Raw genomic sequence first — 144,179 nt, forward strand, 5'->3', positions numbered from 1 at the left:
GATAAACAAGCAACAAGATCTTAAATTCAATACGCGAAATAATTATGTGAAAACTTAATAAAAAAAAAGAGAGATGTTGAAACAAGCAAGTACTTGTACATCACTTGATAAATAAACCTGCAAATGAACAGGAAACTTAGGAAACTATGTTGGATTCTGCTTTGATATGTATGTCTTTTTAATGACATTTAATACAGATATTTTAAAAATTAAAAGAGAAAGAGAAAAAGCAAGTTGAAACTTGAAGATAATTGCTTGTTGCATCACTTATATCAATCTGTAAAACACAGGGGGCTACAACGTTTCATAATTTCTTTAAGATTGTGTTTACCTAACAAAGCAAAACGCTCCTTGTTAAAACCCATTGAGGACAAGTGAAAGGGCTCTGATTGCATCCAACTAGAGTACATGGGCTTGGTATGGACTCCTCCACCTTCCGGGGCGATCCTTGTTACTACCGCGTCAATCCGCGTTTGCTCCGTGTTCAAAACGTGTTGAGAACGTAGTCAAAGTACTTTCCGCCATCATTGGGATACGGTTCACGGCGGTTTGAGAACCGCCATGAACCGCCATCTAAACCGGCGATATGTGATCGCACCTTTTGACGTCAGGTGATGCCGGTTTGTCCCCAAACATGCTCCAAACGTTCGTGAGAATAGGGAGTTTTCGCTACACGACGCAGCCGGTAGTTGAGGGTGCCGTGTGGAAAATTTGCTTCAGCGCATGATCAAATCCGAGAAACGTCCCGTCCTGGGTACTCGGTACTCGGCCAAAATAGCGTTCGGTCCCGATGCTGGGCAGGAGTGAGCCAGCCAGCCAGCCAGCCAATCAGCGTTATCTATTTGTCCCCACGCCTCCATCCTAACAGGAAAGCGAAACTGCTTGGATATGGGGACGGGCGTCGGAGTACGGGGACTGTCACAGCTGACTGCTTCCGCGTATTCTCGGTCTTCCCATCGTGTTACGAAAACTCCCTACTGTCTCATGATGTACGCAAACAGTCTGCGGATATGTCGTTAAATGATCGGACGATTTTCGGTGCTTTCGCTGAACATACGCGAGATATTCTCCAAACTGTCGGGATCTGTTAAGGGGTCTCACGAAGATTTTGCAAATATCGAACATGTCTTGACTAGGTCGTACTCATATGACGATGCGTTCAAAACACTATCGATATACTAAATGACGAGGAAATCATGACCAAGGATGCTGAAGATATATCAAAAGATATCTTCTGTTTTTTATTTCCGCTGACGACCCCCCCCCCCAAAAAAAAAAAAAAAAAAAATATAATATATATATATATATATATATATATATATATGACAGTTGACGATGCTTCAGAACCCCCGTGCCGGATGGGCAATCTTTGCACAATAAGATACGAATGTTGCGACAAAAATTGTCGCCACGTCACAAATTGCCTGTGCAATTCCCAATTTTTGACCTCGATGGCGACAATTTGTGCTGGCGAAATGAAACGTAGCTGCACAAATTGTCGTCGGCCATGCACTGTGAATTGTGTGGTTGGAGTGGTTGCTCCGGTGCTATGCTTTGGTGTTGTGGGTATGACTGGTAATTTATGCGTATGTGTGTGTGTGTTTGGAGTTTGATAATACAATATGTGCAAACTGTGCATGTGTGGTGGTTGTGTAGTGGTAGTGGTTTGTTTGTCTGTGTGTATACTTGTGCCTGTATGCGTACGTGTGTCTGTTTGTGTTTGTATTTTGATGTTTGTGCGAACGAACTTTTTGAGCAGCAGGCACTACTGAGGCAATGAAAATGCCTTCAACGTGTATGAGCACGTTTCACAGCGGCGTTGATTTCAAAATAGTACGGGTGTGTCAATTTCAGCGGTGAGGCGGGCGAGGAGAGAGAGACCGAGAGAAAAGGCATACGAGGGAGGCACCCTCCCTAAATGTTCTTTGTTCATTTTTTCACAGCAGTCATCTTCCATCAGTCTTAACTTCAACTTCCATATTACTATTCTTTATCCCAGAATAAGTTTGGCATGCTTTATGCATGAGCGAATAATTTCGACACGCCGTAAATAATTTCTCAATCGTTAGTTGATTTTAGCACAAACGAACTGCCATATGTGCACCGCAAATACATACGTATTTATAAACAAACACAAACACTCAAACAAATCCTCATAATGCATATAAACCACTTTAACACACATTCTTCCATAATATACAATAACACACACACACACACACACACACACACACACACACGCACGAACGGACACTCAATTATCATGTGCGCGCGCACATACACACTTCCTTGAAACCTCACCGTGACTTTTTACATGGCATGTTTGCATGGATGTATAGCCATGTAAGTTATGTGTTGGTACTTCAATGACTATGTCAAGAATGGTACCCCCCCCCAAAAAAAAAAAAAAAAAAAATGTCCTTCGAGGGTGGGCGACAATTTGTGCCGTCAGCCCTCATCACAAATTGTCGCCAGACAATTTGCTACATGGGCCTTTTTAAAATCATACTCATGATCACATTAAAACTAATGCTGTGAACAGAACAATATAATGTAAGAGACATGTAAATACAAATTACTACGATATTTTGGAGTTGATTATTAATTCTATTTTGTAGTCACATCCGTTATACAGTTATGCAAGTTGAATTAACGTTTCGAATTTTACCCCGAGGCCTCGATCCATGTTAAGCTGTTGTTTATGATCGCGGTCTCCTGCTTTTCTGTTATGTCTAGAAATGCTTAATTCTAAAATATGCATTTAAATCCTCTTTTTTTTCTAAATTTCGTTTCTCGTAAAGACATATTCTGAATGAACAATTAATCATCATTAAGATAATTTATAACTGTTATTTTCACGATTTCCTTCTGAACCTTTTTTGTGATAATAATGCTATATACGTCTTATACATCGAATACTGTCATGTTCTTAATGTATGTATGCATTTTGAATTAATTTGTAAGACAGTATGCCAGGCTTATGCGTCGTGTAATGTTATTTTCTAATGTATGTATTCTTTTGTTATGTGTGATTTGAAAAAGGCAGAAATAAAACCAAACCAAATCAAATCAAAAAGTTCATGTCCTTATCACCAATCGCTGGTTTGTACTTACCATCAATCACCTGCTTCATCCCTTACCGACTGCTGATCCCCTTAGTTCTTTAGTCGATCAATACGTTCATACAAAATGTTTCCAATCACTGTACATCCCCTCTCAAAATGTAAATCAGATGTGATTACCCTTAAAGTATATGTCTTATATCTATGCAACAAATTTCTTTTCACGTGGTTTGTGATCGCGGTCTCCTGCTTTTCTGTTATGTCTAGAAATGCTTAATTCTAAAATATGCATTTAAATCCTCTTTTTTTTTCTAAATTTCGTTTCTCGTAAAGACATATTCTGAATGAACAATTAATCATCATTTAGATAATTTATAACTGTTATTTTCACGATTTCCTTCTGAACCTTTTTTGTGATAATAATGCTATATACGTCTTATACATCAAATACTGTCATGTTCTTAATGTATGTATGCATTTTGAATTAATTTGTAAGACAGTATGCCAGGCTTATGCGTCGTGTAATGTTATTTTCTAATGTATGTATTCTTTTGTTATGTGTGATTTGAAAAAGGCAGAAATAAAACCAAACCAAATCAAATCAAAAAGTTCATGTCCTTATCACCAATCGCTGGTTTGTACTTACCATCAATCACCTGCTTCATCCCTTACCGACTGCTGATCCCCTTAGTTCTTTAGTCGATCAATACGTTCATACAAAATGTTTCCGATCACTGTACATCCCCTCTCAAAATGTAAATCAGATGTGATTATCCTTACAGTATATGTCTTATATCTATGCAACAAATTTCTTTTCTTGCTATTGTCTGTATTTTCTTCTTTCTTTTTTTTTCTTTTTCTGGAAAATTTTGCTGACATTCTCCCAGCGGTCGGCTCGTGCTGAGGGTGCTGCAGCACCCCTAACCTTCTGGAGTGGGGAGGGGGGGGGGGGGGGAGGCAGAGCATTCCTGTGAAAAATAATAGTTAAAAGGATGTGAAAGAACCCCCACTTTCAAGGCATAATTTACCATTTGCAGATGAAACAGAAAGTCAGCTTTAGTGCTTCAAAATAGTTCTAAAATTTGAGTTAGGGATTAAAACAACCGATGTAAAAATTTGAATCAGAATAATTAATGTTTAGTATTGTTAAATATAGAAAATGTGAACAATAGTTATAATAAAAAATATTTCTAGACAGTTATGGTTTAGTCTACAGTTATGGTTTAGTGAGAAAAATAGTGATATCTCATTATATCTTAGGCTTTATTGCAAAATTTTTATATGGTAGGATGTTTTGTGATACAACTGACCTACACATATGCATTAAATGTTATGCTGGGGTAATCCCTCCCTCGGCAGTGTGTTTGGGATAAGGCACAAAATACACTCCTCTTTAAATGCAGAAATGAACAGTTGGCTAAAATCTTGTTTTTCTTAAGGGCCGGAATGTTACTCTTGTATTATGATATTAATAATGATAATAATGATAATAATAATAATAATAATAATAACAATGATAGTAATAATAATAATAATAATAATAATGATAATCATCATCATCATGATAAGAAAAATAATGACAAATAATAACTATATGATTCTTACTGGCCCTTGAATGGCACATCGTAGGCCTACCCCCCCATCCCCTCTTCCGCCGAAACACTGAAAGTCTCCTTACCGTCCGGAACCATGAAAGCAGGACAGGCTCACTGGGGTTCAGCGCCCCTGTGGAAAAAAAAAGTTCCCAGGGGACTGCCTGCCGATGTCAATATAGTGTAAGAAATTATGACAGATTTGCTACCAATCAAAGTTCAAGTATTTCTAATCTTACGAAGAAAAAAAAAAACCCAAACAAATGCCTCTTTCTACACGACAACCAAGAATGATCCATCAGTTTAGGATAGTAATGAATAACACCTCAAAACAATTGAAACAATTTATGTTCCCAAAATGATTGTCCAGGGGTTTAAAGAGCAAGGAACTTAAGAGAGAATCTGTTCCGTGAGGGAACAAAACCGGGCAAAAAATTGTCTCTACAAACTGGTCATTACAAATTAGCAATTATAAAATACAAGCTCGTCACTGCAAGCTACTAGTACCTATGACAATGCCTCATCTCTTATACGTAAGTGCACACCTTTAATCCTAGATACTTTGCTTCAAGCGTAAAAGCAAGCAAAAGGTCGGCGATTCTCATACTCATACTCCCACTCATCTTTGAGCAGTAAATTTTGCTTGTCGCTGCCTCATAAATGGAGGATGAATTCATCATTAAAAGTGAAGCAAAGCGAAAGGGCAGCATGACCTCTGCAGAACTGACCTAGAAAACCAGGAGAAGGTCCTACGGTTATTAGGTCTAACAGGGGTCAGGGTCTTAACTTAGAAATACAACGCACTCACCACCATTATTTGAATACTCTTATTAGTCATTCTCGGTATTTACACCTTTGGGGTATTACCATCTAAAGCTACGGTCACAAAGGTTCGTACGAACGATGCGTTTGTACGAATGTCACTATTCGTACGAATTCTGGAGTTCATAGAGATTCGTGAATTTGGGCACAGATTCTTACGGCCTTCTTACGAATTTCGTACGAACGCTGTTTAATTCGCAAGAACAACTTAAGACCTTTTAGAGCAACGAAATGATTTTCAGTTATACAATGGCCCTAGAATTCGTACGTTTTTCGTAAGGATGCCTTGAGTTATTCTTTCGTCAGACTTCCGGCCATCTTACGATTTCTTTTTGTCGTAAGGTGGTCGTACGTGCAACTCATGGCACTCTCAAGCCATTCGCAAGAAGATTCCACGATTTGTTGTTGTTGTTGTTGTTGTATATTTGTCGGGTTGTTAAAAAGACGCTGCCGTGTCCTGTCAAAAATTCTGTAACATTTGAAAGTTTTATACTTCAAGATGGCAGTAGTACCAAGGAGACTACAACTGCTGCTGCATCTGCAAGTAGAGAAGGAGGAGGTTGTTGCTCTAACTCTTCCCTCTCGCTCCTTCCTCCTCATATCCCTCCTTTCTTTTCTTCTCCTTCCCCCTTTTCCCTTTGATTGCCTTCCCTTTTGGCCCCATATTTAACAGAGATGCTTTTTTTGTCGAACACCTAGAACAGAGTGAGGAGTTGAACTTTTTCGGGCGTTTGGCTTTATACCCCCTAAGACTCAACAGTTGCACAAAATAATTGTGTACCTACGCCTTACGAGTCCCTTACGAACGTCTTACAAACTCGAAGAGTTGTTCGTAAGAACGTCGTACGAATCTCCGTTCGTAAGGCATTCTTACGAAAGACGTAAGAGCCCTCTATGAACGACTTAAGGCGTTCTTACAATCATAGTAAGAATTTAAGGCTTCTAGAATTGTCTCTCGACCCTACAAAATCTTGCGTAGTTCTTACGATGTTCGTACGACGTTCGTACGGCCGCCTTACGAAGAGAGGGTTTCGTACGAAGTTAAAAAAAAAATCTTGGACAAGACCATCGACCAGTCTACGAACGGTCTACGAAGGCTGGTTTTGTACGGCCTTCTTAGGAAGATCTTACGAAATTGTCTAAAAATCGTTCGTAGGGCGTTCGTAGCAGTTCGCAGAGGCATTTGTGACCGAGCCTTAAGAGATGAAAAAAATATATCTGTTTGGTTTTAATCATCTTAAACCAATCCCATATGCCAAATCTCCACGATATTTGGTAATCCTTCTGAAATGAAAAATTCCAAATCAAAAGGTATACAAAAGACAGGGAATGACGTGAACAATGACTCTCTAATATCTAATGGGAGATAGAGAAATATGAGAGACCTTCGTCAATGTGATACCAAGCATAACCAGTCATCAATATGCAGTCAGAAGTCGAGCGTTTCTTCGCCCTCCTCCACTCCAGATTCTGGAGAGTTCACCGGAACATGGAATCTCCCGTTAATCAAAATTCGTATCAATGGCAATTTGTTACGAGCAAAAAGGGGGTCATAGAGTAACGAGGTCACGGAGTTATCAATAAATTGCGCATTCAGCGGCAATTAATTGCGTCGTGCATCAGTCTGGTATAGCCTGTACGATGACCTTGGTCTAATTAATGGGGCAGTTCTAGGAACACAAATCGATGGGAGCGTGTCCCAGCGTGTCCCAGAAAATAAAAACCGAAACCGAGTTTCACTGCAATTATTTGCAATCATAATCATACATTTGCTTTATGAGATGTACATGAATGGAAAGGTATACTTCTCTTCTTTCATTTGATGCACAACTCATATGTATATAGTTCATGCATGACTGAGTTAGAACAATAGACAGTAATACTACTAAATTTTCATTTTTAACGAGCAAATGGCGGCTTTGAATGAATTTTTCAGGCTTTTTCGGCAATCTTTTGCAAAAAGTAAAATCATAGTCTTAATATCTATTCTTTTCCCTTTCATATGACATCTCATGCGTAAAAAAAAAAAAAAATGATCTACGCCTGCTCGAGAAAACTTAATTTGAAAATATACTTCCATTTTACCCAGAAAGATGGATAGTAAAATAGGAGCCAGTTAGCTTTCCCGACGCCTGCCCGACTTGGCAGATAACAATGGCCTTCACGCTCCAATGAATTTACAAAAACATGAAGGGAGGGGGTATTAAAAAGGATTGTTATAGAAGGTTCGGAATAGGGTCGTATAAATTAGCACATGATCATGAGCTTGCCTGACCATGCAATAAACCACATAGCAAAGGGTGTTCATCAGCGGGATGTTGGGGGGGGGGGGGGGTGGGAGTAACCGAACGAAAAAGCCTTCCGAGCCCCCTTCCCCCCCCCCCCCCTCCCCCGACAAAAAAGAAGACGACTTTCTACCCTATACTTTTACCTTTGAAATGTTAGAAACGCAAGTTCAGGGATACCCTCGCTTTCTGCTTCACCACCCCCTTCACAGACTTCAAAACCCTGTCAGTGATGAAGGATGAACCACGCGTGAGGGAAATGTAGAGAGGAATGAAAACAGTGAGATAAGTTTGAGGTGCAAAATCATCAAAATGCCTCTCAGTGTTGTAACGGTGATTTCCCATAGCCATTGGACTGCATGCAGCCTGAGAATACACACGATATTGTTAGTTTTCAATTATTGGTTAAGTCTCATAGCTTATTCTAAATAAATGACAACAATGGGCTTATCGTCTCATACAGAATTCTCTCTCTGTAAATACCCCCCTCCCCCAACAACATGCACTGTAGCACTGCCATTGTTTTGTGTGAATTCCAAGGGCAGGTGAGCCCATTGTCTAATGCTAAGTCGGGAGAGCTGAATGCTTGCTTTTCGACTATCCGTTTATATAATTATAATCGGTAGAAATGAAGCATGATGTAATGCAAAATTTTCTCAAGCATACGTTATTCATATTTGACGCATAAGGTCTCATACGAAAGAAGAAAATATGGATACTTAGGTCATAAATGAACTCAGTTTTTCGGAAACGTAATGTAAAAAGCCTAAAAAATTCACTTAAAGTCACCATTTGCGCGTGCACATGAGAATTTGATAGCACCACTGTTCGTTGTTCTAACTCAGTCATGCATGAACAATGAACATTAAGTTGTACATCAAATAAAAGAAGAAAAGTTTATCTTTCCATTGATGGTTTCTATAGCAAAAAGTTGCAAGGAAACTCGGTTTCGTTTTTTTTTTTCTGGGACACGTTGTATTGTCGATGTCTAAGGCTGCGTTTATCAACTTTCCCCTGTTTAAACGGCTTTCCAAAGCCCTTTCCAAAGCCCTTTCCAAAGCCCTGTACAATTAATGTGCCGCTTGTTTTCTAAGAAGGGACGGCGAAAAGCAATTACCATCATAAAGACATTATTATCTTCCTTTGAGAGTGACGAGTCATGATACAATGCCACATAAATCAATTGTCTTCCTATCTGTGAGGCAGCTCTAGTTTAGCACATACTTCAAATATTTCTGAGTGGCGGCATGAGACTTTGGCTGCGTTTATCAACTTTCCCCTGTTTAAACGGCTTTCAAAAGCCGTTTCCAAAGTCCTTTCGAAAGCCGTTTCCAAAGCCCTTTAGAAACGGCTTCCAAAATAGTTGCGTTTATCAACTCTTCGCGAACACGATAACTGGCCTGTCACTGCACAGCTGCATTGCGCAATTCGACCCGAGGAGAAGAGGTCATAATAAGGCGTGCATTGTTCGTAACTGCAGTACAATACTACAAAGCCATTTCAAAACAGTTTTGCGTTTATCAACTTCAAAAGGCTTGTGCAAACAGGTTTCTGAAAACCTGTTTAGGAAACCTGTTTGGAAAGCCACAAACTTGCGGCTTTCAAAACAGCTTTGCGTTTATCAACTCGTAAAAATTCCTTGAAAGCTGTTTGGAAAACCTGTTTCTACCGAGAAGAGGAGTGTTGATAAACGCACCCTTTCGAAAAGGCTTTCCGAAAGGGCTTTTAAAAAAAGTTTTGCGTTTATCAACTCGTGAAAATTCCTTGAAAGCTGTTTGGAAAACCTGTTTCTGCCGAGAAAATGGTACACATCAGGCATGTCAGGTGTCTTATGGTTTATGAACACAGAAAAATTCACACACACATTCACACACACGCACATGCACACACACACACACACACACACACACACACACACACACACACACACACACACAAACACACATAATGATACGTAATCTTATTATGCATTGCCCACTATAAAATTCACTATGATGATTATCATCATCTTTCACTGGAGTTAAAATCTCATCCTTTATGCTTGCTAATTTACCCTGCCCATCCGTTATTCTATTTCCATGATCCTCAACGAAGTATCATGGTCAATAGAGTGACAAAATGTGCTATAAGAATCATGAAGACTTTCAGCTGTAAGTACAGTTAGCGTTAAGTGCGGATAACTTTTCTACGTCTCCCTCCAAAGGAATGGACTTGCATTCGAACCGGATGTAGTCGGGTAGCCTTCACTAATATATTTACAAAACGCGCTGTACACCATTTTTAGTTTTCATGGAGATAAATGAACGGCAAAGATCACTTTATCTTTGAAAGACTCCTAAGGACATCCCCCTGGATCAGTCATCACTCAAAATATAATCATCACGTGATTATTAGTGCTATCTATCTCTTAATCATATTTCTGAAAGTGACAGCTCGGGACAGGTTAAGAAGACAGCACATGATATATAAATTCCGTCCTATAATATAGGACGGAAATTGTTTAAGCCTTTGTCAGACATAATCTACACGTAACTATCCGTGACCAGCAGCGATTCTATTACTAATTTCCCAGGGAGCGGCCAAATCAACTGTTTTTCACATTACACACACAACAACCAATAAAAAAGTAATAGAGGCAAATTTGGAAAGCAGAGTGATCATAATACCTTTGAATTTGGCATTATTCCATCAACACACGCAGGTTGAACACGTGACATTATTTTCAACAGCAATTCACGATTGAGGTATAGCATAGAACGTGATTGACTTGGTATTCTTCCGGAAATTAAAAAAGACATGAAGCAAAGACTAACAGTTAACATATACTTTGAATAAAAAAAGGGACTTTAGTTTTGTTCCGCTGAGAGAGTTTAGGCGCAACGTGTTTTTTTTTTTTTTGATATTACTCTCCGTGAAATAGTTCGCATACTCGATCTGCATCATTATGAACACCAAGTTGAAAAAAAGGAACTAGCTTGGGAGTTGAACCCGCTTCACCTATGCTTAAAGAGTAGCAGCACTATAACATTGAGCTGTGTATGAAGTCATTTGGCTCACGGCGGTAACACGATGATGTTTGAACACCCAATGCGTACCTCTTTTTCATTTTCTCTTGGTCATGTTCATAATTCATGAGCTTCCAGTGAGGAGAGTTATAAGGATTTTATTGTTGTTTTTGCGGAGACTACTTATAGAGAAATTTGTTTTTTTGTCTGCTTGTTTTGTTTTGTTTTGTTTTGTTTTTGTTTTTGTTGATGTTTTTGTTTAATACTCTCCGTAAGTATAGCCGATCACCAAATGAAAACGAAAGAACTAGACCGAAACGATGAGTTACAGAAAAAAAGAAAAGAAGAAGAAGAAAAGATTAATAAATAATTTCACTGCATTTTGCATGGAGGAACATTGAAATATTAGCGACGCATTCATGATTTTACTTAAACGAGAAAATGTAAATTGCATATCATGAGCATATTGATTACTGACGTATGGGAATTTTGGCTATTTTTCATTCTTTTTTCACAGAAAAACATAGAAACAAGTTTATAATGACTAAAAAAAACCCTCATAAACACAGATAGGTTTAAAAATTAGGTATTTATATTGTTTATTATGGTTTTGCTCATTTACGTATTCACAAAAGCATTGAATTTCTAATGCATTACGTTTAATCTTATGTTATGACTTGTATTTAGTTTCTTTTGTATTCTATTTTTTTATATTGTGTATTATACTTTTACAATGATATTGAAAATAACAACCATCAAGACAATGTATATATTCTATTATATGGGCGAAATAGATTGTTTTTCACAAATTTCATAACATGTCCATTTCATAATACACATAATGCATGGCAGTCACTATTTTCAGATGACCTTTAACCCTTGTCATGTGACTTTCTAATGCTCTGTGCGATCTTCAAAAAATTAAAACCAAAAGTTGCGAAAGATGTCAAATAAAAAATCGAGAAGGATAACTTCATATCTATATTGTTTTCATATTGTTTTCAATTAACTGCCTTTTCAAGTTGGATGTAAGTCAAATTTACACAAGTACCGCTTTGTATCATAATGTATCTTTTTTATGGAAATAAATAAACTATATTGGGGAGGGGGTGTCAAACTGACTCCCCCCCCCCTCACTGTAGGGTAATTCTTTACATTATACAGTATAATAACTTATCATTGTGGTGCATGCTAATTGTTTTTGGTTGATTTTACATGTGTATATGCGCAAATACAAACATAATTGATTTGTTGCGTTTTGTAGTATTTCGTTCTGTGAATTGACAAGTGTGACGAAAATATCAATTGATTGATTTAAAAAAAAAAACTTGTTCGAGTGTGGTGACGGTCTTATATTCATTTATAGTCTTGTGCATACAAAGGATGTGTGGATCGATTAGAATTTCATCAGACAACATCACATTATGATAACTATGATTGTCATCTTCATTGTTACTCAATAGACCAGTTCGTAATTCCACATTGCGCATGAGCAGAAAAAAAAGATCATTTGAGTTATACCAACAGGCATTTTGGTTTGTTAATTCACTGAGATAGGCATGTGTGATGTGATGAATATTCATGTGATCCTTATCTTAATAGTGCTTGCCAACACATCCACCTGACAACAAGCCTGGTATTTTGGCAATATCAAAAGAAAAAGGTGGTAATGGCGTTCAAAACAAAACAATGAAATATACTAGTATGCCTACTAAAGTGTCAACTGATGGACTATTCTGGTCACCTGCATGGTCTACACGCAAGTTCATACTTCGTTTGAACACGAATTCCATAAATTGCTATGTCGGGCAACCTTATGCATCATACCGCTTTGGAAACGAGTGAAGTGTCTAACCAACTGAGAAAAAAGAAAGGTCATTTGTACCAATGAGTACTGAGCTAATTACGAACTCCGTTATAGCACTGTCATTGTCCTCCGCAAAAGTTTTCGAAAATGCAGATCGGGCTATAAGGATTGGGTAAAGAAAATGTATATAAACAGGGGACAAAACAGTATGGATGATGACACGGAACTAGTGATTCGTCTTTTAAAACTGAACTGCTCCTTCGCAAGGCAGTCTGTATCTCGTCTAAGTACGCAGGGTTATTCCTCCTATACCACAATGTGCACGCGTGACCTATGCATCATCGGACCAATATCTAGTCATCACGTACTCCAGAACCGTCCCCTCTCAGATCTCTTCTTCTTTCTTTCTCCTCCTCTTGCCCCCCCCCCCCCCCGTCCCTGTCTACCCCATCTTAATGTCACGTACTGAATGTTGTCGCGAGATATACTCATTCGATGCGAACTCACCTTAGTGACATCATCATGAAGCGACGTAGCTCAATGATGCCACTAAGTCATGTTTCTATTTTTATCCGCACTGAATAGCGGACCATGGTTGCGTTTAATCATGCAGATTACGTTCTTCCAAGTTTTCATTCCCGCATCTAGCGAATTTTTTAAAAGATCGTCAACAAAACTTTTGCCCCAATCAAACATTTATTGTAGGAACTTACGCATCACATTCAAAGAACTAACATTCCTGTCTGACTATTTTTCTAGCTATGGATTTTGTCATGAATGAATGTCGATCGTTAGCAAGCAACATGTTCCTATAATTACGTCTAGATCTCTTCCGATCGTCTTCTCACTGTTGTAAGGGAATTTCCATGGATCACCAAAACTAGACCCGTCTTCGCGCATTTATTCGACCGCTCTTAAAAATTACATAACAACGCCACGGGAAGCAAATTATGACAAAACACTAAACAGGAAATGGACGTCTTAGACTGTCAGTGCAAAACTATTCATACCAAATGGTTCATGACTTAATGGACAAAGAAATTAGGACCCGCTGTGTCGAGTAGTCTCTAGCTGTGCTTATAGGTAGAATGTTCACTTCAATCCTCTGAAAGTTTCATGTCCTTAAAGAGTGAACGTACGTGAGAATATACGTAGGTATAGCTAAGGAGGTATAGCTTAACGAACGAGGACATACGTCAAAGAAAGTTTATGAGCACATTACCCTCCTGTGACGTTGCGGTGTCTATCACAGAGTCTGCTGTTTATTAATGCAAAAATGTCATTAAGTGCGGCTGTCGATGCTGATTATAATGTGTGTGGGAGAACATAATTGTCTTTGTCGGGTATCCTTGATTGTTTCATCTGTAATCGACTAAAGCGTTCTTATGATGCTAATGATTTACACAATTCATATACACTGTAATAGAATCCAGGAAACCACACTAATGGTTCGAGTATTTCAGTGGATATGGAACGATTATACCAGTAGACAACACAACCTACGGAGGTTGTAAAAAAAAGATGAAAGTGACCGTTTCAGTTCGCTTCAGGAGCAGAGAGGAACGACTGATACAGGCCTGAGCTCCATGCAGCATGCAAGACACAATTCAAGTCCGTTGTATAACGGTACAATAAAGGGCCAGCTATCAACCCCCCGTCATTTCAGTCATGCCGAATTCGATGCCATGCACCTGTGGCTTACCCAAGAGAACAAACTTGTCCAATATTTGGCATGATTACACGACATCCAATGCAACGATCTATATCCAAATTACGTTATTCCCTTGGCCAACCGCATGAAGCAATTTCGGAGGGCACACCTCTCTGTTTGTTCAATATGTGAGTGAGTTTAGACATGGCATGTACAGCCGAATTCGTCGCAGTGTCTTGTCAACGCTACAGTCTGCCGCAAGGGTCTCTCTACGCACAGCGTTGCCACACGTTGGTGCTCTTTTTCTGGGGCTTGGTCGAACGCAAGGAAGCTGTGACGACTGCGGGTTTGCGCTGATAATATTTCCAAAGGAACACGGAAATTTTCCCGATGTTTAGAGAGCAGATTGTGATAATTTCGGGCGAGCGCTCAACCCCCTTGTGAGTCCCTGCTGATGAGTCATGAAGCGGAGAGTCACCCGTCAAAGTCAGGTAGCATCGAACAGGGGGAATGTGGGTAGGAAGACGGAAGCACCGAAGAAGTTTAATAGTGGGAGAGCGATACAGGATGGCTGTGCCAAGCCTGAAACGTACACTAGACTGTACAGTCATGTGATATGCGCGCATCCTCGAAATTGAACGCAGTGACTACCTTGCCTCGTTCAAACCGTTTACATCCTATCGATACTTCCTTCACAAAGGTCTTCAGGCTTGCGGCTGGCCTGAACTAGAAATACATTGCAACTCATTTTAAGTGAAATATTTCACGTCATTACGTCATTAGTTAGCACACGGGAAAAAAAAATCTAAATCAAAACACTCAACCCAAGAATATTGTTAAGGGGAAAAGCTCATCATTTACAGCCGTTTTTTCCGAAATCTTAAAAAGAATTGTGAAAGTGATGATTGAAAAACCGTAATTTACTGTACATGGTGCAAACTACGGCTGTTGCGTGTTTGTCTGTTTGTGTGTGTTTGTGTGTTTTTTGTGTGCGTGTGAGTGTGTGCCTGCGTGCGTGAGGGGAAAACGTGTCAAGAAGCATCTCATGATTCTCAACATTCCCTTCTCACTCAATTCCTCCCACTAACCCGACTAAGGACATTCATCACCTCGTGTGTCTTTCCCCAAGTCACAAGCTCTTTCATGACTTTCATGACGTGTACGAGCTCCTTATCAACTTGTGAGTTATGTCGGTCATCCACATTCTTCTAAAACACGAGGATAAAGTATTCGATGAAAAATTAATGTGTTACACCCGTGATCTGATCACTGTTTTCCCCTTTTACTCTTATTTTCCAATTTAAGCTTTATATCAGGTCAGTACGTCACTCGCTCTTCCATGTATACGAGTTTGTTTTCGCTTGTAAAATGCCGGTCATCAACATGCTACTTAAACACTTGGATAATGTGCGACGAAAAATTCATACAACTGTACCTTATTTCGCAAGCGGGCTTATCACTGTTTTTTTTTTCTCACCTCCTAATTTGTTTTTATATGCCCTCTATTTTCCCCTTTCTGCTTCTGATTTGATTCCTTTTCTTAAGAACCGTACGATTTTACACCTCTGCTCGTATCCTCTGAATTGTTTATAGACATACATGGTCTTGTGACAAGCCGACAAAAGGAGAACAAAGAAAGATCAACAAATAAAACCGCTTTCCAGTTTTGTTGTTCGGATATACCATACCAGGACGATCTGCTATTAAATTTATTGTGTCAATCTAATTCTGCCTGGTCCCCTGTTTCATTACTTTGTCTTTACTTGTCAAAGGGGTGAAAGGTTGCTACGAGTGCCCATAGCAACAACTTGTCGCCAAAGGGGGATGATAGATTCAAAGCTGCATCAAGCCGTTAACCGTGAATCATCGGTGCAAAGCTTACGTATAATCTTCGTTCAACCGCGATACGCCGCGGCGTACGTCTCTAGACTCGGGCTAAGAAGTGACTATCAGGGCGCTTCACCTCGCTCGACAGGAAGGGGCGATAATTTACCGCGCCAACCCTCCAGTTTAAAGCACCATGAACCTCTCTGAACGTTTATTAATGTTGAAGGAAAACAAACTTTTGCTCTCAAACAGCGTGCTTGGATATCCTTACTAGAGTCGGCTTCTATTTTCATTACTAGCACGAGGGACTATAAGTGGATGGGACCGGAATTTGGACAGCGTCCTAGCTAGAGCTCCAGAATAGCGTGGCTATCCGAATCGAACGGTTACGAGATTAAATGGAAAGTATGGGGGAGAAAAGGACTGAGAAACAGACTGATCCACTTACACTTGCCACTGCCAGATTACAGCGAAGTCGTCTCTAGCACAGGTCAGATCTTTTAAGAGCGGCAAAGTCACACAAACAGAGAGAAAGAGGAGAGAAGGGGGAAAACACCGAAACACAAATCAGTGAGCGTTTAAAAAGGTATACAGACATTGAAATACTTTCTCTCACAAAACAGCTATTTTGGTCTCAGTCTCTGAGGGAATAAGATGTGATAATGACGTCAGTGTTCCAAAACTTAATTAAGTTTAGCCACAGAATTTTTATCTCATTTGCCAGCTATTATTCTTTAAAAAAAAAAATGCCAACCTTGTCGTATCGAATTCTGGAATTACTTGGTGGAATGGATATTATTTTCCATCGAAAAGAAAGCGGAGAAAATTTGTTTGTTTGTTCGTTTTTCTCAGAACACGGAACTGTGTGTATGACACAGGCGTGCCTTAAATGAAGAGGAAAATCCGCCAGTCTCAGCAAATGCGAAGTGTTCTTCATGAGTCATTGTAAGTGTTCTCGACTATGTGATCATAATCGTCTTTTCATTCCCGTCACAGCGTTTTTTAGCATGCACATCACCCAGGGATATATAACTCTGAAAAAAAAAGAGAGAGAAAAAGAAGAATTGATAAACCTAATATTTTCTATGTTGCCACACTCAAACACAGATGCTGTAACACTAAAAATGTTCATATTTACCGTTTCATTTTTTTGGCTAAAAATAATGAAACGGTCAATCCAACATTTTGAGTGTTGAATTTAAGATTTACAAAAGGTTGGAGGAGTAACAACATTTGAAATTTTTAGGATTTCATTTTTTTAAGAGTGTAAAGTAAGAAAGGGTACAGTGTATTTGTTCAGTATTATTATAACATATTTGTCTTGTTATATTGTTTACAATTGATAAACAAAAGTTATCATCGATACAAGCACAACCTGTGAACCTTGTTGAATTAAAAAACTGACCAATGAACATGGGCGTTTGTTTTCTTGTCGTGCAGTTGCGCGGGAAAATATCGGTTGCTGTCAAAAAGAAGAACCGGAGTGTACATTCTTAAAGGAACATCATACAAAGTAATGCAATCTCTATGGAGTTGGTCTAGATACTTCAGCTCAGCATGATTTTTTTTTTTCGTATCTGGATTGCGGACAGACTATAGACGGTAAAAGAATAAACACACAATGACACGATAGGCAAAGTGATATAACATTCATACAATTGTCATGAATATATATTTTCCATCCACGTGAGCAGGTGAAAGCATACAGAAAAAAACCCGAATTACGTCGTATAGAATCATTCTCACCTTGTTTAACTTGATATTACCCATTATTTGATCAATCAATTACCCATTATTAAATGTAGTGCTAATTAATTCTATGGACTTTGTTGACAGTTTATCTCATCATATACCGATTCACGTGCTGATTGAAATATATGACATAGTTTATATTCAAACAGGCGTTGTGTTTATGATTGTGCAGGATTCTTATTGGAAATGAAATATAAATCAAATGAAATTGCTAGAAAGCCTTTAATACGACCTTTCTCGTTGTCGCATCCCGTAAGGTCAACATCACATGAAGAAAAAACAAACAAGAAAACACACACAAGACGGCTTACGACCTTGCTGCCACTTAAAGCACTATGGGCTCAGCAGGCAGAGTGACGTAGTTCGTCGACTGTATGACAGAAAGTTAAAAAAAAAACAAAAAGAAAAGAAAACAATAAAACACGGACATTAAAGACGATGTGGAAAGAGCACAACTGATAAGACTTTTTTATACGCCCTGGTGACCATGAGGCAAAAAGCTCACAGCATGTGCAGAACACAAGAGCACTGTCTTGCGTCCCCCGTCGGTAGATGGTTATCCGCCGCAGATATTTGAACACTCTTTCTGATTGTTGTTTTTGAAAGCCGACGACTCCTACAGGCAGTCCGTCTGTTTGCCCGACTTTCGTGAAGTCGAGCACAAAGACCCCGTGTTTAGTTTACTTAACACCCAAAACAATGCAGCATGTTCAAAGTCATACGTGTCCTCGCCGAGTCATACAGGTCTACCTGTGTCATGCCCCGACCAAGATAACAGATGCCTTTGACTATGCACGTGAATATCATGGCCGGTGCAGCCGTGGGGGCCGTGGGGGCTTGGGCCCCCACACTTTTTGTGCACCATACAAAGGAATACATAAGATGTCATCACTTTGGGCCCCCACACTTTTTTTCAACCCGGAAGTACGTAAGTGGCACTAAAATAATTTAGATGAGCTGAGGACCTTTTTTTTGTTTTTTGTTTTGCTTGTCAGCTGTAGAAACCCGGAAGTGGACGGGGAGAAGAGATGAGCCTTTTTTCTTTTTCTTTTTTTTTTTGGCTTGTTAGCTCATGAAACCCGGAAGTTGGCCCCCACTCTTTTGAAAACACTGCGCCGGCCCTGAATATAACATAAACACATACAAACATACACATACGTACATATACAGGCACACATGCATACACACACTACACACACACACACACACACACACACACACACACCCACATCCACACACACATACACATACACATACACATGTGCCACATAACACATAACACATAAAACAAGGAAAAGTAGAAATTACGCGGTGCGTAATACATGTCCCCGCCGGAAGTAGCATTTTGTAACAAAATGTGCAATATAGGTAAAAAATCAAGGTCAAAGGTCAAAGAAGTCAAAGGTCAAAATTCTGTGTAGAAGTTTTGAAGCCCTCACCTAGTGCCATCACATAAAGCAAATGGAATCGAAATTGGGTTAGAAATGGCGAAGGAGTAGCATTTTGTAGCCAATGTACAATATAGGTCAAAAATCAAGGTCAAAGGTTAAAGAAGACAAAGGTCAAAATTCTGTGTAGAAGTTTTGAAGCCCTCACCTAGTGCTATCACATAAAGCAAACGGAATCGAAATCGGGTTAGAAATGGCAAAGGAGTAGCATTTTGTAGCAAAATGCACAATATAGGTAAAAAATCAAGGTCAAAGGTCAAAGAAGTCAAAGGTCAAAATTCTGTGTAGAAGTTTTGAAGCCCTCAACTAGTGCCATCATATAAAGCAAACGGAATCAAAATCGGGTTAGAAATGGCGAAGGAGTAGCATTTTGTAGCAAAATGTACAATATAGGTCAAAAATCAAGGTCAAAGGTCAAAGAAGTCAAAGGTCAAAATTCTGTGTAGAAATTTTGAAGCCCTCACCTAGTGCCATCACATAAAGCAAACGGAATCGAAATCGGGTTAGAAATGGCGAAGGAGTAGCATTTTGTAGCAAAATGTACAATATAGGTCAAAGGTCAAGGTCAAAGGTCACAACTGAAATTCTGTGTACAAGTTTTAAAGCTCCCATGTAGTGCTATCATATAAAGCAAACAGAATCAAAATTGGCTCATAAATGACAGAGAAGTAGCAAATTGAACATTTTGATCACACACGGACGCACACACGGACGGACGCACGGACGGACGCACGGACGGACGCACGGACGGACGGACGGACGGACGCACGCACAGACACACACACGTACGGAGCCCGTTTCATAGTCCCCTGCTCGAACTCGTTCGGCGGGGACAACAAATTCAAGCATTGTCTCCCTCTGCACGATCACCTCAGTGTAAACTTTGGAAAAAACACAAACACTAAACACCATGCTTTATCTTTTGTGGACAGAATGTGTTTTATGTTACATTTTATACAAAATAAGAATATGCATAAGATATAGAAATGGCTTATGTTCCCACATCAAAACGAAGAAACATAATATTGGCATGCTCAACTCAAGCTAATGCTCAATCTAAGCAAGGAGACAAGGGGCAATTTCACAATTATCAGTCATTTTCTGTTAAATGCTACAAGGTAAAATCCCATCAGACATGATGATATGATGCAAAAACAATCTTCTGTGGTCTCTCTTGTCATAAAACAAACTGCTAAAAACCAGTACAAAGAGAGACTTACATTCATATTTTCAAGAAAAAGAGATGTTGATTTCTCATATTAGTTATAAACTAATGCTTTAAGTACTTTCTGCGAGCTTGATGACACTTAATACTGGTATAATCCACCGGGAACTGAAGACATAACAGAACAAAGTACCCCTTTGATGTATCACTTTCTTAATTCAAAACTTTCAGTAATACATCCATAGTGCAATGGAGAAAATACTCAAATTGTTAAAGCTCATTGAAAGTAATTTCATTTAAACAAAACTTCATCAAAAAAAATCTTTAAAAAAGAGAAACCCACACACTTCATGGCATTACACGTAAAGCAATTATCACAGGATTGAGGATGGATAAAAGTACCATACAATACAACACTGATCTTGCACATCACGTGGAGCGGTACATTTAAAAAAAATTGTTTTATAAACACTCATTTTGTCACAACTAATTTCAACACTGTGAACTCGTCCCACTAGCGGACAGAATGGCTGGCAGCATGGAACTCTTGTAGAAATTCAGCCAGTTTTTGACATCACACAGGACATTTTTAGATCACACTATCACCACTATGGATGACGCAACACTGAGTAACAACCCTTTGCAAGCTTATGACTGCTGATTGGCACAGAAAACCCATGGCAGTGTACACACCGTCCAAAGTTCCTGGCAATTTAAGGATTAATGGGCAGAGTGAAAATAATGAGATTCTGCTACGTATTGACCTATGGGTATCATTTGTGTTTTCTTTCCAAACAAAATATTGTACCTCATTATATCCGAGACTGTGCAGGTGTTGAGAAAGTTGAAAATCACAGGATCAGTGGTATCAAGCAGACCCTAAGTAGGGAGTTACTATCGGCAAAGTGAGCTCTTCTATGATTACTCTGGATTTTAAAACAAAGTCCATCGGAAACGAGGGGATAGTGGATGGGCATTCCTTGCCGATTGGGGAATCACATCTGGATTAGGAGACTTCAAAAGTGACCTTTTCACCACCTGCATTGTCTCACTGTTACAAAGTTGCTGACGATGTTCATGAAAGGTCATTGAAAGGATATCAAAGGTCATGAAAGGCTATCAAAGGTCATGAAAGGACATTAAAAGCCAGTAAATTCTATCTTTAATCACGGAAGGCAATGACAACTTTTCATTTTAAGCATGTTTGCCCCAGATACATTGTATGGGTACCTTTAAAAACTGATCAAATAATGCCTCTGTTGCCCTTCAAAGCACTCGCATGATAGAAATAGTGATGGGGAAAACTAAGAGTGATAAAACAACATCAGCATTTTAAAAAAAAAATCTGACATTTTACCTGAAATCATAACCTTTAATAATAACTTCACCACAAGGCTTTATGAAAGTACTTGACTAACTAAAAAACATGAGAATGTGAAAGCCTTCTTTTTTTCCTGCCAATCAGATAGATTACATAATTATTTTAAGTGAAATTGGACTGAGGGGAATTCCATGACGTTCCAAGGAGAGGCTGAAGGCCTAAAAAAACTCACAATCAAGTCATGTCCATGAATTTCATACCATCCAATATCACGCGGGCACCACAGATGTCATATTTCATGGAGAATTGATGGTATTAGTATGACACGCAAGTGTAACATTACAGAGATGTATTACATTAACATTGCAAACTACCCCCTGCTACAGTATACAAAAACCACTCACACTCCGAGGGCATGTTTTCACATACATGTACCACCACAATCACACCTGGAACGTAGTGGCAATAGGATGCATGAACGACAGCTGCAGCGTGAAATTAAAAACAGAGGTTCTTAAAGTCGTGTGAAAGCATACAATGTACAACAACGCTACACTGACAGGTAATGTGTGAGCCCAGACTGTACAGCTGTATGTCTAAAGGTGTCAACTTTGTGATTAATGTATATGAATTCTTTCTTACCAGCTTATTTCACACTTAAAAGCCAACAGTTTGGACCAGTTAAACAGCTGATGTTTGCTATTTCAACTGGCTAAGGGAGCATGGTGGTTGTTGGCAACTCTCTGAAAATGAAACATGCCTTAATCAAAAATCAATAATTGTACAGAACATTTGACATGTTTAAAAACAACGCACGTATAGTATACACAGCCTACTAGCGTGTTACACATCGTTTCTCTACATGAAAGGAGTAATTCAAGCAACAACAACAAAAAAAGAATTGTCTGTACTTCAGCATTAGACAAGAGGCACAATATATATCCAGATGGTAATGAGAGAATGTTGATTACCACCAGTCACTTAAAAATTCAGAAACCAACGTTAGACCTTCGTATACTGGAAACACAACTGATCTTCAACTAAGGTAATTCCAGCTCAGGCGATATATATGTCATACCAAACAGGGCAGCAAAATATAGGAAATTCCGTTCTGCTTTTGTACATTTGAAATGACATACATACTATAAATACACAAGTCTGTTTTTTTCTGAAGCGCTCCTAGAGACTTGCTGATTATCTGACCTCAATACTGCATGCTCAGTTGCAGTGTAAGAGCAATCAAGGTGGGGGGACTTTTTAGTGGATAATGTAGTTGTTCACCAATGTAACAGACCTAAATGCTGGCAACTCTCTCCTTGGGAATAATCTTGTGGAAAAGCATCAACTATGAACAGCAAGTAACCAAGGAAAGCCGTAAAATGGAAAAATATTCGAAGCAGAGCTAATTGAGTGGAAGCTCATATATTAACATCTACTGTGTTAGTTAAGGCTACACTGCAGATGACAACCAGATACAGTAGTGAAATTTAAAGTTCACATCATACTGGTGTACTGTAAAGCAGTAACATGACGCATCAAATGAAGACAGAAAATGAATGCTAGACATAAAACCGAGAGTAATCAAGGACAGCATTGGAAATTAATTGTGTTTACCTTCTAGCCAATATCCAGTATTTTTAATCAAACACAATTTGTGTTTATTGACCAATTCTGATGATATATTAGCCAGTAATTATGCAATATTTACTGAGTGATTTAAGAAAATACATGTACATTGCAGTTTTTATGTGTTAGCGCATGCCAAGATTGCAAGATTGATTTCTGGTAATGCATTTTACTAAGATCTTCCAATTGTAAATCCACGCAAATATCCCCAACATTCGCACACCCACACTCACAAACAAATACACTCAACACATACACATACACATACACAGCCACATAGTTACAAAATATGGTGCAGGGATGCATTCTCTATTACCTGTAAACAATGTGGTACCCTCAGGTTGCCTTTCGAGGATAAATGACTGTGACAATGAGCTCTGCCGTCTTCAGATGAGCAGCCGTAGATTCAGATTCAGCACCAATGCACACTGACTGCGATCTCAACAATGATTAATGTAAAAACTTTACATTCATGCAATTCTTGTCAGTTGAGAAAGAGGGATACTTTGTAATCATGATCTCGTCAAGGTTCGTCCAAAACAGACGTTTCAGCTAATATCACTCAGCAGGTTTTATCCGTCAACAAGAAAATAAATAACAGAATAAAAGGCAATCTCCAAAAGCTTACAATGAATCATGTACAACTCTATTCATGATGTTGTCTTTAAAACCTATTAGTAAGATGAATCATGGGCTAACACCTTTCACTTCATTTTTTTCTTTACTCTTCTCACACTTAAAAAAAAAAGAGAAGAAGTTCTGCCTTAACTCTCCATATGGAAAGACTCTAGCAACTTGAGAATACAGGATGGACCCTACGCTGCAACACCTTTTCACAGTTATTCTTCACGTTACTGTTTAAATTCTTAAGTCAAAACTGTTGGGGCATGTTTTTCTTTCTCATAATGGGTAGGACACTTTGCGATACTTGGCAGTCGGAGAGCTGGGCTATCTGTAGAGCCGAGTGAAATCCCGTAGGGCGTAGCAGACATTCTTTTCATCTTCAGCACTGGGGAGATAAAGAGAGTGAAACAGAAGAGAAATCTGCAATTAAAATGGAGACAATGTGACAAAAAAGCCACAAACAAATAAACCATGCGTGCCAAATGTCAACATTATTAGCTGTCTTTCCTTTCTTTCGGGGTGATGATTCCAAGCTTTACATGCACGCAACGCTTTCACCAAGGCCAAACAATGCCACACAAACGACGGCTGCTAGCATTTGAAGCCATCTTGTGCAACTTTGGAAGTAAGGTTGAAATTGTAATCACGAACATCAACTTGTCTGGAGAGAAAAAAACCTCATTGTTCACGTCTTTTCTCTCTTTCTTTCCTCTACCCCCCCCCCCCCTCTCAATTTTCTTGCAATTTAATCATGAGTTTCAGATTATGCTTTGGAGGTAAAGACTAGACACCTTCCAGTCAGCTCTCTCATTTTCAAAAAGATTTCATCTACAGATCGCCACAGGCATGAGACTCTTAACATCAAATCGAAACAGCCTGCAGCCTTTTGGCGCTAACAAGCGACGGAAATGAAAACATGGAAAGGGACACTGTGCCACATCACAATGGCATGCAAACTCATCACACCTCACAGCCTTTATGACGTAATACAAACACGGGCAATCAGTGCGTCCTTGTGAAAGGAGAAAAGGCTCAGGAGGAAGAAAGGACAAAACTATTTTGTTTAGACAGAGGACGAGATGTCCTAATGAAAGAAGTAAAATGGATAGAAGTCTTAGATTCCCTGCCAATCTCTTGAATGTAGATTCACCTTCCTGTGAACCTCAAAACACTGCAAGGGTCACTGTGATCTGTCCCATCAGTACTTTGACAAGGACACATATATAAAAAGTCGAGAAAACTGCAAAAACATGGTGATCTGACCAGAAGATAAAATATTCAAGAAATCTTGTACCCCCACCTCTACACCCCCCCCCCCAAAAAAAAAAAAAAAAATGTAATGATATCTGCACAATCTCCTTGCTAAATATCAAAGTTTTGATCATCTTGAAATTTGAGAATTTGTTTGGTTTTTATGATGCACGGCATCTCGGTGTTTTTCAGTTGACGAGTCTCCAACAAAAGTGACTGCACCTAAACATCACAGTCACCATATGTCCTCACCCCCCACCCCCCCCCCAAATAGATATATGTCTATCTAGTGGATTACTTCCTTACCATTTATGACAATTTCAAAAGGTAGTACAGGTAAATCCACTTTTTGATGATAAGGAGAAACAACTTGATTGTTATTTCACACGCTTCTTGGTGTTTTCAAGCAATGACTACATGTCCAATAATAGTACCCCCTTAATGGAAAAAAAAGAAAAAACAACTAAACTACAGTCTTGAAGCTAAAACTTTCAGCTCTTTTAAAGAAAATGAGAATTGGCAGGAAATATGTTCAAATACTTTTAAATATAACTGTGTGACCATATGAATTTTAATAAATATAAAAACATTTGCCAATTCAGAGAACTAGAAAATTGCATTAAAAAATACCGACATTAAAACAAGCACTATTACCCAAAAGGACCCATTGACATGACAGAAAGTATGTCCCCCCACCCCCCAAGAAAACTAGAATTATCACTGAAGGTAATTAATACCCCAACCCCCAGTGTTGCTTTATAGTATGTGATGTCATGAGGGCAATGACGTTAATACCAAGTTTGTGCATTTGTCGAAATTGAAAACAGAATAATTTTAGTTTACTGTACAATTACAGAGTTGACACTGAGTACAAAACTTACAGCAAATGGAAAACATGCTTTCCCCCTTGCATCACAAACACTTAAAACACCATCATACACACCAAATTTGACCTTCATAGCTTGAATGGTTATTTTGATTACAAAAAATGAGTGGTTACCATGGCAACACACATTTTCCTTAAACTAACACATTGGTGTCTTGCAAAACTACACTTCTAGATCATGATACATACTAAATTTGACTTTAATTGCTTGAATGATGAGAAAAGTTATTCGATCCGCAAGGTTTTGGTAAAATTGTGGTTACCATGGCAATGGTTTGTGTGACAAACACAAAAAATTATGTGTTCCACATCTACACCTCAGGGCCATAATGCCTACCAAATTTGGTTTCAATTGCTTGAAAACTGTGGAAGAAGTTCACTCCACAGGATTAAAAAAACATGCGGTTACCATGGCAACGCATTGTCCGATACAAATACAAAGGACATTTTGCAAAACTACACTTAAAGAGCATCACACACACCAAATTTCACCTTCATAGATTACATGGTTCAATTTGATACAAAACTGAGTGGTTACTCTGGCAATACATTTTTCTTATATTAAACACATTGGAGTCTTGCATAACTACACCTCCCGATCATCATACATACTAAATTTGACCTTAATTGCTTGAATGATGTGGAAGTTATTCAATCCACAAGGTTTTTGGTAAAAATTATGGTTTACCATCATGGCATCGCTTTGTCCGACAAACACAAAAATTATGTATTCCACATCTATGCCTCAAGACCACAATGCCTACCAAATTTGATTTCAATTGCTTCAAAACTGTGGAAGTTGTTCACTCCACAAGATTTCGGGGGTTACCATGGCAATGCTTTGTCAAGCACAAACACAAAGGCCCAAATTCACGAAGGAGGTACAAAATGAAACCATGGTTTAAACCATGGAGCGCCAAGTGTCGCATGGAATATTTCGTTACGAAAATCAGTCATTTTGTCAATGAAATGATTATTTTGTAACGAAATGACATTTTTGTAACTAAATGAACATTTCGTCTACGACATGATAATTTTGTTAACGAAACGGTCATTTTGTCGACAAAATGGACCAATTTCGTAACGAAATATTCTGTGCGGACACTTGGCGTTCCATGGTTTTTTGTCCTTGGTTTAAACCATGGTTTTATTTGTACCACCTTCGTGAATTCGGGCCAAAGAGTGTCTTGCATAACTACACCTATAGATCATCATAGATACCAATTTTGAAATTGCTTGCTTAAATACTATGGAAGTTATTCAATCCACAAGGTTTTGGTAAAATTATGGTTACCATGGCAACGCATTGTCCGGCAAATACAAAAAACATGTCGTGCACAATCTTTACCTCAATATCATCATTTACCCTAAGTTTTCATTTAAATTGCTTCAAAACTGTAGGAGGAATTCGCAACGCAAGATTTTGCAACAGACCGACCGACCGCCCGCCCGACCGCCCGCCCAACATGACGGTGATTCCTATATACCCTCTTCACACTATGTGTGCGGGGGTAGAAAAAAAAATACAATCAGAGGTCCCCATTCATGGGGAAGGGATTCCTGACATGCTCGATCCTCATTTCTTTTTGACCGCTGAAGCAAATCAGATGGAGTTTTCTTTATGTAGGTAATAAGTTATTGTTTCATACCTTGAAATTCCATTGGATTGTTTCTCTATTTTTCAAGTTATCGTTGTGGAATGTCCAATTGTATGGTATTTGGAATAAGGATTTCCCTCTGGCCAATGACAAAACAATTGGTTGAAGTTTGGGGGAGGAGGGAATGATCAAGAGGATGAAAGGATGGTAATCTTACCTTGTAAGTGATTCGTGGAACTCACTAAGTTGTTTGGGGGTGGCTGTTATCCGTCCGGCTGTTTCAGCGGGGTAAGGACTGTAGGGCTCCTTCTAGCCACTTAGACATACTCTGAAAAGGATCCACAGGATGAGAAATTTGGAACGCATTGCTCAAGGGGATTACACAAAAGCTGCTCAATCTGACTGCATGAAAGAGATTAAATATATCCCTATCATTATGGTAACAAAGTTTTCACTAGAATTCCGGATAAGTATACATCATATCACAACTGATATGAAGAACACGGATTTGTCCTAAGTGACTACTGAATACAGGATTAGAAAATTGGAACACAATGCTCAAGGACACTACAAAGCCGCACAATTTGACTAATGTGAAAGAGATTAAATACATGTATATCCCTTTCATTTAAATATTGTAAGCAAAACTTTTACTAGTCTTCTGAAAAAAAAAAAAAAAATAATGATATCAAGAACTGATTTGTCTAAGTGACTTCTAGATATATGTAAAGTTTCATCACACAAATCCAAAACAAAATGTATAAAATAAACAGAACAACAAAAACAAATTAGATACATGCAATAAGAGAAAGAATCTCACACTATCATCTGACATTTGATATGATTGTAAAATATTTTGCATGTACAGTAGGAGCAGTTGACAGACTAAAACATGTGAGACATTGACAGATATATACTGCTGTGCCACCTCCAGACATGGATTCCTACAGAATTCACTCCTCAAGATATCTATAGATAACATATGAGACATGACTTCAATGCCCATAATTCAAAATCAAACAAACTGTCTTGGAGATGAATATTAAAGCCTGCAAGGAGTATTGTAGTGCTGACTGAAACTGCACAATTTTGAAAAAAGATGACATCATATTTACAAGTCTGCTTCCTCCTAATCATCGCACACCCTCAAGACATGTGGTGAGTTCTTGGAAATGGAATTTCCCTTGAAACAGCATAGAATAAAGAAGAAGAAAAGGATGCCATCCGCGGTGCCTGACATCGCATGACTGAAAATATCTCTACTGCCCCCGATTCCTCACCTCTCGGTCAAACTGGATGAGATGGAAGATGACCTCCCCGTGGTCGGGCATCCTGTACGCCGGCAGGTAGAAGGCACACGCCTCCATGATGGCCTTCAGGAGCGCCTCGCCATACTCCTGGAGAATGCCAACCACCAATGCTTTCCTCCTCTCAAAGTCCTCTGCCTCCTGCGAAACAAATCATGTACAGATCAGTTACATAGAGGAGGCAATGTCAGAAACCAAGGAACACGAGCTGCGTCCCTGCTGACTCTTGCAGGAAGGGGTGGGGTGGGGGTTGGAGGGGCACCCTGAGAAATAAGATGTCTCTTCATGTCCTGATATAAATGTATTTAAATACCTCCCGGATTCAGAATTTTTTTTTTTTTTTTTTTTTTGGGGGGGGGGGGGGGGCTATCACGATGCATGTTAACTACGAAGTTACCTCCCTTGCTGCTCTCTAAAGTCTTCCTGATTTTGATGTATAAATGTTGGCAACCCAGACATGAATACTACAGGGAACTGTTTCACATTAAGAGATAAAATGAGGTGGATCAGTACTATAAGCACAAAAAACTTTCAGGGCCAGAAACAAACTACTTGAAGCCATATATTAAGTTGCACTATCAAAGAGAGAGAAATCGGATGATGAGAAAATTAAGAGGGAAACTGCCGTTTCACATCCTGAATTACAACTGCATATTACATCACACTGTTAATACTCAAGATATTTTCACACGAATGCCCAAGCATCTGATCTGTCCACAGCAACAGAAAACAAGTTCTATAGAAGACACTCTATCAGACTAAGGGACTGCAAGCGTACAAATGGAGCAGAGTTGTTGTTGCTTTGCTTTTCAGAGCTGGGATAGGCGAGGTATAACTAATTGATATGTCAAATTTGAGTGTGCATAAAACATTAATTACTCTGTATACCTCACTACCAACAAAAATGAAAGAAAAAATATACTACATTGCATACATGACACTGTATGTGTGGTATCCTGTCAAAGATATTATTGCCAGTTACACTCTACTTCACTCCACCAACCTCTAGAAGTCGGTGTTAAGTAATGCTAGCTTGAAATTTGTGAAATCACTTGACGTCTTTCACGCCACTGGTAGACGATGCAAAGATTAAAGGAAACCCAAACCCAAAGAGAAATGTGGATTGTGTGAAAGCAGCAACTTTAGTAGAACACATCAGTGAAAGTTTGAAGAAAATCGGACAATTGATGCAAAAGTTATGTATTTTTAAATTTTTGGTGTTGGAACCGCTGGATGAGGAGACTACTAGAGGTTGTGACATATGCGTGGACAACAATATAAAGAAAATATAAAGGGAATTCCACAAATATTCATTTTTCATGAAAATTATGCCTTCCATCAACTTGATACTGACATATGTTAAGGGTAGCAATTATTCCCCCTGCTTTCAGAAAGCAGTGAATAGTCAAGTGCTTTTTTATTATGCTAGAAAAGCGATTTTTTTTATTTATTTTTTTATACTGACATATGTTAAGGGTAGCAATTATTCCCCATGCTTTCTGAAAGCAGTTAGTCAAGTGCTCTTTCATTATGCTAGAAAAGCTAATTTTTGTGGAATTTTCCTTATATTTTCTTTATATTGTTGTCCACACATACGTCATAATAACCTCTAGAAGTTTCCTCATCCAGCGGTTTCAACACCAAAACTTTAAAAATTCATAACTTTTGCATCGATTGTCCCATTTCCCTCAAACTTTCACTGATGTGTTCTATTAATGTTGCTGCTTTCACTCAATCCACACTGCTCTTTAGGTTTGGGTTCCCTTTAAGTAAAAGGCTTTAACTTTATTCCCCACCACCCATCAACTTTTTACTGGACACACAGACACTGATGACCGTTATCTGGTTGCTAAAGGTTTCCTGTACGCACCCACTTTTCCACCCCACTCCTGACGAGCTCCGAGAAGAATTTCATGACAGAGGAGTTGGCTTCCCTGTGATCCAGCGTGACGGCGGCTATGGCACACTGCAGGATGGACTGGACCGCAGCGGACTGCAGGATGGCTAGGGGGCAGCGCTGAAGGAGTCTGAAGGCAAGACCCGAAACCAGCCATGTACAATTCATATTAAACAGAATAGAAACAACCGGTCCTGTATGATCTCACAATCATCTGCGTATTATACCTGCTGGGCAGGTGAAACTACATACACACAGTGATGCAATCTGAAAATACTGGATGCATATGCCTTTTTTGTGTGTGTGTGTGTGTTTTTGTTTTTTTTTAATGATAAAAGAGTAGTGATAAAATAGGTTTTGGTCTCCCCCGTTTTTAATTGCACAAACTGGATGCACATTTCTTTTCATTCACTGAAACACTATTTTAGGACTCATTTAGCCTCACATTATTTAAATCAAAGGAAGTGTACAATTTCACTAGTGAACATTTCATGCAGACTCAATCATCAGACGAAAATAGCATCACTTGTAAACTCTTGCTGAAAATCTGTAATCATTGCTTCCTGGTATTGATCCTATTTTTAGAGCAATAACTGTTTCTATGGGAAAACTTCAAGGGTGGCAGTTCACTTTCCTCCCCTTTTTTACGTTCCAGAACCCTGGTTTAGATATGTCACAGACAGCATACGGTCCTATTTTTTGGCTCAAAGTTTACACTTAAAGGTTCTGTTTACCATTGGGAGCAGTGACCTAAAAAATGTTAGAGTTTTCACATTTGATGCAGATGTGTAGGTCAGTTGTATTACAAAACATCCTACAAGTGTACCATATAAAATTTCCACCATAAAGTCTAAAATATAAAGAGGTATCACTATTTTTCTCAATAAACCATAACTGTAGACGGTTAACTCTAAAAACATTTTTATTAGAACTACTGCTCACATTTTAACAACACTGTATAAACTGTCATTTTCATGAATGAGGAGGTCATGGACATTTTCGCGAGATGTTGTTTTTGCGAATTGATACCGAGGCTATTGTAAACAAACATGGCGACATTTTCGCATGTCGTTAAATTTGTGGTCCAACAGTAATTTGCGAAATTCTCGAAAATTAAACCCTCGCAAAAATAACAGCTTATACAGTACTTTGCATTGATTATACTGATTAACATTTTTTACATTAGTTGCTTCTATCCTTAACTCACATTTTAGAACTACCTTGAAGCTCTAAAGCTGGGTTTTGGTTTCATCGTCAAATGTCAAATAATGCTTTAAGAAATGCAATGACTTCAACATAGAACCAAATCAGCTTTTTGATACATCCTCATGTATAAACAAAAATAAAGATAAGAATGAAAATAAAAATAAGCTATACAAACAAGAACAAAATACATTGTACATTGCAAATTTTTGTTATCTTTGGCATAACCCTCAGGAGGTGCTAAAGCAAATTAACAGATTCTCAAGAGTAGCAATTGCTAATACCGGCAATATTTATGGCATCCTCGAGACACAATCTCTACATGGAAATCAGAAGATTCCACACTTGATGTCAGTACACTTCACAGTTACCTTGTGCATAATCTGAAGAAATCATCAACTGTATCGGGGTGATTTCTGAGGCCGTTTGGCTCTTGAAGAATCGTGTAGGTGGGTCCAATGAAAGCCTGACACAAAGTGAGGGGAAAAATCAGCAACAACAACAAAATCATTATGCAAACTCTCTGTATAAACGTTGTGCCTTGGTTAGTATTCAGCACAAAATTGTTGACAGAGTAATGAACATTTTTCATTGCACAACGTCCACTGTTTATTTTTGTCATGGTTAGCACTTGGTGTTTAACATCCTATTTGTCTACGTGTATGGAAAGACAGTTACATGCATGGATCACCTTACTGACAATGCAAGCATTCTTTTATCAAGAATGAAAAGAAGCATTGAAAATATTTTGCATTCTAATGCACAAATAATTATCACAACCATTCAACAATTCATACCTTTTTTTTCTGAAGACCCCATGTAAAATGTACATAACTTTACAAGGAATTAAACTCATGAATATTTGTCAAGAAAACATTGTGCAAAATTTTGCTTTGAAATTGTTAACACAGGACACAGTATCCAATTAACAGTAGATATCAATGCCCATTCTCACAAAGCTGCTAAAGATGCATTTACAAAATCAAAGTCTGTGAGAAAATACTAGGAAATACTGTAATGTCAGGATTTAAGGGAATCATTTTCATAATTCTGTTTAAAGTTACATATGAGAGCTATATCACTACAGAGACACGCACACTGCACCAAGTATAGCAAAGTTATGACTTGCAATTGCATTTCTTGCAAGAATGGTAAAATACACAAAAATGTGACTGAAGACCATCAAATTAATTCTCAGAAAAAACCCAAACCTTCAAACATTATTCTTTAACATATGTATAGCGATTAGGTATCACTTCCTCAATTGGTTTAAGACAACATCAAATTATTTCAAACACACAAAACTGGGAACATATAGATATAGAGAGGGCAGCATACACATATTGAAAATTTTCTGCACTAGACAGTGTCACACAGTTACAGTAAAAATAGAAATGTTTGCAAGCATTTTAATTTCAAGAGTTTAGTGAGAGCCAAGATTACCGAAATTAAAGTGCAAGTGAAATTCTTGCCTCCACTGTACATTGTATGCACTGAATGTCAGTGGCAATTCGCGAAAAGTTTATGCCGCGAAAGAGGCGGTTGGCTCAAATTCGTGAAAATTTCTTGACATGAAAATGTCTTGCTTTACAATACGATTATTGGAAAATAGAGTGAGAAAGAGAGGAGACAGCCAGAAAAGAGATAGAAAGACAGAGGGGGAGAGAGAGGGAAAGAGGGAGAGAAATATGGGAGAGAGAGAGAGAGAGTGAGAGAGGAATTCACTCCGAAGAAAGCAATGCACCATGTTATGACAGCAATTGTAAACCTGCTCTCCAGTCTTCATGCAGAGTACATGGTGTGTGCCCATATTGAGGCACTGGATCCTCACCTGAAGCATATCTATTAAGCCAGAGATGCAGCCTGGTTCTGCGCCGTACTCATCTACCAATATGCTACCGAGATACAGGTAGCAAGAATGGGTGTGACTCTGGTAGAAGCCGACAATCTGGAAGAGACAAGAAGACAAATCATGAGTGGGGCATGGTGGTGAGGATGCCAAGATTAAAGTATTATACTATCAGTCACAATGAGGACTATGAAAATGATGCTAATGATGATGATGATGAGGAGGAGGAGGAGGAGCAGGAGGAGGAGGAGGAGGAGGAGGAGAAAGAGGAGGTGGAGGAAGAGGAAAAGGAGAAGGACGACGATGATGATGATGAGAAGGAGTAGAAGGAGGAGGAGAAGGAAGAGGAGGAGGAGGAGGAGGAGGAGGAGGAGGAGGAGGAGGAGGAGGAGGAGGAAGAGGAGTAAGAGGATGTTGACAAGGATTATGAGGATGATTATATGGTCAAATTTACCCAGGGTTTCCTTCAGTGAAATTATCACTATTCTCTAAGACGGTCTAGCCATTATCATTCTTTACTAAGCACTATCATGGTAGAGATCTACAATGTAAACATCACAGGTATAGAGAGGTTGTCCAGTAATGTACACTCACATATCCAACATACAACACAGCTCCAATGAGGTATGCTTTGAATGATAATCTTTAGTTCAATTGATTAATAGTACCTGTTCATGCCCTTTGCCCTGGACCAAGTCATACCTTTGGCATAGACAAAGCAAGAGGGGGGAGAGAAAACTCCATACCTTTTACTAGCGTATCACTAGCATTACATCAAAGGAATTGAAACATGCTTTAAAATCTATAAAGTCTCATATTTTATCCTACAATGTTTGGTCGGTTGGCAAAAACTACAGAAAAAGAAAAAGAGATATTCAAGCATACTAGTTCCTGCAGAATAAAAACACCAACATGTAACCACTTTCTTTCTATCATCCATGTTCATGAATTTCACATAACACTTTCAATAAGGGATATAGGTTTGAAAACATATCTAGGATAACCTAACACAAAATAGGGCATTGTACTCTGTGGTGGAAACAAAGCATTAGGGAGCTCTGTTCTCTTTAGTTCCAACAGCAGACGTGAGGTACCTGTGTCACGAGTGGTGTCAGCAGGGCAGCTGCACCCTTGCCGATGCAGCGGATGGCAAACCGAAGGCAGCGGCAGTACCTCTCGATGACCCTGATGTCCCCCTGGTACTTACTGCAGGTCTCTGACAGCACCGGCCAGATCTCCTGCAGCACCACCAGACAGGGGTGGACTTGCCCATTGGTCACCTGGGGATTGGTGTGCCTGAGAGGGAGCAACAATGAACATCTCATGCTCATGCTTGAAGTTTTAAGATAGGTAGATAGATAGATAGATAGATAGATAGATATTGGTTTATTTCACAAAAAGGAAAGTACACAGCAGCCCAAAGGCTGAATTGCGTGTCCTTGATGTAAATGTACAAACGAAACAAAACAATACAATACAATAATTAATCACATTACATAGATGCAAAAGTGAGCCTTATTACATATACAAATAAGCTTTATGTGTAGCTTCCAAGGGTCAGATTACTACTGAATATCACTCGATAACATTGTTGTTTTAGTTTTTCTGTTTTCTGTTCGAAGGTGGGATATAAACCAATCTGATTTCTTCATTTTCTTATATCTCAGGACAGGACACTAATGAAGACTGTTATAAGCTGGATAACTACATGTATGCCAAAATTATATACGTCAATAGTCTTCATTTTAGTTGTAAATTTCTGTTCAATGTATTATGCTGCAATGGTGTATGTGATATTGAATGTCAAAACATAAACATCTATGTAATGGCCTGCACCTCCGTATCTTGCCGCCAATTGACGGGAGTGGCTTACCTAAATATGGCTGCCAGTCTGTCCAGCCACACAGTGGGGTCTGTGGAAGCGCCTTGCTTTAAGCCAGCTCCACCCTTCACAATCTAGAGCAGTGATGAAAAACAGACACACAGAAATGATCATTTCTAATTTCAAACAAATTATTGCAGTTTCATCTGAAATCACACTTTCCTATAAAATTCAAATGTATATACCATAAATAAGTCTTCTACTCTCTTTTCTGCCATAAATTTTCTTTTTGTTTCATCGTTCCTCTCTTAAAGGGATTGTACAGTATTGGTGGAGATTAGAATTGGGCTTCTAACTTTTGGTGAGATACCAAGAAACCACTTATGAAATAGTACGGATCATATCACCTTAAGAGGAATTCAAAGTTTATTTGATGAAAATCGGTTTTGGAATCACTGAGACATCCAAAAACAAAGTAAAACAAAGCGATCCTATTAAAAGGTGGGACCCGCTTTTTTATTGGGAATGCTCTTTTTTGGATATCTTAGCCATCTTAATACTGATTTTCATCAAATAAACGTTGAATCCCTCTTGGAAGTTTCTCATTATCTCACCAAAAAAAAATATTAGAAACCCGAAGTTAGGTCTCAATCAAAACAATTCGCTCCCTTTAAAATACGTCTGCAGCAAATTGTATAATGCAAAGGTTGCCATGGCAATGACAGTAGACACCCACCCTTCATAATGGGATGACTGGCCAGTGTCTCAGTAGTGCTTGCATGTAGACTTTCATGCCTCACAGGGCTGCTGTGTTCATTACCCTGTCCCTGAGAAAGACATTTACCAATTTTCCTTTCTGGTGTATCCACTCCCAACAAAACTTGCACCTCATAGTTACAGGCATAATTTACCATACACAGATGAAACAGAAACCCAGCATCAGTGCATTAACAACCACTGTTAAAATTTGAATCCATATAATTAATGTTAAAAGTATTGTTAAATACAAAAAATGTGAACAATAGTTATAAAAATAAAATGTTTCTAGACTAAACCGTCTACAGTTATTATTTAATGAGAAAAATAGTGATATCTCCTTTATTTTAGGCTTTACTGCAAAAAAAAAATATATGGTAGGATGTTTTGTGATACAATAGACTTACACATATACATCAAATGTGATATCCTGAACATTTTTTAAATCACTGTTCCCAAAGGTAAACAGGACCTTCAATACAACAACAAAGGTACATTGCAAAGTAGTGCATGCCACTTTATTAAAGTATAAGGGTCTCAACATGCTTTTAAAATGCTTTGGCCAATACTCCTGTCCAATTACATCATGATTTGTAACTATAAGATCATTTCTCTTGACAGGTATGATCTCTTCTGCCATGAAAACCAAACACTATTTTTCATGCCACCATCTGACTAGTGAATCATGGTCTTCAAAATCAAGATGCATATACGGTAAAATCAGGGATTTCTGTGTGCATGAAACTTCTGCGAATTTTGGGAGGAGCTGTGATTCGTGAGAACAAAAGTCATCCAGAAGTTTTTGTCCAAATAATCTAATACAAGTGGTATACCCACAATTCTTTCATGGTTGAAAATTTGTGAAGTTTCATGTTGTGAAAAAGGCTCCAATTCACGATAGTTTCATACCACGAATATGCATGGTTTTACAGTATACTGTATTGTTATGTTGTTTGTTGTTGTTGTTGTTGTTGTTGTTGTTGTTGTTGTTGTTTTATTTCTCATTCTATCTATATTCCCCTCCCCTCCAAATTACTGTCTTTGCAATCTGCCAATCATGAAACAACACATACCGATCTCCTGTCATGACATTTAATGCCCCTCTTCAATGCCGTAGAGTACCTGGTACAATAGATGTGCTTACCTCAGACAACGGAGTGACTTGCACTAAGACCAATCTTTTGAGACCTTCCTGTACTTTGTCCAATGGCATCTTAGCCAAGACTAGTGCAGTACCTGCCACAGAAAGACAACACAGAAAGAAAGAAATACTGTTACCTTCAATGTATATACATAAATTCTCTGCACCCATCAGACTCCACTGCTGGCATCATCACCAGTCACGATTTACACACTGAATTCTCAATTTTCTTATCCAGCTGGTTTTAAACAGTGTTGTGATTGAAATGTTTTTATTTTTTATATTTCAAATTGGAGACCTGCATTTGAACAATCAACATGACAGCACATTGTGTTTGTTACCATGCTGCTCTTTAACACTAGTAAAAGAAAGCATTCAATTACTGCCACCATAACGTTTTTCCAAACATGTGAATTAGTTTTTCTCATCTTAATACTGGGTGTATGTACATTTGTATACCTGTACTGAGGAAAGAAGAAGTTTTTCATTGTACGTGAAGAAGTGAAACTGCTGTAGACTGTCTAACTCACTGTAGGTTTTGAAATATTGACCAAACCTATATGAAGTATGGCCATACAGTTCATTTCTAGAATATTTCAAAACCGATCTACATGTATATCAATATGCAGCTGTTCAGCATTACCAGTACACACTGGACACTGCACAAGTTCTGGTCATACATGTATGTGGTCTGGCCTGATCCAAACATCTGGATGGTGCTTTGTCAGACAAAATCCAACCCCCACAACATCAAGACTCAATACTGCTAATTCATGATATTAAGCTCCCATGGCAGCACTCACAATACAGGATGGCAGATGCATACATGTACATATGTACAAGTGCACATAAGAACTATTGAATGAAACAAACTTTAATATAGTTTGAAAAGTCTTCTCAACAAAATGTAAAACAGCATGCTGTATCATGGCAGAAATGGACCAAATGGCATTTACTGGGCTGCCAGTCTCTACAGATAAGAGTGTATACGACATGTACAATGTATGACACAATAAGACGAGCATATTCTGGGTGCAAACAAAACACACTTTTGCTATAAATCTGGAAATTGCACACACTAAGCATGCTGAAATTCAAATTTATGGAAACAAAATATCAACTGTTAATGTAGAAACCACACTTCCATTAGATGAAGCAAACATGTGAACTGTGAAAGAAGACACACTTCTACTCTGAATATACTATATGTGAAGGATATCAAAGAGCAAATTCTCCCTAAAAAGCCTCCTCTAATTAAACCAAATGGTCGATACACATATTCCCAGATTTCTGCTGTGACAGTACAACTCTTAACCCGTTAAGGATGGGCTGATTTTGCTACATCAGGCAATTCCCATACACACCTGCCTGAGCACACTCGGGACTCATCCTCAACGGGTTACAGGGATGGTACAGTATTGGTGGAGATGAGAATTGGGCTTTTAACTTTTTGCGAGATAATAATAATAATAATTGTTTTGGATATAAACTCCAATTTTATTGTCCGAAAATGGAAATTCTTTTTGCCCAATTGATCGTGGGCCCGGCAGCCACTGAGCAGCACCAGATCGACGTTGCTCTTACATTGTACCTTTACAACTGTTGAACGGCAAACAAGGTAGCAGCAACTCCCATCTTTTAACGTCTTTTGGTATGACGCGGCCGGGGTTCAAACCCACGACCTCCCGATTGTGAGGCAGCCGCTCTACTTACTGAGCCAACACATCGGTATACCAAGATACCAAGAAAACACGTATTGATATAGTACAGAGCATACCATTTTAAGAGGAATTCAAAGTTTATTTGATGAAAATCCGGTTTGGAATTACTGAAACATCCAAAAACAAAGTAAAACAAAGTGATCGTACTAAAGTGTGGGTCCCACACTTTTAATTAGAATCGTTCTTTTTTTGGATTTCTCAGCCATTTCAAAACCAATTTCCATTAAATAAACGTTGAATTCCTCATAGAATTACGTGTATGCTCTTTCATATTTCATAAGAGGTTTCTCATTATCTCACCAAAAAATGTTAGAAACATGAAATTAGGTCTCAACCAAAACTGTACGATCCCTTTAACCTTGCAGAAACCTTGACTGGTAGGTGATCTTTCAAATAATGATAATTTGGGCTACTTTTTTTCCTGATCTAAAAAATAAAATTGAGATACTGCTAGCATATGTGTATGACATCACATCATCATAGTCTAGACCTGAGATCCTGTGCAAATGTACTGTGCATGCTGAGTACATCCTTTCCCAAAGTCATCTTTATGTGCTCCTCTGACATTTACAAGAGTTCATGGTTTGGTCACCAACCAACGCATCCTGCAGTTACAGTGTAGGCTGTTCTGGCCAAAACTAAAGCATAGCCTCGGAAATTTACCTTGACTATGGACTACATTCAAATAGAGGAAGACAACTATTAGCATCTTCATTAGCAAACAATTCCCCCTCTTCACATTGACCCCAACTCCACAACTGCTCATTCTCTCAGGGTGAAAGAGGCAGCTCTGCCTACAATCCAGCTTACAAAAATAGACCTGTACAATTAAGCATTTATATGTTGAGAGTGCAAATGGTACCACAACCAAACTGTGATACCAGTTATCTCCCTCACAGTTTAAAACTTGAGGAACAACACGAGACGACACACAAAGGCTACAGGGAACTATCTTCGCCATTTTCACAAGGAACAGTTCCATCTTATCATGAACTGAGAAATATAAACCAAATGATGACACCTGTATGTTGCTGTAGTATTTTCACAGGTCATTTATCATCTCTGCCGCAGATCGTGAAGACACAATACCAGGGGGGTGTTTCATAAAGCTGTTCGTAAAGTTACGAACGACTTATGAGCGACTGGTGATCAGTTCTTGTGCTGAATTATGGATATTCTGATAAGTATAGCACATCAGAACTGATCACCAGTCGCTCGTAAGTTGTTCGTAACTTTACGAACAGCTTTATGAAACACCCCCCAGTATTTAAACCCTGACAAATGGCCAGTCATGCCACATGACAACTTACACAGTATAATAAGTACACTGGACTACCAGATTTACTGAAATTATGTCAAGTGTTGGCACATCTTTCTAGTTTTCTTGCTCAAAAAATCTGAACGCTAAAAGATATTCCAGAGAGCTAACTTTATTACATGGACTTGAGGTTACAATACGATCACCACTCCAGTGTTTTCTTGACATCTGTTTCATCCTACATGCCGGTAATTCGCCACCATCAAAGTCCATTACTGTAAAAGCTGTAAGGATTACCACCCATCAAAAAAAGGACAGAAATACTTCCTTTTGTAAAATTGCTGCAGGAATTATGTACCACTGTTTTCATGACTTTACAGAGCAATTAGGTTGTAAGTAGTGTGGGCAGCAGCATATAAATTTTTTATGTAGACTACAAAACTTGTAGTATTGTAGCCTGCTGAAGTGATCAAAGGGACTACAGCACTTTTGGAAATCATCCCCTGTAATATTTTGAGTGTAGTGAATGATCCAGAGAAAATGGAGAGATTTTCCCACTCCCACATATACATCAATTTAAATCTAGAGTATGATGTCCTTTTCAAGAAATTGCAGGTTCAAGATGAGGTGAAAGTTTGGCTTATATGTGTATTAGTTCGTGGAATTGGTACTCTTTTACAATTCTAACAAGTGCTCACCTTAACCGAGAAAAGTATTGCGAGTTCACCTTAAACATATTCCTGCATAACTAAGAAGAACATAGCAACCTGAGGAGCTTTGGGGGCATGGTGCCCATTTGTACATACAACTGTACATCTTGTATATCACATTGGCATTTTTACATGTACAACCGTTTGTACATTGTACCTGCCACATTACAAAAATTTGTCCACGCATTTTCAAAAAGAAGATAAAAATGAGAAACATGGGTCCTACATCCGTACCTTCACAAGGCCCTAACAGGAGCACCCCTAAATCCACCTGTAAGGCCCCCATCTCACTAGGAAGGCGAGCATGGCAACCTGTGACGATTTAACAAATTGTGGTGCGATCGCCGTCCGTCTCCATTTTTGGCCTCCGAGGCGATTACACTACGGTTTCCCCACGCTCAACCTGCGCTGTAGGCAATAGCGCCACGATGATAATATGATTCTGCCACGCAGAGACTCCAACTCTCCTGGTCTGCGGAAAACCCATTTTTGCAAAATCTCCCGTTCTCCCGCTTGAGATTTAATTTCTCCCGCCCTGGCTCTTTGTCTCCCGTTGGAAAGGATTTCTTATATACATATTTCTATCATATGTTGAAAAAATGAGCCTTGTATATAGCACCAGAAAGCATGTAGAACCATAGGAACTTCGCGCTTCGCACACATCAAGTTGGAGTGTCCCGTTTGCTAGGGGTTTCAGGCGGGAGAATCTCCACTTTGGGTTGGAGTCTCTGGCCACGTTGTTGCCGCATTTCCAGGCTGACGAGATGCACTGCTTCTGCGATCGAACCGACTGTGTTGCGATATTCGTATGCTTATCAAGACCTCGCTACAACAGTGATACGTTTACGCCGGGCTCATGCTACGATCTCAAGCGATCGGGGTATACACTAGAATGGGTTTCATGATTGAATTTAATCAGGCAGATGTCAGTGTCAAATCAACATGGATATGCAGAATATGGTTTTACCCTTACATCTTAGCATTCTAGAACATACCAGTTAGAACCTGATGTGAAATTGCACTATTACGTATAAGTCATCCAATAAATTTAAAGGGTAATGCGTACATAATATTAAAGAACTGGCTTACGAGCAAACTACAAATTGTATCCTACAATGAGACAATGTTCTGAAGATACATTTGAAAAGATTAAAACTTGATTTACTTTCAATGACTTGCAATGGTTAATGACAAACAAACAATTTAATAAACAGAGTAGATTCGTACTGAGTGTACGTGGAAAATAAATTTCATACGTTTTTCTCCATGTCCACCTTCCTGATCTGTGGATCGCTTTCTATCATTCATGGTTTGTTCCTGTTACGTAATACTGTAAAAGTGGTAATTTCCATGGGCGATGGGGGCCGCTTTCAATGCACTTAAGTTATGCTTTACGCGTTGCTACCCCTTCAGAGTTACGAATGTGATGCTTTTAATGCGCTTGTGAGGCGATTGTGATACGCTCTAAAACCACGGCGACCTCGCTACGGAAGTTTTGGACATGTTCAAAACTTCCGTAGCGAGGTTGCCGACCATGGCGATGGTGGCGACCCTCTGCGCTTCTGAACCGCTCAAGATACGATGGATAAGATTTAAAGCGATCAAGCCACGATCCGCCGCGCTTTGTCCATTTTTGATGATCGTAGCAGAATCGCCATCTAGTGAGATGGGGGGTATAACAAACTTGAAACTACAGTCACCAATGTATGTTGTACATGTTCTTACCCATAGCACCATCTCTAATAGCTCGAGATATTACTTCTGGTTCTAACAAAAATGATTTTTAAGACTCCTTTAAATTTGGAGGCCCCAAGGGAGCCCATACATTGTAAGTGAAGCATGGTGCTAATTTGTAAATTTGTGCAGGACACATGACACCCGATGCACACCATATGATGAATGGTCATAATAGCTCACTCCAGCCTTTGGCTCAGGTGAGCTAAAAATAGAAGATGCCATGCATTGCTTGATATTCAACACATGGGGTGATTTCAAGTTCGGTGCCAGTACTGATGTCAGTGCAATCTCCCAAACAACTGTCTTAAATCGAGCTCTAACACAATTGGTCAGGTTAAAGCAATTGATACCGATCACAACTATCAATCTCAAACACTAGTGTTATCTTCACACCATTGCAAAATCTGCAGGATCACACTGGAATTGTGTGAGGAAAAAGGTAATGCTGCTTGCTTCAAGTTAAATATTTATAAAACTAAGTAGTTACAACAGCTAAGTTTTAGATACATAATGGGGAAGATGGATTTTAATTCCACAATTCCATCTGTTCTCCAAAATACTATGATCTTCACTTTGCTTCCAGGCTCAGATTAATGAAGCTATGTCGTGAGTGTTTATGTATTTCCACGGGTAACCATGGCATTTACATACAATTGTAGACTATGCACTTACATTTATTGTACAATAAGTGCATCCTTGGCTGTGAATGTGGGTCTCGCAGATAGCAACACTAATACCAACACCTAACTTGAAATAACAAACACGATAATTCCAAGAGGCTAGTGTTAGCCAATAGGAAAAAAAAAACACACATGTAAACCACCAACACAAAAACCCAGTAGTGATATTCAACACTGGGCCCAACACCACCGGAAATACATTACAGTTTTGAGGTCAATCTGCTAACAGCGACTGGTTTCAAGTTCAGTTTTATTGCCAGAGCTAGTGTTGAGAGAGCACTAACAGTACTGGTACTGAACTTGAAATCACGCATTGCCAGCTAGGAACCACACATAAAGCATTAATAATGTACAACATGTAGTGCACCAGGCATCCCCTTTTGGCTCTCAACTGGAGGGCTATATTAGTTTGGCAATGCACTGAATCACCTCAATGGGGATGCTAACCATATTTCCAAATAATGTGCCAACACCACTAGCTTGTCAACTGGCAGACAGAAGGTGACAACATATTGCCACTACCGTCAAACCTGTCTATAGCGGCCACATTGCACACAAATATCTCAGTTACCAGATATTTTGATGTTTCTAATTCTTATCTTTTGCACATGTTTTTCACAGACCTGTGTGAATACATTTTACTTTGAGCTTGTTTCAAATTTTTGAGAATGTTGCACAACATGTTGCTGGCATTTGAGGATGTTGCACAAGAATTTGAGCATGATGTAGCGACATGCTGCTAGTTTATAAACCAGCTAATACTATCATGATTTTGACTACCACCTACTCTCATGCCTACTCTATTTGTCAAAGGTATCCTGACTAAAAGATTTTTTTTTTTTATATAGAACCATCCAGAATGTTTAATTGTTTCATATAAAACTAACTGCAAAATTTGTGGCAGAATTGACTTTGGAAATAAATGTAGTACCAGGTAGTACTTATCACAAATATTGTAATCACCAATGCAAACATGCATATTAAAAGCTAGAGTACTTGGGTTAAAAACATATTCTCACAAGCTACCCTTGACCAATGACAAATCAACTTTTAATCTCTATACCTACAAACGTAATCACTGCATGTGTGAGTACATATCATGTTACTGTACATACACCAACTAGAAATGTCGCTATGGCGACTGATTCCTCCACCATAATGCATGATTCTCCCAATAGGTGTCTGGTACAATGTCTTCACAATGTGTGATGACAGTTTCACATACAAGCCTTGTAACTGGTAAAATATTAGAATGACAGGTTTGTCAGAAATATCTTCAATGTTCATTTTCCTTGAACTGGGTTTGCTACACATATAATTGTCTAAGAGGGCAGATACACATATTTGGGGAATTGAGGATTTTTACTTGACTTTTGACCGACCCTTTTATAAGTTTGGAAATGCATTGAGTAAATCTCAAGGTATGAAGAAAGAGTGTAATTACAGTACAAAATTGATTCTTTTTTTTTGTGCATTTAAACCTCGCCTTTGACCCTTAACCTTTGACCTTCTGGCTGGAAATTTCTTAGAGACCCCATTCTCCATGACCCCTAAGTTCCCTAGATAATCCCTGCCAGTCAGTACATGCGTATGTACCAAGTTCCATGAAAATACATTGAACCATTTGTGAGAAAAGTGAAATTGTAACATTTTCACCTAACCTTTGACCTTTTGACCTTTGACCTTATGACATGAAACTCTCTCTGGAGAATCTTTATGCAGTAGTACATGTCTGCACTAAGTTTCAAGAAAATACCTTCTGGAATTGCATAGATATGGGGGTAATAGCAACATTTTTAGCATTTGACTTTGACCTCTTGGCGATGTCACTGAAATCTCCTCAACTAATTGCCCCATCATACATCATCCTTGGACCAAGTTTGGTGAAAGCTGCTTCATCCAGTTTTGAGTTATCACATAAACAGATAAATTTTAGGATTTGACCTTGATCTTTGACCTTTGACCTCTGTCTGATTTCCCCAAAAAACTAATCAAGTAATTGTCTTTCATACATCATCCTCGGTCAAAGTTGGTGAAATTTACTCGATCCAGTCTTGAGTTATTGCGTAAACAAATACAATTTTATGATTTGACTTTGAACTTTAACCTTTGACCTTCAGCGGATTTCACCCAAAATCTAATCAAGTAATTGCCCCATCATACTTTATACTTGGACCAAGTTTGGTAAAATTCCAGTCGATATTACTCAAGTTATCGCGTAAACGAATGCGGACGGACGGACGGACGGACGGACGGACAACCCGAAAAAATAATGCCTCTGGCACCACTTCGTGACGGAGGCATAAAAAGAAAAAAGAAAAAGAAAAAGAAAACAAAAGAAAACAAAAAAACCCTCAAACTTTCTTGGTTATGTCATTCTCAAGTTTCAGTTACAATGTGCATCACTCTGGAAAATATCATCTAGACCAATGCGTGGGCAGACTTAGTGCTCTCAAACACGACAGCACAACAATATTTTTCATGAGCAAATGGCATTAGAAGAAGTGGTAGAATCAGTAATATAAATGGGCCAAACATGCTTCTGAGGGCATTCAGAATATCATACACCTCAAACAAGACATCAAAAGCTTATAGTGAACAAGCATGGGACAGATCCCCTTCAATCACTGAGGCTAAGAATATGTAATGAGGATGCACATTTCCATAAGCCCTTGACAGGTCTCTAGAGTTCCTGAGTTACCCACACTGAAATGGCATCCGCACTGGCTTACAGACAAATGCTGGCGCATCAAGCGTAATACCCCAATACCCTGCCATTTCGCAAACTTCACTCTTACCAGAACACAATGCTGATCACACAGTACACTGTACAAAGGTAACATGTCAGTGCTGAACTGACACAACAGATTACGTTCAAATCTGGATGTGGGAAATGCACGTCACTCCAACCTATTCTATTCACCTAGATCACGGTGACACATTCTCTGGAAAACTTCTGGGGTTCATGTTAGAAATATTAATACAAAGTTTGCAACAAAATAAAAGTCTAACACCATCTTGTGGTTAAATTAAAAAAAAAAAAAGTTTGCAAAACTTCAAGTAGCTTTTCATCTGCAGTAATTACTTGAAGTATCCGTTAAGATTACAATGGTACAGTGAGAAGTCAGAGATAATGAATTTGAAGAAGGAAGTGAATTACCTGTAATTTCATTCCTCCTTCAGAGCTTACTGCAAGACTCATCATTCTTACCTTGTTTTCATCAACAATATACTAGAAAGTGTGTGGGAACATACACAGACCCTGGAAGGATGAGCCTCAAACGAGCTGCAAGATACATATTGACTGCAGACTTAAAGGCAAACTGCAAATTTTGCACAGAGCCAGTATTCACAAAAGTAAAATGCATGTGACAGTTTCTGTCTAATATACACTATGCATTGATTGCCAGTAACCTATTAGCAAAAGCTTCATGGCACACATGTCTCTGGTTTTGGGGTACATGCCCATGTGGTTCTCATAATGTATGCCTGCAGAGCTGTCAATCTTTGCTCTCAAACGTACGATAACACAATTTAAGTGGGGTAACCAAAGAAATGTGAAATACAGTATCAACTAAACACGATCGCCGAAAGTACTACAGTCTCCGAGCACACCCGATCATAGTTGATATGTAATTGTATTGTTATAATTGATTCTCGATAATCTACATATTGGGCCACAGAAGCATCCAACAATCTTTCATGCTAAAAGGGGAATGCATGCAGCTTGTTGGAAAAAAACAAGGGCACAATCAATCAATCATCACATGATATTCTACCAACCCACAACTGAAGAGGAAGGGTGCTGCAGGAATAAAAGTTGTATGCATACAATCAAATAATTTTACACTCTGGACCTAAAAATAATCTAAAATAGCTTCATTATCGTGGAAAATCATGTCAGCCAGACAAATTTCTTGATAGACCTTTTTGATCGATGTACCATGGTAATGCAAGCAAATCTCAAATGGTGGAAGATGAATATTGAGCTCTTCTGAGAACTACATTTTGACTTTAACCAGGATATAACTGTACGTGGTATGTAATATCCAAACTGTAACCACCTCCTCAGGGGCCACACAAGCAATTTTCAAAGTACTATAATTCTTCACTTACAGTATATTGTATATTGTACAGCATACAGTATACATGTATAAGGATATCAGCTCAAAACTGTAGCAATTTCAGTGCCGGGCATTTGACTGTGATACACTGTATCTCAGCTTCTCACGCTATCACTTGTGCCATACAAACACATGGTCCTTTATTACCTCTGCCAAGGGAGGAGGTTATGTTTTCTTCAGAATTTGTTTGTTTGTCCATGTGCAAAATAACTCAAAAAGTTATGAATGGATTTGGATGAAACTTATTTTACTTACAGAAAATGTTGGGAATGACACAAGACACAGATGATTAAATTTTGGTAGTGATCCTGCAATTTTTTAGAATTTTGTGAAGGATCTCCGATATTTTGGCTGGAAGGGCCAAGAACTTGAGAGTTCAAGCAGTGCATTTTCTTAGGTGTTCATACACCCATGAAGTGCATGCTCTAGTTTGTGCTAAGGTGAGGTGCGCCACGCAGCTGGAAGTTGATGACATAACAAAAGGGAAATTGGGCAACTTTCAGCACGCATACACTGTATATGAGTGGAAATCACTGATCTGTGTGGAAGAACAAAATCAGTGGTGGAAATGTACTGCTTTGCAGAGGTCTGCGCTCTCAGGGTGCTTCTCTGTAGTTTACACTGTGATAAAGCTTACTAATCTTGGCCACTGACCAAAGATTGTCCCTTGAGTCTTTTTGCAATGGAAACATTTTTTTTTTTTCCCAGGATACATTCATCTCTTACAGTGACAATAAAATTATTGTTGGACACATGTACATAATGAAACTAAAGGTCAGAAATGGCATTTTGACCTTCAAGGTGAATTCTAGATGTCCTTTGACTTTAACCTGTGACCCCTCATTCCCATCATTTTAGGCAACTTAGTATTTCATTTGTTTCTTATCTTCTTTGAATATAAATAATGTCACCACTGGACATTACTCACCACAAGTAGGCTGGAAAAGGACAATACATGTATGTGCATACCTACGTACTACCATCATCATGATCAAGCCAATAATTGCCTTTTTTTCTACCATGTTTACTGACTATAAACACTGGACTATTACCACTGAGCATTCCTGGCTGAAGTTATGGATGGAAATCACTTTTTGTTGTTTCTTTTTAGCAGCAAAGAAATTTGTTATATAGTTCAACACTAGCACGTTCAAAGTAGAAACTGTCAACTATTTTTATCACCCTGTGTATCTTATGTTAGTGTTGTTGTTACCCTGCCAGTAAAACTAGAAATGTCGCTATGGCGACTGGTATGCCTCCGCCATAATGCATGATTCTCCTGATACAAATGTAGGTCTATAGTACATGTGGACAATGTGTGAGATCATTTTCACTAGATTGGCAAAATATCAAAATGACAAGTTTGTCACAAATGTCTTGAATGTTCACCTTCCTTGAACTAGGTTTAATTGGATGAATAGGAGAGCATGTATTTGGGGATTTAAGGACTTTAACTTGACTTTAACCCATTCATAAGTTTATGCATTGAGCAATTTTCAAGGTATGGAGAAAAAGTGCAATTTCTGTATTGAAAAGTACATTGTTACCATTTCCATCTGGCCTTTGACCCTAAAATTCATAGGATAATCACTGTCAGGCGGAACATGCATAAATATGTACTGTAAAAGTGGTTTCTTTTGCGTACAGATACTTTCGCGATCATTGGTGCCGACTTTTTCGCGTGTGTTTAAATTCGCAATCGGCAAAATCTGTGAATTCACAGTCGGCAAAAACTGTTTTATTTTGCACATGAAAACCCAAACTATAATCCAATTATTCTTTTATTAATTAAACAGATATTAGAATTAAAGGCAGGCTTACCCGAAATCCCGTCTCTCGAGTACTTTATAACATGCTTGTACCTACATTGCGCGGTATCGCTGTGTGTGTTGACCATCAATACACTCAATGCGCGGAATCGTGTGTGCATACGTACGCAATAGCGTTGCAACAAGCGGCGAGTTCAAAACATTTTCACGTGATGTTGAATTCGCGGTTCAACCTCAAAGCGCGAAAAGCGCAAAAATAAAACCACCGCGAAAGAAACCACTTTTACAGTAGTAAGTTTCAAGATAACTTGAGCCACTTGAGAGATATGGAGGAAAAAATTAATTCAGCACATTCCCTTGACCTTTGACCTTTGAGGCAAAAAAAAAGAAAAAAAAAAAAAGAAGAAAGTTTCCAGAGAATCTCTATTAGGTTACACATGCATATACCAAGTGTAAAAAAAACAATTCTGCTGGCATTGCATAAATATGAGGGAAATAGTAAAAGTGTTGCCCTTGACCTTTGACCCCTGACCTTTGACCCCATGAACCCTAAATTCTCTATATAATCACTGCCAGTCAGTACATGTACAGTTAAACCTGCCTTAGCGGCCACCTGTCTATAGCGACCACCTGCCGACAGCGGCCACTGAAAAATCCCCCCCCCCCCCCAAGAGACCCTGTTAAAGACCCTGTGTATAGTGGCCACCTCTCTAACGCGGCCAGCAGCCACAAATTTTGTTTCCCGTGGTAGACTTGAACCTGTCTATAGTGGCCAAAAACCCAATGGAGCCGTAGCCGAGCTGATAATTCAGCGTGTTGTTCTGCTTTGTAGCCATGCGGGCAACGTTCAGTGATCACCATCGCTGCATTCATCCTTCATTCAGTCATAATAATTCACTAGTGTTAAGTTTTCTTCACGACAATACACATACTATAGGTCTACTGTGCAACAATTTCACATACACCGGCATGGTTAAATGCATGAAACACATGGTGGGTGTGCATATGTACACACATACCTGGGGGGTGTTTCATAAAGCTTTTCGTAAAGTTACGAACAACTTACGAGCGACTGGTGATCAGTTCTGATGTGCTATACTTATCAGAATGTCCATAATTCAGCACAAGAACTGATCACCAGTCGCTCGTAAGTCGCTCATAACTTTACGAACAGCTTCATGAAACACTCCCCTGTTTATGTAAAGATACGATGATACATGTACCTGTAAGCAATGCACACAAAGTTGGATTACCTGTCTATAGCGGCCACCTGTCTGTAACGGCCACTTTTTCCGTCTCCCTTGGGTGGCCGCTATGGACAGGTTTGACTGTATACAGTATACTATGTTCCATGAAGATACCTTGAACAATTTCCAAGGTACAGAGAAAAAAGTGAAATTTTAATATTTTTACTTGACCTTTTGACCTCATGACCCCAAACTTTCACCAGAGAATCTTAATTGGGTAATACATGTATACACTAAGTTTCAAGAAAATATTTTCAGGCATTGCATACAGTAGATATGGTGGAAATAGTGAAATTTTATGTATTTGACCTCGACCTTTTGACCTTTGACCTTGAGCATGTGCACCCAAAAGTGGATAGGCACAACTTCACCCCCTAACACACATACATGCCAAGTTTCATAAGGATATCTCAAAAGGTTTTTTAGTTACGCTGTCCACAAAATTCATTACGGACAGACGGAAGGACGGACGGACAACCTGAAAACATAATGCCTCCGGCACCACTTCGTGGCAGAGGCATAATAAAAAACAAACAGAACAAAACAAAAACATGAGTGAGAAGATAAGTAACAATTTTAGCCTCTGAGCACCATTTGAACATGACAATCTCCTTCCAGTGCCAAATTGGGACACCACTATCATGAACATCTTGTATTCTTATCTCTCGGAGTGCCTACCTACGTACTTGTACATCTGATATTATCTGGTTGCACTGGGTACTTCTGGTTTTAGAAAAGATCTTGGACTAAGATACACTTTATGCCTTTTTGCCCTGCTCCCTAGGCCCAATGAATCATTCAAAGATAACTTTGTATCTCCTCTTCCAAAGAATGAATACTCCAAGATTTGGTGAGACTGTAATTTTGCATATTAAGGGAGAAAATGGAAAATATTAGGTTTAATCCCTGGATTCTACCCTACCCTGTTACTCTTCAAGGTGCCTACTCTGGTCACCACTGCCACTGGTATGAACAACTTTGTGTGTTCCTTGTCTCCTAAAAGCATCTACTACCAGTTCTTCTTCTGGATCTGGAATAGATAATCTTTGAAATTTAAACACTTTTCTAGGGCCTTTTCTTTTGCCCGTCCCTCAAGCCCCATTTGAGGCCACCTAATCCATTTTCCCCCCTGGAAAAAAAAAAAAAATCAGCTCCCTCTAGAATTATTCCTGCAAAGTTTGGTGAAAGTTTAGTTATGCATACAAAGGAGACAATACAAATTTAATTTCATTCCTCATGTCCCGCTCCCAACCTGTTACCCCTATAGGTGCATACTTGACACAATTAGCCTCACTTTCATGACCGGTTTTTGTTTTATCACTTTTTTCTTTGCAATGTACAGGGGGGAGAGGGAACTTTTGTCTTTCAAATCAATGCAGCAAAAACACAATGTGATGATGAGAATCTCTTGACAGTTTATGAAACATCTCACACCACAGCAACATGTATTTTTGTTGTATAATCATTAAATAATTTTCAAATCTCCAAAACACACTGAAGGCCTCACCACTTTCATGCACTCACCACTCTGCACATACAATCCACTTCGCATCCCTCCCCCCCCCCCCCCCCCCCATTCCCATGTTCCCATCCCACTACTCACCCTGGATAAACATTATCTACATTTGTCAACTGGGCTGTTTCCGTTCTCAAGCGTATGCTTACAAGATACAGCTTTTTCTGCAATTGTTCCCCTTAGATTGTACCTTTAAATTATTTTTCTTTATTATTAATGTACCTTGTAATTTGTATCAAACAATCATCAGTATTTTGTAGTCATCAAGTTTATCAATTATTCTTCAAAAATCCTATGATTTGTACAAAAGAAAAATGTATTTGTAGATCACATTTGTCATGAAATTGCAGAAATAAATAAATATCAAATATCAAATCAAAATGTAACAGTATGCAGACATTGCCTTTTCAAAAGCGCAATACTTGTCAAACCCACGGGAGTTTTATTTCCTCAAGAGATTATATTTTCTTGAAACACACAGCACCAAGGGACTATCAAGTGTTATATCTCAACGATAGACAAGGCAATATTTGTTATATTCGATTGTCTTCATAAATACACATCATTTCATTCTAGCTCAATTATCGGCAGCCACTCCAATTCTAGACATGAATTACCTGACATGACCATAGGCAATATGACAATGTTGACCCTCACTGTATTAGTCAAGTCATCACATCATTACTAATCACTGATCAGTATAGATTTCAGATCATTTAATATCAACATTCAGACTTACCCTTGATGATCCCTATTGCAGCTTCCCCGGACAAGTTAAAGGCATCCACAGCCTGGGCAATGTTTAGCAAGCACTCCAGATGCCCCTGCAGGTGCTCCCGACACTCTGAGCATATGTTTTGTATTGCCTGGGCAGAGACAGAGGCCAGGTCTGCATCCCGAAGTCCAGCCATGAGAAAAGTCAGGATGGGGTCTGCACAGACAGAAAAAACGAAACAAGATTTGCATTTGAAAACAAAACAAAATGGATCATAATACAAACTCTGGCAATGTGTGCAACAGTCTTTCTTTATAACTTTGTATGTATTACATTTTTATATATGTGACCCGCCACGACAAAAGGTTCTGAGAGTCGCCGGCGGCTGAGCTCAGAAAATCGAGTTTGAAGTCAGATCATCAAACTGGGTTTAAAGCTAGCGACTTTCTGCTTGGGCATAATTTTGTGGTCTAATGTTTCATCTACCATGTGTTGAAATTTCTCAGGGAAATGATCAAAGGAAAGGCAAGAAATTAGTGTTTTTCTGGGCTATGATTTTCTAACTTTTAATGGAACAGAAATGCGTCTGAAAATTTGGATTTAGACTGCAGGGAGACTCCGCCCTTAGCAATGAGGGAGCGATCTTCTTTGCCAGTGCGTGGCATCCTGGTTACTGAGTGGTCGTGCATAGACTGCTGGCGCTGTGCTTGAATGAACATCACAGAGGCTGCAATGAGCAAATCTGCTATTGTCCCCTTGATCATGATTGCGCTATTCACCTGGCATTTGCAGATATGTAACTTTTGTTTGCAAATGTCCCAAACAGAGAGAATGAACTCTTTGCATTATGATGTATGTGCATGTTACATGCATTCTTCACCTGGCAATTTCTAGTATGCTTTTGGTATTCTTTTGGAGCACATCGGAAAGTGACCCACTACTTTTGGCTTGGTTCTCTTCCGTACGGTACACTTTAGGGGCCTTTCAGCACTCCTCTTGTACGGTACGGTTTGCTTCGCTTTGGGAGAGCGCTGAAACGCACCCGCTATTCTTTTTGTACTCATCTGGTGATGTGTTGAATTTCTCCGTAAATCTGTTTCCTTCAGAGGTTGATGGCAATATGAAGCAGACCATAATTCTATGAAAGGGGCTAGATATTATGCTGTTCCCTTAGAATCTGCCTCTCGCTTCATTCCAGCCTCTGCTGATTCATTCTACTGTAAAAGTTGATATTTTGGCGCGAGTAATTTATTGTGCTTTGCCGGGTAAGATGAATTTCACTTTTTTAATTTCGCTGAATCAAGACATTTACTACAGGATCTTCATTTACTGTATATCACTCAGGTGTGAAACATTTTATTCTACGGGAAAAGGAAATGCACCTCCCATGCAGGCATGATATCTGTCATCAACACATCCATCAGGGAACCAAACTGAGGGCTTCACATGTTGGAAACAGACATAGTGCCCACTTGTTTGGTTTGCTGTTGTTGTTTTTTGTGTGTGTCCACTGAATTCTTGAGGGAAAGGGGGGGGGGGGGGGGGGGGGGGGGGGTAGGAGAGGGGAGTCTGTGATGGATGATTCATATGTGACTGCCCGGCTCAAAACCAACCAAAAGTCACAGATTAGGATTCTCTGTAATGGAACAAAATGGTCATTTGGGTTGACTGACTCAAATTTTTAAAGTTCGGCTCACCTGGGAGAGTCATTTTTTCTCTCCCTCATGTCAAAATGGGGCAGCTTCAAACAAAATAAAAAATGGATACTAGCAGTATTTTCTTGAACATATTTTTTTTTTTCAGAAAAGGTGCTGCTCTCACTGTGATTTCATGGATACTTCTGCACAGCATGCATGAGTAACCCTTATCTTTAACCTGTTGAGGACAGGCTGATTTTACCACAACACTCATTTCCCATAGACACAAGCCCGAGTATACAAGGAACTCGTCCTCAACGGGTTAATACTCTTTCCTCCCTTTCTATAAAACTGCACCTCCTAACTCTCTCTCTCTCTGTTATTTCAATTACTTTTCGAATGGGCTAGGATGGCCAAATTGTAACAAGTTACATATAAATTCAAAGCATAGAGCTTACTCTTTTAAAGTACAATGTACGTATGTAGAAAAGTGAAAATTCATTTTGGCCTTATCTTTTCTGGATTTTGAGCCACGCAGTCACATATTTGACTGCATGGAGGCAACTCACCCAAGTACTCGGCATGTTTCTCAATCCACTCGGCGAGTTCTCCCAACATCCTGGTGCTGGTGTATCTCACGGCTTTGTGCGTGTCCTCTGGCAGGTTGATGATGGCTTGCATCACCTGGGGAACCACCCTGCTTTCATCCCTGGAATCAGAGGATAGTTTAGGAAGGTTTATTGCCACTTGGTCTAATATCAGCTGGTCTACTTCCCAGTTTGTCTAACACCACTACGGCCAAACTTGTTTGATCTACAATCAATTCTGTCTAATGCCCATTTGGTCTAATCCTCAGCAGTTTGGCTAATTATCATTTCGTCTAATGACCAGATGGTCTAATTGCAATTTGAATCCTTGGATTCTTTTTTTCCATTTTGTCTAATAAACTGTGGGTATTAGACAAATTGGGCATAGCCCATCTGGAAGTAGACCAACTGGCAAGAGGCTAAGTGACAATTGGACTATAAAATGGTCATTAGATGAACCAGTCGGAGACAAAACAGGATTAGAACATGTGGGTTGAGACAAAATGGCTATTACACGAAGTTGGAGTAAACCAAATGATAGATCACCATTTAGGAACACAACATTAAACATTATAAGAAGATGTCACATCTATCCTTTTCAACACTTGATTCATGTACCCATCATTCTTCTCAATATGAAATTTTATAAACACAACTCAGGCGCGCATATGTACTAGTATTGAATAAACTGGCCCATTAAGACACACCTAGCCCTCTTTATTATTAAAAGAATAATCAAGAGTCACACAGTACATTAAGTTCTGTAAAGTTTACAAATCTGAACCAGTCTTGTGACTGTACATCAGAAACGTTACTTATTATATTAACTGCATAAAATCTAAATGAGAAATGCATCAACTCTCAGTGCAGTGTACTGAAATACAATGTACGTATAAGGCACATGGACATAACAAAATGATTGGAAGAGTTTGTCCTTGCACTTTGTGGACTATTCCATGCACAGGTATGTTCACATAAGAAGAACACTGCATAAATGACTGTACACATGTATTACAATCATTTAAATGGCTCTCACTTATTATAACCAACACAATCTAATTTTTGTTGGCTCTACAGAGCATCACAATGTACAATGTAATTGGTTTTCCCCTCTACCCTTTGACTGTTATCTTAATGCAAGCTAGATTTTTATTCAAGGGATACTTTGTCTCCATGGGGTGACATGGTTCTTTCAGCTGATAATTCTAACCTTGATTTGTACCAGGGATGAGCTGAGCTTATTGTTCACCGCTACACAGGTGCTACGCAATCACATATTTACTTTATATTCATGCCACAATGTCCATCAAGATTAAGCATGTACTCGGCACTTGAGGACATAGTATGATTAATCATTAGTGTTAAAAAGTTATTCTGAATATTTGATTGTATGAAAGCATAAATAATGTATTGAACCCACATGTATTGATTTTGAATTTGATTTGTAAGAGTTAGAAAGCACTGCTCTAAACATTTTTTTTTTCCAAATTCATCCATTTGTGTGCAGCTGCCTTTATTTATTGTAAGAATCTCACTTTATCAGGATCCAAACTATTGCTAGCCAGGTGACTAAGTGCCAAGAGCTGACATTGAAATTCATACACTAGCATCTCACAACTCTTTTTGTGATCTTTTCACGCTAAAAATTCTCTTCTACTTAACAGATATGACTTTTTATCCAACATCTTTTTTTATTTTTTGAGATCAAACCACAAATTCAATTTTGGGCATCCTCCATTAAGCCAAGGTTCTATCCCAGTGAGACACACAAACACATACAATTTACTTCACTTTACCACTGCATACAGTGACATCTGACACTTACGGAAGTACATTCTTAGCAACAGAGCTCATGATGAAGAGAGCTGCTTCCGTGACTTCCCATGATGCACCTTGCTGACTGGCGAGATTATGGAACATCTGTGTGCAAGGAAGATGGCATGAAAATTTGATGCCACAGACACAAGATATTTTGCAATGTCAATGAATATTCACAGTGCAGATGCTACTGCACTACAACCAAACAAACAAAAAAAAAACTACAAAATAAACACAAATAACTTGGGCGATCAGACATTATGTTTATGAATGCTGCGACTCACGGAATCATAGAAAACTACAAATGTCGCTACGGCGACTGGTATGCCTCCGCCATAATGCATGGTTCTCCTAATAGGTCTATAGTACAATGTCTTGACAATGTGTGATGACAGTTTCACACAATTGGCAAAACATCAAAATGACAGGTTTGCCACAAATGTGCTGAATGTTCACTTTCCTAGAACTAGGTTCAATTGGATGAATGATTAAAACGTCAGAGTGCAGGTATTTGGGGAACTGATGATATTTACTTGACTTTTGACCCTTTTATAAGTTTACGCATTGAGTAATTTTCAAGGTATTGAGAAAAAGTATAATTTCAGTATCAAATGGTAAAATGGTATTATCTAAACCTGGCCTTTGACCTTTGACCTCACAGTTCCAAAGAGAATCACTGTTAGGTAGAATATGCATAAATATGTAAGTTTCATGATGATACCTTGAGTTACTTTCGAGATATGGAGGAAAAAGTGCAATTTAGCACATTCACTTGACCTTTGACCTTTTGACCTTTGACCTTTTGGCAAGAAACTTCCCACAGAATATATATTGGGTAATACATGCATACATCAAGTTGAAAAAAAAAAATCCTTCAGGCATTGCATAAATATAAGGAAAGTAGTGATATTTTGAGGAGTTGACCTTGACCTTCGACCCCTGACCTTTGACCCATGACCCCCAACTTCCCTAGATAATCACTGCCCATCGGTACATGCATATATACTAAGTTCCATGAAGATACCTTGAACCATTTGCGAGATATGGAGAAAAACATGAAATTTCAACCTTTTTTTTCACAAAATAACCTGTGACTTTTGACCTTTGACCCCGTGACCCTTAATCCAAATAAAGTATTATCCCCCCAGGATATACCCTCATACCAAGTTTGATGTAAAACCACCACACGGTTCTTGAGATATCGACAAAAACAAAACGGGACGGACGGACGGATGGACGTACGGACAGATGGACGGACGACCCAAAAACATAATGCCTCCGGCCGCTTCGTTGGCAGAGGCGTAATAAAACTAGATATATCGCTACGGCGGCTGATATGCCTCTGCCATAATGCATGGTTCTCCTAATAGGTCTATAGTACAATGTCTTGACAATGTGTGATGACAGTTTCACACAATTGGCAAAATATTAAAATGACAGGTTTGACACAAATGTGCTGAATGTTTACTTTCCTAGAACTAGGTTCAATTGGATGAATGATTAAAATGTCAGAGTGCAGGTATTTGGGGAACTGATGATTTTACTTGACTTTTGACCCTTTTATAAGTTTACGCATTGAGTAATTTTCAAGGTATTGAGAAAAAGTATAATTTCAGTATCAAATGGGAAAATAGCATTATCTAAACCTGGCCTTTGACCTTTGACCTCACAGTTCCAAAGAGAATCACTGTTAGGTTGAACATGCGTAAATATGTAAGTTTCATGATGATACCTTGAGTTACTTTTGAGATATGGAGGAAAAAGTGCAATTCAGCACTTTCACTTGACCTTTTGACCTTTGACCTTTTGGCAAGAAACTTCCCACAGAATATATATCGGGTAATACATGTATACATCAAGTTTAAAAAAAAAAACCTTCAGGCATTGCATAAATATAAGGAAAGTAGTGATATTTTGAGAAGTTGACCTTGACCTTTGACCCCATGACCTTTGACCCATGACCCCCCAACTTCCCTAGATAATCACTGCCCATTGGAACAAGCATATATACTAAGTTCCATGAAGATACCTTGAACCATTTGCGAGATATGGAGAAAAACATGAATTTTCAACTTTTTTTTCACAAAATAACCTGTGACCTTTGACCCCGTGACCCTAAAATCCAAACAATGTATCATCCCCCCAGGATATACCCTCATACCAAAGTTTGATGTAAAACCACCACACGGTTCTTCAGATATCGCAAAAACAAAACGGGACGGACGGACGGATGGACGGACGACCGAAAACATAATGCCTCCGCCCACTTCGCTGGCGGAGGCTTAAAAATCCACTGGTCCAGGGTGGAAACTTAATTGCAGGACAGTTTCAGGTATTACTATACTGGGTGTCATTACACAACCTAGGCATCATCTATTTTGAACATGTGAAAGATAGACTACATAATTATACTGAAAAAACTCCAGCCACAAAATCCATCCTTTTTTCTGTTTCTTTTAACTGTGATTTTCCACCACATAAGGGTCTGTATTAAAATGTTTTACAACCAATTCCCCATCAATGAAACCAAACCACACCTTCAGTGCACACACTCCACTTGCTAAAGCATCATTCCAAGACAGGATGCCACTTTGTTGAGCATGCCATATAGAACCAAGCACAATTACACTCGGCCTCCTACTGGATACTGTATAAGCTGTTATTTTCGTGAGGGTTTAACTTTCGTGAATTTCGCAAATCTCAGTTGGATTGCGAATTTAACAACATGCGAAAATGTATCCATGCGCTAGGGTGATAGCGCAATTATGGTAGCGTCGGTGTCGGTTCGCCAAAACAACATCTCGCGAAAACGTCTATGACCTCCTCATTCGCGAAAACATCTGTATGTGAAAATAACAGCGTATACAGTACTCTTGTATATGACTTGGTAGACACACCTGGGTGGACAGGGGCTTTAATGATATAGCATGCCTTGGTTCAGAACACCAAGAGCCTTGATGGGGCTTGAACCTCATGTTTTCTCACTGAAAGTACACAATCCACCATCAAACCATGACATCACCTTCCATCATTAACAGAACATTGAAAATGCCTCATACAACAGTACTGACATCATAAATGTTTTTGAATTGTTGTTTCATTTTTTTCCTTCCTACAAAAGTATGTTATTCTTGTGTGCAGGAAATGAATAGCAAGACCTGCAAAGCAAAATTTTAACCTCTTTCAGTCTCCTCTCATATTCATTATTTCTTTTTTTATTTCTCCTTCTTCACTACTTCTTTTCTCACCTGTGCAAAACATGTTGACGAACCTACGATGAAGATGACATCTTTGATCAGCTCTGACACTCTTATTCTGAAGTCACCGAAGTCATCGCTCTCATCTGGTACACCTTCCTGAAATTCACAATGTAGGGTAAATTCAAATGAATGTACCACATTCCAGGGACTGCGACACACTGGCACTACTATTATCCAGTTCCATCAAAGTTTGCACAATCAAATTTAAGAGGTTCTAAAGGCAGATTCTCAAACACCAACACCAAGGAACAACTTTTGAAAGTGTTCCTTCTTTAATTCCTTTTTATTCACGCAATCACACGTCAAAATTCAACTACTCTAGTTACAGTGCATCAACACATTATGAGCAAAACATTCCTGGGCTAAGCATGAGCACCATGTTCATATTAGGTCCATTTTATTCAACATATCATGCAGAAGTTTAAGTTTTTGATGTAAGTGGAGATGCAGCTCACTCTTGGGTATTCACAATGTCATGCAACATGCACTCAGCTGCACTTTGTGCACGTGCATGTTACACCACTTCAAAAACCATTGCTGCATCACCACTAAAATACACCCTCTTACCTGTGCATCATTTGCATATCATTTTCTGACAAAAATGTTTTGTATTTGAAACATTGAAATCAAATCTAATCAATTTAACTGTGTTGACTTCATTTCACATCCAGTGAAAAGAAGATCAACTCAGTGTAGGATCTCCCACTAAATTCCTGACGTCCCTAGCTGTGATTGTTCTAGCAGCATAAAACCCTCCCTATAGAAAAAGAAGAAAATTGTTGATGGCAAGTTTGACCTAGCTCCACCTACTTGTGTTTGTCACACGAGGAATAAAGATCAAAGAAATCATGCTCACATGCTCAGTGTCAATTTGACAGTGCACACTCAGGGAGTGGATGAGTCTCTCGATGTAAGGTCGATATACTTCTGTCAGGTCCCGGTTGTTCCTCTTGTAGATGATCTCAGAGAGGCGATACCAGAAGTTGAACGTGATCTCAGCCACCTCGCTCTGTGGATGCCCCACGCAGGTCAGCACCGCGTCCAGCGTCCGCAGGTCTCCAAAACCCTAAAACGGTCAAAGATGGAACACAAACATTCTACTGTCAGAGCATTTATTCCTATATTACATAATGACAGAATGAGAGAATACATGAGCTCTGTTTTCTTTTGGGGTGGGGAAGGGCATAGCTTTCTTGAGATACTATATAGAACTAGAAATGTCGCCATGGCGACTGGTATGCCTCCGCCATAATGCACGGTTTTCCGAATAGGTATATAGCACAATGTCTTGACAATGTGTGATGACAGCTTCACATAACTGGCAAAATATTAAAATGACAGGTTTGTCACAAATGCATTGAGTGTTCACTATCCTTGAACTAGGTTTATTGGATGAATGGCTATACTGTCTCAGAGTGCAGGTATTTGGGGATTTGAAGATTTGTATCCAACTTTTGACCCTTTTATAAGTTTAAAGAAGAAGTGAAATTTAGCACTTTCACTTGACCTTTGACATTTAGGCAAGAAACTTCAAAGAGAATATGTATTGGGTAATATATGCATACACTAAGTTTCAAGAAAAAATCCTGCATGCATTGCATAGATAAGTGAGAAATAATGACATTTTGATGAGTTGACCTTTGACCCATGACCCCTAAATTCCCTACATGCTCACTGCCAGTCAGTACATGCATATACTAAGTTCCATGAAGATACCTTGAAATATTTGTGAGATATGGAGAAAAAAGTGAAATTTTAACATTTTCACTTGACCTTTGATCTTTGACCTCATGACCCAAAGCTCTCTCTGGGTAATCTTTATTTGGTAGTGCATGTATACACCAAGTTTCAAGAAAATACCTCAAGGCATTGCATAGATATAGGGGAAATAAGGAAATTTTGAGCATTTGACCTTGACCTTTTGACCTTTGACCTTGAGCATGTGCGCCCAAAAGTTGATAGGCACAACTTCGTCCACTCATACAAATACATGCCAAGTTTCATTTGGATACCTTCAGCAGTTTTTTAGATACAATGTCCACAAAATTGATTACGGACGGACGGACGGACGGAAGGACGGACGGACAGAAGGACGGACGGATGGACAGACGGACAACCCGAAAATATAATGCCTCTGGCAACACTTCGTGGCAGAGGCATAAAAATCAGTGGAACTTGATTTATTTCATCCACTATGGAACAATCTCATGGGATTTAAGGTGATAAGAAGGTGAATACATGCCACTTGTGATAAAAGTCTGTATTCCATCCATTAGCAACCCAATATCAATATCAACAGCATGAGATATGCTATTTTGCCTTTGACTTTGTTTTCTCTGTATAAAAGAAACAATGATTTGAAAAAGGAGAAAAAAATAAATGGCTTAGGCCATGCACAGTCAGAATGTTCAAACATAAACACACCAGAAGAGTGTGTGCACAATGGATGGGATACCCCCCCCCCCACAAAAAAAAAGGAGAATAAAATGAAATAATGATTTCACCAAAAAAAAAAAAAAATGAAACGAATAAATGAATTCAGATGTACATGGACACTGAACATTGTAAAAGTCATACAATGTTGTTCAGCTAACATCAAGATGTGAGATCAAAATTGCTGCCCTAGTGACAAACTGTTTTTGGCAAGTACAGGCAACTGACCCCTTTACAGTTCACAGAAAAAACAGCTACTGTAATACATGATATATTCGCAGCATGAAAATTTCGCGAATTGCAGCCGACAGCCTTTCTCGCAACATGACATTTTCGTGAATTGCCACTGGCATCCCACTCATATTGTGTAGGCAAGAACTTTTGTGTGCATTTTAATTTTGCGAATGTTGCCTCTCGCGAAATTAAAATGCATGCGAACATTCCTCAATTTACAGTACAATGGGAGGGGGAAGCATTAATTGTCTTGAGTGACAACACAGTGATCAACTTTCATGTTCTTTGACATTTCACTCTTGTAAGCTTCCCTGCGATACACTCTTATTACAATGTACTATCTTGACAGGGCTGGCGCAGTGTTTTCAAAAGTGTGGGGGCCCACTTCCGGGTTTCATGAGCTAACAAGCAAAAAAAAAAAAAAAAAAAAGGTCCTCAGCTCAGCTCATCTCTCCCCGTCCACTTCCGGGTTTCTTCAGCTGACAAGCAAAAAAAAAAAAAAAAAAAAAAAGGTCCTCAGCTCATTCTCTCCCCTCCCATTTCCGGGTGTTATAAAAAAAAGGTCTTCAGAGAAAACACATAACCTTACCGCCGCCATACTTCAGGATCTCTATCTATTTCTATTTTAGTGTCACTTACGTACTTCCGGGTTGAAAAAAGTGTGGGGGCCCAAAGTGATGACACCTTATGTATTCCTTTGTATGGTGCACAAAAAGTGTAGGGGCCCGAGCCACCACGGCCCCCACGGCTGCACCGGCCCTACTTGAGGCATGTGCATGAGCAAGACTCACTAGACCCTATATTTTGGATGTCTTGCATTTGCCTCTTATTTGTCTGGTCTTTTCTTTCTTTCTTTTTTTTTACCTTTTTTTATGTGTGCATGTTAAAGGGGGTTGGACTTCTCAAGGAAAGTTTACCTGATTTGGTGTTTCTACCATCATTTCCATGAAGGCTTCAGCAAGCTCTGTGAAGACCCGACAGTAGTTGATGCACCTTCAGGGAGAAGAATGGAAATAAAAGAGACACACTCTCTGTCAGAAACTGCAAAAAACATCTCTAATTCTCACATCAAATCTTTCACAGCACCTGCAACAGCCTACATGGTTTCCTATGATGCAAGTCCCCCCTTTTTTGACTGTGACAAGTATATGTCTAGAGGCAATGAGGGATCATACAAACTAGATCATTGCATTCATTTGCAATGCAAATGTTCCCACATGCACAAACTGAATTGTTCAGTGCATAAAACTTTATCAGAAAGAAAAGATTACACATTTGGGGTTTTGTCTGTCTAGGGTCTTTAAAAAAAAATCAGAACATTGAAGGTGCTGTCACACAGCAAAAACAAAAAAGACTTTCAAATGATCTCTACAGCAATCAAGAACAAATCAGGCAAGAATTGTGGTCTAGAGGAATTGAGAGGAGCGGCAGCAGTATATAAGCATAATTCCCCTGAATCCACATGTCCTCCACAGAGTTTCATTCCCAGAGGGACACAGTAAGACATCAGATGTTTCACAATCAATAAGACAGAAGCACCTAATTGTAACAATTTCTTATGCACATGACAGTGTCTGTTGAACAGGCCACATGATAATCTCTGTCCACACACATTAGAGACATCTGGTCATACAACAAGCTCGTCATAATGTATGTATTTGTGTCTCTCTGAAAGACATGTGTCCCCTCCCCTGGGTGAGACACGTTCGAAGTGTCTGGTTTGTCCAGAAGAAATCAGACTGAGCTGTCTGGGCAAGACTCTAACATGGGCACTTGTCGAGGAAACGTTTTGGGCACTTGCCAACTTTGCCACAAAAGGAAAACCAACTGTCTGTAATGCTCTGCCCCAACAACATAATAAAGAGCCTGGACAACTGCATGGCTATGAAAAAAAAAAAAAAAAAAACCTTAGAGAAAACTGTGACTCAAACATATCTTCTCTTTTCTAAAAGCCATTCCAGATTTATCACAACAGGTTCCTGCCAATCTTGATTTTACTACACAACATAAAACAATGAGCAGGCTTTACATCTTCAACAATGAAAAGAATGAAAACTGTTCACAAGACATATCCATTACCAAACCAGTATGTTCGAGAATTTTGTGCAGATATTCCCTTGACAAGATTTAATGTAAATAGGTTAGGTTGAGTAATCATGGATGATCTCAAAAAACTAACATGCAACTTTGGTTCTAAATTTGATGAATATACATTGTATAAATCTATTGTCTTCTTATCTTTTTATTTCACATGATTGGTAAACTGAAATGGATAATTATCAATTCAGCAATATCTTTTGATAAATATCTCTTAAACTGTACACAATTCTAGATATTACTCCGGGTGTTACCATGTTTAAAGGCCTCACATATTTCATCCATTTAATCATTATTTGGGAGGGGGCAGACAAAACTATTCTTTGCTGTGCTTCCAAATTATCCAAGACATGTTCCAAAACTTGGGGGAGAATATTAAACTTGCAGGGTCCTCACTTGTCAACGTCCTCCTCTGCAACAGCCATGGCATACGCCTCCGGGAGCAGGATGATGCCCTGGTAGAGGACCTTGGCTAGCGCGAGATGCTCCTCTACGTCCTCCATACTATAGAGGGCAGCACACAGGCAGTCTCCTGCAGCCTCATGCAACATGGACGGCGTGTCAGGCTTTTTCTGCCACGGAGAGCGGAGCCCACGAAGAAAACACAGTCAGGAAAATACAGAAACTGTATCATGTGATAGCCGCTATCTCACTGCATATGTTCACATATTTCAACCTTACAAATGTGAATCCTGTCTCTGCACTGACAACTCGCAAAAGAATCTATGTCAGTCCTGTCTGTTTATCAGGTACAACTTTCTTAGACTCCAACTTGTTCAATTCTGAAGTGCAGGTGTACATTTGTTCAACTACAAATCCCTACTTTCTCTAAATCTGAAAATAAAAATTTTGCTAAAATTTATCATTTTGTGAACTCTGCAAAAGCGAAGGTTTGCTCACTACAATGTAAAAGTGCACGCTAAAAGTTCTTGTCTACACTATATACATTGAGCACCAATGACAATTCGTGAAAAATTCATGCCACAAAAATATTTTGCTTTACAGTATTATTTTGCAATATCTCTGTCCATTTTCAAGTGTTTCTGTGTGAATGTTTAACATATCTTTCAGAGTAGAGATACAATGAGAAAGGGACTATCTGCCTCTCAAATCATTAAATGTTACATATGCTTTCATATGACTCTCATTCTATCATCACGGCCAACATTTGATGGGAAAAACAAACACTTTGTACATTATTCATGTACATATACCAAATATGATTGCTTGGCCTCAAGTGAATATGAAGACCAGCACATTGTTTTTGGTGTATTTGATAATGAAGAAAACGAAGAGCAATCTGGTCTTGTTCTTTAAAGAATAAAAAATCAAATGACTCAACATTTTTAGTTTTCCAAAAGAATACGGACGAGGGAAAGAGTGGAATACGTTGTGCCCTCCCTCAAAAGAAAAGAGAGGGAAAAAAAACAACATAGAAGATAATATCAATTGATTCTATTTACCAGGAGTTCAAACATAAGAGCGATGATCTTGCTCTGTGAAACTTCTTCACTCGGACACACCCGACTGTAGAACCAGCTGGCTAGGCACTTGAAGATCTTGCCTAATAACCTCTGGTCATTCAAGTAGTTCTCTGAACACGCAGTCTGTTTAAATAGTGAATATAAATGGGAAAAAATGATATGTAATGGGTTAAGAAATACACTGCAGGAGCAAAGAGATTGCTGGCAAAACATAAGAGAAAATATATATGAGAGGCACATTTCTGTATGGAGAAACTCTTACAACATTCAAAGTTGCCATCATTAGTATCTAGGATACTAACAACAGAAATATCCAGGTAGATAGAAAACAAACAATTGCACATATATGTCACTAAAGATACTGGCAAAGCATAATTTTTTTTCCAGGCTAAAGAGACAATTTCATCAAAGAACCGGCCTCACAACATCTAGGTAACACTGCCACATTAAAAACAGATTATTACATTGTGCTGGGAGAGATAACACGAGTGCCATATCGTGTTTTATGACATCAACTCAATGTGCTTTTGCTCCTTCCAACATTTTGATATGCCTACCGCTACTACTACTCCAGCCACTTTTTCTGCAGTTACATTACGATGCAGGGAAATATAGCCAACTATGAAAACTTCCATTCTATTCATGTTGCTCCAACTTGACAGTTGCCGTTGATGCTGTTGTTTCAACATCATCCGTCTGTGGCACTCACCAGCAGTTCGATGACTGTGGCTGCCGTTTCCCCCAGCTCTGTCCTGAATTCCTCTCTCCTGTTCAGGCCTAGCCTCAAGGAGTGGCTATCAACTTCCTCTGGAAGGATCGTCAGCAGCTCAATGAGGAGAGGGATGTGGGTGGCATTGCTGCTATAAAACCTGTGGAATGATGCAGATCATTTTATTCAGTTGAAAAGTATCTGAGGTTATCTCTTTTCATCCCTGGACACAAAGCTCAACCCCATCCTCAAATCACTCCAAACTTCATCCAATCACTGTGTGGTAAAATGCACATCCTCCATACAAATGTATTAGCATATTGAATATATGAAACCACTGCCAGAGTCACAGGAACTAATATGTAAAATGTATGTGCAATGCACCCTAATTACCTTACAACAAGTGGAAAATCTTCACTGTCGAAAAACAAAAAAATCTTTGCAATTATGTTATAAGTGAACTAGAAATGTCGCAAATGGCAACTGGTCTGACTCCATCATAATGCATAATAATTACACCTAGATACCCTGAACCATTTCCGAGATATGGAGAAAAAAGAATTAAACTTCAACATTTTCACTAACCTTTGAAGCTCGAACTTTGACCTTATGACTCAAAACTCTGTCTCAAGAATCTTCATTTGGTATTTCATGTATACACTCAAAGTTTCAAGAAGATACCTTTAGGCATCCCATAGATATCGGGAAAATAGTGAAATTTCTAGCATTTGACCTTGAATTTGACCTTCGGCATGTGCACTCAAAAGTTGATAGCTATGCTTAATACCGCTCTAATCGTTCATTGGTAGCATTTGGTAGCATTTGAGCCCTAGTTATCACATAGTACATAAAATTTTTGTAACACAACAACAAAATCTGACATTTCCCTTTTCTTAACACACACATCATGTTTTCAGAATACGAGAGCCCCTTGGCCCATCAAGACTTCATATTCCCAGAAAAAAAAAAAGACTTACATAAGTCTGACTAAATTACAAGGAAAAGGGTTACATGCTGCTTGAAAGAATCTATTTAAATAGGGAGAAGCCTCAAAGTGTCCTTATCTATGTGACAGGCAGGGCAGAATGCAAGGAAACACTTGGCGCAACTCCAGAAGAATAACATGCCATTGCTGTTGCACATGTGGTAGTGTTTGTTTAACCACATCATTCCGAGACAGGTCACAAGAATGAGGCGACAAGAAGTGGCAGTGTGGAATGTCTCTCATGATGCTTTAAGACTTACAGGGGGAAGGCAGATATTTTTTTTTCTTTTTAAAGCATAACACAGTTTGGTCAACTGCCAACATGGACAAATCAGGGTTCCTGCACCAGCTACACATATACGTGCGTGCAATAATAAGTTCCATGACTTGTCCATGATTCTGCAATCAGGCAGTGGAATTCAAAATATTTCGACAATTTTTCAGCAACACAATATAAACTTGGGAGTACAGCAGTCAAACATAACATATGCCAATTTCATGAAATTTGAAACTCCTAAAGAATGATCTGTAAAATAAAAAATGGGTACAAAATTTCAGCAAAACCATTTTCAAAACTTGTTATTCTGTCCTTCATCCATGACTTTCTCAGGGACAAAATTCATGACTTTTTAAAGATTTTCCATGACTGCAGGGACCCTCATAATGGATACAAATGCTGCTCTGTGACTTCCAGAGTGAACTGTATGAATAAGATTTAAATTGTATAAGAGCAGTGACAAAAAAAAAAATATTAAGATAAACTGGAAATACTGCTATTGCAACTGGTATGTCTCCACTACATCACTTTCTTTTCCCAGTAGGTATGGCGTAGTACATCTTGACAATGCAAGATGTAAGATGAAAGTTTCATATCATTGGACAGACCTTTGACCCCATGTCCAACAACTTTTTCCAAATAATCACTACCTGGTACAATAAATTAGCAGTATGACCTTGGAGCATACATGTATCATGCGAAATGAGTCTTTTCAATAACAGAACACATTCTGTCTACACACTGTAGACATTTTTTTTTGCTCATGCATTATGCTGCCTACACGACTCAGTGTGCATAAGTATCATTAATAAAATGCAATGGACAATCAGACTGTCACACAGAGACAGATGACCATAAAAGACCAGCAGTTGACCACTAATGGCTTAATACTTCTATTTTGGGGGTGGAGATGGGGAAAGGTGAAGCCCACATGAATGCTGTGTACCTGTGTATGAGAAAAGCCGCAGAGTTCTTCCACTGTGTCATCTGCAGGGCCAAGTCGGCCAGGGCGAGGCAGAGCTGTGTGGTGATGACGTGGAACTTGGGGTCGCTCATGGTCTGCAGGTGGTTGATGAGGGAGTCACGCAACATGTTGTGAGACTCCACTGGCAGCTCGTGGAAAGCATACTGAATCTTAAATGGGAAAGGGAGGGAGATGAAACACATCTAATCTCTTCAGTATACAGTGTATACACATCTTGCAAACAGAATTTAACTTCGACAAGCGAGTGATAAGCACATAATAAACACAGTGTAGCCTAATGACAATGTACAATTGTACACTGCTCAGCACTGAAACTTGACAGCCTTCAGAAACAGAGACAGCATTATAAGGAATTATTGCTCTTGGGATGGAAATCACTTATGATTCACAAATATCTTCAAAAATAATACGCAGAACTCCATCTCAGGACGTCAAAACACCACAGATTTTAACTTGAATCGATCAGCGCCTGCCAATGTTAAAGATGTTGAACAATTTCTGATAGATTTTATAGGTATTGTTTTTACCATCCGACTACCTTTTGAATTATCACCCTACATATTGTCTTGGTCAATGAGTCTGTAAACAGTAGTGTAATTGCATATTTACCATCCATGAAATGTAATAGATACAATCAAATTGCTAAAAACGGGAATTTCACCAATCTCCCACAGTGTACATCTCTATTGGCAAGTGTTCACACAAAATTGGAACATAAGGTTGAACAAAACTTCTTCTCCTTGAAAAAAAGGAATATTCCCCTCCAATGAAGGAATAGTTCGCAGGCACTGTAAAAGTGGAAATTTTTGCACATTTTGCGTGACATGAAACTGGTGTGAAAATGAAGGCATGCCAAGATTATTGCTTGCTAATGTAATACTCATTCACATTCTGATTCCATGCACTCAAAAACCAAAGAAATTCACTTTACCCCACCGAGCATGAAAAATTAATGCAAATTTGTATAAATTTCCACTTTTACAGTTATGTTGTTATTATATCTACACCTGTACCTTGGTTCTCATTGTCTGGGCAGCAAAGTAGCACGTCTCTACATCCTGCTTCATTTGGAGTAACTGGTCTGAGATCTCCCATGAGTAGAGCTTTTGAGAAAAGACGACACACCAATGAATATAAAACATATTGACCTTTGAGTGCAAGTATTATTATATAGGTAAAGGGAAATAAAGTTTCAGTCAGTTCACTGGTGAAGAGAGTCTAAAAGTAATTGGTAGCCTGGTATGTTCTTCAGGGTGCAACAGAAACATTTACATCTACACTGTATTGCAATACTATTGACATTGTACTGTAAGACTAATTGTATCACTGTAAATTTACATTGATTTTTAGCTCCCAGTTACTTAAACTTGTCTTGACCCAAAAGTTAAAAGATGTGTCACATATTATTAGCTAGAACTGGTGGATCGAGATGGCTAACTTCGGTTTCAGATTGTGCAGGCAGCATTACATATAAAATAAACTTAACATAGGAATTGCTCATGCAGAGTGAGTTGTTTTGTTATTGTGCAACATAAAGGTCAATGTCAATATCATTATCAATGCTTACCTGCAACCGACTTGGTTCAAATTGAACATTTACATGAGTCAAGTGATTGGAAATAAGCAATGAAGCATTTCCTGTGAGTTTGGTGCAATTTGGTTTCGCATATATATATTACAAAATCGAGATACATCAACATGTAAAGCAAATTGTCCAAGGTTCGACCTCCCGGGCCAAAATTTGACCACACGCAAAAGGCGTAGGTTTATGTAGCGGGCGGTCGAATTTTTGACAGCGTTATGGTCGAATTATGGGCGGCTTGCTTGTCAACATGGATATGAACATGATGAAACTAATTCTTATATTTATCAGGGAGCTGGCTTGGTGTCAGTGGTGTCACTGAGCATTAGAATTTAGAATACAAATTTATGTAAAATCGTCCATGCAAAGACACTGCACTGATTGACCAGTGCTGACTGCCTATTCTGCCTGTGACTCACGTGTGAGCCAAAATTTTGTAAATTAGTTCTTCTAGGTAATAGCTCTAATTCACATTCTATTGTAATATTTATCAATCAGCTCAGTGTTCTCAGTGCAGTGATTATCTGATTTCTATGTAACAGTTTGCATGGTTTAGGCCCTAACGCCCAACGGTATAGATGGAGATTCGACTTTCTGTAGAAGTAAATTACAGTGTAGACGAGTCTAACATTGTTACAGACCCTTATGAGCAAATACTACAAAGTTTTAACTTATCAGGCTTATAATTTCAGTGCCTCGTTACCGATCTTTGAAATTCTTGCAGCCAAAGAGATGCTCTTTCTTTTTCTGCTGCATCTGGATTGTGGTAGAGGGCATGAATGGCGTGTGAAACTGTCTCAACAGGCGGGGCCGATGCCGATTCCATGACTTCTTTTCCCGAAATCATCAGAGTAGCCGAAATCTGCGTTCCTAAGACTCTCAAAATATGTAGACCAATAACAACAACCACGACCTTTCCAACGTTGTAGATGGTTCCGACTGCCTCTAGCTCTGCTCTGACTCTCTCCAAGAGAACTTAGTTTGCGTAGAATACACTGCTGCTACAGTACACCTACAGATTGTGTGCACTTCATATACAGCATCATATCCGTCAGCATGGGTGTACTGCAATAGTGTATTAATGACCAGGCACCACACGTTCAAATTTGTGTGGTCTGCGCTCGATATCGAGTCTGGCACCTGTGCATGACCAGCTCTCAATGCACGAAGCTTGCATGCACACCGTTTCATCGCACGCATCGTACGTTTGACATTTGACCGATTAACTGCGCACGTGCGTATAAAACTTCAATAAGATCCTACAGGATCTTAGGATGCTACAATCTCGATTATCATGGTTTCTTTGTTGAATCAGTGATGTGTTTTCATTGCTTCTCCTGAACAAATTTAACAATGTCTAGAAGCTGATTTAAAGGGAGGAAAGAGTTGACCACTGACAACTGTATTTTGATGTTGAATTGTCAAATAAATACATGTAGATAAATACACAGAAAATAATAATAATCATCATGATAATGATAATAATAACAACCAAAGATCTGTTTTTTCTTGGACTGCTTATATGCAGTTATTGTAAACATGCAGGTATGATCTGGGGGGCGTTTCATCAACGAGTTCGTCGGAGTTTTCACCGACAAATTTGCTATCAGCCAATCAGACCAAGGATTTCATTAGCTTTTGACAGTTGTCAGTGTAAATCCTTGCGTCTGATTGGCTGATAGCAAATTCGTCGGTGAAAACTCCGACGAACTCGTTGATGAAACGCCCACCAGATGTCAGCAGTGGCGTATCTAGGGGGGGGGGGGGGTGGCAAGGGGGGCACGTGCCCCGGGCGCCACTCTTTGGGGCGCCGAAAACGAAAAAAAGAAAAAAAACGAAAAAAAAACGAAGAAGAAAAAGAAAAAAAGAAGGGGAAAAAAAAAAGAAGAAGAAGAAGACGAAGAAGAAGAAGAAGAAAAAAAAAAAAACTCGCCCGAACCGGGAAGGAGGGAGAATGGGGGTGGGGGTGGGGGGGGGGGGGAGAAAACCAAATCAAACAAGATGAAAACAAAAAATGACAATGTTTATTGTGTTCACACAGTTTGTTGGTATAGATCGTTATCTATAAGGCCGTCACCATTAATTTTCTTGATTAGAATTGTAAGATTTAATAAGCAAAAAATGACAAGAATTCCATGTTTTGTAAGCTGAAATTTCGGCTCGCTCGTTGCGCTCGCTCGCCAAAATTCATATAAAGAGAAAAAAGAAGATAAGAACAAAACGTGATGATGACGCGGACAAAATGACAATGTATATTGTGTTCACACATGCCATCGTTAGAAGGCAAAATGTTACACAGAGCAGCGGCTGCAATTATATTTCTTTCGTTATGAAGCGATCGCCCATTGGATCAAACGAGGGCGCCAAAGGTGTCGAACATACGGGGGGGGGGGGGCGCAAAAAACCAAATCAAACAAGATAAGAACAAAACGTATAATGATGACGCGGAAATATACAAATTTCGGCTCACTCGCGCGTACTAATTTAGAGTATTTTTTTTTCAAGTCCTCAGTTTGTTGGTATAGATCGTTATCTATATAGGCCGTCACAATTAATTTTCTTGATTAGAATTGTAAGATTTAATAAGCAAAATATGACAAGAATTCCATGTTTTGTAAGCTGAAAAACAAAAATTTTCGGCCTGCTCGCTGCGCTCGCTCGCCAAAATTTATCACACACAAAAAAGATAAGAACAAAACATGATGATGACGCGGAAATATAAACAAAAATTTTCGGATCGCTCGCTGCGCTCGCTCGCCAAAATATATCTAAATTTAATACATTTAAATCATCCCCATCTATAAGGCCGTCACTATGTCTTTATTAGAATTGTAAAATTTAATAAGCAAAAAATGACAACAATTCCATGTTTTGTAAGCTAAAATACAGAAATTTTCGGCTCGCTCGCTGCGCTCGCTCGCTAAAATTATCAAAAAAAAAAAAAAAAGAGATGAGAACAAAACGTTATGATGGCGCGGAAATATACAAATTTCGGCTCACTCGTGCGTACTAATTTGGAGTATTTTTTCAAGTCCTCAGTTTGTTGGTATAAATCATTATCTATAAGGCCGTCACCATTAATTTTCTTGATTAGAATTGTAAAATTTAATAAGCAAAAAATGACAAGAATTCCATGTTTTGTAAGCTTAAATACAAAAATTTTCGACTCGCTCGCTGCGCTCGCTCGCCATAATTTATCTAACTTTATTACATTTAAATCACCCTCAAAAGACCCCTTTTAAGTCCTTGAAAAGGCATATCATGTAGACTTTTCTTTAAGTCCCTACCGGGATGGGGTTGGGGTTGAACACTTTTTTCAGAAATATAGGGGCGCAATTTTCGCGCTTGCCCCGGGCGCCGTTTTCCCTCTACGCCACTGGATGTCAGATCAAAGAGGTTCAAGAGATGGAGTCACAACCTTTGATTCCATGTTTGATGCCGCCGCCCAAAAATATTTCAACTAGCCTGTGTGCGCGCCAAACTGAAGCTGCCCAACACAACTAGAAGACAATATAGATTCATGTGTCATCAAACCGATCATAATGTCCCTTTGTAGGATTGTTGATGTCATTGCATAATGACCAGCCCCTTTCCGAGGGAGGTAACTTTTCGCTGTCGTTTTTAAAAGAAGAGCGGTTAAAGGGGAAGGCTAGTAACTGATCAGTGGGAATCAGTGGAAATGCTGGGAGATGATTGTTCCAATCCTTATGGGATTCATTCAAGAGTTCATTGTATATCTATTGTTGTGTGAAAATGATTTGCTTCAGAATGGTCTCATATTCAAGTAATGTGCAGTTTAATGCTTCCAGGTTAGCGTCCCTGGTCAGTGACGGAGCATTAATCTGCACATTACTTTCGTAAGAATATGAGACCGTTCTGAAGCAAATCATTTTCACACAACAATAGATATATACAATGAACTCTTCAATGAATCCCATAAGGATTGGAACAATCATCTCCCAGCATTTCCACTGATTCCCACTGATCAGTTACTAGCCTTCCCCTTTAAGGTTAGGCCTAATTACAGGCCTACATGATACAGACACGAGGATGAGCAACTTGAAAAAAAAATGCCCCCCCCCCAAAAAAAAAAAAAAAAAAAAAAAAAGAAAAAAAAATTGAACCAAAATCAAAATTATTCAACTTTCAGAGCTACCAAGTCTCACGCATTCACGGTGAGACTCACGAATTTAGGGTCCGTCTCACGATCAGTCACGCATGGTACCCATTTTTCTCACGCATCGGGACATAGCTCAAAGGATTGAAGTGATAGTTGCAATGAAGGTATATTTCCCTTTCGTCTTTCAAAATAATTTTAAAAAAAGAAAAAAAGAAAAAACTCAAGTATGCACCAGATCGCACCATTAAGAGCTGAAAAATTGAAAAAGGTCCCTATAACCGCTGGAGGGGGGAATCCACCCTTCCCCCTGCTCGGTCGCTTCGCTCCCTCGCGCGCGCATGCGTGCGAGCGCCGAGACGCCCAGTCATGAAAGTCTCACTCATAATTTTTTTTTTGAACTTGGCATCTCTGGGGGTATGCATATACGGGGCCCCGAGGATTTAGCACCCAAGATTTACATGTGACCCAAGATGGCACACTAGGTACACCCTGGGTCCCATCAGGGTAGGGCCTAATACAGGCCTAGGCCTATATGTGGCTAATATTTTGGCAAACGGTGAGTTATTCCATATCGGGGCTTTAGCCTTTATGGAATAGGCCTACCTTATTTTATGAATAGGCCTAACCACAGCTTGCCCACCATGACAGGAGACACTTGCACGTTGAGTTGATGGAAACCTGACATCAAACCTCTGTTATGAGCAGTCGGCCACTTAGCGTGTAGATTTTGTGTTTATTTCTTCGATTAACAGCCCTAGTTAGGTGGCACATCTTCGTACGTATTCTACCTATTAAATACCATGTATAAACATAATACCTCCTCCCACCACCACCACCACTGACCTACACGTAGAGAAGTATACATCCCCCTCTATTCACTTTAGAATGAATATACTCGATAGAGCAAAAATCTTATTCTCAAGGTGGATATATTATTTTGTGCATTGTTCTAAATGAAATCTGTTGATCTTTGTCCCTCGGCTGGATATAGGCATTTACATAATTACTCGGCAGACAAGCGTAAGTTAGAAATGGTGAGACCTATTACAGCTTCTGTAAGGGGTGCTCTCCCAACTAAACATGTTAGTTGAGTGAATGCAGTATATGAAAAGAACAGTTCAGTAAGGTTTGAAGAAAATTGCGCAATTCTGTCAAAATTATGCATTTTTGAAATTTGGGTGTTGCCATCTAATTTTCCCTAACCTGTGCAGCAATTTAAGCCACCTCTTTTTTGTCCATCCAGATATTTCATTCCATTTCTTATATTTCGTAGACATATGTGCTGCGTGAAGTCTTGCTGTGTTTTTCCAATCTTTTTTCTTCACCAGATCTGCAATATTTATAGATGGAGAAATACATGTAATATATTCACGGAATTACAATCTTCATATAAAAATGTGTTACACAAGTTATTCATCAGAATAGATTGAATTATTGAGAGATACAGGCATGTGACATTATTTGAACACACGACTGTAGAAAGGAATGCATAGTTACACATTGGGTAAAAACAAAGTATATTTTTTTTAAGCCAACATGCTATCTCTTATAGGTTTTGGTCTGCTTTTTTTCGTAACTAGAGGGTCATACAGAGTTTAAAACTATCAAAATGAATATGGTTCAAAGGGGAATAAGAGAGAGAGTGTGTATTTTATCAGTTTTTTTATATCTATTTATTTATTTATTTATTTATCGATTTATGTATTTATCTATCTATCTATTTAGCATCAGGAGTAAATAAATTGAATTGACTTGAATTGCTAGATTTCTAAAAGCGCCGTTTTGTTTTATCCAGGCTGGCTAGCATGACGAGATCAAAGCAGGAATTTAAAGCATGTTAAAAGTTTTTGTGACGCATTCGACAGAAACAGGTGTTTTTAATAACGAGCGATTAGTCCATGTGCAGTAGGTCCAAATCAAACTACGTTGTATAGAAGCGCAAGCGCACTTAGTAAAATACTCATGGGCAACGGTAAAATTTAGCTTGTCGAATACTATAGTACTCTACAGTCCGCGCGCCATTATAGTGCGCCCTCTCAGCCTTGTATCTTTCTTTTGAGTTGTTGCAGCCGTGCAGGAAAGATGAGGTACAGAGTGACACCTTAAAAATCTGTCCTCATCGAGTCAGATAGGGAACATTTTTTATTCAAAAACTAATTATGACATTGCTTGATGATATGCTTAATATATAATTTGGTGTATGTCCAAAAATGAATACGAAAGGGGTGATTAACGTAGTTTAACCGTGGGTTTCGTATGTTACGCCCCGTGACCATTTCCCATACATTCTAAATAGAGCCTACGTGGTCACAAGACACACACGCGACCGGTACGCGTATGTATAAAATAACGTAATATTACAATAATTGTAGTTAGAACTGCGGTCGTATGAGAGCGAGAGTGTATTGCTATTGTATTACCGAACGCCTATTTTTTTTTTTGGCAATTGTGCACTTTATGGCCCTATATTATCGGTGCAAGATTTTACCCTAATCGAGCAGTGCGTGCGAATTTGAGTTCCTATCAGGTACCGCGGTTCGACAGCGCAATCAGCGGGTCTTCCGGCACTGTACTGTGTACATTGTACATGTGTGTGAGATTTCGTGTTGGGATGCATGCAGTGGGTGATTTCAAGTTCGGTGCTAACTAAGTGCTGAGATAGCACTAGCACCGGCGATAAAACCGAACTTGAAATCACGTCGGTGTTGGGAGTTGACCTCAAAATTATGACGTATTTCCGGTTGCTGGTGTTTGGCTCGGTGTTGAATGTCGTCTGCTGAACCGAGCTCCGCCGTTTGTGTTAGCGATTTACGTGCTTTTTCGCCATTGACTACCACTAGCCCCTAGGGATCAACATTTTCGTCATTTCAAGTTCGGTGCTGGTGTTAGCGTTGCCGTGCGAGACTCTTATTCACGTCCATAATAGATGCACGTTTTACATGCAAAGTCTATGCTAATACTAGGGTGTCTGATCGCGCACTGCCAACCTTCGGACAAAACGCGCCCCTATCTTACAACACGCAAGCCCCATAGAACACAATGGGTGATTTCAAGTTCGGTGCTAGTGCTAGTGCTAGTGCTAGCCCCCGAATAACAGCGTTAAATCGAGCTCCAACACCGACGGTCAGATTAACGAGGCGATACCGATCAAAATTATCGATCACCAGCACTAGGTGTTGGAATCACAGCACCGCGAGCTCCGCGGTAATTGCGCGACGAAAAAAGTGATTGCGCGTGATTACAGTAAAATATTAAAAGATGTAACAGTTAGACAAAATTGCTCAGTTTTAGAGACATAGTGAGGAAGACAGATTAAAATTCCACAAATTTTATCCACTCCCCTAAATACAACTAGCTTAAATTTGCTCCCAGGCTCGGATTTAGAAAGCCATGTCGAGAGTGTTCGTGTACGTTACGTGGGCGACCACTGCATTAGCATAGACTTTGCACGTAAAACGTGCAACTACTTATGGACGTACATAAGAGTCTCGTACGGCAACGCTAACACCAGCACCGAACTTGAAATGACGAAAATGATAATCCCTAGGGGCTAGTGTTAGTCAACGGCGAAAAAGCACGTAAATCGCTAACACAAACGGCGGAGCTCGGTTCAGCAGACGACATTCAACACCGAGCCCAGCACCAACTACCGGAAATACGTCATAATTTTGAGGTCAACTCCCAACACCGACGTGATTTCAAGTTCGGTTTTATCGCCGGTGTTAGTGCTGAGATAGCACTAGCACTAACGCTAGCACCGAACTTGAAATCACCCACTGGGGTCGCGCCCCTACGCTGTTTTGACCCCGCGTTTTGTGCTAAAAAATCGCATTTATTGCAAAATCCCCGGTCCATGCCGCTATCGAATCCTAACAAATTTGGTATCATATGAAAGAGGAAGTTTTGCTCCATAATCTATCAAAGCGCTGGTACATGACTCCGACGATAAATTGGTGTAAATGTCGTTAGAATCACACCTATCTCGATATCTTGGCGTCTGCTTCGCTACTTGTACCAGCGTGTGGCATGCGAGTAGTTTAGGATGTGCTGAATCCGATGGTGAGGTCGGTTTTTCGCTAGCTCCACGTCTTGGACCGGGGATATTGCCTAGAAGATACCCCTTGCAATAACTTTTTGATCTCAGCGAACGTGTTAGGCGTGGCTTCGTACGCAACAACCATAGTAACGTCCGAGCAAATACGCTCATACATATGTAAATCTACATGCATTCGCCGCCACATGGCGCGCATGCAGCTAGCTCGCGCGCTGTGTGTGTGTGTGTGTGTGTGTGTGTGTGTATCTCACGGACCTACACGTGTAGGTCAGCAGTGTGTCTACCGTCGCAAGGTAGCTACGTATGAGTAGCTACATACACTGTACATGTAGTTCGCTAGATCGCTGTGTGTGTGTCTACTTACGAGTACGTGCGCGCGCGCACACCCGTGCCACTGAAAACAGACTGAGCAAGCTAGCTAGCTAGCTGTCACGTCGCTTCGCTTGCGATAGTTCTACAGCACTGAGTTCTATGGGGTTACGATTGCCCAGCATCCACAATGTGCATGTATGTAACACGCTCGTAAACCACCTGGCGCATCAGTTTCAACGTAGTCAAAGTACATGTACTATTACTGGATTGATAATGATCATAACAGGCCTACAATGTATGAGTTAGCAATCCAAACGAATGACCATGTAGAGTCATATTTATTTTTTTAATACTTCAATAGAAAAGTGCACTAACGATGCACGAGTTACAGTCTCTCTCGCGATCTTATGCAGCACAACAGATAGGCCTAGGCTACACAACGCACCATATCAGGCAAGTCAATTGTGAAGCGGTACCGCGGTGGAAGGTAGGTACAAATACCGATTTTTACGACTGAACTTCCAATCGACAAAAAAGGGCAATCAACGATTTTGGAAGCTATACTCTTCAGCCACGAATGGTGGTAAAGTGGCACTCATGGCTTAATAGCCATATAACATTTTCACATGAACTGCCATAGATCTCGACAGCATCGACGTGTTATGTAGTCGTCGCATTCAGTAGCCAGCTGTGTACGTGTGTACACACGTACGTAGTGTAGCGCATATAGCGTGTGTGTACAGTGTGTAGGTAGTACAATAATACACTCAAAAATGCACGCTCGCTAGCTCGTCCGCCGATGTTGGCTGGGCCGGAATGCATGCGCTACGTATTCATTCAGAGCGCTGTATACGTACGCACAACATGTATTATGACGACACGAGGGGGAGTGGCTTCTGCGCTGGTTACGCGTTTTAGCAATCCGCTGTACGCTCATTAACCGGTCGCTGGCGATCTGCACGCGAATGCTACTTACCGGCCTTGTTTGCAAACATGATTTGGACACATTTTCGTGCGTGCTCGTCAAAAAAATGTTGTAATATTGCAGTGATTTGAAAGTTGAATTTCTCGAGATAGAATAATTATTTTGCCATGAAATTTGAAATATATGCTAATGACATATTTTTCTTTCATATGAAATAGTTTATAATCCACCTTTTATAGAATTTCAAAAGTTGCAAAAATGCTACAGACACCCTACTAATACAGTGGTCGCCCACGAAACGTACACGAACACTCTCGACATGGCTTCATAAATCTGAGCCTGGGAGCAAAATTAAGATAGTTGTATTTTGGGGAGTGGATGAGATTTGTGGCATTTTAATATGACTTCCTCACTATGTCTCTAAAACTACGCAATTTTGGCTACATCTTTTAATATTTTACTGTAATCACGCGCAATAACTTTTTTCGTCGCGCAAGTACCGCGGAGCTCGCGGTGCTGTGATTCCAACACCTAGTGCTGGTGATCGATAATTTTGATCGGTATCGCCTCGTTAATCTGACCGTCGGTGTTGGAGCTCGATTTAACGCTATTATTCGTGGGCTAGCACTAGCACTAACACTAGCACCGAACTTGAAATCACCCAGTGTGTGTGAATCAGTGGTGTGAATGTGTCAACGTGCATGTGCGTGATGAAAGCTCTTACGGTACGCCACATGGTTGCTCTAACGCCCTTCCCTGCCTGTGCGGCGCGGCGTGATCGAGCGCGAGTTGTGCATTGATTGGCACACAACTGGAACGCAACGAGTGGTAAACTTCCGTGCTTCAATCATGATTTTAAATGAATGAATTTTGCGTGATATATTAAGCAGGGCATCACTAATTAAACCTATTGCCGAGGGCGTATGTCCGCTGCGGCCTTGGCGGAATTATTCTGTAAAATAATAATAAAAAAACACAAAATCTTATCTCGATTCGTCAGTCTGTTAGTGTTTATTTTGTCTACACAGTCTACCAGACGCCGTGCGAAGTGTGTATAGCTACCGATTTACGGGCAGCCACTACATGGACACACACACACACACACACACAAGCGCAAGCCTCGCCCGCGTGGTTGGTTTGGGTGATCAGCTAGCTCCGCAGAAGCGCCGTGAGTGAGGCGGGCTTTTACTGACCTTATCACTTGTCAAATGGCGTTCCATACAGCAAGAGAAGCTCGCCAGCTGCTCAGTGCGGAATGGTTTATGGGATATCACCTTGGCACACGGCGAATGAGGTACCGATAATATAGGGCCGTAAAGTGCACAATTGCCTTTTTTTTTTCCTCTGAATTCTGTACTAGGAGCAAAAGTAGCTGCCAAAGTCCTGAAAATTAAATTAACAAATTTTGCAACTTGAAAGCCGTGTGTGTTGTGCACATGCTTGTGTCTCTGCCATCCAGCCAGCGGCAGCATCTAGCGCAGCCACACACCACCCGAGTAACGAGTGTGCACATTTGTTGTATAAAATTGTACAGCCAGGTGCCCGCACCTCGTCAGGGGCCCGAATACCGTCATCCCGCTTAAAATCGTTTTGAGCGCACTGAACAAAAATGTATGCCCGGGACTGTGTTCTGTACGCTTGAAACTTGGCAGGACTACCACTACCAAGCAAGTTGTGGTGAAAACCGAACAGTTTTTCGCGAAAATCTGAAATTTAATAGGGCTATAGGAATACGTGTTATATGTCACCTGCACGCATCTTTTACGTGTATGTCTATGGGAACATCACGGTCACCCGCACACATCTTTTACATGCTAAGTCTATGGCCAATGTGATGGGAGAGCGGGTGACGAGTTGCGGGCCCCTTCCTTAGCGCGCAACTTTTTCGCATTGTTCGCCTTTGACGACGATAGCTGCAAATTTTCAATATCGATCAGTGAACTTGTGATTCCATTGGAATTTTCAGCATTTTTCCTGTATGTGAGTTGGATTTCAAAGAATTTCAGTGGCGAAATGTGATTCAATTATGGGCAAACATTAACTATGACGAGGTGCGGATCACCCAAGTATACATTGTATTTGTATGGCCCGTGTTGGGGATACAGCTACAGACGCTTGTTGTGTATGCTTAGGTGATCCGCACCTCGTCATAGTTAATTTTTGTTCATATTTGAATCACATTTCGTCACTGAAATTCTGTGAAATCCCCTTCACATACAGGAAAAATGCTGAAAATTCCAATGGAATCACATGTTCACTGATCGATATCGAAAATTTGCAGCTATCGTCGCCAAATGCGAACGATGCCGAATAGTTGTGCGCTAAGGAAGGGGCCCCTCAACTCGTCACCAGTGTTCCCATAGACTTAGCACGTAAAAGACGTGTGCGGGTGACCGTGATGTTCCCATATAGACATACACGTAAAAGATGCGTGCGGGGACAGTGGTGATAGCATTCTAAAACATTCCGATTAAAATTTCAGATTTTCGCGAAAAACTGTTCGGATTTCACCACAATTTGCTTGGTTGTGGTGGCCCTGCCAAGTTTCAAGCGTACTGAACACATTCCCGGTCATAAATTTTTGTTTAGTGTGCTTAGAACAATTTTAAGCGGGGGTGACGGTATTCAGGCCCCTGACGAGGTGCGGGCACTTCACTATACATGTGTATCCATACACATGGAGATTGTATCGCGTATTAGGAACCTGCTGTGTGTGGCTACATCAGCACGCAACGGAACGACCGCTTAGCGATCATGATGAAGTAGACCTCTAAGGCTCTATGGCAATTACCTCCTCATGTCAATCACATCTAGTTCTACTTCTAGACAACTTTATTTTCTTAATTTTTTCCCACTCCATTCTCATTATACCCCCGCCAAACGAAGTTTGAAGGGGGTATATAGGAATCAGCGGACGGTCGGTCGGGCGGGCGGTCGGGCGGTCGGGCGGTCGGTCGGGCGGTCGGTCCGTTGCAAATCTTGCGTCGCGAACTACTTCCTCAGTTTTCAACCGATTCCCATAAAACTTGGCACAGATGTGTGCCTTGGGTTGTAGATGTGCAAGACGTATTTTTTGACAGTACCCAAAAGTACGTTGCCATGGTAACGGCATATTATGGGCAAAAATGGGTACAAATCTTGCGTCGCGAACTACTTCCTCAGTTTTCAACCGATTCCCATTAAACTTGGCACAGATGTGTGCCTTGGGTTGTAGATGTGCAAGACATATTTTTTGACAGTACCCAAAAGTACGTTGCCATGGTAACGGCATATTATGGGCAAAAATGGGTACAAATCTTGCGTCGCGAACTCCTCCCACAGTTTTTTATCAATTTTTATGAAATTAGGTACAGATGTTCATCTGAATATGTTAATGTGCAAGACACATATTTCCGTAGTGGCAAAAAGTGCGTTGCCATGGTAACGGCATGTTATTGGTAAAATATAGGGCAAAATGCTTCATGGCAAAACTGCTTCATCAGTGTTCTTCCAATTCTCATGGAATTCATATTGAATGTTTGTCTTAGGATATAGGTCAGCATGACACATTTCTTGACAGTAACAAAAAGTATGTTGCCATGGTAACAGCTCACATATTATGAGCCAAAATGATGGAAAATTTTGTGTTGCAAACTACTTCCTCAGTTTTTGCCCAATTTCCATGAAACTTGGTACAGACGTGTGCCTTTGGTTGTAGATGTGCAAGACGCATTTTTCGACAGTACCCGAAAGTACGTTGCCATGATAACGGCATATTAATGGCAGAAGATCAAGGAAAGATCTTGCGGATTTAACTTCTTCCTCAGTTTTTTGACCAAAGCTTATCAAATGTTGTTTTGACCAAAGCTTATGAAATGTTGTTTGACGGGGATATAACCAGTCGCTGTAGCGACATTTCTAGTTGTCTTTGTTGCTATGTGGATTTGAAATAAATAGGGTAAAACCCCCAGTATTCGGTCATTTAAACTTTTCTGCAATATTTTTTATAATTAGAATAATACAGTTACAGTATAGTGCCTATGCCTACATTGACATAAATCATATCTACAGCAATGTATGTTAAATATATCAAATTTCTTTAGTCGCTATTTTTATTTCATTGAAAACAGAAAATTTCACAAAATCTCCATATATATATTGGCTTGAAAACTTTCCAGAGTAGACTCTACGGTCACTGCGATCAGAATTCGGTCTGGTGAAATGCGCATTCAAACAAAGTCAATGCGCATTCAAACAAAGTCAATGTGCACTCAAGGCCACTGAAAAATGTACTGCACTATACCTTTTTGGTGCAAAATTGCATCAGGGACGTAGAGGTACCCATTGGTGACCAAATTCTTGCAAGTCGGCACTTGCATTCAACCCTTTTATGCACGTAGAAAAGTCCCCATAGAAAGCCGTGAACAGATAGCCGGGCCACTGATTGGCTGATCGCCCTGCCGTCCGCTTCACCGCACAGCGTGGTTTGCGAGATTCACTACTCCGTGGATCGGTGTGGGGTACACAATGCATTGCACTCAACATGCGTGCTTGCTGTCGTGTTATGTAGCGGTCATGGCGGCGAGCTTGGCTGAAGAGCTCCCGAGTACAGGTAACGCTACACAAACCACACAATATGGCAACCAATTTGCATTGTGGTGTTGAGCTTCTTATGTGTGACGCTCCACACCCGTACATGTCGCTACCATACAAATCGCATGTATTGATACACACACAGGAAAGAACACATCGGACTACTTCACAAATTCATACGTTAAAATCATGTAAAAATATGACTTATCAAATCTCTAACACAACGATAGCTTCGCTGAATACATGGTTACACCGAAGGAGGAAAATCTGTTGCCAAAAGTCGAAAACTTGATGTAAAAATGCTGAGTTTAGTATCAAACTGTTCGTTCGATCGCGCTGGAAATCGTCGCACACATGTTATAACGTTGTGGGAAAATATGTAAATGACGGGGTAAAGAGCCAATGATGGTGCAGCTTCGGTGTAGCTCCAGTTTACAAATGAAAAATGATGTCATGCTAACACGAGTGAGCGTAGTAGCAAATCGCGCATGCGCGGCAGTCGAACGAATTCTTCTACGTGTTATGTTGAGTCACTGCATCAACATGTGCGGAAATTTTGTTTTTCGTTGGCGTTTTTGCGGATAAAATCACACTCTTAGCTTGCAATAAGCAAAAAGTCTTGCATGAGAACGGCATATTTTTTTATTTTTAGTGCTTTTTCAGCGACCTTTACTATAAAAACAGGGCTTAATTTGCATGCGCTTTGGAAAAGTTGCGCTGATTGTGCATTTTTAGCTCACCTGAGCCAAAGGCTCAAGTGAGCTATTGCGATCGCTCTTCGTGCGTCGTCCGTCGTGCGTAAACTTTTTACATTTTCATCTTCTTCTTGAGAACCCCATGACCGATTTTCACCAAACTTGGCAGGTAGCATCCCTAGGGGGATAGGATCTCAATTTGTTCAAATGGGCACCATGGCCCACCTGGGGGGCCCCAGGGGGGGGGGGGCCCAAACACACTAAAATTAAGGAATCTTTAAAAAACTTCTTCTCTAGAACCAGAAGTGATAGGGCTTAATTGATACTATGAGTAAGTACATTGATGACTGTAGTTTCAAGTTTGTTCATGGGGGAATCAGGGGTGCCCCCCCGTGGGACCCAGGGGAGGGGGCCGGGGAGGGGTCCTAATGGGGCCTAAATTGTACAATTTCATCTTCACTTTGAGATCGCCATGTCTGATTTTAACCAAACTTGGTAGGTAGCATCCCTAGGGGGGTAGTATCTCAATTTGTTCAAATGGGCACCATGGCCCACCTGGGGGGTCCCCAGGGGGCCCAAACCCTCTAAAATTAAGGAACCTTTAAAAATCTTCTCTAGAACCAGAAGTGATAGGGCTTAGATGATACTATGAGTTAGTACATTGATGACTGTAGTTTCAAGTTTGTTCATGGGGTTGGCGGAATCAGGGGTGCCCCCCCCCCCCCCCCCTTGGGACCCAGGAGAGGGATGGGGAGAAGTCCTACAGTTGTAATGGAGCCTGAATTGTACATGATCATCTTCTTCTTGAAAAACCTCACGATGAATTTTGACCAAACTTAGGAGGTAACATCCCTATGGGGATAGAATCTCAATTCCTTCAAATGGGCACCATGTCCCTCTTGAGAGGCCCCTAGGGGTCCCACCCCCCCCCCCCCCCCCCCCCCCCCCCGCACATTAAGGAATATTTAAAATCTTCTGCTGTAGAACCAGAAATGATAAAGCAAAGTTAATACCATGAGTTTGTACATTGATGACTTTAGTTCCAAGTTTGTTCATTGCAAATCCAGGGCTGCCTGCCCCCCCCCCCCCCCCCCCCCGAGTTGAGGGGGGATCCATATGCAGACCTAAGTTTCCAATGTTCTCATGTAAGAGTGTGCAAGAATGCGTGGAAGGTGAAATTGCGATACTCAGGTGAGCGCGTGACCCGCGGGTCTCTTGTTGACTGCAAAATTTCGGATTTTGGATGGATTTTTGGAGGTGACTAAGGGACTTTCCTGTTGTGAACGACAGTGCCAGTATATGAAATGATGTGATTTGCATGTGTTGTGACAGTAGAACTTACTGGCTCTCGATTAGTGGTAAGTGACTGAATTCTTGTGGGTGACCGAATACTGGTAGGCTTAACCTAGCAAAGTTTCAATTGAATGATTTTGGGGGACTTTCAATTGATTACAAATTTTTATAAGATTCCACAGTTTAAATTTTGTTTGCCACATAATGAATAAGAATCATGAACTAATGTGAATTTTATTGGTCAATTTATGTATCTTCTGCAGTAAGGTTACTAGAGATTTGCTCTACGAGGCTGTGCAGGAGGTCCAGAAGGGCTCTCAGGAGAAGAAGAGGAAGTTTGTGGAGACGGTGGAGCTGCAGGTCAACCTCAAGAACTATGACCCCCAGAAGGATAAGCGTTTCTCCGGAACCGTCAAGTAGGAACAGAGGACCAATTGTCACTCCTGAACCTGGCTAGTTCTGCTAGCCAGGGAGTTGGCTTGGCAGCCCATGTCATGCTTTCCACACCTGTGTGCTTCTATCTTTCTCCTATAGTTGCTCTGTTTTGTATCCCCCCCCCCCTTTGATCTTTGTTTTCATTTCATGTCTTGTCATTCTTTTATCCTCTTTGTGTTCCTCATGCTGATGTGAGGTGTTGCCAGCCAACGGACCTCTACCCAGGGTCTTAAATCAAATGGGAAGGCTTTAAGCCGCTATAAACATGTGAGGTAGTTTGTTTGTTATGTGTACAGCTGTATAATCTTTGACACTGGCATTGCAGTGGATGATCAAGAGAGAAGTCGTTTTTCTTTCATAAGCACTGCCATATCACTTCACCAGTTGTTCATAGGAAAATAGTATTCTGATATAATCTGAACCTTTGTGCATTCAAGGATGTCATCGCATGTATTAACTGAAGTTCTCATTTTGATGAACACAACTGCTTAGCTCTAGAATTACACTGAGAATGCACACTGGTCTTCATTTGAAATAAGAACAACTTGTCAAAGGAGAACATGGCTTATTAAAAGATTTTACAACATACATAGGTCTTCAACTGAGGTCTTGTAAAGATGACTCATGATTATCCAAATTGCTATCAGTTAGTATTGTCTGTGTCACCTTTATTGCAGTAGTTCAATTTTGCCTAAATGTCAGCTATGTCACTGTCACTGGGAACTGTATTGTCAGTGAAAAATCCCTTTCCCACATTATCCAATGTTGTAGCATGAGAGGACTGAAGCAAAACATGGCAGAAATAGAATATATGTCTAAAACATGCAGGGGATGAAGAGCAAAAACCAGTGGAAATGGGGAAATGAGAGAAAGAGCTGGACAACAGTGCTACCTTGCTATGAATATTACCTATACCAGGGACCTCATTATGATGAGCACCCAGAAACCATGACATTAATTTCTAAAACCTGGTAATATCAGGTTTCTCACTGTGTCAGGGTGCAAAAACAAGGAAATGTATGGAGTTGAGACCTGCAAAATCATCTTTATGTGTGAGGGTATTGTTGTTTCCGACCTCCTTTTGAGATTCCTCTCTGTATGTTTGACTTGTGTTACAGCAATGTCTCTCCACCCCCCCCCCCCCCCAAACACTCATGAACATGAATTTTGAAATTTGAAATTCACTTCTAGTGGTGATAGACAACCGTGATAACATGTTGGTCTGGTGTGATTTTGCTGTGGCTAGGCTGAAGCACATTCCCCGTCCCAAGTTCTCCATGTGCATCCTGGGAGATCAGCAGCACATCGATGAGGCCAAGGCCAACGGCATCCCCTGCATGGACGTCGAAGCCTTGAAGAAGCTCAACAAGAACAAGAAGCTCGTCAAGAAGCTCGGTGAGTCAAGAGAAGTCACTGTCAATTTGGGTTGATGTGGGCCATCAGATGACTGGTGTGACCAGAAAGTTGAGGTTTTCATATGATTTTCTGCTTGAGAAGCTTGCAACAACCTGTGGCAGAGATACAGATTGCAATCTAGGGGATTATGTTTTTGCCTCTTAACCTGTTGAGGATGAGTCCAGAGTATACTCAGGAAAGCATCTTTGGGAAATGTGTGTTGTAGCAAAATCAAACCGTCCTCGATGGGTTAACACGATGGCACAGACTCTTAAAGTGAAAAGCACATTGGGCTGTTCTAGAGTAGGGTTCACTGTCTGATTGTTATTTGATTACAAGACCTCCATTGCTATAAATTATGAATTGGGGGAGTTTGTAAAAATTTCCCTGTATGTTCCCAGACCTGCAATGAAAGTTTCAATAATGGGACAAAATGGCATGTAGCTTTTGTGGTGCAGTTATTGCATATGATACTTGAATAGCAAAATTTATGATGCTCAAGTGCTGTTGGCTGTGCATTCAATGATGTTTTGCATGTATTACCTGAAATACAGTTGGTGATTAACAACTCTGCTAGCTCTAGAATTACACTGAGAATGCACAGATAAGTGTAGATGAATCACACACCCATCGTAATGGCAAGTGTTATCTCGACTACAGAATGGGCCATTAGCTAGGCAGATATTTTGTATAAGCAGAAAATAGGATTCTGAATTGCTGTCCCAACTCCCATGTTCCTGGTAATTTTGGCAAACTGGTTGCTTGGATAATGAATTGTTGGCACAAAAAAAAAGAAAGAAATCATTCTTTCTAATATCCTTTCTATTGCTCTGTGTTCATGGTTTTTAATTCCTATTAGTTGAAGGGTAATTGTTACTCCATTATCTTGAACACTTTTTTCTGAGAACACATTTTCTGTTACAATTCGTCTACATGTTATTTTTTTTCCCCTGTACATTTCATTGAACAGCCAAGCGCTATGATGCATTCCTGGCCTCGGACTCCCTGATCAAGCAGATTCCCCGAATCCTTGGACCAGGACTGAACAAGGCGGGTAAATTCCCAACACTCCTCACCCACTCTGACTCCATGGTCGCCAAGGTGGAAGAGGTTAAGGCAACCATCAAGTTCCAGATGAAGAAGGTGCGTTGATAGAAGCAAGACCCCATCTGAGAATATTCCATGATATACAAGGTCACGGGCATTACATGCTCCAATCACTGGAATCTATGTGTTCAGTGTGCAGCTGGTTAACAGAGATGTCAGCTATTACTTTTTGGCAGTTGTGCTGTTTTTTGCAAAAATGCTGCAAGTTCATGGATTCTTTTAAATAATTTCATTGCATTGAAGAAAAAAAAAATGCCATGTCAGCCCTCAGAACACTGCAGTGCTATTTGTAAGGTTGGCATCCCTCGGATAAGGTGCTGCATCTGGCCCTTACATAGATGGGCTACTGAACTTCATTTATGATGTGTGCTTTAACTCTTTATGTGCCATGGTGTAAACCCCCTGTGTGACACATTATTCTGAGACAGCAACGTAGTCATGCTTTTGGGGAAACATTCTGCATAAATTCAATAGATTTCAGTTACCCTGGTCATGTAATGAGCAAAGGCGTAGAGAAAATGCCACAAGCTTCCCTTTGTTGTAAATTGTATAACAAATCAATGACCGATCTTGTTTTGAATAACCAGTAGCTACATTATTGTAAAGGTATGACTTTTGCACACAAAACAGTGCCTGAAACTTAGAATTTACTGGCAAATCCGGTCGGGAACACCACTTGATAGCCAATCAGCACATACAAATGCAAGCTACATGTGATAGGAATTGAATCTCGAGAAACGCTTTCATTGCACTGCGTCATTTGGCAATTTATTTGTGGGTATGAGCAGAATATGCGAAGTTGGTACGCCATAGACTGAGTCAGACATGCGAACGTGGCACATAAAGAGTTACATAGGCAACGTACAACTGTCAGATTTGGTGATATATTTCATTTTTTGGTGCATGTGCCTATACTGAGTGATATAATATAAGCCAAGATTTCCAGACACTTGTATTTTCACAAGGGTTAGAATTAGAAGTGGACTCATGAACAGATACTGTTAAGGACCGGTGAAATTAAAATTTTGATAAAGTTCTCAAAGTGAAAAGGGCATCAGACTATTTGTGGTGCAGACAGTAATAGTATTCTACATAGAACTACAGGTCTTACATGTGACTGTTTTATTGAACTAAACAAATGAAATGTGGATAAAAGGTTGATTTTTGCCAGCAAGCCAGTATCAGTGACATAACAAAGCCATATCTCTTACAAGTCCAGTGTTTGTGGCAGCCCATTACAGTTCTTCAACAAATTATGTGAGATTATGTCTGGTGGGTTACTGTGCATGTTGACTCATGGTCACAGAATAGCTGCACATATCTTTGAGTAATCCATGTTTCACTGTGGACCCTCTCTAGGTTCTGTGCCTGGCCGTGGCAGTGGGACACGTTGAGATGGAGGAAGATGACCTGGTCAGCAACATCAACCTTGCGATCAACTTCCTCGTCTCCCTGCTGAAGAAGAACTGGCAGAACGTACGCTCCCTGTACATCAAGAGCACCATGGGCCGCCCACAGCGCATCTACTAAGAGCTCTACCACTGCTATTATCATCGTACCAAAATGATTGAATGAATACACTGCAATTAGTAACATCTGTGGACTCTCTAGCAAAAAGACAGGATTGGTTTATGCTTGACTTTGCCAGCACATTAACCCAACTGAGACAAGACATGATCCTGTAACATGCATTTGATGTGATGATAATAAACTGCAGCAAAATGCAAGATCAGACAAGAATGGCGTTGTTCTTTTCAAAAAGTCCAAGAGTTAGTATGGATGAAATGTTTGGATGCAAGTCATTTCTGTATGAAACTGCATTTGAAGAACATAAATTAAATGTTCTCGTTGGCCTAAATACTGTATACGCCAAATATTTCGCGAGGTTTTTATTTTCATGAATTTCGCGAGTCGGGTGCTATTCAGGAAATTAAAGACATGCGAAAATATTGACTCTGATCCCAATGTGAATGATACGTACGCGTGTACACTTCTCCGTGCAGTACAGGACTCCACGATCGCGAATTTAACCACTCGCTAAATCGTCTGGAATTCACGATTCGCGAAAATTTAGACTCGAAATATATGGCGTATACAGTAGTTTTGGTGGGGGGGGGGGGGATCAATGGCGGTGCCCCACAAAAGCTTGCTGCCTGCTGTGTGGGGCATGTCTTGACAGGAGCTTAGAGACATTGTATTTGCGATTGAGCATTAGTTTCATAGACGCACAATCATGCTCCGGCTCTTGAAATCAAGTATCTGGTAACTTGAATGAGGCACGAGGCATTTTCATTTACTACATGCTATGTACATACTGGACAAACTGACCCACACTTCCAGTTTGAGAGCTGATGTGGATATGTGACTGGAGAGTTGATAAGGGGAGGTTGCTAGCTTGGGCCTCTTTTGCTACTGGGAAAGGATGTGTTGGTGTGTGAGTGGTTGGCAATGAAATGTAGCGTTGAGACTGAAGTGGAAGTGAGAGGAGGTGAATATGCTGTGTGTTTGTTTGTTTGTCTCGTTTTGTTACGTTTTTTTCAACTGAATGCTTGTTGGGAGCTGGGATTCGTTGCATGTGTGGCTGACTACCCACAGGTTTAAGTACATTGTATTCTTTCAAGGTATGCGTTGAATTTAGTGATACATATATCTGACTGTGCATCACAAAATCAACAAGAAGTTGCACGCACTGATCTTGCGCGAGGACTCAAAACGGGTGAAAGGGGTCAACCTAGTCAATCTTGAGTTTTTTCAGATTATTGAAAGAGCATTCCAATTTATCCAAAAGTTTGGGATCATAAAACCAACGGGATATGATGTTTTTAGCAGTTTTTCTTGAACACTTTTTTGTAGAATAGTGTGATCAGGTGTGTCTTGAAGTCCTCTTCATTATCTTAAATATCCCTTACACTCTTCACTTTCAACTAACAACTTTTGAAAGTTAGTACAAAAATGCATTAGTCATTGATAGAATGTGTTAATGGTGCATGGTCAATTTTAGCTTAATCTTATTATCCCTTCATTGCTCTTGCTATGAAGTTGTACATCCTGTTTTTTGTCCCATTGTGCAGAGCACAGCTCGGTAAGATTAAGCACTTGAATACACCCTGTATAGTACTTCCGAGCCTCTTTTCTCTATACATTGAACACGCTTTTCCAGAGTGTGTGCTTTCCTTCCGATATATAGGTAGGTTAGGAGAGTCCATTTGAGACTAGTGATACCAGTGTATATCATTATGTTAAAGCTTAAAGTCTGTACTTTCAGAATCTCCTCTTAACTAAAATCCATATCTGGGGACCTTTTGTTGGTTTTGTGATGCAGGGTCACGTACAAAATGTATTTTACATGCAGATGTGAAGAAGCAGTGCATTTATTAATGGGTTCAAGGGGTGGATTTGAGGGTAGGGTTCATGGTATCAACTAATCTCAAGGCACGGGAACTTGCATCACTTGAACAGAAAATTTCAGTCTGAATGTCTGCTGAATTAGAAAACGACAATGTACCCTTTAATACAGGTAGGGCAACATTGGTTACCAGTTGGAGTATGTTTACAGAGACAAACACCACACACAGTGACACACATTTACTCTAGCATGACCTTACTCCCTAGACCATCAGCATGCTGTGTCTTGAAATGCAATTCTACATAGATAATAGGAAAATCAGACTAAACGGACTGTCAAAATTTGTCGGTGGCAAACGGGAAATCATTGGAAAAAAGAGAAAGTGTTTAACATGTTTTTACAGAAGTGATGCATTAATTTGTTGGTGACAACCACCTGTGAGGAAATAGGTGGTTTAACAGGTGATGATGTCAACTCACAACTTTCCCATTTACTTTCTGTACCAAAATAAACAAAGATTTTTAAAGAAATGTCGTTGAAAATTTGGCAATTACAACCCATTCCCTGTAACATCTCTATTGCATGGTGTCTACAAAACTTTGATAAGAGAAATGCTCATTATTGTTATAATAATTGATTTCAATACAGTAAACCAAGAAGTAGTGTATGTATACATCAGCCCTGAGACTTGTGAGGCAATGACATCATTACCCAATTTGCATATTGTTGGCTGTGAACAAAAAGGGTGTTATTGCAATTTTGGTGGTATTGGGTTTAATGTTAGTATCCCATTTAGGGCTTGATCTCTACATTATGGTTTCAAATTTAAATCATTTTCATTTTCAGTAAAATGTCGAAAATCCAAGCCATAAGGGCACTATTTCCGATATTTGGGACAATGCTTACAAATCTACCCACTCTTGATTAAATTAATGTTTGATTTCACGACATTTAAATTTTTTCATTTTTATTTACGCTCAAATCTAAAATGCAACAGTACCCATCTGCCTTCTGGTTCTCAGCCAACGATGATATTGTTACTGTATTATGTTATCGTTACGTGGTTGCCACTACAGTTATATTAGTGTTTTGTGAAAGCATGAAAAACTAACATTTCATGAAATGTCCGATTCTGATGAAAGTTGTACCACTGTTTTAAAAATTCAAATCTTGAACATGGGAATGGAATCACTGATGACTTCTGAACATGATATAAACTTGAGAGCTTGATTGTCCAAGAGATGTAATGCACAGGTCTGTGTCGACAGAACTAATGACCTCTGGGTCTGAAAGCTATACAATCAATTTCTCATGGGATGCAGTTGTTTCTGGAGATAGAAATATGGAAATGTTGCCCGACAGATAGTCAACCTCTGATAAGCCAGTGACATAGAGCTTCAGAACCTGCCTAGGACGATTGACAGTTGGTTAAATCCAATCATGTTTCTTGCCCAAATTTAACAACATGGTACTGTAACATAACATATCAGCTACACATGAGGTAACTTCACCTGCTGGCAATGCTTTCCCCTCATAATACTAAATGCACATTTGTAACCGTGCATCACAAAACCACAAAAAGTTGCACACCCTGATTTTACGTGAGGACTCAGCATAGGTGAATCGGGTCAACCTAGTCAATCCAAAGTTTTTCATAATTTCTCAAAAAGCAATTCTACATTCTAAAGTTTGGAATCATAACTACAAAACTGTTTTTAGCAGTGTTTCTGGAACACTTTTTTGTAGAATAGTGTGATTAGTTATTTCAAGAGTCCCCATTTCATTTAAAAACCTTTAACACAGTATCCACTACCAACTCTAACAACTTTTGAAAGGATAATGCCACTACTTTGAAAGTTGGTGTCAGTCATGGACAGGAGGAGTTCATAGAGCATGATCAATTTCAGCTTAATCTGATAATACCTTTATTGTTGTTGCTATGGTGGGTTTCATCCTGTCTTTTGGTCCCATTCATTCACAGCTTGCACAGCCTGGTAAGATAAGCGCTTGAGTAGACCCTTTACTTCAAAGCCTCCATTTCAATGGAGTCATACATCATTTTAAAGTCTATAAGTCTGCTCCTTCAGGATCTGCCCTTAACTGGAAATCTAGTCCGGTGATTTTTTGTTGGTTTTGTGACGGAGGGTTACATGTAGTTTAACTCTTCTTTAGGCTAAGGACATGGACTACCAGACGAAACTTGCAACTGATCGACAAATTGCCCTACATCGACGTAATTAAGCACTGAATTGATCAGTGTTTTAGTACAGTACATGTAGTAGCCATGATAAAAATCATTAGCGTACATACTCAAGCATGATTCGAACCTGCGACCTCCTGATCACCGGACAGGCGTCGTCTCCACTAGACCACCGAGCTTTCACCTGACAGCAAGTGTTGGTTCTAATCCTTAAAGCACGCAGCGGGTACTGCGTAATTATTCAAATTCATGAAATTCTTCCATTGAGATGTTTTCATTGCAATTGATTGACAAATTGCCCTACATCGACGTAAATTAGCACTGAATTGATCAGTGTTTTAGTAGTAGCCATGATAAAAATCATGGGCGTACATACTCGATACATCAAATACATCGAATTATGTCGATAAATTGATATATCCATACATCAACTTCAATGTAGGGCAATCTATTTTGTAGCATCTGAAAGCTGGAAACATTGGAGGCTATTGTTGGTTACACAGGTAAAAAGTAGAAAACCCAATGGGCCCACAGTCCTGTTTTTCATATTTTATTTTGCTTCACTTTTCAAAATTTTGTGCTTCATCGTTAAAGATTCAACACAAACAGCATCACAAGGGTGATTTTGTCTGTATTTCCTGTACGACATAGTCATAGGAAATCTCAAAAAAAAGCTGCAATAAATCAGAAAGCAAATCTGTCCTTTGGAGGTTAATCCACAATCGTTCATGTACAGTACAACCTCAATGAAGAAACTGAATTATTCATGAGTTGAAAGTACAAAAAATGCATTGTACATGTATTAATTCTGCTAACATGGTACATGTAGCCTAAAGTGTAGGCAACCTGTAGCTTCAGATTTGGCAGCTACATAATGCTATTCAGTACCATTTTTGTAACATTATCAAAGTTTTCAAGGTATATGTGTTCTCATTGTACATAGCATCCTCATCAAAATACGATTGAATATAATGTACATGTATAATTTATGTTTGCATAATCATTGAAAGACTGAGTCCCCCTTTGAGAAGAAGACACCACTAAAAGTTTAGAATTCACCAAAAAAAAAGAAGAGATATCAATCAAGAGAAATTGTAGTTTTTTATGACAAATTGCACTTGACTCCGAGTGATATTGCTTTCCCTGCTAATTTACAGCCACTGGGTTGGCGAGCTAAATGCAGTGTCTGACTCTATACTACAGGAGACTCCTTGCACACAAATAATTGTGACCTGCTACAACAAAAGGATCTGAAAGTCGGGGGAGTCGATTTTCCGAAACTCTTCCGCTTTAGTTTCATATATAACACGACTCATATAAGTACTCGGTTGTGGAAGTATCGATGATTTTATGAGAGCATGTCGAGTGGTCTAAGAAATAAGCGTTTTGAGAAAACCACCTTCAAAGTTTTCCTTCCGACGCAATCGTGATCAAGCTTCATAGGGAGGTACACGAAATGTAAGACATTTTTCAACTCTTCACAATAGGAGGTATGCTCCTAGCAACCTGCGCGATGTTCATTCAAGCTCAGTGCCAGCGGTCTACACATGAAGAATCAGTAACCAGGATGCCACGCGCTGACCAATAAGATCACATTCTCGTTGCTAAGGGCGTAGTCTATCTGCGGCGCTAAATCCAAATCTTCGGATATGTATCTGTTCCATCAAAAGTCGGAAAATCATGGCTCAGAAAAACAATGATTTTCCTGCCTTTCCTCTGATCATTTAGCTTCAAAATTTCAGCAGATGATATATGAAACATCAGACTACAAAATTATGTCAAAAACAAAAATTTGATGGTTGTGACCGATTTGATGATCTGACTTCAAACATGATTTTCTCAGTTCCGCCGTCAGCGACTTTTGGATCCTTTTGTTGTGGCGGGTCACAATTTACTTACCATGGTAATTAGCTTTCCTTATGAACAAAGGACTTAATAATGAATACAATCTGCAGAGAAGCCATCTCTGGTACAGTAGCTCTGTCTTGCAAGCTTCAACCATTCACCAACATGTTGCTTGTGCTAAATTCATCCTAAAACTTTAATTGCATCCCTCTGTGAAAAGTCAGTTTCAATTTACTTTGATTTTACAATTAATGTTTTGTATACTAGTATGTAACATGCAATATCTACATGTAGTAAACTTCATGTTCAGAGGACGTAACAGATCAAAACCTCTTCCCCTTTAACTTCACTCCAAAACACATTATGTGTGAACAATTTTGTTTTCTTTAACCTGCACAAAGTCTGTCAAAGATCAAAACAGGAAATTCACAACCGATGTAACATGGAATAGTGACTATAGATGGATTGCACTCATCAAACAGCAAACTGAGGTGTGCAGTTCATTGTGCCAGCCGTATCATGTCATACGTATACAAAACAATGGGAGCATGCACATGGATTGCTTTTATCAATACCTATCCATTTCGGTATGATTATATTGAGTTTAGGTGATACTGACTGCAAATTTAGCCATTTTCACATCATGCAAAACGATCTTTATCATCCTACATTTGTTTATGTTACCATATTGTGGATAATTGGGGAAAAATGGACTAAACAAAAAGACAAATGTGTGTGATTAAGTACAGCGTATACATAATGGCCTCTCGCTACTCTAGCTCTCTTAAAAAGCTCGTGATGTTACCAGACTTCGGCAGGCTGAGATTCTCTATGTCATGAAGTCATTTCAGGTTAACTGGCAATGCCTGCTACGGACTCAGCGTTGCCAATGGAAACAATGACGTTCCAATCCTTCGGGATATCTATTCCAGTTACAGAGTTATGTATCGCGGTAAGTGCACATATTACTCTTGAATTAGTTCATGACGTTCCCAAAGAGCCTACAGAAACATGCTGCATCATCTCCTCCAGATGTTGAAGGAAGGATTGGATGAGTTGCTAGACGAATCCTGTGGTCCTTCCTCCTCGATGGAAAGAACGTCTCCACTCTCCGCCAGTTTCTGTCAGCGGAATAATCACAAAACGTCAAGCAGGAAAAACGAAGCATGGCATGTATACAGCAACGTGAACTGCTTGAGTAAAAGTAACAAAGGCAGGTATAAAAGTGTGACATCAATTCAATTTAAAAATGAAGAAAATTATCTAAGTGTAATCTGAAATTACAGTGCACTCCCGTTATAACGAAATGCTCGGGACCGGCAGTTTTCTTTCGTTATAACGAAATTTCGTTATAACCGAACAAATACAATATAAAACGAAAACAAGGAAACCACATATATACATGTATATATCATATTCTGTTTGCTGAACACTCATCATACACTGGAAAGCTATGTGAAATGTGATGGGGTAACTGTATTACAATGATCACACAAGTTCCCCTCAGAAACTGTGCGTGACACAAGGAGCGAACACACAGTGGTGTGAAGCGTTCATCCGTGCAGAGACGCTATAAATGCTTGTTCCGCTACGTATTTTCGAAAGCAATTCGCATTTCGTTATAACAGAGCACATTTCTTTTGTTTTTCTTTGTCTGTGGCGCTCGGAAAAGACTTCGTAATAACGCAAATTTCGCTATAACCGTGTTCGTTATAAGCAAATTTTGTACCATAGACTTTAATGGTGACAATTTTGGGACCAGAAGATTTACTTCGTTATAACGAACGTTATCGTTATAACCGTGTTCGTTGTAACAGGAGTGCACTGTATACATACAATATTGGAGAAAAACAAGTCACACAAGAAATATTTAATTTCATCTTTTGTCTGGCTTTCAGTCCCACATTTGTTTGTTTGTTTGTTTGTTTATTCATTTGTTAGATGGTTGGGTTGCTGCAGGGATTCAAACCTTAGAATTCTATACCACATTCCATTGATGTCACCATACAAGTTGTATTGTGGATTCATTCAGTACTTAAAAGTTGACTTTGACAGAAACGAATCAAGATCTATTCTCCATGGATGCCAATGAAAATAAGAAATGCAATCTTTAAGGATTTTGTTTAATGTCTATGAGATAGCAATAAACGCTGGGAGTACTTTATTCTAGTGGACAAGGATCTTGGCTGCTACACAGAAGGTCTCAAGTTAACGAATTATGCTGAGAGCTCACAATTTCGGTATGACATCTTACCCACAATGACCATTACCACTACATGCTGCTGCTACTGCTGTTACTGCTACCACTATTCCTATCATTACTTTTGTATCATTATTACTACCATCATTATTAGAATACTTACTGCTATCATCAGTGTTACCATTGTTATCATAGATATACACATTACACCGATGATGATGATGATGATGATGAAGATGATGATTATTATTAGTATTACTACTACAGGACTGTACTACTACTGTCACTTTTATTACCTCAGCCAAGGGAGGAGGTTATGTTTTCGTTACCGTTGGTTTGTGTGTTTGTTTGTTTGTTTGTCCCTATGCAAAATAACTCAAAAAGTAGTTAACGAATTTGGATGAAACTTACACGAAAGGTTGAGAATGACACAAGTAACAAACAATTAAATTTTGGTAGTGATCCCAGAATTTTTGGAGAATTTATGAAGGATTCTTTAGTTTTGACAGGTATGGTCAATGAACTTGGGAGTTTAAGCTGCATATTTTTGAGGTGTTTAAACGCTCACTAAAGTGTGTGCTCCAGTTTCTATTCTGCGGCTGGGCAAGGCGCCCCGTGCAGCTGAGGGTTTATGACGTAACAAAGGCTTCTATATTGGGAAATCCGGCGATTTCCAGCATTTATATATCTATGGGTGTGGAAATCACTGATCTCTATGGAAGAGCCCAAAGAGCTTTTCCCCAGTGGTGGAAAGGAGAAAAATCTCTTTGGGAAGAGCAAGATCATCGGTGGAAAGTACTGTACGAGCTGAAATTTTCGCAGTGGTTTCATTTTCGCGAGTTTCGCAAATCGCCTTTGAACCGCGAAATAACAACACGCGAAAATAACAACGCTGGAATAACTAAGTTCAGTTAGACCCTTGCAACCGCGAAATTAACAACACACAAAATGTTCTTGAAGTAGCAATTTGTGAAAATATCTGTACGCTAAAATTTCAGCTCGTACAGTAGCTGCTTGGCGGAGGTCTGTGCTCTCAGAGTACTTTTCTGGTTATTATTATTATGATGATGATGACTATTATTATTATTATCATCATCATCATCATCACCATAGTCATCATTGATATTACTGCTACTACTTACATCCTGTATTTAAAACGACGCACCTGTCATTTTGTGGGATACTGTCATGGGCAATCATTAATAGCTTTAGCATACTAACTCACCCGTTTATAATCCAAGTCGGTGCCTCCTCTCATTGGCTGTGATTTCATCACATATGCTGAGCCGGGTCTGGAAAAATGTGCATAGTCTGAGCGAGGTATAGTTGGATCATAGTCTTTCACCTGTAAGGGAAGCAAGTCCCAATGGGATGAGAGTATAACGAGACAAGAAGGCAAAAATTTGGTATGTTTAACCTCCAGAAATTAACTTGAAGAATGGCAATTTTTCCTCAAAGGACAAGTTCACCTTCATATACATGTGAATTGAGTGAAAGCAGCAATATCAATACAACACATCAGTGAAAGTTGGAGGAAAATCAGACAATCCATTCAAAAGTTATGAATTTTTGAAGTTTATACGCAGTCACTTCTAAATTAGATGAGGAGACTACTACAGTTAATGATGTCACATGCATAGGAGGATAGGGGATAAGGAAAATATAAAGAGAATTTCACAAAATATAAAAAAAAGTAGATTCCCTCGGCTTGTCACCAGTGTATGTTAAAGGATAAATGATTCTCCCTGCCCTCTGCAAGAGGCAAGTCAAATGCTCTTTTATTAGGCAAGAAAGGTGAAAATATGTCAGATTTTCTTTATATCGTTCTACACATGTGACATCACAAGCTGTAGTAGTCTTCTCATCCAGTAATGGTGGCACTGAAGCTTCAAAATTCAGAACTTTTGAACAGATTGTCCAATTTTCCTCAGACTTTCACTATTATGTATCCTATTAATATTGTTGCACATGTATATGGAGGTGAACTTGTCCTTTAATATTGTTCAGTAACCTTTGAAACCATTCGTATAATTTCAAAGATTGATTTTAAAACTGCTGACCAAGAAAAGTCTGGTGCAGGATCTTCTTACTGACTGTATGTTGATATTTCAGAATAGCATGCTTTATATGAATTCCAGCAAAACAAATGAAATCTAACTTTCACTGCAAACAAAACAATAACTATGAACTGGACACTACTGAGGAGAAAGAAAAATAAGGAAAGAAAACAAAACAATGTACCGTACTGTAATACACTGTACGTCAAAAGTTATTTTTCTCATACAAGTAAAAACAAAATTGATACTGTTACACTTCCTCAAGCACATATCACTTATTCAGTTGTATCCTTACAATATCAAATCAGCATTAAATTAGTATGCCCATTAATAGTTCGATGAGATTTTTTTTTTTTTTTTTTCATTCTGTTAATCCAACAACTTATATACTGTAAGCATTTTTTGGCAGTATCTTAATGGTCTTCTGTTGCTGGTTGTACTTCAACCCGTACAAGTAATGAAGTCTTGCAACTGCTATGTTTAGAATAGAGTCTTTCTTCTTTTTTTTCTCTCTTTTTTTTTTTTTTTTGAGAAAGGGCGCAGTAAATCTCACCATTGGTCAAGAATTCATTGTCTACTACATGTACTAGCCTGCATGAGCCCTTAACACACCATCACAGGAGTTTTAGGCAGCATACCTTTTTAACAATATCCAGTCGGACAAGCTCTGCCTTTGGTGTCCTTTTGCATCCCTCTGTGGCAAAGAACGGCCATATCGCTTCCAGGGCAGACGCAAAGTCTGATGACGTCCTGTGAAATTAGTCATTCAGTCATTGCAACTTAATTATTTCCTAGAAGCTCTAACTGAGATCTAACAACAGGGATGACTGTTCGGCAGTCTCATTCCGCAAACTCATCACAAACAAGACGTACACAAGGAAATTAATCCCAACTAATACTGTCCCATTTAAACAAAGAGTTTCTAGAACAAACAATAATAAACTAACAAAGGCTTTCACACAATTGGGGTATGACAAGGTATTCAATAAATACAGCTTTATTGGGTTGTGTCCCTAGCAAGACAGATTTATAAGCACTTTTTGTGATTAACTTTAGGTTATGCACAAAGGAAGTCCTTAGTTACATAAGAATTATGTGGATATGAAGGTATACTGTATGTAAATAGCAAGCTGCCTATGAACACTGTCACAAACAGCCTTGAAGCATAATAGAATATCACACCACCACGGTCCAACATATAGCCCTCCATTGTGTTCTAAGTGGGCGTGTTCATGCACCATTGTGTATTTGATTGATTCAAATGAACCTTGACACCCCAATGTATGACTCAAGTATGCCAGCAGCTATCAAATTATTGTCTACCTACTCTAACCCCCCCCCCCCCAAAAAAAAGATAAAAATAAAAAACTCTTAAAAAGATTGACCTTGTGCTGGTGACACTGCGTCCATCAGAAACTTTATGGCAAAGATTGGGAGGAGAATTATCATTACAGAGCAAGGTATTTTCAAACTTTATGTTAAACAAAGTAAGCACTCTTCTCGAAAATCCACAACAAATCTTCTATCATTGGTCTGGGTGGAGAAGCAAACTTAGATTCAGATATTGCAGACAACAAGCACTTGAGCTACTAACACAGCTATAAAGGTGTAAAGAGTTATGGGACACAGAAAATGAGGGATAACTGTTAATTTTCAGAATTTGCTATGAATTTTGGTCTCATAACCAACTTCCTTCATCTTACTTCCACATTACTATTAATATACAAAGAAAAGAAAACCTGACAGCTAATAACTACAAATACTATGGAACATGCAAAGGTTTCTGGTTGGTCAATCTTCAGTTTTTGGCCATTGTACATTTCATTATTGTAGCCACAATCTTAGCATGCTCTCACTGATGCATCGGTACTCTCATTTTGGATATTTTATCTCTCTCCGTCATGTTATGTGTCACTTTGTTTTGTTTTGTTTTGTTTTGTTTTGTTTGGGTTGGTTTGGCTTTCTCTGCTGACATAAAAGGAAAAGTGCAACTGGGGTGAGAGGTCACTTTCAGAGCGCGATGTGCCTGTTGAGCCTTGCGGGAATTTAAGTGACGGAGTATGACGGATGTGTCATAACCACACCATGTCTCGGTGTAATAACTGAAACTTTCCCCAATTTTAACACTTCCTCATAAAGCAGATTTTCTGTAGGCCTACATATGCATTGCTGTTATCAGTGATGGTACCATGGAGGTACTAGCTCCATGGTTATATACTGAAACTGCACACAGACCCACCAATTTTGAATATCTCTGCTGCATTTACACCTGTATGATGTCAGAACACTGTACTGACTCAATGATGATATAAATCCACACAACATACAAAAATTGTAAGTGCACTAGTAAAGAAAGTTCCCAATTCCATGAGTACACGAGCATATGATTTGGTAAAATGCAACTCTCAGCTTGCATTTTACATACTCCTCGCCTGTATGTGTGAGTGTGTGTGTGTGTGTGTGCATGTGTAGCAACAAGGGCTGGGAAGTTACGTTTACATTTACATTTGCAAAAGTGGAAAGTTTTACATAATCTGATAAAATGAATCATGATGTGATTCACAGAATGAATTTTGATATTTGATTTGTATTCCGTTTAAAGAAAGGAACTGTATCTCCCTCTCTTTCCTTTCATTTTCTCTCTCTTTCTTTCGATCTCTTTTTCCTCTCTCGTTCTCTTCTTCTCTCGCATTCTCTCCTCTCTTTTTTTCCCTACATTTTCCAATGCACTCCTCTTCAACGGGCCTAAATCCATAATTTTACACTCTCTGCAGTGGGCTAATGTGTGGGCAGAAGCAGAATACCAGTTTATGTCATAAGATGCATTTGCACGCACGCATGTGTGCGTTTCTTTTTTTTTCTGCATGTAGTGTATGTGTGTGTGTGTTTTGTGTGATATGAGTACATGTGTTTTGATAATGTATGTACAAGATGTGCTCGTGTGTGTGTGTGGGTATGCGTGTGTGTTGGATGTTTGTGTATAGAAAGCGGAAGGGGGAGGTCGACAGGTGCAGGGGGAGGGGAAGAGAGGGGATGGGAACTGAAAAAAAAAAAAAAAGATTACAGGGTCTGGAGGGGCAGCTGCGGAGAGCTGCAGGGAGAGTGGATTTCTTTGGGCAATTTACAAGACGATAACTTTCTGTTTCGATGATGATATTCTGTTTCACTGTACAATTGTGTTTGGGTGTTGTTGTTTTTTTCTCTCTCTCTTTCTTTTCAATGACCAATTTTTGATGACTGGAATGCCAGGTGTTGAAATATTAAGTTGATTTCAATTTCTATGAAAGTATTACCTGTATTTATGCAAGACAGGTAGTACCTCCTGGGCATAACACTGTTGTTATTTGCATAAAAATGTGTGATTTTTTAAGTTTGTACAGCACCACCAACTCATAATATTATAAGAGTATTGACCTGAATTTCAATAAACAAAGATTATTGGGGGAAAAAAAGTGTGTGTGGTGTGTATGTGTGTGTTTTATATACAGTTTTCTGATGGTTTGGGAATACCTTGTTACTTCATACAGACATTGATATTGACACTGTGAAGCTCACTGTGACTTTCACTTGTAATGATATTCCCATGATCTTTGACTGAACTAAATTATCTTGATAGAAAGAAGCTCCCCTGAACAGTTGCAGTACAGGGATACAGCAGCTGTCCGAGCTATAATTAGTAATGTCACGTTCTTCTTGGCAGGCTGCACACATTCTTCATAATTGATAACATTAGGCAGCCTCTTTATACATCATCTACATCCATTAGAAAACAAAAGAAGAAAAAGGCTACTGAATGCGCAGTCCATAATCATTGAGTCTCTGTATTATGCACACAATTTTAAAATCTTGTGAAAAAAAAAAAAAAAAAAATGCTTTATGAAGTGTTTCATGACATCACAAAATACAAAGAGAAGAAGACAGCTGATTCTTTCATGGTTAATTGAAATTTTGACCTGTCTCTGAGTTACAGAAATGAAGCATGAATTTGTGGATGGACAAAAGTGACAGAAGGTTTAGCAGACAAGCGGACATGAAGCTCAGATAGTATATATTCTGTGTAGGCATTATATCATCTCTTGCTGTCTGCTGATTGACGCGCAACAGAATGTTTTTAGAACATCATCTTACCGTCCCTTGTTGTCCTTGAGTGTTAAATTAGGCTTGGCCTCCAGGAGCTTCATCAGTACTTTTCCATGGCCTTGGAAAGCTGCGCAGTGGCATGGGGTCCACAGGGTTCCGCCATTACTCAGATTCACGTCCGCTCTGCAGAAGATCAAAGGATATCAAAACAAATACATGAACAGAAAAGGGCTTTTAAAATTGGCATGTTGTTTACCATAACGTCACATATAACAGAGTTCTTGTACTAATTTTGCCTCTCATAACCACAAATTTACAAATTTCTGCATGATTCAGACAGACTGTAAAAGGACATTACTACTCACACAATTTACATCTATTGATGCAAAGGCTTAAAGTTAAAAAAACAAATTGAAAAAGAAAATTAGACATACGTTAACCCATTGAGGACGAGTCCAGAGTATAGTCCGGCAATTGCTATGGGAAATGCATGTTGTAGCAAAATCAAACCATCCTCGACAGGTTAAGAACTCAAACACATTTACTTCGGTGCCTTCTTTACAGAAGAAGGAAACACAACAACAACAAAACAAAACCTCGCAAAAAAAAAAAAAAATGGATTGAGGCTCAAGTAATGATATGGTCATCTGATCAAGACCACCAGTACTATTTTGCTGTACCCACTTGACAATTTTGAGAAAGTCTGACAGTCCATTCTTTACAATATGCTGAATTGGGGTTAAATATTTGCACACCCACTGTTTTAACTCCTTGCATTAACCTTATTGTGCTTTGTTCGCCTAACAGTACACTTGATACAGTGCTTTCTTAGCCAGTGGGTGCAGATGTCTGGAAACTAGTAATCGAGGAATCAAAAGCAAGCTCACTCGGGTGAAGCCCAAGTCCAGGAAAGCCTTATAGTGACACATCAAGGGATTGGGGGGATAAAGTAATGAGATTACTTAATCCCTTGATGTGTCACTAAGGCTTTCTTGGACATGGGCTACACCTGAGTGAGCTTGCTAAACTTCACCACTAGGTCAAGGCTAGATGGATTACTGACTAGGGATGACAAAGCTTGGCAAGATAAGGTTAAGTATCTGGGAACGTACAAAAGGGGTTAAAGGTAAGTTTTTTTTGGAAGGAGTTGTGCTGTGAGAGCGCACCCACCCATGCTTAAGGAGATATTCTGCAATGTCGCTGTAACCCCAGAAGGCTGCATTGCACAGTGGTGTGAAGCCATCTCTCGACTTCTGGTTGACGTCTGCCCCATCTCGCACAAGTCTTTTCACCAACTGAAGAGGAAAGCAGAAGCACAAGTATACTGTACATAGTGGGGTGGCTTAGTGACAAATATACTGATAATCGTGACACGCCGGACAAAAGTGTCATTTTTTCCTCAGACATTTGTATATATATGAGGATCAAAATTAGGGGGTGCTCCAAGAAATCCGCTAACAGAAAAAATGAGAAAATGCCCTTAATTCGTACATAACAATAATGTCTGAATTCAAAGACTATACACAGGGCATTCGCCAGGTTTCTGTACAATGCAATGCAATGTAAATGGTTGCTAGTCTTAAAATTCAGACCCATAATTCGACATATTATGTGCATGTTTACAATAATACACCATTTTTACTGGTGTTCCTATGGTAACAGGTGGTTAGTCTGTGTTGCAGACCTGAGGGAGGTGTGTTGGAATAGTCCAGTTTTCTTAAGCACCTTTTCATTAAATAATTTGATATAATTTCTGGTAAAGAATTTTTTTTAGTACTGTCTACCTCCTGTAGAGAAATGGCAAAGAGTGACACGTGACTCTGGCTCAGATACTTTAAATCTTGGGCAATGACTTAGCCAGGTGTAGGACTTAGGCCGCGTTCATGCGAATTTCGTAGCCAGAATCACAAACATGAATCATGATTCAAAACGGCGTTTCAAATCACGGTCTCAGCGGAAGAGCGTTCCTGCGGGCTTTCGCAGCGCTGATTCTGGCTCTACTCATCCTTTGCCATCGCGCAGCGCACTGCGCAGTTTGACCTTGTCTCTGCAACTCGAGCCAGACCTCCTTATGCCAACTGATCAGTCAGTTCATTATAGGCCTTTTTACGTTTTTATTTCGGTGAATACTTTCCAATAAGCTGTGGCATTCAGGCTCTGCCCACAGATCGAGGAATAATCTTAATTCTTCGTCTCTCCAATTGTTTCCCTTGGTAGACACAGCGCTGCAGCCATTACTATTATCAACTCAATCGGAGAGTAATTACATGTATTATTATATTAAACAGCTAGATACTGGCATTGATGTAAACAAACAAGTGCAAGTATGGTACCGAAACACACGATTCATAAGACGTACACAAGCGCGCGAACAGAACAAGAAGCTGTGGGATACCCCATGAGACACGCATGCGCACAGCGCACAATGACGTCATAGAATCATGATTGAAATCACGGTTGCGTTCATGCGGTTTCTGCGATCGTGATTCTGGCAGAATCATGATTCAAAACTCCCTTTTTTCCGCGTTTCAGATCGGCGTTTTGAAACGCGTTTAAATCGAAAAATCGCATGAACGCAACGCAACTAAACACGTTTAGCGACTAAACGTGTTTAGAAACGCAATTCTAGTTTCGCATGAACGCAGCCTATGTCACAGCTCATTTTTTCTCCCAGAACTACTAGTTTACCAGTAGAAGAGCTGCATATTCCATTGAGATCTTAAGGTTTTGGGTATTGGCCTACATATTTCCTAACAAATTTAACCTGTTTCCTCCAAGATTGTGTGAATTCCATAGGTTTAGCGCAGGGATTACCTGGTTCCCGTAAGCAATTTTTATAGTCCGCACTTCCCCTCTCTATATGTTTCTTATTTCTTATGGGGGTTATTCAAATGTTTAAAAAGGTTAAAAGTTTGTTTTCATAGATGAAGTTGAATTTAGACAATTTGAATATTTTTAAAAATATATTGATATTTGTAATTTCACTCATAAAGACTTAAAGCGGTTTGAATATTTTTGGTCTGATAGCTATGTATAGACATGTTATTAAAGAGTAAAAGCAATGTTTGATTGGTTCACATTATCCAAAGAGGGTGGGATGTAGTTGGCTGGTGAACAAAGTCTATGGGGGAGTTTAAAAAGTTGATAGAAATAAAACAAAATCGGCATAGAGCAGAATCTAAATCACAATATAATATGACAAAATTCCCGACCCCAAAGGCGGTTGATTCTATGATGCTTTATGTCAAAATACATTCCACCCAAAATACATGTGATTGATAGGAGGAAAAAGTATAGTACATTAAAAACAATATAGTTCAACTAACCCCATTAGTCCAGCAGCATAATGAAATGATTGTTAAGGTTTATCGCCTTGTCAATTGAAGATGATGTTACATAATGACAATTATCAAAGTTAGCTAGATCTACTAGTATATCAAGAAACCAAAAAGAAGGGGTGGGGTGGGGAGAGAAGAATGAAGTAAGTTATTAGTATCTGTAGTTTTGGTTTTCAGTATATTCATTTTAATTTCCTTAATTTCCGTTAGGTCATCATGGATTGGAGCATTTGTGTACTAGTAATCTGCCAGGAACAAACACAAGAAAAACTTAAAGGTCCTATATACACTTTTGGGAGAGTGACTTGAAAAAAAATGTTCAGGATATCACATTTTATGCATAATATGTGTAGTCTGGGGGCATTTCATGAAGCATTTCGTCTGACAAGTTGTCGGACAAATTTGCTCTCTGCCAATCAGATGCAAGGATTTCTGTAGTTTGTAACAGTTTGTCAGAAAAATATTTGACCAAACTGCTTCATGAAATGCCCCCCCCCCTGTTGTATCACAAGACATCCTACCATATACAGTTTTTGCAATCAAAGCAAACATATAAAGAGATATCAGTATTTTTCTCATTAAAGCATAAATGCGGACGGTTTAGTCTGGAAACATGTTATCATAGAAATATTGTTCACATTTTGTGTTATTAACAATACTTAACATTGATTATACAGATTCATTTTTACAGAGGTTCTTTCTATCCGTAACTCACACTTAAGAATAATTTTCGAGCACTAATTTTGGGGTTTTGCCTTTAATTATCCACAAAAAGGAGGACTCAATGCATAAAAGGTGTATGCTTTATTTTTGGAAAATGTTGAAGAGATCAGGAAAATTATATATATTGATGTAGATTTTGGACCTGAAGGAGCAGGTGAAGCATTTTTAAGAAACAATGCCTTGTGGCATCGTTCTTATCATCAAAAATTAATAATGACAAACTCAAATGAAAATTGGAGGGGGGAAGAAAAGACGAACATATTGACATGAGACAGCATGGTAAAGATTAAACGCTAAAATAGACAATGCAGCCTCTTTTCTCAGTTCATACTTATCCAGAGTGTGTGCTTTCTTTCCAGTACCGGTATTATTATTTAGATAGGTTAGGGGAATCCCTTTGAATTGTGTGATACATCATTTTAAAGCTTACAGTCTGCTCTTTCAGAATCTGTTCTTAAAGGACAAGTCCACCTTCATGCACACATGGATTCAGTGAATACAACAATATTAGTAGGACACATCACAGAAAGCTTGGAAAAAATCGTACAATCCGTTCAAAAGTTATGATTTTTTAAGGTATCTGCACAGTCGCGGCGGGATGAAAAGACTACCACAGTGTATGATGTCACATGCGCACATTCTAAGGAAAATAAAATGAGAATTTCACAAAACCATACTTTTTGAATAAAGTTCACATAGTTTCTTTGACTTGCTACTGACGTATGTCAAGGGTAATATTATTCCCCCTGCCTTCTGAAAGAGAAGTTGAGTATCCTTTTGTAATCGAAAATAATTTATGTTGAATTTTCTGTATTCATTCTTTATATCGTTGTACACATGTGACATTACAAGCTACAGTAGTCTTCTCATCCAGCCTCGACTGCATGAGCAGAAACTTCGAAAATTCATAACTTTAGAACGGATTGTCCAATTTTCCTCAAACTCCCACTGATGTGTTCTACTATTGTTGCTGCATTCACTCAACCCACATGCTATAAAGGTGACAAATCTTTGGCGACTTTTTTGTTGATCAATTATACCAACCCTGATGGAAATCTCTTCAAATTCATAAGTTCTGAAGTCTCCTTTAAGTTTAACCAAAATCTATATATGTAGTTGCCATGGCAACATACCACTTAACACTAATGAAAAGTATTTCAAACCTCTATACATCCCGTCGATCAGTTGTACCTATTCAAATGGAATCTCTTCCAAACTGGAAAATAGCCTCCTGTAACTAACTTCAATTAAAAACCCTAGTTTTGGGTTGCCATGGCAATGCACAAATCAACAATTATATTTGACCCCTGGTTTATACTCTTAGTACCTTCTATACAACGTTCATATCAAATTTTGTGAAAATTGAATCTTCCTACCTGGAGAAATAAACAAAAACATGATTTTTAGAAAAAGTTCATTGACCTTTGACCTTTGACCTTTGGAAAATTCACTCCAAATTCACTCCAAATTCAATCAAAATATTTTACTTGTTCTCAATATTCTTCCCGCCAAGTTTTATCCAGATTTGATATTCCTGACCTGAGAAATAGCCAAAAAACCTATTTCACAAATAAAGGTCATTGACCTTTGACCTCTGACGTCCTTCCCAGCATCAATTTTCTTGGAGCACCCTATTTTTTGAGAAGGTACATCATGAAGTACCTTTGGTGAAAAAATCATGCTTTTGTCCGCTGTGTCACGATAATTTCACTAAGCCACCCCACTAATAACATGTGTATTAGGAATACAGAGATCTCACAAATGACATTAATCCAGTGTTTCATTCACTGAACCACTAGATCCACTGGCTTGCTGTCGATGATTGAACGGGGATCCAGAAGATAACCAGCGCATAGTGTTATCAGTATATATTTTTGATAGTTCTTTCTCATGGTATTTTATCTAAAACTAGATATGTCGCCATGGTATGCCTCCGCCATAATGCATTGTTCTCCTAATAGGTCTATAGTCCAATGTCTTGGCAATGTGTGGTGACAGTTTCACATAATTGGCAGAATATTGAAATGACAAGTTTGTCACAACTGTGTTGAATGTTCACTTTCCATGAACTAGGTTTAATTGGAAGAATGGCTATATTGTTTAAGAGTGCAGGTATTTGGGGATTTGAGGATTTTTACTTGACTTTTGACCCTTTGATAAGTTTATGCATTAAGAAATTTTCAAGGCATGGAGAAAAAGTGTAATTTCAGTATTAAATAGTAAAATTTTAGCATTTTAACCTGGCTTTGACCCTCGACCTTTGACTCTATCACCTTAAAATTGCCAAGAGAACCACTGTCAGACATGCATAGATATGTACTAAGTTTCATAATGATATCTCAAGTCACTTTCAAGTGAAGTGAAATTTAGCACTTTCACTTGACATTTGACCTTTTGGCAAGAAACTTCCATGAGAAGCTTTATTTGGTAATACATACAGTTGTATGTATTCAATTTCAAGAAAAATCCTGCAGGCATTGCATGAATATGAGGGAAATAGTGAAATTGCAGGAGTTGACCTTGACCTTTGACCCCTGACCCTTGACACATGACCCCCAAATTCCCTACATAATCACTGCCAGTCAGTACATGCATATGTACAAGTGTACTACTGTAAAACATGATATATTCGCGGCATGAAATTTTCGCGAATTGGAGCCGATGGCTTTTTTTGCGGCATGAAATTTTTGCGAACTGCAACTGGCATTCAATGTATATAGTGTAGACAAGAACTTTCGCGTGCATTTTAATTTCGTGAATCTTGGCACTCGCGATATTCGCGAAATTAAAATGCATGGGAACATTCCTCGTTTTACAGTAAGTTCCATGAAGATACCTTGAACCATTTGTGAGATATGGAGAAAAAAGTGAAATGTTAATATTTTCACTTGACCTTTGACCTTTGACCTCATGAGCCGAAACTCTCTCTGGAGAATCTTTATTTAGTACATGTGTAGTACACGCACACACTAAGTTTCGAGAAAATACACCTTCAGGCATGAATCTTGATGCAGATACATTTTCTTTTGTTCAAGGAAACCAAAGCCCAATTACAGTGTAAATGAGGATTGAGTGAAAGCAGCTACATCAGTAACATATTGACAGTAAAAGTTGCAACAACAAAAAATCAAGCCACCATTCTAAAGTTGTGAATTTATAGTTGGAGATATTTGAGATGAATTCCACTGTAGTTTTATGTGCTCGACTATTAGTTTCCTGAATATCCTTTAAACTAAAGCCCAATCCACACCCTGCCAAGCTGAGGTTTGATGATGAAATTAATATGTGCATAGTATAGAATTCACGTGCTCACAGGCACAGCTTCAGCCTTCCACATGAATGTACTAGGTGTTAAAAAAAAAAATTCCGAATTTTTTATCCTTAATACTTCAGAAACTATACATCAGATAACACTGTCATTGATATGAGTAATAGCTGAAAAGTGTACAATTTAGTTGGAGGTTATTTGAATATAAAAGCATGAATCAGTTTTGTTAAATCCATGATTAATTGGTAAGTTATTAAGTTCCAGATTTTGATCAAATTTGAACCCTCTGTACAAAATTGAACTTCACACAAGAACCAATGATGTGTATGTGAGTGTGCCTGCTTACAATGATCCTGAACAACAGACATGAATACCACAAATACCACCTTTTCAGAACTCTGCTGACAAGGCTTCTGGACTCTTGTTCCAAGGCACATGAATGCTTTATTAATATTAATAATTCATGATGGATTGCCCTGGGCACTGCTAGTCCGAATTCATGGTAAAGGATAAAATGCATGCACATGAAAAAATAAGCACATGTTTTCATGTGCATCACTACATGCATGCACTGGATTTCAGAATATAAAGTACAGACTAGCTGTGATAGTGGAATTTCTCATTCAATATGTAATAGAGCATTCCAATCTTGGCCATTGTTCAGGACCATTGTCAGGGTGTTAACCACACACTCTCATAGTATACACACCAATTGACCCCTGTGCAAAATCAAATTTTTTTACAGAGGGTTGAAAACAGAGCAAAATATGAAACTGTAGTCCTCGAAATCATGAATTTAATGAAACTAATTCATTTTATCATTTCTAAATTACCGCCATCAACATTGTACACTATTCAGCTATTGCTTATATCAATGTCAGTGTTACCTGATATATAGTTTTTGAACTATTAAAGATCAAAAGTGGGAAATTTTTTTTTTTGTAACACCTACATTGTAGTACAAATATATGTGCGTGCATGCTATTGGCCTTCCAAAGTAACAGACTCACTAACAAATAATAAAAGGCACGGGACTAACATACAGGACGACCTTTCCAGTGAAAGCATGTCTAATAGTAAATAAGTCATAGAATATCACAAAATCTGGTAGAAACACTTAAAATATCAAAAATATGTCGGAATGCTGTGCCTCGGTGAACAATAGTGGTTATAAATCAATGACTTGACGAAAAACAAATATATCCTCACATTTACGTCGCCACTTGCTGCCGCTGTTGCTAGGTCACTGCACGCTTCCATCTTCGCTGATTATTGTTGGTGGTACAAGCCAAAGCAACTACACACTACGTACACATAGCTTTTGGTAGACAGCAGCGAGCCATCTGTGTAATCATACAGCGTGAGCTGGCAATGCAAAATAATGGTGCGGGTATGTGGTTCGTATCTTTTAATGTATGATATGCACTACTATTAAAAAAAAAAAAAAAAAAAAAAAAAAAAAAAAAAAAAAAAAAAAAACCGAATTGAAGAAATGGGGGGAAAAAGAGGTGAAACCGAATATCAGTGACTACATAATATTATGTCTGCAAGACCGAGTTAATTGGCCTGTTATTAGAGTGCTTGTCTCACGAAAACACTCCATGTAATATGGGTTCTTTGGTTTGCCAGTGAAATCATCAAAGAATTTGCTTTGTTAGAGCCAGCTTCACAATTTTCAATTTAATTTCAATTTCAATTTCAATTTATTTGTTCAATTCCACCAAGAATAACAAATTAAAAAATTGTAATATTGGGCGAAGACAAAAAAAAAAAATTATGATTTGACAATCATGACAGATAGCTGATAAGAGACCAAACATATTTTTACATCAGGTGGAAAAGATAGGAGACCTGCTGAGAAGCAATGCTTGTAAATTGCAGAAACTCCTATTTACAAATACAAAACTGTTTGATAATAGGTTCTGGCGCAATTCCGCCATCATTCCTCTTTTATTTCTGAAAAGAAAGAAAGAAGAAGAAAAAAAAAGTAGAATCAGCATCAAGAGCCACCAGGTACACAAGACTGAAAATTTCAGCCTGAAAACTATGTACAATACATACAGTATGCGGAGATGAAATGATAATTGTGGGGGGGGGGGATGCAGCACACTGACGGATGTTTAAAAAAATGTATTTAAACAGAATAAGGGGTTGAATAATGGGGAAAAATTGAACTTGGACTTGGACACGCGGTTACAAGGACAAGAGTAAAGAAGGTGAAATAAAGGCTATGACTTAACAAGATATCCAGTGTTAAACTGTGATGTAGCTCATCATTAATCATTAAAAACTTTTTTTTTTAAAAACCAATACAGCAGATTATATTAATACATGTATCTATTTGTTCATGGACTGAGAATGTAGGCGAAAACGGGGTTTATATCCTGGAGTTTAGGTTATGTAATCCCCAGGATTGTAATGGGCTGTAAGAAAACCGCCGCGACTTTTGATTGGTTGTAATGTCATTAAGTGACATTTAAGTTGTATATTGTTATTCAACAACTGAATTGGTTGATATTTAAGTCAATTAGGCCTATATAGGCCTACATATAGGCCTATATTTGTGTAGCATGTCATAATCGCAAAATACATGGTGATATGTATAGGACCTAGCCTACTGATGGCTTTTGTCATCTTCGGAATGCATGGTGTGTGATTTATATAAAAAGTATATAATGATGGCAAGGATTGTGCGTGTTATTTTTTGCATATATACTATACTGGTTATATAAAATGTGTGTATGTATAATGAATATATATAAAACATATAAGATAATATACTATATATATATTTATATAATGCATGATTATAAATATATGTGTTATATATATATATATATATATATTATGTATATATATATATTATATATATATATAGATATATATTATATGTATATTATATATATATATATATATATATATATATATATATATATATACAATGATACAGTATAGGCCTACAGTGCACGCCCCTTATAATAAACACAGTTATAACGAACGAAATTCTCGTTACAACGAAGTAAAAACTCATGTCCAAAATTATCATCTATAGATTATATTTCAGAGTTTATATGCTTAAAATTTCATTTTCGACGAAAATTCAATACAACGAAAGAAAACCACTGGCTCCGAGGACTTAATCTGTTATTACGGGAGTGCAATGTATATACATCTTGTTTATAGAATGAATTATACGCATATAATACAAACACCCTAGAATGGAAATGGAACCATAAGTGGTGGAAAAGTGAGAGGTTCATACATTCATTGATGCTCGCGAGTTTAATGTCTCATTCGCGGAATGTTATTTCTTCTGTAAAAACCGACATGCCTTCTCGCTTTCTCTATTTGTCTTTCCTGTTTTCCGTTTTCCATCTCTTTCTCTTTCCCCCTCCCTCTACCCTCCCTCTCTCCCTCCATCTCTCTCTCTCTCTCTCTCTCTCTCTCTCTCTCTCTCCCCTCTCTCCCCCTCCCTCTCTGAACATCAGTGAACTAACAGATTCGCCCTGAAAGAACCAGAGAGGATAAGCGATGATTTCCGGTAAAAAATTGCCTTTAAAGGAAACCAAAACCGAAAGAGCAATGTGGATTGAGTGAAAGCAATAACATTTGTAGAACAATAAGTAGGATTACATAAGTTAAAGTTTGAGGAAACTCGGATAATCGATGCAAAGTTTATTAATTTTTAAAGTTTTAAAGTTGTAATCACTGGATAAGGAGACTATATACTAGAGTTCATGGCGTCATAATATGTGGACAACAATATGAAGACAATATAAAGAAAATTCTACAAAAATTCATTTGTCACTGAAATTACACATTCCATCAACTTAATACTGACATATTATGTTAAGGGTTGTAATTATTCCCCCTGCTTTCTGAAAGCGGTTAGTCAAGTGCTCTTTCATTACGCTGGTATAAAACATGTTGAATTTTCTATCATTTTCGTTACATTGTTGTCCACACATGATGTCATAACCTCAAGTAGAATCCCTATCCAGTGGTTCCAACACCAATATAACTTTAAAAATTCATAACTTTTGCATCGATCTCTGATTTTCCTCAAACTTTGACTGATAATTACGTTCTACTATGATGTTGCTGCTTTCACTCAATCCACATTTCTCTTTGGGTTTGGTTTCCTTAAAAAAAATCACCTCTCTTCTTGCATGCAGAAATCTTGAAATGCAGTGTTTACATCAAAGTAACGAATAAGCAAATTCATTGAAAAATAATAATTCATTATTCTGAATAAATATTTTCTAACGTCTCATAAACAAATGTAAAATGTAAAATGAAAGCAATCCGAGGATTTCTTCAGTTAAATTAAGCATTACCGGGTTCTTTTATCCTTTTCTGGGTGGTTAGCTTTACTTTGGTATACCATAGATTTCATATCAGCCGTTAGTATTAATCACTTAAACCGATGAATCCCATTTATTTTGATGTTTATTGGAAGAAAATTTAAAGAAAAAAACCACACACATTATTTTGTACTAATTGTCCGTGTAAGGTGTAAAAGTGACCAGTAATATAATGTATGATTTACTTGTTTGTTTTCATAAGGGTGCAAATTGTAGATCTTGGATCGGCCATAAGTGAGTATATTGACCATTGTGGTTTGCTTTAGTTTTACGAATCTATATAGCATGATAATGAAATTAAAAATGTTAGATTGGACACTAAGACACAAGACGACATTTTCTTTCATCGAAAGAAAATCACTTTATTCCACATATTTATATAAGGGTATGTAGGTAAAGTAATTTAACTGACATCTTTAAACTGTTATTTGGCTATTAAAGTAGAGCAGTTTCCTTTGCACATGCGTTCACAATAGGCAAGTTCATTACTATATACATAATTATTTCGACTGTATAGGCTGGAAGATAATATTGAAGTCATTCCATCAACGTTGTATTTTCGGAGGCCAGCTTAATGACAGTTAAAGGGATGATATAGTTTTGGTAGAGACGGGGAGTCAGGTATTAACTTTTTACGAGATGATTAGAAACCATTTATATGAAATATTCAAGAGTATACAATTCTGAGATGAATTCAAAGTTTGTTAGATGAAAATCGGTGTTGAAATGGCTGAAATATAAAAAAAAAAGTAAAACAAACTGGTCCTAATAAAAGGTGGGAACAACCTTTTATCAGGACCTCTTTTGCTTTTGGATATTTTGGTCAGTTCAAAACCTTTTTTTTTTTCAAATAAACTTTAAATTTTTCCTGAATTGTATGGGTTTTTATATTCCATATAAAAGGTTTCTAATTATCTCGTAAAAAGTTGAAACCTGACCCTCTATCTCAACCAGAACTATGCCATCCCTTTTAAACTGTCCATGAAAGAGGATCATCAACTCTTGACAGAGAAGTAGAGAATGGCGCGTTTTATATGTAAAGCATCTCTATAGCGGAGGAGGGTCGTCCATCTTTCTGAGTGAAGTGTAGGAGTGTTCGAGTAGGACGGAGTCGGACATGGTCTGACCTAAGGAAGAACTGCAAATGAGTGATCGTGCCTATTTGTGGGTGGGCGTCGATAACGCTGGCTTCGAACTACCTCGTGAAGGCGAGAGCCAGCTAGTCCTGCAATCCCAGCTGCGAAGTTATTCAGCGGTCTTTGCTCAGGATGCTGATTGTATTCTCTTAACATTGCGCCTTGGTTGTTGGTCGTGGCATTCGTGGCCGTCGGCAGCCTGTACTCACAAACGAAGGACCTGAAGGTTCTAGCCTCTTCCATCCTCCACTGGGAAGAAATGTCGATGGTATTTGGCCCCTGCGGCTGGTTCTGTATGCTAGCCTCGAATATAACCGCGCCAAAGGGCTCCTGAAACGGACCAATGGTCGCTTGAGGGTCTTCCCAATTGGTGTGTGTGACGTTCTCACCGCTGAACCATCTCCACGTCATTGAACTCGCATCAATGTGAAGACCAAGCCAGACATGTCCTGGGTCAACGGTCCCAGATAGTATCCACCCATACAAGAAGTTATTTTCATCTTCAGAGTTCAGCGTGACTAGACTCGCTCCAGCCTTCTCATTCTGGCAGCGTATGTTGGCCCCTGTCTGATTTAGACCGCCAGAATCCGTGACTTGTATAGTGCCGGTAGAGGTTGTCTGAATCGTGCCACCATGCATCATCCTGAAAGATAAACACAAACTGATTAGTTTTAAGGTGTGGGGATCGACATGCAAATCGTTCCAAATCAGTGATTTTTTTTTTTTTTTTGGCACAATTTAGCTTCAGGACCTAACTCAAAATTAATCAGCCTCGAATGCATGGCGGGAACTGCGTAGACTTTGTCTGTATTGTTTCACACTGGCTTTTCATGCGCTTCTCCTCTATCCTTTTTTTTTTTTTTTTTGGGGGGGGGGGGGGTTGTTTTGTTTTCGGTTGCGAGTATTCACACTGTCCTCTAGGGTACTTTCATAGTTATGAAAGCTCTAGTCCAGTGTCAGGCACCCTGCCTCTAACAGTGGCCTTTCGCTAAAATACAGAGGGAAAATAGGCCTACCCCGAAAATTCATATCTGTGTAACTATCATTATAGTTGTGAATATCCACAGGAAACTCACTACTTCAGCTGAAAATTCTACTGAATCTTAAAGGCAGCCGATTGTCATCCCTAATAGTACGTAATTGAAATTGCAATTGCGCAATGCCAGACTCGGTGCTGTATATCCATAAACGTGTGGGACAATGCTGCCACTGAGACACATGTGTGTTTGTGCGTGTGTGTTTACGCATCATACACAAACATTGTGACCGCGAGCTGCGGTGATTGGAGGAGAGAGGCCAGAAGACGCGTGGATCTTTTGGCCTTTCTTCATGCGCATGCGCACTGAGAGTGTGCGTCCATTCGGAAGCTCTCGTGGCTCGCTCGGACAGCCATTTTGGGTTAGGAGATGGTAGCACAGAGCTCTTGTAGTCTAGCGTGTTGTTCGCTGACCCATTGAGCCAGCGCTATTCTCATTCGGGGTCACTACATTATTTTGATACAGAATGGGGGAGGCAGCGTGTTGCGTTCGTCTCCGTGCCGCACAAACCACTCGCCACGATTGAGTGCCTTTAATTTTCCTCCGAGGACAATCTACGACCAATATCCATAAAGACGACCGTGAACTATACCTCTGCCCCCACAATTTTATAGGTCTGTATGCCATGGCCGAATGATTAGGTGGTTATCGTTTAGTATTCACGACGTTATAGTTGATATTGATATAACCATGGACCTATATGTCCGTGATTATAACACGACAGAATGTGAACATTGTAATCGTTCATAACGGTCGTTCTCTATCTATAGGATTTTAATCTAGGACCAGAAAATGTTCGTATGAAGTGCTGCGGTATGGTAGAGAAGCACCGCGAACGCCAGCAGAGCCGGTGCAAAATAGTGAGAAGCATCTAAAGATGGAATTATTGTATGATGGGCGAAGAGCAACACCAACATTGAAATTATATCCCAGTACCAGAAACCGCATAGAGAATGATCAAGATACAATATTTTGTGTCAAGTGCTCTCGAATTTGTTGTTTTCTTAATCATTGATAACAATGATATATTGTGGCAACTGGATAAGACAAATACGATGTAATACCGTATTTTTGATGAATCACGCATTTTACAAATCCCCTCTTTCACAGCAGACTTAGCACATAGAATTGGACATTATGTTCCGAACGTGGTCCTCTGTACCAGCCAAGGCAAGTGGATTGCCGATCGTATTTATAATCTACAGCACCTGACAGCTCGTCTTTCCTCGAGGAGCAATCCTATATGTACACTCTGTATTATGTATATTTCTTTGTTTGGTTTATCTTTTTTGTTTGATGGAAATAAAGTATAAGTGAATTCAATTCAATCCAGTTCAATTGAGGAATAACCCTAAACTCTATCTCACAGGTCTATAAACATGATTGTGGAGATTTTTAGTTTGGCATGAATACGAAGAATCCTACATTGATCTTTACCCAGAAGAAGATAATATTCAGTTTCTGTCAACCATGCAATATTCCATGTCGCAAAAAACACCCAACAAATTTCGAAGCGTTTCATTGTAACGACTGAGAGGCCCATTTCTCCCCCCCCCCCCATTATGTTACCGAACTTTTCCGCAAACTACTAACTTGTATCACTTTTATATGACAATATTGTACGTGCCATGGGCCTTGGCAAATTTTGTACGCAAGAATGACAGTATATCCACAGTTCACCTCATTAAGCCATGCGAACATGATATGGATTTGGGGGAAAATATCAGACGGTACAAACAATTATCCTCTGACGTTTTAGCGGCGCATTAAAAACGCGTAATGAGCACTTACCTATAGCAGCTTCCAGCATAGTGTGTCCAGTACATGTCACATGTGGCGTGCGATACCATCGCCTGGGCCAAAAGAGCCCCAAGAAGGAGAAGATACATCACGAACGAGTGACAAAAAAAACCCTGTGGAAGAATTGAATCAATTGAACTGTTGTAGATCAAATACCCACAGCAGGAATGAGTTGGAGTCGGTGCTGGCCTTAAGGATGATTCCAAAGTCTTCGAAGGCGACAGCCTGAACATCGAAGATGAATTCACCAAGATTTCCACGGTTTCATTTATATATGGTAGTTATTCATTATCCCCCGACTCCGCCCTCTTTCCTGGCACTTATCCAGAGCTCTCTATGTCAACTCATCGATCTATAAATATTCGTGGTACATGTCTTGATATATGCGTCCTCCCTATACCCCTGCATGCCTCTTTGACCATGCTTTCTTACCTAATTGAACTTGACAGGATACTCTTACGCCCCTTGGAAAACTGTTTATTTTTTTACACAGTTGCGTGACTTCTATTTATTAAAAGACAGAAGTTTCTTTTCTCGAAACGCAGCTCCAGGCTCAAGTTTATGAACTCTTAGTCCCTTCACTCTTCCTCTATTAGTAGATTGCTAAGAAAAGACCGAGATTTTACAACCAGTGCTGTTATAAGGAGTCTCTTACGTATTCAAGCTTGCTTATTTATACTCGTCATAATCATGCATACCAACTTATAACATCCACCAGGAATAAAGAAAGCAAGGTATCATGACTTCTCGTAATTTTCAAACCAACGCTTGGTCATTATGTTTTGAAATCGATCTGAACCAAATCGAATCAACAATTAATATTTTGAACAGGCCATCGACCGATTCTGAGTTTATCTGTTTAATTATGGTCAACACAAGAACAGTACCGTAAACTCTGACCACAGCTGGTAGTTTGTGTTTTTGCATCAATCAAACAAACGTCATTCATTTCCGCCTCATGTTATCCAAGACACCCCCCCCCCCTTTTTTTTTCGGGTGTTTTTGTAAGATCGATTGAAGTAGCCGAAGAGGGCTCTTGCTCGACTATAAAGTTGTTAGCTGTTATAATGTATATTGCCGAAAGTTGTTAGCCGTTGTTATGTATATTGCCGAAAGTTGTAACTGTTATGATGTATACTTAATAATTATTGCCGAAAGTTGTTAGCTGTTATAATGTATATTGCCGAAAGTTGTGAGCTTTCATAATGCATATTGCCGAAAGTCGTTAGCTGTTTAGACTGCTAAAAGGGCCTACACTATAATTATTGGTTTCAATTATGAACAGTGTGTGAAACTAATGTGCTGAATGGATGTCTTAACTCCTTGAGCGGGAACTGCAAGAGACACGACAATTGAGGAAAGGCGTAACTGTCCCTGCGTTCACATTGGTCCCCGCGACGCGGGGACAGCCACAAGAGATCTTATCTTTTTTACGACTGACCGTTCACATTGGTATCTCATCTGTCCCCGAGCTGTGGGGGCACTTTGGGGCTTGGAGCGAGCTCTGTCACTTGAATCCAGGCATAGCGCATGCGCACATTTGATGACCACAGCTGGACCCTATCAATTGCGCCCCAAGGTCACTCTCCCCTCCAAATCTTGTCCCCGTACCCGACTTGATTCGCGGGGACGAGGGGACAAGTCCCAGCGAGCGTTCACATTATGGTTTTGGAGGAGAAAGTCCCACAGCTCGGGACTTTCCCCGCGTCGCGGGGACCAATGTGAACGCGGGATGTATCGTTTAAAATGACGAGGGCGTCCTCTCTCCGTCTGCAGCAGAGTCATAACGGCCACCATTCTGTGGTAACGGCTCTGGTTTGCTGCAGGTTTCAGCTTGTGGACATCAGCTGATTATACGTGCTTCTCCGGAGAACAGTCTTCACCGGAGGCTACCCCGAGGCTACCCTGCGTTTTGTGACCTGTTAAAGGAACTGTACAGTACTGGTTGAGGTGGGGATTCAGGTTTATAACATTTCTAAGTGAGATAATGACAAACCTCTTATGAAATATGAAAGAGCATGTAATTTTCAGAAGGATTCAACGTTTATTTGATGATAATTGGTTTTCAAATGGCTGAGATATCCAAAAAAGTGATAATAATAAAAGGCGACATGCCACGCTTTTTATTGGATCTCTTTCTTTCACCTTGTTTTTGGATATCTCAGCCATTTCAAAACCAATTTTCATCAAATAAACTTTTGATACCCCTTAGAATTGCATGCTCTTAGACATCTTATAGAGAGGTTTCTGAATATCTCGCAAAACCTTAAAAGCTAAATCCTCACCTCAACCAGAACTGTACAGTCCCTTTAAAGTTGAATGAGATTATTAATCGCTTCATGACATAATTATTTCATTTGTCTTAATGCAGTTTATTGTGGTCGATATCACTTTCTCAGGAAGACATTAAAATGAAACAGTATACAATTCCATAATTTGTTTTATTGTGTCCGATCTATTTTTGTCTTCACAGTAAATCTTTGATAACAGTCTTTGATATGATCCTCTCTTGAAGGTCAACTATGACATATATCTTACAGCAGCCGAACGTAAGACAACTTTTCATGTTTGAAATCTCTGTCTCTCTCTCTCTCTCTCCCTGCACATACGTACATGTGCACAATTTATGTGTATGTATGTATTCCAAATACATTATATTGATGCTCATATCTGAATACATAAACATGCATTCACATATATGATATATTCACATATAAATGTGTATGTATATAAGATAACATACATGGCTATCACGGGTGTGTGTTCGTAATTATTAATGATAATAATTGTAATGTTGTTAGTATGTACGAAATCGTATGCAAATGCAATATTGCAGTTTTAATCTTACTGAGCCGTACAGAGTGTAACTATAATTATATAACATAGCCACAGAGAAGCATTGTCAGAAACAATTTGTTTCAACAAAAGAAAACTCACTTTATTCCACACACGTAAGATACAAAAAGTAAATCAAACTAATTTTACGCAAAGGGAAATGTTCTTTTCACGTTCAGACTCAGCAGAGCCATCAACTTCGCCCTTGCAGTTACATTATACATATAGCCAGTGAGGCAAGTTCCTAAGTCACCGTAAGTCCGAGAGCGGAATAACTTCCTTCTTTTCGGACAGTGTCGGTGGGATTTTGGAATCGAAGCCCGGGTGAGATGGAATGTGAAATAATTGAAACTAGTGCGAGAAAGTTGTCTGAAGAATTCGGAACGCAAGTTAAATGAAAGTATTCAGTCTCTGGCAGGGGATATTCGGAAGTACAGAGCGACTCTCTCAGATGACTCGCGATGATCTGCAAGTAGGAAGGAGACCGACCCTATGGAAGGGCGGCGAAGAAATTTCTCTGCCTGTAAGCGGAAGGGCGTCTGTAACGCTGGTTTCGCACGATTTCGTGGAGACGTGAGCCTGCCATTCCCTGAGTGCCAGCCGCGAAGCTGTTCAGCGGTGCCAGATCTTGCTGGTAGTATCCTTGTCTCAGTAATGCGCCTTGGCTGGTGCCGGTGCCGGTGCCGGTGGCATTAGTGTTGATCGGCAACTTGTACTCGCAGAGGAAAGACCTTCTGGTATGAGGCTCTTCTATCTTCCAGTGTGGAGAAATATCGATGAAATTCTGCCCAGGATAGCGCGGTGGATCAGCCTCGAAGAGAGTGGCACCCATCGGTTCGTTGAACTCTAGCGCCGCCTGGGGGTCTTCCCAATTGACGTAGGTGACATTCTCACCGCTATACCATTTCCACATAAAGGCTACCTTATAGAGGCCGATCCAGGTCGCGGAGGGATCTCTGAAAGAAGACAATACCCACGCAAACAGAAAGTCGCTTTCTTTCACGGTGTTGATCGTAACAAGACTCGCGCCAGCCTTCCATATTCCACATTGTTGGTTAGCTTGCAGCTGACTTTGACCATCGGGATCCGAGATTTGTATCCTGCTTCCAAAACCTCTCTGAATCACCCCACCGTGCGACAGTCTGAAATATAAGGACAAACTGCATGGTCAGTCCCAATGAATGTTTCAAGCATAGCACAGTTTGAATGGGGAATAATAAACCTTGGATCATCGTGACTGTTATAGCTGCATGAGTGTTTAGCCTGATTAAAAATCTCGAATGATGTGTCCTGGCATTGATTTGATGACTGCGGAGTGCTAAGGCTCCGCGTTTGTTGTGAATTTTACACGAACTACTGCTTTTTCGTCTGTCTCTATTTTAGATCATTACAACGTATACACTTTTTTCAAATAATTTATACAATTACTTTGATTGAATAATTTAGTTCTTTTATCAATCTATTCAGGTATTTCTCCCCATTACCTCTCACAGTAGTCTTTGGATGGGGATTAAAACATTCTGGTAATACACACGAGCGCGCGCGCACACACACACACATATACAATGCATGTGTTGTTATCAGAAAAGATATACAATCATTTCTGTTGAAAAAAAAAACCAACAACAACAACAGGAGCTATCATAGGCGGTAAACATCCCTAATCAAATTTACGATCGATAATGATTAGGTGCGGGGCCGTATTACACCAATCCCCATTATCCCACTCTTCCATAACAGCTGTAGCAAGCAAATAATCAGCTCTACGTATAGGGTGATACAAAAAAAAAACCAACAACAACTGTGAATCGCAAGAATAATTGTCTAGATGCAATTAAGTGGGTGTGGTTATATCTGTTACTGCAGTAGCAGGGGAAATATAGTGTTCTAATTTTGATCATCTAAAGATATAGAAAGTTGATCATCATATCCATTAATATTTACCATTCTAACGTTTTCGAAATTTAGACTTAGACCTCGCCCGGGATAGAATGCTGAAAGCACAGAATAGAATTAGTCGTGCAAGTGCGGTATAACATTCGAATATTTTGCCCGTCGTCATACGCTGACAGGCTGATTCTTTAGTTTTAGGGCAATTTGAAGTTATACAGGAGGTATTCACGGAGGAAAAGCGATCTATGACGGCCCAGCGCAAAATGGCAATGTCGACAACCGTTTTCGTCGAGAGGAGATACTCGCTCCCATGTCATCAACATTTTCTTAAAGAATTTGGCTGTTTATGATGTCATCTGCATATAGATTGCCATCAAAATCGTAAGCTGAAAGTATGCAACATCCATGATAATTAAGTCAAAGGAGGCTAAACATTACAGAAAGTAGGTTAAGTAATCTAATGAGAAAAGGAAAGTCTTACGTCATGACTGTGACTGGCTTGTAACCTTTAATTTTGAAAAAAAAAATGTATGGAGCACAATCTTCCACGAGCAAATGCTGTTGTTTATTTATTCGTTATCAGTATTCTCCTTATCAATTTATCATTATCATTATTATTATCATCATTTCTGTTTTCTTTCCACAGGGTAGTCTCATTAAAGGTCCTGTTTACCTTTGGGTACAGTGATTTCAATTTCTTTTATTGTCAGATATGACATTTAATGTATTGTGTAGGTCTGTTGTACCACAAAACATCCTATCATATAAATTTTCACGATAAAGCCTAAAATATACACTGTAAAAACATCGGTGTTAGATTTAACATCACAGGTGTTAAATCTAACACCGATCAAACTTCAATAGAGGACCACACCCACAGGTGTTAAAAATGCACTGTGATGGTGTTGAAAAGTGTTCACCTGACACTTCGTGGTGTTAATTTGACACTGTACCTGGTGTTATTTTGACACTGTACTGGTGTTAATTCAAAAATGACACCACATGGTGTTGATTTGATATTTGTTGGTGTTAATATCAATGGTTTAACACCCGTCCAGCTTCAATAAGAGACCACACCAGCTGGTGTTACTTTGGTGTAAATTTATTTTCACATTTTTTCAAAAATCTAGTATTTTAATGTAAAATTCTTGATCGTCTTGTTTAAATTAAAAATCAACAAGAAGTGCAGTTACTAAGAAACTCTTCAAAAAACAGTTTAAAATTTGGAAATGACACCCGGAGGTGTTAATTTAACACCATAAATGAGCACCGAAAATCTAACACCAGCTCGGTGTTCACTATCTAACACCGGACTATTTGCAGTGTAAGGAGATAGCTGTATTTTTCTCAATAAGCAGCAACTGTAGACGGTTTAGTCTGGAAACATTTTATTATAACTATCGTTCACATTTTGTATGTGTTTTGTTGTTTTGTTGTGTTTTGCTGAATCGTGAATTCTGTAATATATGTGATTCGATTTATCATGAAATTGTATTGAATATGGAATCAATAAAAGATAATGGAAAAACAAAAATATTTAACAAAACTTGAATCGATTTTACCAAATTTTTACAGTGGTTGTTTCTATCCCTAACTCACATTCTAACTCATATTCTAAAGCACTAATGCTAGGTTTTTGTTTCACCTACAAAAAAAAAGATAAAATATGCCTTTAAGGCCTGCAGGTTCTGCTCTTCCATAGGAAGAGTGCCTGCTATAATGATAAAAATACATAAATATTCATCGAAACTCAAAATGGCATTAGCGCATAGTGTAACAGTAAAGATACGGAATCTGCAAAATTGATACTTGTTGAAATACATACACTCAGAAAATCAAATTGAATCTTTTAGATAAGTATTTTCGTTTACATAAAACCGAAACAAAAACATAACATAAAAAATGTTAGTGAAATAGCAACTCGTTAGAAAGGCAAAAGCTCAGTTGTAGCTGCTTAACTACCCAATCATACGAGAAATCATATTGGGAATACACATACGGAAATACGGGTGGCTTGCAGTTATCAAAATATTTGCTTTTCGGAGTCCGCATCAGAATCTGGAGACTTTGGACATTACTATTCTGATAGCGATGGAAACACAAAGTAACGTTGCGAAACCCTGGGTATCGGAGTCACGATGCGGACCCTACTTTCATTTAGTAAGAAATAAAAGCGACGCTACACCATGCACGTTTACATTGTTCATTTTTTTATTATGTAATTTCACGCAGGTCGGTAGCTCCAGTAGAAAGCCTTCTCAACGAACACCTGGAATTTCACAAGAAACGTATTGTGTATTGCTTTCTCTAAAATTATAATAGCGCATTAATCCTCTGAAAGCAATACTTTCAGAATGGACTGTGCTATTAACCCTTCCTGTGTGAAAGAGTCAAATGTGCACAGATTTCACAAAATAATCTATATGGACGGGAGGTTAAGGTGGCAAGCAGAGGGTTAGATATGAATATGTCTTTACTGGAGCTACACGCTGTATAACTAAGGCAGCAGTACTGAAATCGTCTGCCCAGTGACAAATAAATACTTTGTACAATAACTATTACCTAGAGTATAATGTGTCAATTGCAATAGAAGTGATTTCAAGTACTACCTCGTCACGAGCAAAAAGAACGAAAAGAACAACAACAACAGCATGCGTAATGATGTCGCAAAGGGGAAAGACCTAATCAACACGCGATAAAAGAAGCGCGCTCTTATCTTATCTTTTGGGCTTAACACATCAGTATAATGTAAATGGTAGGAATAGTGTTCTGGATGTCGTAATGATATTAATAAATGCCAGATAGATATCAGATGGCTAATCACGTATATCATTCAGCAGGCAGGATTTCACCCTATTTTAGATGAAACACCCAAACCTATTTTGCACGATATACGTATATGAGGAGAATTTTGATTTAGAAAGTACAACGATTAATCTTGCAACAATGTAGGCCTACAAGAATAAAATGGCCATCAGTGTTTGTCAATCATATCGATATCAGTGGTGATAGCAAAAAGAGAGAGATGGGGGGGGGGGGGGGGGGGGAGAGAGAGAGAGAGAGAAGGAGGAATGAAGGTGAATACTCACCGATAGCAACTTCCATCAAACTCGGTCCAGTATTTCTCACACGTGGCGTGCGATGTCACCGCCTGAGCTAGAAGAGCTCCAAGAAGAAGAAGGAGAGCCATCGCGGATGATTGGAAATGGTGACACAGATGAGCTCAAATTCAAAGTGCAAATTTATGTAGTGGATGGTAAAAAACACGACAGAGGAATGGCTTCGAGCTCGTGCAAAAGTACCAAGAGAAACAACCGGCAGCCGAGGTTTCGAACAGCACAGATGAATTCAGGAAAATATCCACGGTCGTATTTATACTGCGGTTTTGTTCATTACTATCCCACTCCGCCCTCTTTTCTGGCTCCCATCCAGGGCTCATCCGTTCGTAATACGTCTTGTATTGATGCACGTATTGCGCGTCCCGGCGTGCCTCTGCGACGATAAGATCCTACCAAATTGAACCTGGCACGGTGTCTTGACGCTCCTTGGAAGACTGCCGTATAGTTTGACGATTATGAACAGTTGTCTCATATCTGTAATCTTTTGTTCTTCAAACATTGTGATTGTTCATCAATGAAAAGACGTTGTACATGCTCATTCTTCTTTTCCTGTTTAGCATTGAGCTGAGAAATGGCAGAGAATGATGGCCGAACGAGGCTGAACAGCGTCCTCCCCATCAATGCCTACTTTCTTCATGTCACTCCTAGCAACGCTTGACATCCGCTCGTGCGAACGTCCTGCGAGATTTCGTAATTTCAGCAGAAACTCAACTTACCACTTGGTTGTTGTGTAGAGAAGTAAGAGGTAATTCCCATAAACCCAAGCCTCACTGGACGATTTGAATTGGTGATTAGTAATTCGTTGTTAGTGATTGGGAAAAGAAAAAAAAATGTTCACGCTGTCATGTATTTTACACAGCCCTGATCGGTCAATTTGAAATAGCGACTTGTTTAAACCAGCTTTATGCTACAGTGCACGCCAACACGAGGGGCGAGTGGCATGGACTTGCGAAATTATAAATCTCCCCAAATCACATTTCTTATTTTCTGTTGTATAATGGAATGATGCAGAGATATGGAACGTGTTTTATAAATCGGGTATAGCTGGGTTAAGCAGGAGGTCAGACAGGACAACTATCCCTAGGCCATGGACATTTCCCTTATAGGTACTGATCAACTTCTGTGAAGTGAATATAGTATACATACATTCGCAATGTAGCTTTGATTGGCTGCTGTTGCCATTGTTTGAGTTTATGCACGGATTCCTCTGACGTGGCCACTAAGATGTAAGTGTCAATGCTAATAACCGGGGAAACCTTGATCTTCAGGACCATTGATTGCCTTAGGCAGTGAGGATAAGGCACGTTATCCAACCAGGGCCCTATGTTATGACGAGTTATAATTGATTATATAGTTGATTTCTATCAGAAGTCTATGGCAGCCAGTGGGTTAAGGAAACTTACAATCGATTATATCTTTTGATAAAGTGGGGCCCAGGGATACAGAAATATCTAATCAAAATCGAAACAGTAATAAAAAAAACGAGTAAATGCTATAACGATTTGATACAGGTGGATGCTGGATGCATTTCGGCAATCAGAATTACATTGACCAATGTATTGATCTAAGCACGCATTGTAATTACAGGTCAATGTAAATCGCTATTGCAAGGAGTTGGAGATAGTCATAAGCAAAGAATGATTATGGCCCATTTGGCTATTCATAGACAAGTTAATTGAGCCCATGACGCATTTTGTTGAAACCGCGTATAACACTGCCAAGTTTGTGACCCATTCATGGCCTCCTCGCTCTCCCTGCGTTTTGCCACTCTTTTTCTTGATTGTTCTTCTCACCGCTCTTCCTCTCCAAAACCTTTCACAAACAGGACAACATCAATTAATCATGAATCGATCTGATTTTCTCGTGAAATTCTGGAAGTATTTATTTCCCCTCTCGCATAATGGTAGGCATTTTTTTTTTCTGGCTGATATATCACGCTATTTCCCGTTTTGTATGGTCGGAAAAACCGTCCCATGTTTGACTCACTCTGATATCATTTCACGAATCCCGATCTACATCAATCAATCAATCAGAATGGTCCACCCTCTTCAGGTCTCTTCCTAGTCGCCAATTTCTCTGCAGTTGCCACCACCTGCTGAGAAGGGTGTCATGACTGATGACATTGAGGAGATTTTTTTTCCTTCTAATTTTAGTCTGAGTGCGTGTTTGTGTGTGTGTGTGTGTGTGTGTGTGTGTGTGTGTGTGTGTGTGTGTGTGTTTGTGTGTGTGTGTGATCCCTTCTTCTATCTATGCTCTTGCTCCTCTCGGCAATGAAATAATTGTTTTTCTCTCTGCTTTGTAAAAACTGTCAGTTATTGCATTAAACAAAACTTGTTTAGCACAAAAATTCCGCTTCTTAACTGTCTTTTCCTTCTTGACTTGATTTGTTTGTTTCATTTTCATCTGAAAAAGATGGCTGGACAGCCCATACTCAGCTGCAGGAGCTTATCTTCCATGTGGTCCAGTTGGATGTATAAGGCGGCACCTCTTCACCGGTTTAAACACCCTGCTCTTTGCGATGAACATGATGAATAAATGAAGCGGGATCTTTTACGTGCATGAGTTGTGACTCTCTCACACACGAGACCTTCATTTTATGTCCTATATCCGAGGGACAGAGTGTTTTGCCTCTTACTATACAGTGCGTATCAAAAAAGGTAATCCAACTTTGGAGAGCTATTACTTTATAATTGTTAGCTATTGAGTGTGCAATGTTAGTTGTGAGGAAAGGAAAACTCTTCCTCCTTCCATTGGTACCTAATTATGCTGACAAATATCATGCATGACTGATGAGCACATGAACTTTAAAGACAGCAATGACGTATGCACTTTTTCCAAGTTTGCGTGTTATTGTTAAGGAACAATGCATGTCTCACTGCATGGATGAGATCTGTCACTGAAAGTGGTCAAATCATCGATCTAGCCTGCACGACTATAGGTTCGTGTTAAGCAGAGACTCCAACTCTCCCGATTTCGACGGGAGATCTCCCGCCGAAAGCCCATCTTTGCAAAATCTCCCGTTCCCCCGCTTGAGATTTCATTTCTCCCGCCCTAGCTCTGTGTCTCCTGCTTGAAATGATTTCTTACTTAGTGTCATCGTATGTTGAAAAATAAGCCTTAGATAGCACGAGAGAGCATCTAGAACTCTGGCCGCAAGGAGCTTCGCGTACATCAAGAGTCTCCCGTTGCTAGGGGTTTCAAGCGGGAGAATCTCCAGATTAGAAGGTGCTTAGGGTTGGAGTCTCTGGTTCAGGGTTTCTTCTAACCTTTTATAGTTCATAACTTTCAACATGGCCATGTTGTCGATAACTTGGTCCTTCCCTTACAGGCTAATCCATTATCCATTTTTCTCTCTTCATATTCAAGACATGGTTCGAGCTATGTGTTGAATACAAACAGAGAAAAATGGCTGTGTGGGTTGACCTTTGTCGGAGGGACAAGTTATCGGACAGGTGGCCATGTTAAAGGTTATGAACCATAAAATGTGAGGAGAAACCCTTAACACGAACCCAGAACACAAACTTGCATTCGTACAGGCTGGCCTATTTGGCCACTTTCATTGACAGATCTCATCCATGCAGTGAGGCATGCGTTGTTCCTTCACAACAACACGCAATCTTGGTAAAAGTGCAATTGTCAATCATTGTTGTCTTTAAAGTTCTTGTGCTCAGTCAACTCATGCATGATTTTGTCAACACAATTAGGTACCAATGGAAAGAGGAAGAGCTTTTCTTTCCTTACAACTAACATTGTGCTCTCCATAGCCGACAATTATGAAAAAGTGGCCCTCCAAAGTTGGATTACCTTTTTTATACGCCCTGCAGAGGACAGTATGATTTAATACGAGCAACACTGCTCAGTGGGACCCGGGAATCGAACCGAGGTCCGAAGGATCGTGAGGCAGACGCGCTACCGACTGAGCTGCTAACTCACCGCCCTTTCTTTGGAGAGTTTCCTTTTCTCCCCCCCCCCCCCCCACCCACCTCCTCCTTTCTCTCGTTCCAGTATAAAAAGAGTTATTCTGCTGCTTATGATCATGTTTTGTTCTTGTTGGCAGAGGGTAACAATTTTCTATCCTCCTGATACCACACTGAGCTAAATTTGGCCAGATTTAGACCTATAGGACATCAAGACAAAAACACACTTTGTGCACAATGGATCCATGGCGTTAGATTTTAACACTGCGAAAACGGTTAAGGATTATTCTGATCATCACAAGTTGCAGTGTTTATTTCATTACAGTATATTATGATTTATTTCTTCTTTTAGATAGAAATCAGCTATGGTTAATCTTCATAATCATGTTGTCTGTCAAGACTTAGTGTCTTATCATAGAATGGTGGGAAGAGAAAAGTTGGCTCAGGGTCGCACCCTGGAAGCCGCACTTTGAATCAACCCTCAGATGACGAAAGTGACAATGGAAGTGAACTCGGGCAGAAAACAAAGCCCAACAAAGTTACTAGTAACATCGAGTCAAAAATGTTTCCCGGAATAGCCCCTCGATTTTATCACGTAAATGTCAGCGCTGCTGTCACCACACGGCTGGCTGCAATGACGTGAGCATGTCACGTACATACTGTTGACTCACTTTACGGAACAGGGGCTGCTGTATCAGGTACTTCTAGATCATCACAATCTACGCAAGCTTCACCAGCTTTTGCCCAGATTTACCTCACAAAGAGGGGTGTCGTATTTTTCACATTTAATTCACTGTTTGTTTGTTTGTTTGTTTGTTTGTTTGTTTGTTTGTTTTTTCATGTATGATCTTACAGTTGGCACATTAACTTGTCCTGGTCACTTGTAGCTCTTAAAGCACAATGCAAGGATCATGATGGACAGTAATGTTTTCTTTTTTTACGGAGGTTAACGTTTGATTATTCATATTTTTGTCTTCTTTTTCATATTGCGATATATATACATATATATATATATATATATATATATATATATATATATATATATATAATATATCACCTATGCTTGTGTATGCATGTGTTAAAGTTCATATTATTCATATCAAACGACACTCTTCACTGCCAATCTGACGTGAGAATTTGCTTTTCTGACGTCAGCCTCAGTTTATATCGACCTAAAAATCAAGTGAGACAATCTTTGTCCGTATGGGTATTAGGCGCGCAATATCCTCTTTCTTCTTTCTTCCCATTCAATGTAATTTCAATCTAATTCCAGATGTATTTCTTTACCTCTGGTGGACGTGTTAATTTCTTTGTTTGTATGCTGGCTGGCCTTGTGTGTTTGTGTGTGTGTGTGTGTGTGTGTGTGTGTGTGTGTGTGCGTGCGTGCATGTATGTGTGTGTGTGTTTTCTTTGTAGTTGGTTACAGTCTTACAATGGGCTTTTTTTGTCGCGAATGCTTCTTAATCACGATGACTAGTATAAAAGTGTGATGGTCACGAGTGCAATGGTACAAGATTCCTCATGAGGGGAAATAATCATGTCATGCTCTATTCACCGGGGAAGAAATCAAGATGAATCCAGAGATCACCAACAGTCGAATGAGATCAACCCGTCTGTTATCCATTGCATGAATAAAGACCGTTCACTATTTGTTTTATGCAGTACCTTAGACCTTAACAGTTGTGGTCCAACCCATGACCCGAATGAATATTAATTTCTCAGAGCAAGGCGAAGGCACAATAGCTGAGTTACGTTTGGAGTAGTATACAAGGCTAGTGACGTCATCGTGAGTTATCCAAAACTGTTTGACGGCTTTAGAGAAGTGCGCAAAGGCGCCATGTGATGAGCAGTCGACCAATCGTCACTCGAATACAGGAGTAAAAAAAAAGACACGTTTATCGAACGCAACCACAAATCCAAAAAAGGGCATGTTTAACTTGTTTTTGCATGTTGAAAATTTGCTGGCACAGAAATTTAATGAGGGGCCAATTGCCCCCTGTAGACATCTAATATGCCTCCAGCTTAAAAAATTATCAACTTCTTGCCTACGCAATTATGACATGTCCTGCCAGGGGCAAAATTGATCAGTAAAAATCATTTCCAAGGACAAACAAAAAGGGAAAATAGTATCAAAATTATAAAAACAAGGAAAACAATGCTATACTCTGACATGTTTGACTTTAATAGAAAATGACGGATTTTTTTGGCAAGTTGGGGAAAGTGAGTGTCTGTATGTGTCTAGGCCTATGTGTGCATTTGGTCCTCAAGATTTATACTGATGCGTGATCGACATACACACTTTCGTTTTCACTTTGGTTGAGAAGTTTAAACAAAAATGTCGCCGTTCCTCAGCATCTTTGCCGCGAGAGCGTACGTTAGAAGAACTACGTCATTTCAATGAAGATCAAAAAAAACGTCAAATAAAGTGGCTTACAATGCTAGTCGCATAATTCAATGAGGAAACATCATTAATATATTCTAACTTGTTCACTCCCTCCCCAGACTCTGAACTCCCCATAGACTTGTATACACAATGATTCACCAGGCTCAAGTACGTGGGCTCATAATGGATTGATTGGACCGGCAGACAGCGGACTCATCGGCGGGCTCATCGGCTGCCCAAACCCGTCAGCAACTGAATACTAGGCCATGAATTGTCAGGCTCAGCCTGCAATGAAAATTTTGAGAAAGACAGTGGTCTCGAGATGCCCAATGAATTCAGAAAATATGTTTATTTTTCTCACTGTCTTCCTCTTGTTCAATCCTGCATTGCATTGAAGATATTGAATTCCAGGGGATTCGTTCTTTGATTATCAATTTAATTTGATTCGATGAATATCATTTTCTGTAATGCAGTCAGCAATATCATCAATTATTTTATATGTATATATGTATCATATATATATATATATATATATATATATATATATACGGTTCTATACAGTATTGCCAGTCTCGAGCATTCTACAGAGTGAATTTTGTCGCATCCTAAGTCACATGAATAGTCATAATCATAATCATTACCATTATATTTTTATCGTTTCGTTTATTACAGCTGTTACCTTTATTATAATTATCATTAGCACTATTATCATTATTTTCATCATCATCGTCATCATCATCATCGTCGTCATCGTCGTCGTCATTAGCATCATTATTACTGTTTTCTCTAACGTACATCTGTATAGTACCTCCCTGCTCCCTCTATCATTTTGACTCCACCAGATAAATTATATAGATACAAATTATATAGGCCTGTTTCAGTATCCGGTGATGCACGATTATTCATCATTTATATTCATTAGAAATATCGCACAGGACCCCGCTGACGTACGGTGAACACTTGGCGCACATATGCCGAAGACACTCACCGGATGACATGAGGTGCGTTTCGTGCAACAGGAACTTGCCCAGTCGTGTTCACGGTCTTGACATTTCGCTCCGAGTTTTCTTCGAGTCTTCTTTTTTCTTTCGTTTTTTCTTCGAATGCAGAAAAAAAAAGAGAAAAAGGGAAAGAATAAAAAGAGAATATTAAAAGTCTGTATATCATGTATATGTTAATTTGTGTGTGTGTATATATATATATATATATATATATATATATATATATATATATGTAATGTTTAGATATATCTATCTAATGTTTATACATGTTTATAAATGTTTATATACATTCATATAAAATTATGTTTATATTTGTGAGAAGGACCGAGATGGGATGTAACAAGGACCCCCTAACTGGAATTAATCAGGGAAGTGAGGGAAAATGGCTCATCTCCCTGAATATATCCAGGGGTGAAACTTTACCAGGTGCGCACAACCAAGGAGATGGAAAAGAGGCTCATTCTACCTCCCTGGTAAACCTTTAAACAAGATTTTTCGACACGTCATGGTCCCTTCCTCACAGGTGCCTGGAAATGTTGGGTGCAATGGTAATGACACACACAGGCTGGGGGAATGATGTTAACTTTGAAGAAGCTACCCTGTGCAAAATGCTACGCGTGACCGCTGTCTTCTTCTTCCCAGATTCAAATCGGGAGAACCAATATCATTCCTGGAAGAATCTACATGTCGCATTCATGAATACAATGCGTTTGACTGAAGGGAATCAATCAACTACCATGGATACTGCAAAGTAAGAAAACTGAAGAAAAAAAAATAAATTGATAGACTGACTCATACATTCTATTATCGTGTTAGCCATCATGGTTGGCACATAGTGAATGTTACTGTTGCCAGAGTGGGCGGAAAGTTTCAGACAGAAATAGCATAGTTACATTTGCCCTTTCTGTCCCCCCCCCCCCTCCCTCCCCATTCCCCCTCCCTCACTCTCCCTCACTCTCTCTCTCCCTCTCCATCACCTTGTCTGTCTACCTATCTGTCTATCTATCTATCTCTTCGTCTCTTTTATCGGCTGTTACAAAATGACGACGTACAAGACTGCAAAAGCTCTCGGCGATCAGACCGTTATATCAGTCAATGTAACAATTTGCGATAAACGCGAACTCAAAACAGTCACGTCCTTCTGCTACAAAGCTTAATGGAGATCTGATTTGATGCGTAGGATGTACATGTGACCTTTCTTTTCATTTCAGAAAGGAAAAAGAGCGAAGATTTTTGTGCCAGTCAGTGAAATACTTGGGAGTATATAATATATCACCATCTTTTTCAAATCTTCATGTTATATCTTATTGTAACCAATATTACTGTAATTTTTTGCCACATGATTCTGAAAAAAAAAAAGAAATCCATAATTTTTAAATTTTTTGTCCATTAATAGGAGTATCACTTTTCACTTTAGCTATCTATATCATTCTCTCCCTGTGCTGGGAACCTTTAATCTTATATTTCGATTTTATTTCAAGTAATTATTGTGATTGCCTCATGTAACGCGAATCGCTAGGTGAAGAGTTTCGGTCGACTTCGAATACGATAAAACACTCCAAAAGAATTTGATTCAAATGTCCAACTTGTCTACAAAGCAAAGTTTGCGAAACAAAATCCTTCATCACTCCCAAAGTGGTTCAACAAATGTCGTACAACAGTAGAAGTACAGTAAACGAACAGTAGATGAACAGCAGACAGACAGTGGAACAGAAGGACAGTATACTGGAATGAAACAAACAGACAAAACACACGATAAGTTTGAGAACGAAGGTAGTAAGAGAGACTAATTCTAAAGGTCTTGTCACACCTTTCTGGGCGAGCTACACGAGCTTGTTGCAGTAGGGATATTCCAGCACGCAGAAGAATTTCTGCGGGCGCTTTCTGCTACGAGCGACTTACGGGTACTGCGAAGTACCTGCGTTGGAGTTGCCTGCGAGGTGCTGCCTACTGGTGTTCTGCGTTTACCTCTGCGGGCGAACTCCCGCGACTCACTCGGAACAAGTTTGAGCATGCTCAAGGCCTTGTCATACCGTATCTTGGGAAGTTTTGCGAGTTGACTTGCGGGGAAACAAATTTGCTACCCGGAGCTCTCCGCAGTTGGTCCGCACCTGACAGTACCTAGCGCGTATCTTGGCCGTAGTTGCCCGGAGGTGCGCACACAAGTCCGATTTGCTCGCAGCCAAGTTTTCAGCATGAGTAAAACCTTTTCCGGGTGAGTCGCGGGGATTGCCCTCAGAGGTCCACGCAGAACGCCAGTAGGAGGTCCTTAGCGGCAGCACCTCGCAGGCAACTCCCAAGCATGTACTTTGTAGTCCCCGTATGCGGCCAAGATAATGAAATTCTGTGGGACTTCTGCCATTCCTTCAGAGGAATTCCTTCACTGAGTTGTCAGACCCCACGCGCCTGGCACGGCAGGTCACGCAGAATACCTGCAAGTATAGAACTAAAGTAGAACCCGTCCCACAAGTGAGACACATGCAAAACTCGCCCAAATCCTTGTCCGCCCTCAGAAATTGCCCAGTATGCTGGAAAATCCCCACACTCAGCAAGCCCCCATAGCTTGCCCGGAAAGATGTGACAGGGCCTAAACATGTTTGCGGGTAAAAAGGATTTACGTGTCGCGCACCTCCGGACGACTACGGGTAAGATTCGTGCTATTGATAGGTACTGAATGTGCGGATCATCTGCGGGGACCTCCGGATAGTAAAAATTGTTCTTCACAAGTCGCACGCATGACTTGCCCGGAAAGGACGGTGTGACACGGCCTTTAAGGACTGTGCGAATACAATCATCAAAGATGTGTAGAGTTAGAAGAGAATCACTCTGAACAGCTATTCCATGACTTGCTTAGTGCTTGCTAATTGCTTCCAATCTAAATTGTATATCAATCTAATTCTCTACCGAATTAATATAATCACATACATCGTACATACATAATCATAAACCATGACTAACATACTGTTAAGTTACATAAAGGGTTATTTGTGATTATATAAAGTGAACTGTCGCTATCGAATGTCAGAAGCCAAATTCCACACTTCATCAGTATCTTGACATGTCAAAGTCCCTCTAATGATTATATTAGTTGTATGTATGGAAAAATTACGATATATCAAATGTTGATTCTGAAAACGAAGAAATCCATGCAAGAAAGCTTTCAGGCTTTGTGGAAAGATCTTAGAACATGTATGCCTTATACAAATCATTGTGTAGCTGAAAATGGATTCACTCTTGTTATTTTACTAAGTTTACACTCAACAAGTTGATGGATATTATAATGAAATATTTAGCTTACCAACTAAAGGTTTTGAGCTGTTGAAAAGGGATATGATGATGAATTTCGAAATGTACGAGGTTCGAGCTTTGGGATCCTATCACACTGGCGTTCGAGGAGTATTCTGACCAGTTGGTTACATCTCGTTATTCCGAAGGCTCTTTAGTCCGAAGATTCGTTATTCCGAATTTCATTTTCGGATTAACGAATCTCCGGAATAACGAACCTTCGGAATAACGCCACAAATGTTCGGATTAACGAACCCTTTTTCATTTTCGGATTAACGAACCTCTAGGTAAGGGGGAATTTGGGTGTTTCGGATTAACGAACCCTTTTTCATTTTCAGATTAACGAACCTTTAAGTAAGGGGGAAATTTGGATGTTTCGGATTAACAAACCTTCGGAATAACGAACCTTCGGAACAGCGAACCTTCGGGATAACGAACAGCACCCGACCACCCGACCAGGTAGCATTCCACGCCAAGGTTAGTGCAAAAGCTAACATAGTTCCCACTCCAAATCTACCAGTATAAGTTGGATTCTTACAATATGTGGGACTAAACAATTTCAAAGGGACCCTTGTTGTATCCGTTGGGGTCAAGTTTATGATTATTATAGATAAGGCCCAAGTTTCAAACTCCTTAACATAATAGTGGCCGGAAAGTACATCGAAAATAGAAATAGGGAGGGACTCTAGCGGTGTAAGATAATTATTGCTGTAAGCTGCATATCAAGTATCGAGTTTCAGGTAGGCCTACATGTGTATGCAGAGCGTATCATAAAAAAAGGGTAATCCAACTTTGGAGGGCTGCCATTTCTTAATTGTCAATTATGAAGGGCACAATGCTAATTGTAAGGAAAGAAAAACTCCTCCTCTTTCCATTGATACCTAATTATGTTGACAATTGTCATGCATGACCGAGCACATGGACTTTAAAGACAACAATGACAAATTGCACTTTTTCCAAGTTTGCGTGTTATTGTGAGGGAACAATGCATTTCTGACTGTATGGATGAGATCTGTCAATGAAAGTGGTCAAGTCATCAGGCCAGTAATGGGAACTCTTATATCTCTTCACTACTTTCTGCTGCAATGGCAATTGATATACATTCCATTTGAATTATCAATTGTACGAAATGAATATACAAACATAAAACATCATGTAAAGGAGTACGCTCGAATATTTTACTTGCATGTTCAGATGGACAAAATTTTCAAATATACAAAATAACAATGGAAAACATAAAAGCTCTTGTCAAGGAGTACACTAAACAAAGGGAATGATATTCTTTATCAATAGAACCACGACTCGATTACCCTCCCCCCCCCCCAAAAAAAAAATAATAATACAAACAAAAATCTCTCCCTTCACTTATTGATTCCTTCCATGCAGAAGTGCAGAGTACAGAAGCGCGCGAGTGACACACACACACATACATTGTATGTAATTATATATATATATATATATATATATATATATATATATATATATATATATATATATATATATATATATAATTATTAGAAGAAAGAGTCTCAAGTACGCCATGGATCCAACGATTACAAATTTTTTTATTACAAAATTTTCGGTTTGCCTCAGACCTTCGTCAGTGCAAAGACAATGATGGACAATGATAAACATGAATCATAACAACAATCAATTGTTGTTATGATTCATGTTTATCATTGTTCATCATTGTCTTTGCACTGACGAAAGTCTGAGGCAGACCGAAAATTTTGTAATAAACAAATTTGTAATCGTTGGATCCATGGCGTACTTGAGACTCTTTCTTCTAATAATTACATTCGAAGTCCAACACGTGGAAAATTCATATATATATATATATATATATATATAATTATACAAAACTGCATGCGCGTGGACACAGTGGACAAATCTTATCACTGTTGTCGAACAAGGACTTTAAACTCGTTATCGGTACCCAAGAAATCCACACCGGCGAGAATATGGCGAAACTGCACATTGAAAGAAGTAAACGATATTCGTGTTACATTCGAAAGTCCTGTCATCTGATACTGAGACTTATCATCCGCTGTATCTAAATAAAGATAAGAAATTCTTCTCTTTCAATATCTTTTTTTTTCTTCGTTTATACTCTGTCTACCGTTCAACTCTTGCTGATGGTATGTATAACGTATGAAAGAAGTGCGTGTACTCGGTTTGGCTATACATGTATTATACTTGTATCATCAGTCATTCTGCCTAAGCTTGCCTAAGTTACGTTTCTACAATTTTCATCCGCTGAAGATAATCTTTTAGACTTTAGAAATATCAGTTGTATTTTCAATACATTCCCAGACTCTCTCAAGATCAAAATCTCTGCTCCATATTCCAGTTATCTCTAATTGATGATAGGATGAATAAAAACAAGGGGAACAATGACTTTTCAATGTAGTAAATTCCCTTTTTGTAAGTAAATTCATAAAAAAGAACACATTACCTTGGTCTCACTATGTGTACCCCAAAAAGTTTAGATTTGTTCAGAAATAGTGACTTTTTAAATATGTGGAATGTCTCTATATATGTACTGAATTAGTACCAGATTTGACTTTAGTAATTTATCTACAAATGGAAATATTGTGAGGTGATAACCTAGTTTCTTTGGATCCCTACGTTCAATTTCGGGACTTGACTGTCACCTATTTCAAAGAATTCCAAGATACCACCGATATTTTCAACACATCCACAGGTTTTTTTTTCCCCAAGGTTTACTTAAAACATGAGGAACGTTGAAATTCCATAACTCAGATTTTTTTTTTGCACGATCGGAATAAGATGTTCATTGATCTCATTTTACTCAAGTCAACTTGAACACAGTGAAAGATCTCTCAACAGACCTATTTTTTGACATTTTAGATCAGAAATGGGGAGTAACAGAGCACGTTAATGACTTACAAGAGTTGAATATTTGGATTTTCAATGTCAAAGGAGCCGGTGCAAGTGTGCACCTTTCATATCATATCTAGTTGTGCACCTTTTATATTACATCTAGCAACTTGCTTCCTCGATGCTATCAAGGAGCTGTGTTTGAAGCTCCTTGATGCTATTTAGTCTTTTTGTCCACGAGGAGACTGCAAAACACAAGCTTATCTTTTAGCATGTCTCCTCCATTTCCGGCAACTTTAATCTTAATTCAATTTTCATTTGCTTTTGTGATGCGTAGTATTGTTAACTTCACGTATTTTTCTTTGATACTTCATTGTATTGATACTGTGTTATTTCGTGTATGAAAATGTTTTGCATTGTTGGAAATGAAATAAACGAAATGAAAATGAATGAAAATGGAAAGTGAAGGAAACTTCAAATAAAGAACTTGCAGTTTGAATAATCGTGACAACACATACAGTATGCCGACACACGGTGCCAAGTTCTCTCTCTCCCAAGTCTTCCGTCATTGTGATTGCTGGAAAATAACTGAATAAATTTACGGAAAATTACAGATGCTCGCAAACAGTGATGCACGTGACCTCCAGGCAAACAAACTGAAATAGATTCTCGTATGCATAAATGGAGAAATAAGAGTTTTTCGCTGTTTCAAGAAGTAGTGTCTTGGTAATATCTAAGCACGTACATAATGTGTTTTGTGTGTGTGTGTGTGTGTGTGTGTGTGTGTGTGTGTGTGTGTGTGTGTGTGTGCGTGTGCGTGTGCGAGCGTGCGTGCGTGTGTGTTTTCATATGACCAAGGTCAATATATAGCTATGATAAAAGTTATGATATGTCGTAGGGTTTTTTTTTCTTCCAATTTGATTTGCTTGTTTGATATTTCTCTTGAGTAGAACTTAACTGTATAAAGTTGCCACTTCTGCGCGTGCTCGTTGGGTATACGTTTGGCACAGCATGGTCCGCCTTCTCTCAAGAAAAAAAAAATAGGTCTCATGATCTCTACCATGGTAAATAAGAAAGAAAAAGAAAAGAAAAGAGAAAGGGGGAGACTTCAAATAGCAGAAGAGAAAGATAGAAATTACCGGACAGTACAAATCGTAAAGACCTTCATTATCTCAGATTTAAAAGAACAAACAAAACAAAACAAAACAAAACAAAACAGGAGCCGCGCATGCTATCAATACGGAAAAGGAGTGTATAGGCACGGAGTAGCTCCATGGTATGCGTTTAGAGCAGAGAGCAGCTGAATCTTGAGTTAACTGAATCCGCAATACATCTCTATAT

At 39.2% G+C, this 144,179-nt stretch overlaps 5 protein-coding genes and 2 non-coding genes across 7 annotated transcripts; 3 read left to right on the forward strand and 4 right to left on the reverse strand.

Moving 5' to 3' along the window:
- Nucleotides 1–24,183: 24,183 nt before the first annotated feature.
- LOC139717283 (transportin-3-like) lies at nucleotides 24,184–72,236 on the reverse strand. Its single transcript, XM_071628775.1, is given in 22 exon segments — nucleotides 24,184–24,372; nucleotides 27,940–28,010; nucleotides 28,012–28,050; nucleotides 29,003–29,170; nucleotides 30,900–31,056; nucleotides 32,501–32,595; nucleotides 33,961–34,077; nucleotides 35,073–35,274; nucleotides 35,852–35,934; nucleotides 37,701–37,792; nucleotides 53,199–53,390; nucleotides 55,381–55,520; nucleotides 57,224–57,318; nucleotides 60,465–60,572; nucleotides 61,333–61,542; nucleotides 64,061–64,136; nucleotides 65,637–65,812; nucleotides 66,704–66,847; nucleotides 67,434–67,593; nucleotides 69,642–69,829; nucleotides 70,694–70,783; nucleotides 71,966–72,236. Coding segments are annotated over 22 exon segments (2,808 nt in total). The 5' UTR covers nucleotides 72,110–72,236; the 3' UTR covers nucleotides 24,184–24,311.
- Nucleotides 72,237–77,440: 5,204 nt separating this feature from the next.
- On the forward strand, nucleotides 77,441–91,787 carry LOC139717284 (large ribosomal subunit protein uL1-like). The gene is made up of 5 exons (XM_071628776.1): nucleotides 77,441–77,469; nucleotides 87,497–87,649; nucleotides 88,915–89,063; nucleotides 90,034–90,206; nucleotides 91,530–91,787. The coding sequence occupies exons 1-5, from the start codon at nucleotides 77,465–77,467 to the stop codon at nucleotides 91,698–91,700; spliced, it is 651 nt and encodes a 216-aa protein (XP_071484877.1). The 5' UTR covers nucleotides 77,441–77,464; the 3' UTR covers nucleotides 91,701–91,787.
- Nucleotides 88,099–88,183, forward strand: LOC139717380 (small nucleolar RNA SNORD45). Its single transcript, XR_011709961.1, has one exon. It is a non-coding gene; the product is annotated as a small nucleolar RNA SNORD45 (small nucleolar RNA).
- On the forward strand, nucleotides 89,581–89,663 carry LOC139717381 (small nucleolar RNA SNORD45). Its single transcript, XR_011709962.1, has one exon. It is a non-coding gene; the product is annotated as a small nucleolar RNA SNORD45 (small nucleolar RNA).
- Nucleotides 91,788–98,580: 6,793 nt separating the features above from the next.
- LOC139717285 (cyclin-dependent kinase inhibitor 2A-like) lies at nucleotides 98,581–114,487 on the reverse strand. The gene is made up of 6 exons (XM_071628777.1): nucleotides 114,437–114,487; nucleotides 107,069–107,193; nucleotides 105,947–106,081; nucleotides 102,457–102,568; nucleotides 100,987–101,106; nucleotides 98,581–98,682 (listed from the first exon to the last, which is right to left on the reverse strand). Exons 1-6 carry the CDS (start codon nucleotides 114,485–114,487, stop codon nucleotides 98,581–98,583), a joined length of 645 nt encoding a protein of 214 aa, XP_071484878.1.
- Nucleotides 114,488–118,718: 4,231 nt separating this feature from the next.
- On the reverse strand, nucleotides 118,719–119,366 carry LOC139717348 (30 kDa spicule matrix protein-like). Its single transcript, XM_071628854.1, has one exon. The coding sequence runs from the start codon at nucleotides 119,364–119,366 to the stop codon at nucleotides 118,719–118,721; it is 648 nt and encodes a 215-aa protein (XP_071484955.1).
- A 5,523-nt stretch (nucleotides 119,367–124,889) lies between these two features.
- On the reverse strand, nucleotides 124,890–129,482 carry LOC139717349 (30 kDa spicule matrix protein-like). Its single transcript, XM_071628855.1, has 2 exons — nucleotides 129,382–129,482; nucleotides 124,890–125,541 (listed from the first exon to the last, which is right to left on the reverse strand). The coding sequence occupies exons 1-2, from the start codon at nucleotides 129,480–129,482 to the stop codon at nucleotides 124,890–124,892; spliced, it is 753 nt and encodes a 250-aa protein (XP_071484956.1).
- Between the last annotated feature and the right edge of the window lie 14,697 nt (nucleotides 129,483–144,179).

This window comes from Diadema antillarum, unplaced genomic scaffold (genome assembly GCF_040938485.1).
Source record: "Diadema antillarum isolate AM-2024a unplaced genomic scaffold, OU_Dant_1.0 scf00000074, whole genome shotgun sequence".
NCBI lineage: Eukaryota > Metazoa > Echinodermata > Echinoidea > Diadematoida > Diadematidae > Diadema > Diadema antillarum.

Bases quoted from the DNA above. Each gene is read 5' to 3' on its own strand.
- LOC139717284 (XM_071628776.1), top strand. The intron at 87,650-88,914 runs GTAGGAACAGAG...TGCTGTGGCTAG, and splicing joins CGTTTCTCCGGAACCGTCAA to GCTGAAGCACATTCCCCGTC. The intron at 89,064-90,033 runs GTGAGTCAAGAG...TTCATTGAACAG, and splicing joins GAAGCTCGTCAAGAAGCTCG to CCAAGCGCTATGATGCATTC.
- LOC139717349 (XM_071628855.1), bottom strand. From the start codon at position 129,482: ATGGCTCTCCTTCTTCTTCTTGGAGCTCTTCTAGCTCAGGCGGTGACA. The intron at 125,542-129,381 runs GTGAGTATTCAC...CTTATATTTCAG, and splicing joins TTTGATGGAAGTTGCTATCG to ACTGTCGCACGGTGGGGTGA.
- LOC139717285 (XM_071628777.1), bottom strand. From the start codon at position 114,487: ATGGAAGCGTGCAGTGACCTAGCAACAGCGGCAGCAAGTGGCGACGTA. The intron at 101,107-102,456 runs GTATGCTGCCTA...CTTCCCTTACAG, and splicing joins GACTGGATATTGTTAAAAAG to GTGAAAGACTATGATCCAAC. The intron at 98,683-100,986 runs GTGAGTTAGTAT...TTCCGCTGACAG, and splicing joins CCGACTTGGATTATAAACGG to AAACTGGCGGAGAGTGGAGA.
- LOC139717348 (XM_071628854.1), bottom strand. From the start codon at position 119,366: ATGCATGGTGGCACGATTCAGACAACCTCTACCGGCACTATACAAGTC.